This window comes from Apteryx mantelli, chromosome 2, assembly GCF_036417845.1.
Source record: "Apteryx mantelli isolate bAptMan1 chromosome 2, bAptMan1.hap1, whole genome shotgun sequence".
NCBI classification, from domain to species: domain Eukaryota; kingdom Metazoa; phylum Chordata; class Aves; order Apterygiformes; family Apterygidae; genus Apteryx; species Apteryx mantelli.
Genome location: NC_089979.1, coordinates 165,223,089 through 165,367,267, shown reverse-complemented (window position 1 = coordinate 165,367,267; position 144,179 = coordinate 165,223,089). Strand labels below are relative to the sequence as shown.

Below are 144,179 nucleotides of genomic sequence, written 5' to 3'. Positions count from 1 at the left end.
CATGGGGGGAGGACTTGTGTCTGGCCGCAGCCCTAGAATGGAGGTACCCAGAGCACCAACGAGCTGAGGAGCCAGCAGCTCCAGTGTGGGTCCCAGCTGCTGCAAACTCACATGCAGAGATGTCTCCAGCATGGCCAAAAGGCATTAGGTACACTTTGTGGAGCATGCGCAGCCAACACATCTCTCCTTTTGGCCAGGAGATGGTCAAATATAAGGGCTCAGACCCAGACCACTTGGCTGGTGTTTCCTCAGGCTGGGTCTTCTGCACAAGAGGAGGGGAAACCGGAGGAAGAGAAGCTGAGCAGCGGTACATAACACCATAAAGGCTCCAGAGGCCAAGGATGGCAAAAGGGACCTCCAGACTGGTGGACTCTGGCCCAGTGCTGCGATGAAAGCGGATGGCTGGAGTGCAGCAGAGCAGGGAGGATCTGTCCAGACCTGGCCTCTCCTTGGCAGTGGGAGAGGAACAATCCCGACTCTTGACTGCCATTTCTCCAAAAACGTGTCCCCCCTTGCGAGCGCCCACAGCGAAGGGGAGGCAGGGTCCAGCTGCTGGAGCCAGTTTTTGGAGCATTGGGGCCAACCCGGAGGGTCTCCCTCGAGTCCTCTCTTCCCGCAGGGGTCTGCAGTGACTTGCCCATTTACATGGGCTAAAATCCAGCCAGGCAACTGCTGGGGTCTTGCATGGTGAAAAATCCCCAAACTCCAGCCCTTGGCTAGTTAACACCCACTAAAATCCACCGGCGCCAGGAGTGTGCGGAGGCCCTGGGACACCCACTCCGTTTGACAGCAATGGTGCCAGGGGTCCTGTCAGCACTGCTGAGCTATTTGGCTTTGAAAGCTGCAGTTTTCGACTCTCTCCACCCTACCCCAACAGATCTTTTCTCCTTGGATTAAACAAACCCTGTGGTGCTTCCAGGGTGACTAATTCCATAATGACAGCGATATCCTCCGCCTCCCGTGCAGCGCAGGAAGGTGCCAAGTGCCATTAATGCACAGATATACGTTGCTATTGCATAATCAGCTGGATCTTCTCAGAGAAAATGAACCGAATTAGACAGTCTCCTTCACAGGAATAGCAGGGACCAATGGGAGAAATATAGTGATAAATCATAGGTCATATTGTGATAAAAGGAAAATCCATATGATGCCTTTGGAAGCAGCATTAAAAAACTGCTGTCATCTAAAGAATGCACTGACAGGCCAAAAAGGAGTCTGTATATCTATCTAACACACACTGTGTGGCTGTGAAAGTGAAGGGGCTCTTTTCTTCAGTCCTCCCATGCTTCTTACTCCTTTACGCTCACAGGTTTTGTTCATGTCTTCGCTCCAGGACTGAACCCATGGCAAACGGGGCGGTAGGGTTGGCCTCGCGCTGCTGGGGAGTTAACTGGGCACATGTTTCAGTCCCTAGCCACGGGCCTAACCACAACTGATGCACATGAGACCCTGAGCAAAACACTCAAATTCCTGGTAAGATTTGGGCAGGACATTTTCCCTCTTAAACACCCCATTTCTGGAAGGTGGGAGTGGTGCTGTTGAGTTATATGGTACTCAGACCGGTGGCTATCAGATACCAAAGAGGAGGATTGCTTTGCAGTTAGACAATCTTACAGGGACCTAGCTAGTATCTGGCCCATTTTCCCAGAGTGATTTTGGACAATGAACCAGGTCCAAAATAGAATTAATTGTTCTGGCTTTGAGGATCAGGTGAAAGTTGCAGGGCTGTTTGGTTTTGTCATGTGAAAAGAGATGGGGGGGAAGTATGTGTTCCTGAGAAACCAGGGTATCCCAGGGTGTTGAACTGTATCTCCCAAGCAACTGGGAGACACAATTGCTTCTGAAAATGTTCTCTTTCTTGTTTTATTTCTTCTCCTTAGCAACCGCTGGGTCAGGGCACCATCATGCCAGGCGTACAGAGCATCAGAACCAGCTCTTTGCAAAAGAAAGGTAGAGGGCAAGGTGCTGAGCAGAAAGGGCCTTCTTTACATCTCAGAAAAGTTACCTTTTGAAGGAAAGTCCCAAGTGTGGTGTGGGATGAGCCCGTTGTGGGGTGTGAGAAAGCATGATTCAAAAGCCCAGCTCCCATGGCTTCCTCTCCCTGCAGACAGCAATGAGTTTGCTTACAGCTCTGCTGTGAGGTGGCCAGGGGTGTCCTGATGCAAAGGTGATGGTACATGCAAGGGTGATGGCACATGCCTCACAATGCGAGGTGGAGTGTGGCTACTTGAGATCAGAGGGGTGCATTTCTTAACAAATTTGTGAAGACTCAGCTTTGCCCATGGGGAACTGAGTGACATGGGACTTTTGGTGTCTGCTGGTACTGAGGAGCTTTCCCCCATGGGTGACCTTCAGCAGCCAGCGAGGAAAGGTTGTGCTCACCAGAGGAGACATCTGAACTCTGGAAGAAGAGGAGGCTGCTTTGGAAAGGCTGCTGGAACCAGACTCCTGGCTGCAGCAAGGTTTACAGCCAAGGAAGATGCTACACATAAAGTCACATTACTGAGGCATTGCCACTTAAAGAAGGGAGAAATCTCACCCACAAGACTTCTAATGTAATTCTCTTCCTTGTGCCTGAAATGGCAAGCACTGGAAATGCGACAAAGAAAGGCTTTAATTTCTAGCTGTTAGATGTTGAAAACTGACACACCTAATGATTGATAACATCACATGAAACATCTCTCTAATTTCATTACAGTTGCCAGTGATAACAGCCTTTGTTGGCTCTGATTTCTGAACTGGCTCTCCTGAATCGAGGGCCACATGACTCCCCATCCCCTATCCCCACCTCCTCCGATTCACAGCGCTGGATGCAGCCATACACCAACATTTATATCGACCCCAGTAGTTCCTCTTCGCTCATCTGCTAAATTTCCCTAACTTGGAAGTTCTAACCCGTCCACGGGACGTACGAATGTTCCAGACAGCTCTGTCTATTATTAATAAGTTTTTATACGTGCTCTAAAGTCCCTGCAGCTCCCTGCAAAATGAACCTCCAGATGAAGATTTTGTATTGCTTCCTTTGGCTGGCTTTCCTCTCTCGAATGAGTGTAAAGGAAACAGGTTTTTAGCAGCACGTAGAGGCTAACAGGAGGAAAGGGACCAGATCAGCCTTTGGGATCCTTCTTTGTTTGTGACCAAAGGTGTTTTTCTATGTGATGACTGATCAGTTAATTTGAAGTGTCGCATAAATCATTTCCTGCCCACTGTGGCTATTGCCTTACAGCCTGAAGAACGATGTTTGCTCAAGTCACATTGGTTTGGGAGATGGATGTTGGTTAGAACATCAGCTAAATAAATCCAAAGCTAGTGTTTAATAACAGTGTTCAGTGTTTGTCACATGCTGAAGAACTTGGCGATGTTTTGTAAGTATAATTATCACCATTTTATGGAGAGGGGAAAGCAAAGGGCAGCCCTCAAGTGAAACTGGAACAGAGCTAGAGATTAGCACTGAAGTCACAGCTCCAAGCAGGGTGCCTTTCTCTTTGATTCATGTGGAAAACAGGACAAGAAAGTGATAGAAGAATCTCTTTTTCCTGGGGAAACAACAGCATTCCCAGGGTACCACCAACCCCTTTTTAAAATTTTTTACCTATGAGCCAAGCTGAATGAGTTGCTGGTTCCTCTCCCTGGACTATAGAGGGAATTTAGACTTGAACTTTTAGATGCTTAAGCCTGGGTAGATGAATTTCACTCCCCATGACCCCAAGGGCTTTGTGTCTCAGGTAGGTGCAGTAGGAAAGATCTGGGATGGAGAGAGCAAGAGAAAAAAAGTGATAATGAGCCTCTTTCCCCAGGTTATTAGAGGCCTCCCTCACCTTCCTGGTTCATTATTTGGAAGGGATTCAGCAGCCAAACTCTGCAATGTTGGCCAGGGGAGACCCCCCACCCACCAGACCCTGTGGGTCTCCATTAGGTCTTTCTCCTGCCAGCAGCACCCAAACTCTCTGGATCTGGGCATACTGCAAGCAGAGTGGTTGCTTATCAGGGGCACCACGATGGGGACCCCTCAGCAGCAGGAGACAGGTGCCAAGCACCCGAGAAATGTGTTGTTTCCTTGCTTAGATGAAACAGAGGCAGCAACGCGAGCGAGCGGGAGGCTGGAAGTTTCTCCCTCCCTGAAGGCAGCGCAGAGGCAGCCTGTGGCACTGCAGGCACCGACTGCTGTAGCTCTTTGCTCAGCAGGGAGGGGACTATAAGGAGGCCCCTATGTGGGGACTCACTCCCAGGCAGAGTTACCCTGTTTCTTGCATTGCATTTGCCAGCCAAAGATCTCGGAGCAATTACACAGAGGCAGAGTGTTTTTAATCCAGCCTCCAGCTCTCTGTGTAAGGAGGATCTCTCTTGTACAGAGCTCTGATGTTTGCACTTGAGGAGCCTCTGGTACTGTGTTTTCAGATAGTTTTGATCTGATCTATAGCACAGCATTGCCCAGAGCCTTTTGTTGGAGTAACTGAACCCAGTAACAGCTTTTAGTTTCCTCCCATAAAGAAGTTCCCTCAAGCTTTGGTGGATGCACATCCAGAAAGCCATCACCAGGAGGAGGACGCACACAGGGTCCACCCCACATCCCTGACATCCGCTTCCACTGCTGCTGCTCTGCTTGACTTGCATCAAGGATTTAAAATCTCTTTTGGGTAGTGAAGAGCCCTGGGTATGTTTTACACTCATGCCTGTTGGAAGAAGAGGGGAAAATCTCTAATGCGTTAGATGCTTGGACAATATACCAAGTGTTTTACACAAATGCACACACACACCCCTCCTTTTCACAAATAGTCTATTAAAGGAAATCAGATTGACCTTCCCTTTATTTATCATCCCCGTCACCTGCTCTACCTTGTCAGAGATTATTGACTGTTCACAGTATTTTCCCCCCAGACCTCAGTCAAAAATGCTATAAAAGGTCTTGCTTTCTTTTTGGAGAGATCCAATCACAGAGCTATAGGCTATTGGCCAGATTAATTCCTTCTCACAGAGTAGAATATATGGCCAGTCATTTATCATATCCCATGATCAGCTGTTTTAGGCAGCCATAAAATATAATCCTGCTCATATAATGACTGAGCTCTATCTAAAACAACATGCTCCATCTAAAACAACATGAGCATATTGTCCACTCTCATATGAGTGACTCTCCATTCCTCTGATCTTCCTCAGAGACCTCTTCTGCATGTTTCTTCAGTTCGAATTCTCCTTCCTTGAACTCCAGGGACCCGCATGCCATATGTAGGATGAAACCTTCCAAGTGCTCCATATAATGATAGAAACACTCCCCTGATTTTGAAATCCAGGGTAACTCCAGATTTTCCTGGCATGCATATCTGCTTTCTCTTGCTAACTTTGTCACACTTAGCAAATGTGCTTAGATGAGGAATTAATTGGTCGATACAGAATTCTCTGGGAAAAATCACATGAGAAATTCCTTTTATATAACGTTTAGATGAAGAACATCAAGCTGGATTCAGTATTCGAAACCACAGGAAAAGTGCCGTCATAAAACATATTTGCTAGGTAAATCAGAAAAAAAAAAAGACACCAGGGTGAACATTTAAGTGGGCTGGTTTATCCTGGCCCACTCTGATGATGCAAGATCCCCATGAAAGCCAGCAGAGCAGCCCCAAAAAGCAAAGCTAACGTTGTATTTGCAACCTGTTTTCTGCTGCTGGAGCCCTCAGGGTCCTGAAGGAGTTAAACGTATCCCTAAAATCTCCCTCAGTAACCTTCTCCTAGGGCTTGCCTCCAGCAGGAGGATTACCTGCCAGGTCTTCACCCCCTGCCCTAATGCTACGGCTGAAGAGGCAGCTCTGACACCCACCTCCCGCGGCACAGGAGCTATTATCAGCCTGTCCATCATAGCAGCCCACAGCCCTCTCGCAGGAGGCACAGCTCCCCCCGCAAAACCGCATCCGGACATTTTTGGATGACTACCCAAGCCCTCTCTCACGCGCCGGCGCTCAGCGGCGCAGTTCGGCGCTCTGCCTCCCGCGTATCCGCGCTCGCAGCCATCTGGCAGGGTGGCACGCTGCCTGCTCCCGAGCAGCGTGCCAGCTTCCCCGGCCACCGCTGCCAGCCCGCGTGCCAGGAGATTACAGCAGAGTCCGCGCTCACCATCCCCCTGCCCAGCCACCGGCTCCTCCAGGTGGTCAGCAGTCCCGGATTAGACCCGCAGGCTGCGTGACAAGGCATCTTGCAGGCATTTCATCGGCATGCTCTCAACAGACATTTGCTGAGCCCTCTCTCCTTCCCTCCCAGCGCTAGGAAGCCTTGCATGGAGAAGGAAGCATATGTGCAGTTTTGCTAAAGAAGCAGCATGCTGTGTGTTACCCTCTTTTGGACACCTCCTTCACTGGAGTCCTTTCCCATCCTTTTATTCTTGTACATGGCTGAGCTAAGTCGCACTGCAAGCACAGGTTATTTTTAGAAGGCTGCACAGCCAGAGGCAGCCTTTCACTAGCCGAAGTAAGAGGACACCAAATGGTCCTGACCTTTCTCTTCAAGGCCCCATGTTGGGCCCATGCATTGAGCAGAGCAGAGGGTGGATGAAGAGAAGGAAGAAATTTGTGTATATTGGTTTGGCCAACTGCCCTTGCCTAGGGCTTTAATTTATATAAGGAAGGTGAGGACAACATATGGGTATGAAGGTTTGTTGGCCATCACAGGATTCATAAATCACCTGACAAGGTCACAGGCTGGAAAATGCTTTTAGAAATCTCCCCACAAAGCCATTTTGAAACGCATCTCCTCATCCCAACTAGATGCCAATCTGAACGTGCCCAAAAGGCTACCTAGGGATTTTATGATTTTTTTCCAGTGTATTTACATTATCTGTGATTGGCTCGGTGCACCAGCAGAAGCAGTGATGTGATTCTGTATGCATCAAAGCCATTATTTTAAAAACAAAATAGCAAGGTGTTGGCCTTTCTTGCAGATATGAGTCCTAAAAGCTCAAAGACCAAGGGGCAAATGAAAAGAACGCCACATTTGCTATGCCTTGTAAATAGGCTAAGTTGTCTTTCACTTTTTTTTAATCATATCTCCTCATGTTGAGGTGAGGCATTTATTGCCTCCTTATTTGATCTAACTATGAAACACAGGTCACAACTGTATGTTGTTTTACCAGCTCCAGCTGGATAACTCCTTGGCTATTATTTGCAGGACTGTGTTTAATAGACATACTACTACTAATAATAATTCCCTATTCCATAATAATTCCCTTGATGTGTGATTGCAGAGGAGTGATCACTGCAATGAGGGTGTTGTTAGATTCAGGCTTGAGCTCTCCAGGTTCAGTCTCTGCCTTTCCAACAGACTTTGGAAACAAATCACTGCCGCCCTCTCTCCCTCAAAATTCACTGCTGTAAAACGGACACAGTGATAGCACCGTTTCAGTTAAAATGACGTGCGCACTCCCTGGGCGTGGGGCAGGGCCCCACGGTGCTAGCTGCTGCACAGACAAAAGAAGAAAAGGAAGTCATGTCTCCAACAAACTCACAAACTAATTACGCGACAGAAGAGAGCGCACCAGCGGAGACGGACAGGGTAACAAGATACCCGCTGTGCCTTTTCTCCGGGGTTTATAACCTCTTCTTCTGCGAATGTGCAGCATCTAACACAAAGCACCACAGGCTCAGCGAAGGATTCAAGCGCATACCGTAATTCAGATAATTAATTTCAACAGCCTCCCTGTCGGCCCCAGCCCGCGCTTGAACGCGAGAGCCGCGTTAAGAGAGCATTTAGCATGTCTGGAGCTGTTTCGGAACAATGAGGAGGCCGGATCCCTGCGAAGGCAGCTGGAGGAGAGGAGGAGTCGCCACCCCGCGATCTGTCAGCTCTCCTGAGCATAAGGACGCCTTTGTCTGCTTCGCGCTCAGCCTCCCATCACCCAGAGGGGCAGAGCCAGGAGACGGCGCAAACCTGGGGTTTTCAAATATTTTCTGAGTCAGGCGCAGCAGGAGAGAGGAGGAAAGATTTCCCGCGTCCAGTGAGGCTGAAAGAAACGGGCTGGAAAGTGTGCAACGCTTGCCTTGGCCGAGAGCAGAAATCTCGCCCCATCAGCACGAGCACTCGTGCAAACGCGCGGGGACCGCGGAGTCACTCGGCTCCCGTGCGCGCGTCCCAGCCCCGGCGAGGCATCGCGTTAGCGGGGATATCGCGACGCGGGGGGCGCGCAGCCTCGTTGGGTTCGCATCTGCCAGCCCGCTGGCCCGAGCCTCCGCGGGGACGTGCCGGAGGGGCCCTTGTGCCACTGTGCCGTCCCCAATGCGGGGGACGGAGCTCGGAAGGGCTGAAGCAAAGCGGAGAGTTTTCTGCCCCGGGGCCTGCTCGGAAGCGGAGCCACCCCGATCGGTTTTATTCGGAGGTTCGTCGATTGGGGGGGGTTGTTTTTCAGTTAATGTAGACAGAAGTTTTAAATTACCTAGAGTGTCTCCTCCCTCCCTCCTTTTCTTCCTTCCGTGATTGTAATATGGGACTGGAATTACCCGAATGTTGAGATTTCGTCCAACTTTCAAAGGGAAGACAGCAGAAATGCTGTTAATTATCTCCAGGTTTTAATTGCTTCTATTTATCAGGCAGAAAGGAACAACTAGAAGCTATACAGACATGTGGGCAAATATGTTCAAAGGGGCTGATATCATTTAGGAGATCAAATGAAAAAGGGTTTTAGCATGAGGTTGAATTTAGGGCGATGCTGGCCTAACGAGGGGAGCTTTAGGGCTCTTTTTCCACGTCAGAAACAAGAGCTGAGGAGAGGATGAGGACGACTGAGCTGGCTTTGACTGAACTAAGTCAAACAGTGTAATGCAAACAAACTTGCAGTCAACTTGAAGGCAGCAAATTCTGCTCCAAACCTGAAGAAAAGGGTCATGTGCCTGAAATCTTGTCTGATTTTTTCCAACTGTATCATCTAGCCTAATAAAAGGCAATAACCCCTCCTCCAAACCTTGCCTTGCTCATAGCCTGAAAACACAACAGCTTCAACAATGCTGCTTTAACAAAGGGAATGAGTCATTCATCAGAGCATGCATTTGTGCTTGAGACCTTCAGAAAAAAATCTGTATATTCATGTATTCTTGTACTCAGCTTAAAGGGTCTGTTTTACCTGCACCAAACCATACAAAAAAAAAAAAAAAATATATATATATATATAGCTTCTTGCAATCCAGAATCCAGGTGCAAGTGGCTGAAAGGTATATCTGCACATGAATAACATAATTTTTCATCCGTAAACAGAACCAGCAGGAACAAAGAACTTTCTGAAGGATTACAGCTGGAGCAAGCTCCTGGGAAATCATTTCAACAGATAGATGGATGTGAGGACACCCAAACGTCAGGAAATAGCACCCAAAACCTGACAGTATCCAGATTTCCTGAGCACGATGGGAAATGAGGAAGCTGCCACAATTTCATACCACAAATACTGATTGTCTGCTTGTAAAGAAAGCAAGCCACATGGCTCGAAACATTTGCTTGAGCGACAGAAATGTGGCGAGGACGAGGTGGGCATGTTTGCAGTTGCAGTGGTTTAACAACCCTCCACCCCCACTTAAAAAAAAGATTAACACATATGCCCCCTAGGCTACAACGCAGTCAGATGCTATGGCGTCAAAAAGCATTTGCCTGGATCTTCACAAGTTTTTTTCAATGGGATCCATGCTTGTTTGTGTCTGCAAATCCCAGGTCATGCTCAGCGGACCAGCGTAACCTGGGATTGCACCAGGGTAGAAAGTCGTTATTTGAGCTGAGGCTGCAGCTGTCTGAAGAAGGTGTCTTCGCTTGAACATCTGAAGAAGCAGTGGTTTTTGGTAGCTTCTGTGAATCTTAATTGCATCCATCCAAAAGCAGTGACCTCAGCTCTGCTAACCGTAAAACACTGCTTAGTTCTTGAGCTTAATGGTGTGTGGCCTGCCAAGGAATCTTTTTTCTCCCTTTCTGAGACAATCTGGGGGAATTTATTGGCTTTTTAAAACTGTCTGATCTTTCAATGAAAAAAACTAATGGAATATCAATGACACCAGGTATTTGTCACAGGTATCATTTATGCGGAAAATATGGGTCTGGCTGAGGAAAGCTCTCCTACACACGTTTAACTGAATTCCAGGCATAGGTCCAAGCAGGAGCTTGAATTCAAACCCATGATCCTCTGTGGACTTCAGTCTTATCAGGAGTCGCTAGTAAACACATAAAAGCAAAAAAAAAGCATTCCTAAATCAGAAAAACTAATTCAATTTAAAATCCTGATGAGGACAAGGCAGCTAGAGTTTTCACATGAGGCTGAATTTAGGACAATACCTTCATGGCTGGAAAGAAGAATCTTTGGTTGATTTTAAGTACCCTTTCAAAACAACAGGTCAAAAAAGTCATTTTAAAAAGACTAAAACATTCAAATTCTGATTTTTTATTTGAGTCTATATAGAGAATTTTTTTAGCTCTAACTGTTCACTGATCCAGACCCAGTTCTGTGAAATGTTTGCTCTTTCTTAACCTCCATTTTTTTTGATAATTTGTTATCCAAAAGAAAATGCCATCTAAAAAGTGTGTTCATAGACGTGAGTCTTCAACTTTTAACAGAATAAACATGCTACATGCATATGGGGTCACCTGTCCAGTATGCAGGACTCTGTCCAGCTTTGCTGAGGTCTCACTCCTCAGGGCGTCATCTGAGCTGTGTTCAGATCCCTAACGCTGGGATGCACAGAGGCTTCCCTGGAAACGTTGACCTTTGGGAAACAGATCTCATTTCAGGCTTTCTTACAAACGTTAAATCCAGCTCGGGTTTTCAAGAGCCTGATATGAACCATGCCCAGCATTGAGCCTTTCTGCAAAAATGGTGGAAAAGGTGGTTATAAAAACATGGCATGTGCCAGAAAGAAACAAGCAACTTTGTTCATTTCTCCATTTTTTTGGAACAGTGTTTGGATAATAGACAGGATGGAGGCAAAGGAAAAAAATGCCACTCTTGTGCTTAAAGACTGTAGAAATGTTTAAGTACATAAGTTTCATGTTAAATTAGTGCAAAACATGGTGATCTGCTGCAGGGTTTGGATTTCAGTCACCGCAAACCTCAGGGGAGAGGTGAAACTGGAAGTGCAGATCCAAACTGCCTTATTTGGACCTGAGTCTGAAAACAGTGCATAAATTAAGCCCAGGATCCTCTAACCCCACGGCTGGGTCAGGAGAAGTGTCTGTACGAAGGCGGCAGGAATTTCCTGCAGAACATTGACAGCGTAATTAGCAGCAGGGCCTGATTGGACAGGGAGCTACAGCGGGAGCAGGAGTCGCTGGGGGGGAAGTTGCTTGTTTGCTCATGTGCCTTGGAGCTGCAGAAGCCTCTAGCGTTTATCTTTCCGTTTAGACCTCAACTAAACCATGACAGCCTGTCACCTGAATTCAACCTCCTTTTTGGCACATCACTTTACTGGTTGGATCAGGTGGAACCTGTGCTCCCAGGAGCAAGGAGCAACCACGCTCACGGCTCTGTTACAGCTGAACACTTGCCTGGCTTTGCTGGGAGACACCACTGTGCAATGAGCAGAGGACAGTCCACCACTCAACATTTCCTTTATGCTTTCACAGATGCCCAGAAATGAGCCTGGGACCCAAATTCTGTGGAAAGAAAGTTCAAAATGGGACTTTGTTCTGGGGGCAAATGTTGCAGCTGGGTGTTCTGCGGGACTGATCCTTAAATCAGAGCACGGGAGTGCTCCAGATTCACATCTAAGCTGTCTCTAGCGATAACCACCTTAGATGCTGGCAGTCCATAAAGAAAGAAAGGGAGGCAGAGAGAGAGAGAGACTTCTTACAGATACTTGTACACCAGAACATCACATGAACATGTTTAGTATTTTTCCAGTATTATCAGGGGAAAATATCATCCAATAGGCATAATTATATCTTAGGTTCCCCTTTTTTTACAGGTCATTTCAAGAAGTTGTTTTGTTTCATTCTTCTCCTTTTTCTATTTTTGAATTACAGCGTTTGCAGAAACAGGAGGAGGATGACAGTTAACACAAGAGAAAAGTGGTGGGTGCTTGAAAGAGAGAGGGAGCGATGCTCTTGTTCCTCACAGTTTTGGCAAAAAACAGTATGGTTCCAGTCCTATTGCTCAGGTTTGCCTTACACCAAATGTCTCTCCTCCCTCTCCAGACCTTCTAGTGCAAGTCACAGGTCCAAGATCTAAATGCAGTTACAGGCACCAGGAGGTAGCTGTGTTTAGGCAACAGAGTCCCCCACCATAGACCATAATGGGAGCTTAGACACCTGGCTCACATGAAGACATCTACATAGAGGCATCTAAATTTAGGTCTCAATCTGCGAGCTGACTCCCACCCATGGTAACTTGCTAAAGGAGTCTTGCTTGATGATTTGTCAAAGGCCTGAGACTAGATCTTGAGAAGAGAGGACCTCCCATGCTCTGTGTTCCCACCATCCCGACACGGCAGGTCTGTCATTCTGGGAATTTCCCTTTCTCTGGGAATTTCCACAACTTCTTGGCTAAAGTATCTCAGACAAGTCAGATATTTTGCAAACCTCCACCCTGACAGGCGAGTCCTTTACCCACGGTCATCGTCAGTGAGCCAAGCCCTGGGAACTGCTCTCCCCTGTCCCTGTCACTGCTTGTGACCATTTTGTGCTGCTTCACTGGTCCCGTAATGCAAGCAGCCTTTCCAGCTGATGTCAGCGGAGCTGGGAGCACACCATGTTTCCACAGAGAAAACTGCCCAAAGGCACTAACACTGCGTGCCCAGATTAGTCTCTCCTTCAGGGCTATCACTGCAGTAACAGGGGGCCTCTCAAAAATAATCGGTAATATGACTATGAGTAGCTTGCTTGTCATCCTGTAACCAGGAACTACTTAAGATTTTGGCTGAAGACCGTTAGGTACCAGCAAACATGAACAGTGGATGCTTCAGAGGGAAGTTTTATGTAATGCACCTTGCCGTTGGTCATCTGTGGTCCATGGAGAACAAATTCCTTCCCAATGCCAGGAGCAATTGATTTCTGTCCTGAAGCATGAGATCTGATTAGAGTGCAGAACCATGAAAGCTATTGAGGGTCACAAAGTCACTGAGGTATAAAAGCCTTTACTTACTGTTTGAAATCCCAGCTCTAATCATTGCCTCCTAATCATTGCCTCCACAGACAGACATCCCGAAGGAGGAATTTCCCACTGTTTATTTTCAAGGGATGGGGGAGATGTTTTCAGCAATGTTTTTATTCCTCATTCCATTGACAGGCTCTGACAGTGTTAACCTCTTCAGTGAGGATGTGCACTCATCTACCAGTCTTAGAGAGATGTCACTGACCGAAATTAGCCTTGCACTTTAGAATTTGTCAAATTGCAATTTTATTAAATGCTTTACTGTGTAGAAAGTGACAGTCCCAATGAAGCCAGTGACATGGCCCATTGGCTTCAAAGCAGTGTGAGCAGACCCCTTTAGTCCTTTCAGCTCCTCAGGATTTGCATCTACTGAGATGCATGTCACAATGATTTTTTTTTAACAGGATACTTCTCTCGCTTTCTAGTTCCTGAGCCTTTCAGAGGTGCAATTGGATTATGTTTTCAAATTCTCCTCTATACTCACAAGGCCTGGAAACCCTTTTTTTTTTAATGTCTATCTTTATTTCACTGAGGTTCTGAAGCAGCATTGAGATTGGGTGTGGAGAACAAAAGGACCAGGTATTTCAGGTCTCACAGTAAAATCTGGTGAGACTGCAGCATGGGTAAGCTAGAGGGCTGTAGTAAGGACAGGGGAAAAGGACTCCTCATGCCACTTTGTAGAGGGGAATGAACCCCATGAGTGCGGTGGGTCGGAGTCCAGACCCAGCTGGACTGAAAGCCAGAAAGGTAAGGTGCCTGGTATGGTCCCGTTAGGCCATAGGGACCAAGAAAAAGGTCCCCAAAAGATTTAAAGGCATCAGTATTTAATAGTATCCTGGTGCTACCATTACAGACAGCTGGTGTCCCTCAAGCATGTGCCGTCACACAAGATGGTGCTCAGAGCTCGGAGCACCCAAGAGAGAAGGTTCCTGCTGATCTTAGCTGCTCAGGCCCACAACGTACCTAGTCCTATTCATAAAGCCATATGTCAACATTAGGTACTGCAAATTTCTGGCAAATACCAGCCCAGATGCCCAGGAAAGAGACGTTGTCTTCCTGTGCGAGTCAGCCTTTCTCAAAGTGGTACCATAAAGTCTGAGTCTGCCCACATGGGGACACACCACTAGTGAAGCACACCTGGCTGATGCACATTTGTGATGAATTAAACTCCCGCTGCCCTCCTGCTTTCTACAAATGTTCCATTAGGATCTAAGCAACAGTCAGAGTTGAGAATGCAAAGACAATTATGTACTGGAATTTAAACAAACCATTAATTACCAAGATATTCTGGCAGATGATGGCTCCAACAATGCTTATTACAAGAACCTTCATCGAGTTATCTGCTTTCTCATGTAAGCAGGAGTAATGATCTTAACTGAGCTGAGAAAAATAATCTAAAACCATATAACAAGATGTTTTATTAATGACACGCACGTCTCCATCACTCTGAGAAAATTGGGCAGTCTGTTCCTATGCCACAGCTCTCCATCAAGGGTTTATATTTACCACCGCTTTAATAATGACTTGTTAAAGTATTATCTAATTCCCTTGGTTTGGCTTGCAGGAGGAGGGGACAACGGAATCATTTATTTATCAATGACACACATTGAGAGGCATTTCTGTGGCACAAAGAGGAGTATGAAAAGAACAGAACAAAACATCGCAAAAAGGATCACTGCTTAGCACACAGGTCTGTGTTTTTAAAAGAGGCCTTCAGCAAGGCAATAACAAAATAAAAATTACTTTAAAAAAAATAGTTGTAGGAAGAAAGACTTCACTCTCCCCGCAAAAAGGGGGAAAATGGCCTCTCTTTATAAATCCAGTTCTGTTCTCAGTGGAGCTGGTGTCAAAGGTCTTCAGTGAGAGCAGGAGCAGACCCGCCAGGGAATTTGCAAGGTTCAGTGCACCTGAGCTCAGTGATGGGCCCACAAAGCTGAGCTTAGCCCTGGGATATGAAACTCATTTTCATTGCTGTTCATAGAAAGCATGAGGCTGACGTGTCTGAAAATTGAGGTCCTCTCTTGATCTCTGACCAAAATCTTGACAAAACAAGCTTTTCGAGACTGCTCTGTCAGCTTGTCTCAGTCCTACCTCAGAGGACTACACATAGGAGCATCCGCTCTTGTCGTCCATTCAGTCTTCAGGCTCTTCTGCCAGGCACTGAGGATGGAGCCACTGAGGATATGACTCACCAAGGTGCTGAGCACCTTCTCTGCTCACACTGAACTCTTATTTACTTAATCACTACAGATTAAAGCATGCCTAATTAAGGACAGTAGTTAGATCCGACGGGGAGACAGGACTCACCCAGTGCTTGTTCCGTTCACACACTGTCTGGCTGGGCAAATGACTTCAATGTCCCTTGCCCAATATCAAGCTTTCAAACTGAAATGTTTTCTTCCTTTTCCAACAAAAGTTCAAAGTGTATATTTCATCTAAAAGTCGAGGGTAGGTAGGAACCCAGTCTTCTGATCCCCAAAAATATTTTAGCAGAAAGTTTCTCTCTAGCGCAGGTATTAACACGAATGTGCTGGGTCTCAGCAGGGATTCAATAGCTGTGTTTCTGAGTGGGCTGAAGAAACAACAAAACATTGTTACTATCAATGCAGAAGGAGGCTTACTTCCCATGTCCTCTTCAACCAGCATGACCACAGCTCTGCACAGAGACCAGGAGGGACTGGAACTCCTTCTATGTAAGAACTGCTTTGCACTGCTACCCTGATTTTTACTGAAGGCACAGCCTCAAGAGATGTCACACTGAAATCAGGCCCAGGTCTTCCACACCTTGCTGCGCAACCTTGATCGAGTCCCCCAGCCTCCCTTAGATGCCCACTGTACAGCTGGGGAGGTAAGGATACTCCTATTCAGCTACTGTTTAGCTGATGGGATTGAAAGGTCTTTATGGTGGCATCCATCTCCTTGGCATTGCTACCATCCTGACACTGGTATAAATAATAATAGCAATATTTAGTTTCTATAAAGCACTTTTCATAAGCAGATCTTGAAGCACTTTGTAAAAGGTGTAAAATTTCATTATCCCTTGTTGACATATGGGCCTTAACCTTGGCAGGAGTGTCTGGAGACTACCACAGTGCAAGAGTCCGGTGCCTTTCTGTGCTGTCTGTGAAATACAGTTAGTAACTGAATCGCCTTGTAGGATTACCCAGGGCTGAGGGCTATGGGTGGTTCATGGCTCTGATTCATCAGAGCGCTTTCACACACATATCTCCCTGACCTCCAGGAGAGCCAAACACCTGCTTAATTTTCAAACAAGCTTCAAAAGGCGTCTGCTGGGCTGGCACTTTGGAGAGGCTCAAGTTTCACTTCCCAAAATGACAAAGCCCATGTTTAGCACTTGTTTGGCTGGATGGTGCTATGAACTTATTTAACCCTGCCAAGGTTTCTCTTGTTATTATGAAAAAAAGATGAAATATTTGCAATCTAGAACGACTATTTTTTCCAGGATTTAAATGTAAGTAATTCCACTGAGGGCTGCACGTGCCTAATGTTGGGATGAATCAGGGCCGGTGCAGGACTGAAGTGCAGCGTGCTGAGCACGGCAGCCGTCCACCCTGCCACCATTGCCGGGTGGTCAGCGCAGCCTCCGAGCGTGTCAAAGGGGCTCCAGGAATAGACCACAGCAGGGAAGTGACAACAGCTTCCCAAGGGTCTCGTGGCTTCCTTCCAGGCTGGGCTGGGTTTGTAGGAGGCAGAGCAGCTAGCAATGTCAGCTTTCTAGTTAGAGAAAAAGAGATTGCCACAGCACCAGGCTGGGAGAGCAGGGTGCTCGCACCTAGCAGGGAACTGCGAGCACCATCTGTGTTGCAAACGCAGTGAGGATGAGGGAGCGAGAAGCAGCGTATCAGCTCGCCCCACTGAGCACTTGAAAGCAGAGACCCTAGAGCCAGCAAGGAGTGCTGCCTGGGCCAGCAAACCCATACTATCCCCTCCATGTGCAACAACAAGGAGCTGGATGAGCTGCTGGGGAGACCTGGTTGCCCAAATGGGTGTCTTGTCTTCCCTCCAGGTTTCACAGCCACCCAGGAAGAATGCGAGCCAAAGGTCAAAAGCAGGGATATCTGCCCAGGATGAAGCAAGACCCTGCTGGCTCACATCCTCTAACAGCTGGCAGCTCGGATTATCCAGAAATTTCTGTGCTGACAGTGCCCTAGGCCATCCAAAGAGAGCAACGCACAGCTGAGGTGTCCCCGGGTGGCCACCTCGGCAGGGGGACATTTGTCACCTCCCCAAACTCCACCAGCACGTGTGCTACAGCAGATCCCGGCGCTGCGGGCACTTCATTGGGATTCCAGGCGATGCTGAGACCACGCGCGTTCAAAGATGAGAAGGAAACAGCAGGGAGTACACGTCTGTATGTGACCTCGGTGACACAAGCCTGCAGGCGCAAATTACATGCTTTAAAAGTGACATTTGCTGTCATGGGGGGAGGTTTGAGGGAGGCTGTTTAAAATACAACTAAACTCTGCCTGGAAAGAGGTTGGTATGTGGTCTTCTTTTCTTTTTTACTCCCCAGGGTAACACCACAGAGATGTTTCTAGTAAGGGAATCCATCTCCTACTCCCAGAGCTGGCAGTGAATTTTGCCCCAGGGATGGGATTCACATGTTACATCTTGGTGTGAGTAATTGTGAAACTCTGGCTGCTTTACAAACTCCAGAGCAGCCTGGCTATTTAGTAAGCACCGTAGGAACTGATCTACACCATCAGAGGGTATGAGTTAGACCAGTTAGTTACACACCTCAAAAAATACTTAGCAGATATCTCTTACCTGCACCGTTTTAAGGATGGAGAGACTGAGGCAGAGTGACTCCATGTGCCCTTCCAGTGCACGCAGAAGTCAGACCGTAGACCTCCTGCTCTTGTTTGCTTCAGCTATAATGGCACCTACCTCCTCTCCTGCATCACCTATAATACTAGTGACAAAAGAAATGATGGCAAGGCACAGAGGCTTCAGCTGGGATCAGGGGCGCTATGTGATAGTAAATAGGGGAGTGTTAGCACTCTTTTCTGGGATGTTGTTCAAGTGTTTTCTTTGCTTGATGTGCAGCAAAAATGGAAACGTGCCTTTCTCCCTTCCCAGGAGAATACCCTAATTCACAGGACACAGATTATGCTGAGGTGGAGGTTCCTGAATGGTTACAGTAAAATGTAATTCTGCTTGGTATATTAATTACTCGTTAATTGGAGTAGGGGTTTGAACCTTAGCCTCCCACATGAAAGCTGTAGCCAACAGGCAATACTATCAATTTTCCTATTTTTGGCCCCTGAAGATTTAACCGTTTAACTGCAATGCTGAGCCTACAGTAAGTGCCTTCGTGGCACGAAGTCCCACAGTGCTGTGTTGCTCCCTTTCCCTTCTTTGATAAAACAGATAGGTCTCAGAGACCCTGCAAAGTGGGGATGTCTGGGGTCATGAGCGCTAGTTGTCATGATTTTGGGGAGCAGAGGTTATCAGCTAAAGATCACCTGTGCAATGCGCAGCATCAAGGGACACCAAGGTGGAAAGAGCTGCCAGATGCTACTGCAGTTCAAAAAATACCACACAGACTTGAGAAGGACTCAGTGTTTTATGTGCACAAAGGTTTCCATGTCTACTGGCAACTGTGCTAAGTACTGCTCAAAAATATAGCCACGTGGAAAAGAGAGGCAATACGAAGACAATTCATGTGAGGAGGGTGGAGGAAGCGGGATTTACTTCAGCAGGCACTGGGAGTGGTGCAAGGAGGACGCTGCCTTTGTGCATCGGGTTGGGCTTCCCAGCCGTGCCTACGTGACAGTACAGTGGTGCATAAACCTTTTGAAAGGCTTCCGATGCAGGGCTCAATTCTGCTTTAGGCACCAACGAGGGACATGAAAAACAGGCACAGACTAAATATCAGTTTTTGCCCCAGCTGGACATTAAATAACTGAGTGCTTGCTAACCCAGCTTGATAAGCCTGGCAACCAGGCCTGGCTTCCTCACCTAGTGCACGGCCTCTTTTGCAATCCCTGCATTTATAACATGGCCAGAGAAACGGTACGGGGATTTCTCTCTCAACCAGCACTGCATCCTATTGACTTGAGGTATCCTGTATCATATCTTCATAGATGAGATGCGTGTTAGGTCAGGAGGCCAAACCCGATCACCCGATGGAGTGAGGCTGCCACAGCTCCATGCCCCCAGATCCAAGCAGCTGCAAGGCTGAGAGTGTATTCCCAGTAGGCACCCACACAAATACATGTATACAACGCACACATCCATACACAGGCGGACCTCCCAATCGACCACCAGACCCTACAGTCTCGCTAGCAGTGGGCTGGGACTCCTCCAGTTCCCCTGTAACCATCTCCCCTGTGGTCTTGCCCTTGGAGACACACACACACACGCACACACACACACGCACACACACACACACACACACAGGCACACACGCACACACACACACCTGGTTCCCAGGTCACTTCACCTACTCGTCGCCTAGTCCAGCTTGACGTCCGCTGGTGACTGCACATTCACATGCACACCCTCAGTCACCCCAGCTGCTGGGAGCACAGGCACATGGGCCATCTCGCCTGCGGTCCCACTCCGGTTGCTGGCACTTGGCTTCACTCACTCCGCTCTCCCCAGTTGCTGGCACACAGGCCTCTGTGGTCCCTGGTCTGACTCCAGTTGCTGGAGTTCACACACACATGCATGCACACAGAGTAGAGGGTCCCTCAACCAGCAAAATAGCTAGAATAGGGTTTAATAAGAAGATAGGACAGACCACACTGATCAGCCACAGGGCATGGCCAGATGAGCATACTGACCAACCCTGTTTACATGCAACTGGCCCCTTTTTGTCCCCTTATTCCTCGTTTCCCATGTTTGTTCCTCCCCAAATCACCTAGATCCCTCCCTTTCTCTGCCTTTGGCTCCTCACCTAAACATCCCCAAATAAACCTTGTGCAACCCCAAAATGCTCTTCCCCTGCATTCTGCACTGTGTCCCATTCCCCCAGGCAGCGACCCCCTCAGTCCAAAAGGTGCTCCAGAGAGCTGCCCCTGTTGGCTCACCTTGCTGGGTCTCACACCTGGACTGTGGTGCTGATGCTGCCCTGGGACAGCCCCGGAGGAGCTGGGCAGGGTGTCTGTTCCTCTGAGCAGGTAATTTGGGTTCTCCCACCTGCTGTTGTACCTCTGCGCTCTTCTGTGCTTGTGGAGATAAGCTTTTTTACCACATAAACTAACAATGTGAGGCCAAGGTCATGACCACTGAAGTTAGTCAAGGTGTTGTGACCCATTCTGAAGATGATACCTCCTGTCAGCTATGTAATTACATTCAGCCTTCCCTCCTCTGAACTTTCCTCCCCATTGCCTCTTCCAAGCTGTTGTGCAGCTTCAAAGGGGGAGACAGAGAAAAAACAATGTCCTGTCCCAAAATCTGGAATAAAATATTTTTCTGAAGAAAGAATTCAGAACACTGCAACAAAGGCCTCTGTTCTGGGTCTTAGTCAAGCAGTTGTCAAAATTTGAGGGTCCTTCCAGAAGAAGAAATTATTGTTGGATCAAGATATCTGCAACGCAATCCCAATGCAATTGACAATGTCCTTTTTTTCTCTAGAAATGTTGAAAAAGAACAGAAAGCAGTTTCTGACTTCACAAGTCCAAGCCACTTTCCAGACTGCTCAAGACATGAAAGTTCAATGTATTATCACTCTCCTTCTCTCCATTTTTTCAGTAAATGCTGACAGTTTTTCTGTGACTATCTCACCAGGATATTCTCTTTCTAGTTTTCTGGTCTTTCTGAGTCTATTCCATGGACATATATACTTCTATACACAGTTAAACTCTCCCATCCATATATGCTTTGCACATACCTTTGCTTTGATTTCTGATAGATAGCTGTATCATGATGATATTAGTCAGCCATCTCATTACACAGAATGACTTAATAGTTTTTATCCTTTTGTCCTCATTCACAGTGTGTTTTTAACCATATGTTATCTCAGTTCCTAAGAGTATTATGCAATCTTGCAAGACCTTGAACAGTTCCAGTTGTTTATTTTAGCAATGGGTTGACCAGAACATGTAAGTGACTCACTGGGGTGCTAAAGTGCTCTTCAGAATACTGAAGAGAAGCAGGACAAAAGCTGAAGTCAGAAGTTTAAGTTAGGAAAAATGAGAGGGTTACCAGCTACAAGAAAAATCTTTCAAGAGAGCTAGTGGAGTGTCCATTTCTTGAAGGTGTGATTCTTCTGCTTAAATGACAATATCTACAGTGAAAAGACAACGTTATCTTGCTATGCTTCTTTTATACCCTGTAGAGACCTCGTCTATGTGGTCAGTGGGGTGGTTCTCGCATTCCTAAAATAGCCATTTAAAATAGGGCAGATGAATCATGCCCTAGAAGTGCCCATTTCCTTCCACACATGATCAAGGGAGCCAAGAGTGACCACCTGAGATATAACCATCTACATTGTGTATGTGTAGTTAGCAAAGAACTCCACCTCTGGTGCTCACCTCAGACAGAGGTGTCTAGTGCTCTTTGGAATATGTTAGGTATCTGCACATGTATCTGTCCGGTATGATTAAAGATGCATGGAGAGCTCCACCTTTCTGGAATTTGGTGTCATCCAGACCTGAGTCTCCCATAATGAGAGACCCAGGTCATGTCTGCCATTGCAGGTGCCATAGGTATCTTGTGTATCAGCTGTCTGGGATACTCTGGAGCATCTCACATGGCACAGGGTACCTATGTTTAGACAACTGAGTCCCAACTAATGGAACCTATAGAGGTGATCACCTGACCAAATGTACTGAACCATTCTCTGGGCTCCATGGACTGTATGGACTAGATCTCCACTGGCTGTAATGGGAGCTCAGACACTCAGTGCTCATGTCGACACCATTCTGCACACACTTGAATTTAGCTGTCTTTGTCAGTGAGCTGAACTCTACCCTTTGTATCAATGTGTTGGGCTCAGCTCAGCTGACCATGCATAGATGTCTCACAACTCTTGAGATGCCTTGGGTGTTGATAGGTGCCACAGGTGTCTTGCCTGCCTTCCAGCAGCTGTTCCAAGAAGGATGGAGTCCCTCCTGTGTCATTTCCTACCAGCCCTGGTCCTGTGTGGATGTGTCAGATTCCTAGGGAATTTCAGAAAACACCAGACACCTCCGCTTAGACAACTGAAAAGTGCCCTGCATGTTTTCCAGGAATAGATGTGTTAGTCAACAGTGCATTACTGAACACAATGAAATAAGTGGATGAATTTTTACAGTCTGTGTGTGCAAGGACTCAAAGATAAAATGGTGCTTCTGGCCATAAAATTTCTAAATGTCCCTTACCTATCTTACAGGATGTTTGCTTTGCTCAGTTCATTAGTGTTGGCAAGGCACTTTTACAGTGCTTTATCACTGAATCTCAAAGTGTAAATGATTTATACGAATAGTGATTTTTATTCCATCAATGGGAACATTGAATAAAGTTAAAACACAGTCAAACAAGATGCAACAGAACCGAAAACCACAAGCTGCATTTCATGTATGTCCATAAACAAGCTAAGCTTATCAGAAAAACAGGAACCAATGTGTAAGGGGGCCAAAGTAAACTCTCAATTACACAGCTCAGTGTCCATAGCCAATGCAACTATTAGACTCTTTCCAGATGAGCAAATTGTAATGCATGCTGGCATGCATGAAACGAGGAATTGGTGGCACTCATTGAAAAAGAACAAAAAGTACCTGAAAAAAAGGAAGTAGCTTTACCAGTTCTTCCAGCATTTAATTGGCATTCAGGACTGTGGCCAGGCTAAGCTAAGAAGGTATCACATCTAGGTGCCTACCACAGACTAGTCCAGCTAGGGAAGAATGATGTCCATGGCCCTTGGCTGCTTCCTCTGTGCAGGGAGGGACCCATGGCTGCAGATCTGCAGTGACAGAGTGAGGAAGAGGTGTCCGCAGTAGCTGGCAGCAGCCTCTAGCACCCAAGCATCTTCTCAAGGCCCTGTTCAGCCTACTGAAGGGGGAAATCCTCCCTGTATGTGTTCACCACTGATACTGTAGGACATAAGTCTCTGTGCTAACCCACTTCCCCTCAAAGCAGGGGAGGAAAAGAGGGTTAAAACTCAGCTGCTGCAAGGGCAAGATTCCCTTTCTCCACCCCCCCAGAAACACATACCCCTTCAGGGCCACACAGCAGCCCCCCACTCCCACCCCCCGCCTGGATCCCAGCGCTCTGCTCCTGGCCCCATGGGCATCCCCTCTTCCTTCCCTTAGGGGCTTAGTGCCACTTTCCGTGACTATCCCACCCCATTCCCAACAACAGTCTACTGGGGGGGGCTGTCTTCAGCCCCATCCATAAGGGCTGCTCTTAAGATGTTCGACCCCCCTTTCCCAGGCAGAGAGGGGAAATCTGGCTGTTTTGAAACCAGTGGCAAAACTCTCTGAGATCGCAGGGTAAACAGGAGAGGGCTTCAGCAGTTCCCCTCTCTTCCCATGTCCAAGCTCTTACTGGTGCAGACTGGGAGCAAATTCTGGCCCTTCTTTCCAGCACCACTTTCCCTATAAAAATAGAGCGAGTTTCCCATAGAACAAGTTTCCCTAATCATTCCTGGCACGTGTTTTAGAGTCAGCCTCTCCATGGACAAACTGGTATCTGGTCACTCCACTGAAACCACAGCAAACAAGGTTTGAAGGGCCAAACTCAACATGACAGGGAAAGCCTTAAAAAAAAACAGGAAGGAAGAAAGAAAAAAAAACATGGCAGGCACATAATCAAGTGAACCAAAATGATTGTCTATGCTACCAACATCTGGCTGACAAATCTGCCTCGCTGAGGTACAACTCAGAGAGGTAGAGCAAGTGGCTCAGCAAAACATTTTGGAGGCTGAAAAACAGCACCCTAAGATGAGTTGCCGGGGCCAGGACTCAAACTTGGGGTGCCTTGTTTTTAAGAGCATAACCTACCGCTGCCTGCAGAGCCTGCTTTCACTGGGGAAAAGCCTGTAGCCCGCTTGGTCGGGCACTAGAGGGTAACAGTGAGTCAAGCTCAGGAAAGCCATATGACTGGGCCAAGTTTTGCTGTAGGAAACAGAGCATTTGGAAGAGGGGATCCCAGAGAGAAGTCACTGCAGGTAAGAGTGAAGGAAGGGCCAGGTTGTGCTTCCTTCACTAGCCTTGATAAGGAGCAGTTGTGCAGCTGGGCTGCCCCGAGGAGAGAGCAGTGGGCGTGCTGGGAGGGTCTCCCCATGTCCTGGTGGGAGCAGAAGAAATGAGATGGCATCAGGAGCAGGTCATTGAGCTTTGTGGGAGCACACGGCCATGGGCCCAGAGCCCAGGAGAGGGGGGAGAGGAGGCCAGTGCAAGGAGCTTTCTGCCCCATGCTGGATGGTCTTGGGGAAGGAGCCAACCAACTTCTGTCTGCACACACAGAGCAGGAGACACATGCACTAACCTCCACATGCTACTCTTAAAGCACAGACTGCTTGTATTTAGCAGCTAAATTATATGTTTTAAAATATATAATGCAATAGGAGCCTGATGTAAGGTGTAAGCCCACAGCATGTGGCTTCTTCAGTTCAGAGCTTTGTCTTCTGGTCACCTGCGGATGTGCAAAGCCCTCCCTGCCACCTGAGCTACCCCCGATGTCAGACCCTAACCTGCAGAAAGTGTCACTTGACGTCAAGCCTAGGACTTCGTGCGTATTCAGAGCATTCAGCAGATCAGCTCTTCTTAAACAGTGCTTGTATTCCCAGAAGGGCTGTGCCTGGTCATGCATCACTTGGTAAAGTTGTAGTGATTTTTTTTTCCTTTAAAGCTCCAATATTTTTTAAATCTTTAATCAAAATTGTAAAGCCTAAGAGCAGGTTCTCTAACAATTGATGTTAGGTACCTAGTGGTTAGAAAAGACCATGAGTCAGGACTCCTGGGTCCCTTTTTCAAATCTGTCACTGATTCATTGAGTGACCTTGAAGAAGTCAATTAATTTCTGTGTCATCTTCCAGACAGGTAAAAATGAGGAGATAATTCTTCCCCAGCTCACTAGGGGATTGTGAGACTTAATTGTTTGCAGGGCACTTTGCTATCCTCAAATGAGACCTAAAGGACTGTTGCTATACAATAGCCACAGAAAGGCTGAAGCTCAACATGGAAACCCATGAATACTTGAGGAGTGCGAGACTGCAGTGATTAGAGGACATATCTGACTTTGTCATCTCCTGAATGGAGGCAGAACAGCTCGGCTGTGCATCCTATGCCCTACATATACATTTAGTCGCTTTCCTTAGTTGAGCCACAGGCAACAAAACCAGCAGTGCTCTGCACCTCAGGGATCCACCTCTCCCCTTGCACTCCTGCCCCAACATTGCCCTGCCCTGGGCTTTCATCAGCTTTGGGAGCAGATGTCTCCTTTGCAGCTGCGTCGCTTAGCTGTCACAGAGACTGAGGTAATTAGAAGAAACCAGCTGTCTCCATCCAGAGCCACTTGGATGTGTCTGTCTTGCATCCCCACAAGCTCCCAGTTTTGGTATGTTTGCTGAACCTCACCAGTAACGTGTTTGCATCTCACCAATGGGGATGCACCACGAGCAGGCGGCTATTCAACACCCAGCCGGAGCTACGAAGTCCCATCTGGGCTATCAGTTGCTTTGTGGAGCCTATCACAAAATCCTATAGGGCATTAGCTTTGCTGGAAAATTGTATATATTCACACACAGAACATGGTGATCCTTTAGCTGGGACACTCTGTCAAGGTCAGTGGAGCTGTGTCAGGCCACATCAGCTTACCCTGGGCTGTAAATGACTCCTGTAGGGAAGGATCTCTGAGTTTATAAATGTGTAAGTTTATTTTAGCCTAGAAGGGAAGCTCGTCACTGCCCTGCCTATAGCGCTGATCACTGCACAGGTTTCCCCAGGCAGAAGAGAGGAAGAGGAGCCGTCAACAGGGAACCCCAACCATATTAACCTACTTACCAGGCGGTTCTCCCATCTGCGCTGGAAGTGTGGCTGTTTGTTTGCTTTAGGCCATTTCCATGTGAGGAGTAACTAGAGCTGAGCGAAATTCAGAATTTCTGCTCCCATGGGAAATTTCAACATTTCAGAGGTCGGTTTGCATTCCAAATCAGGTCAGTTCAACAGAATGAAATTCTGGTTGAACTGATTTGATACAGTTGGATTCTCCTCAATGAAAAACTAGAATCTGTAGAGAAAAGGAGGTAGAAATGGGGAAAATCAGGCTTTTCCTCACAGGAAACCTCCCTTTTACAGAAGTTGCATTTTTCACTGGTTCCAATCCCAAGGAGCTCTAGAAATAACTCCAGGAATTCCATCATCTATTTATACTCAGTTACACTGTCTGGGTCTTATTGTACCTGGTATTTGCTGTGACATATGACCGGATTGCAAATAATACAGGGAACATTTACCTTGGGGAAGTATCGTAAGAGGGAAGGTTTCCAAGAGTCCTTTGTTAACCTTCTGTCACCAACCTGCAGGGACTGTTCCAGTTCCCTCCCAGGCTGCCAGCAAGGGCCCAAAGCCTTGTGGCTTTTTGAAGCAGTTGAAACAGTGTGGGCGTATTTTTTTGGCTAAACATTCTTTCTGGTGAAGAAAGCAGAAACACTCTGTGAATTTCTGTCAGTTTTGCCAAATGAATTCATTTAGAATTAAAAAGAAAAAGTTGCTAGAGAAAAATTTTGCTACGAAATGTCTTTCTGTTGAGAGATTTGCTTTTACTGTTAGTTTTTTTAATATGAAAAATGCTTAGAAGTGAACTGAAAGGTTTTCTCTGGGATTGAGTGAAACTTTTTATTAGATCAGTAGTAATATAGATGTGTGTAATTATCTTTCAGAATTACCAACAAACCAAAACATCTCTTCCTCACCTCATTGTAATTGAAAGTGTCTTGGAACACCCTCATTAAAATAGAAGCAGTTTGCAATTGGCTTGAATTCAAACAAATAACTCTTAAGTGAAACTCTTGTTTTTACAAAAGAAGCCATGAAAACACTGCAATGAATATCTATCAGAGCTTACTTTGGGAGATAAAACTGCCAAATGGTGGTTCTGAATCTAATCTCATCAACACTGCTGTAATTAGAAGTAAAATCAGAACTGTTGATCACTGTTTTCTTGGTATAAAACTAATGTCAATGAGAGACAGACCAGATACAGGATGAGATTCATCTGATTGGATGTAAATGCCCACATTTGAGTTAGCGACTCTACACTCCCTTCGTAGTCACAGAAATCTGGTTATGACAGTTAGTGGAGTCTAGGGAACAATTCACCTTCTTCCAAAGTAGGTGTCTAGAGCAGTCTGACTAAACTGCACCTTGAAAATAGTTATGTCTCTACTCTAACTATAAAAACAACCTGGGCTGGCCAGCTCAGATGGAGACACTGATGCTGTAGATGTGTAGGGAGGAACACAGATGCCTAAATATAGCCATCTCATGCCTTTTAAGATGCCTCTGTGTATCTCACCCAGCTTCCAATTGCAACTCAAGAAGGGCATGGGTCTCCCACAGGTCCTGTCTCCTATGTGCCAGCCCTATACAGATGTCTTCAATAACTTGGGGCATCTAAAATGGCACTTGATGTCTGATTCATTCCCTTAAAGTTGCTTAGGAAGAATGTTATTCCCAGAGTCCTCAGGATGGCAAGCTTTGGAAAAGCACAATTTACAGGTGCTGCTGATGGGACTGCATTTCCAAAGATAGATTGTGCAACAGCAGCCTGAAGTGTGACAGTCGTGCCCAGATTTTCAGGAGGTTATCCAGCATACTGAGTCAGTCTCTTGTTACCTTACATAAGACGCATGGTGAGAGAAGGAATTGCTGTGTAGATTGCACAGCACTTTCTTGGAAGCTCGCTGCATTAACTTTCAGCCCTTTGTCACCTTCCGTATAATCACTTCCATGATTTTTATGCTGACAAGTCATGCTTCTCACTTCGGGAGAAAGCAGCTTCCAGTCTGTCCTCCCTCTGTGACGGCCGAGCTTGCTTGCATCATGCTAGGAAGCAGGCAATTTACACCAGTCGGATTGCACAATCTCCCCAGATAAGAGGAATGTAACATGTCAGCAGTGTCCATGTCTTTATCTCTGTGGGAAAGACACACTGGAACATGCAGATCTTTGTGGGACTGATAGAAAAAAATCATCCTTCCTCCTCAGTTTGTCTGAACGTGAGTGATGAAGAGCAGATAACACTATTTACCCAACCACCTCAGCTGTTTATCTGATATTAGACCAGAGCTGACACTGCTTTAAATCACGCATATCCCTTTCTCTGTCATTTATAACCAATAGAGATAATTTATGTTTTTATAGCTTCTTTCATCCTAACGATCCGACATTTGTTATGAGGCATGATCCAGAAGCAGCACTCGTGTTATGCAAGTAGACTGGTCCACAGAGGACATCATGATGTGCTGCGTCCAGGGGGAGCCACTCCGAGCTTTCAGCCTTCATGTTTTTTTTTGTTTGTTTTTTTTTTCCTGGATGTTCTGGTAAGTGGTGATTTCCCAAACAGTAACGGAAAGAGGCACAAGCATTCCCTCCACTAAACATCTTCTTCATCATCCTATTAAGATTCCTCTGTTACAGAACACTTCCCAGAAGATGGTTTGAAAGAGAGAGATGTCCCAAGGCAAGAAGCTCATAAAAGTATGACTTCTATGAAGACCCATATGTGCACATGTTTTGGGGACCAAATGCATATTACATCTTGGAAAGAGAGAAATTCCATCTCCAGAGATGACTGAGAAAAGTGAAGTTAGACTGAACAGCAGTTTGACCTTCATATTCTGAGATTCAGTGAAAGGAAGACTGGAAATCTGAGACTCACTAACCAAATCTAGACGGCTGAGCTAATTGCCTGGACTCCATTATGGTCAATGAAGATAAACAGGCTCTTTTAGGGCATAACTTGGAAGGGCATGTGTTGCAGATATCTACTTTAGGATGAAATAAATTGTTGGACTATAAAGGGATTCCAGGATGACTACTTAGAAGTAAATATTCACATTGCAGACGTCTAAAGTTAGGAGAGATGAATCCCATTGGTTTGTACCTTGCAGTAGCACCTATGATCCTAGCACAGAGCAGAGGATCTAAACACGAAACAGCAGAGTCTGGCTTTCACCTTGACCAGCACTTTTGCGTTCTCAGTAATACACCTTTCAGAGCAATGGAGGAGAACTGGTAAACAGCACTGGGCTCTTTGTTGCTTTGGATCCAAAGGACAAGCCAGTAAAACAGGCCTGGCCAGACAGCCCCTCTAAAAGTAATCAAGAGTGTGCCTAGTTTAATTACCTAGTCCAGAAGTGGAGAACCACTGGTTCAGGCATATCCAGAAATAACAATCTTGTTATTCAGACCACTGAAATAATGAGGGTGGGATGGAGATGGGATAAGAAACATTAATCTTTAAAACATGACCTGTTTTTATGTTGCTTTGGAGAGTATAATGAGAATTGTGAAATTACAGGCTGGATGTAAATTTCCTATTTAGCAAATTAAAGAGAGGTTTCCAGGCTTTCCAGAATGACCTAGTCAGCTTCAAAACAGAGCAGACCAAAAATAAACATCACTCAGATTAATCACAATCGTAGTCAGAAAAATAGATCTGAGAATATGCTCTCTGAGCATCTGATCCAAAATTTATGGGAATCTTTCCATTGACTTCTCTGGGCTTTGGATGCACATGGAGCTTTTCCCTCCTAGATGTGGATGATCTTAGACCCGGGCCTACAAGAGCTAATAATCGTGTGGGTCTCTCAGCCTTGTTTGTCTGTCTGCATTCCAGAGTTAATGCACATTCCAGCCTGTGCAAAGGACTTTACCTCACCTCGGATGCACAAGGTCACCTCACCTTTGATCCTCTGGGTTGGTGTAAGACTATCTGAGGAGTGCTGTGTAATGACTCAGCAGCTCGCTGCCTGTTAGGGCTCTCTCTTTAACTGGATTTTTTGCTCTGGTTAAGCTCTTCTCAGAATGGCTGAAGTTTACATGCCTGATCTTGAACCTAGTTGACAGCACAATTATTCAGCAGGTGTAAAGCCAGCTAATGCCAGTATACTGCAACTCAGGCATGCGTCAGGCAGGATGATGTGTCGAATGATTGTTGTTGTTGCTAAGGGAATAACAGCACAGGAGAACAGCATCAGAAGACACCATGGCAAAGCTGTCACATGGCACAGCATCCACCTTCATTCTCTTCACCTCAGCTGGAGAAGGGGACTGTGATTCTGAGACAATGACAACTATGCTGTGTATGCTACTCATCTGGGAGAAGTTTTCAAACAAACTCGATGAGTCTATTTGTACTGCTAAACCCTAGCAGTGACTGATATTCCTGAGCTCATGAGTTATGTACCAAAAGCTTGCGATGGCCAAGAGCCACAAGGCATGTGATAAATGCAGAGACAAATTGAGGAGGGGGCTCAAGGAGTAGTGCATAGACCAGAGATGACAATTGCTTCTTATCTTTGCACCACGCCTCATGGGAAGGGATCTGGCCATTCATTTTAGTCCCAGGATGGACTGATGATGTCAGCCTGAGCATCCTTGCCAACTCCACACTTTCTTCAAACAGGGGCTTAGATCACGCAGCAGCCCCCACACCAGCAAAGCCCCACTGCCATCCACATGACCTACATGAGAAGAAGATGCAGCTAAGCCACTTGCAACCCAACAGCCCTAGGCTGGCCACACTATGGGCTTCAATAAAAAGTTTGCCTAGAGTTTCCTTCACTCCATATCACTGGAACTCCTACAATCACTACCAGTAGTAAAGTCCCACCAGTCACTGGCCAACATACTGCCATATCATATAGATCTCTTCAAACATATTTGGAAGGACTTGACTCTTAAGACACCACAAGGCACCCAAAACTCTCACTGTGTTAGTGCTCCTTTAATTGCAACCATCGTTAATCTCCACTAATTAGTACTATTGGGAGCTCTTGAGAAAGACATGGACAAATACTGAGAAACTACTTAATGCCAGAAAGCCTAAAATATCTTGGTTTTACCTAGTTTATATTGTAGCTTTAGTATCCAACTGACAGCACAGGACACAAAAATAGCATCCTGCAATATTATCGCTCTGTTATAATGGGCTAAATTCAGCCCTGAGGGGCTGTAGAAATTAATGGAGTTTGGCCCAACATGTGGTTAATGAGGATGGTCTATTTCAAGCCCATAAGGTACCACACTTCTGCCACTACAGATTGACTGGGAATAATTCACCTCTTCAGAGACATTGTATTCACTTCCAACCCTGACTATGTCTGCTCTAAATAGAGGCAGCAAAAATAGACATCAAAAACCAAAAAACATTTCTTTGAAACTCCAAATGCCTCTGGCTCTGATTTTGATCTCACTTGCACTAGAAGCTCAAGTGAGTGGAGAGGCTTATTTCTCATTTATGCCAGTATAAATGAACTGGGCCCACTCTCTTTAACATTGCTTTAAAATGCAGAGCATTTAAGATGGTATCTAAACACTTAAAAAACATTAATTCTGATTAAACAAAGCTAACCTTTGCTTCTCCAAATCTCTTCCTATGGATAATCTCTTTACATCTTTTGGTTTCTGTAACCACCCAGTTTCTAATTCCTTCCTTGTCCATGCAGCTAAAACCACCTCCCTAGAACTGGCTTCTCAGGAACTTTGGAATCAAACTCATCCAGCATCAGATTTCAAGTTCTGCATGTCCCTGTTCTCATCTCTAGAAAGCATTTAAGCACACATCCACCTATTTAGATAAATATGCAAGTGTTTGCTTGTAAGAAACTATGTGGTGTATAAGGATGCTGTCTTGGAGTTTGCACTGTAGCTCCCTCCCCTTGCATCTTAGTCTTAGCCCACTCTTTGAACTGCGGGACCCCTTTTCAAACTTTGGCCTTTATGTCTCTGCTGCTATTTGTTTTGAAATTGGGTACATCCACAGAAGCTCAAAATATATCTTGTTCTTGTATCCAAGTTTCCCATCATGTCCTCTACCTTCCACGAACACCAAAAACCTCCAAGAAAGCAGAATGCTCTAAGAGTACTAAATTGCAATACAAGTAGTATCAGTTCTTCCAAACAGTCTTGCAATATTTAATGTGGATGATTTGTATAAATGATCTCATATATTCCCTCTTCTTCTTACAGCTTATCTCAGCTATTCTTAGGTGAAGAGGTTATTGTGGAAGGGTATCTCCTGAATGCCTGAAAAGCCTAACAAGTTTTGGCAATATCTCTCATGTGCCAGGGCACATTTTGTGATGCTCGGGGATCATTCTTACAACTGAACAAAATAAAAGGCAAATTCCAGGGACCCAGCACTGTTTATTTCACTAGTGTAGATGTATCCTGTAAAACTTCCTATCATCACAAAGAAAAGACTTGTATCAATTTTTTCTGGACTGCTTGCTTTTGTCCTACAAGCTGTTTTCCTTTTCCCAGAAAGAAAGAAAAATGTCCACTACTTGTAAAAGCTGTGCTGAAGCAAAGCACATCCACATGGCTCTCCTTTGGGGTAAGCTTATGATTTCATACCTATCACTTGTAATCTTAGCTCCCCAAACCTGCTGACTTTCAGCAGGACAGCCAAAGGTGGGACTTGGGACTGTGAGTATGGATTCATGTAAACAACAGCTATATAGATTAGGACTTTTCAAGGCGGCTAAAGAACTAAGTGCCCAACTCTCTTCAAACCCAAAGGCTCTACCTGGCCCACAATGATGCAGTATCTTGGAACAGCATCACTCTACGTTCCAGCAGAGATGAAGGGCGGGATAGCTAAGGTATTATGTTTGTTTTTTTACCGCCTCCAAGCATACTCCATTAATTACCTGGATCTCATGGAAATAAAGAGTTGGTCTGAGATTCTCATCTACTTAGTCGTTTGTTAACTTCTGATGAAACTGAGCTTTGTCTTCTTATCTTTCTTTGCCAAACAAATAGGGCAAGGCCAGCAACTGAACCTCGTCTTTCACACTACTCACCTGATTCAATCAGTCACATATTGTAGTTGATCATTACATATTCTAGATAACTACTTGCCCACTTTTCCATGATGTGAAATGTTTGCTGCACCAAACAGTGTTAATGGGAAGAAGGAGAAAAGGTAAAGCTTCTTTTCATCCCAAACTCCACTGACACCGTATCTTTCTTATTTGCTTAATTGGTGTAAAACTGGCAACAATTTACCAACATGTCTGGTCCATAATCAACAGGAATAAAAATTCTCTCTAGAAATAAAACATTTTCTTTATCCTCAATATACAGCCATCATACCTCATTCCCCATGGTCCATTATAATACAAAAGCTTCCAAGTGAACAAACTTCACCATCATCTTTTTTGTCATTATGACTTCTGAGTCCTCAAAATTTGAACCTAGCCTTCCTTCACAAAATCTTTGACTTCACTTACTAAATCATACAATTCAGATCAAAGGTCTAGCCCTTACTAACGTTCATGGATGCTCCACGTTTCTCAGGACCTACCTCTCAAACATGACCATCACTAGCTTTGACTCACCATATCCATCCAGCCTCTCATTTGAAAGATAACAGGACTTGGGAATGAGCTGGCACCTCTAGCCTACTGTCTTCAAAGCCACTGGAAGAATTCCTAATTGGTCACCGAATCTAAGGGAAAATGTAGGCTTCGAAAACTTTGAAAAAAAAATTTCACCATCAATTCTGAAAATCTCAACTTTAGACTGATGTCTTCATGGTGGAAAAAGATCCATATTCATTTGATTCTAATGATAAAACTGATCTCATTTAATAGCAGGATAAATCTGGAAGCAAATTTAGTTAGTCCCTACAATTTCTCTTTGGTTGAGGGCATAACTTTAGATTTACACATATGTAACAGATTATGAACTTTATCCCATCTTCTCCAATGCTTGGCACCATATGTATTTATAGCATTATTTATATAATAAACAATCATCCTGTAAAATAGGAAAGCAACTCCAGAAAGTAAGTCATTGCCAATAGCAAAGATTTGGTTAGTTAAAAGAGTGGTTAATGGTCTGAAATACTGAGTGGTTAACAATACTTCAAGTGGCTGTTGAGAGAATGCTTGTATTTACTCAGAGGTCAATTATTTACTCATAAATTCCTCAGTTTAATTTCCTTGTAGTCTATTTCCTCTATTACATATTCATAATAATCTTCTCATAAGTTCTCCTCCTACACCTACTAATTATTCTCTATATTCACCACAAACCCTTTTGTGCTGTATACATAGTGAATATTAATTTCCGTAGAGCAGAGATTTTTTTTAATTAAAGCAATGTTATTTAGAAATAAATGCAATAATTATCAATTAAATTTAACAAATAAGGAGATGGCATTAAACAAGCATGCCAATCAGGATGCTGAGCTGAAATTCAAATGACATCAATTGTGCTTCTGTTGTTTCAAAGACTTGACTGAATCAATAAAAAGTCTGCAGGTTTTCAGTAAGGGAACTATTCACACACCTTTTATTTCTCTGGAAGCTGCAGTTATCAGCTCAGTACCTGGGGCAATCAAACAGCTTCTCAGATACTCTGGAAAAAGGTGAGCAAAGAGTTGCTCCATATAATGTGCTTCTGAGAAATCAACAGAGAAGACATCCCAGACATTGCATGGTGTATTCACTCCTCCATGTGAATGAGATCAGGTACAGTGAACATAAGTACTTGAAATACATCACTGAAAGTATGGGCTCACATTCTCTGGGGACTCAAAACTATTTGTTTCTACAGGTGATAATTGAGCATCCTTTCTTTTTCCATGAGTATCTTCTAAAAAAAAGACACAGAAGCCTTTTAAGGTCTGCAGGGGAGATTTTCTGTGTCAACACTTCCTTCCCCATTCTATTTAATAAACGTAGCTGAGAGGGAAGGACATGGTCACCAAGATACTAGAACTAGTTCAAGAAAAGTAGTCTGGTGGGTCTGACATAGTCTTTGTCTTCAGGGGAAAGGGGTACGACACTTGAAACTTTGGGGCTGGATATTGTCCAAGCATTTACTTCATACAGTCACAGGCTACATAGGACTGAGCAGCTACACAGAATCATCACATACTGTAGTTACACATAACAACAAAAAAGCATGCAAATGCATTAATATGCATCTTGCCAACTGTGTGTGAAATACCTATTTGACCCTTAGCAGGAAAAAAATACTAACTTCTACTGTAGAGAAGTCTCTTGCTCCATAGGTTGGATTGTGTCCTAGAAATATCCCACAGTATCCCATCTCAGTATCTCCAGAGAAGGAAGAAGGATCATGAGGAGAGAAGGATGACTTGTTAAAGGATAGGTCAAGTACGACTGAGAGCTTATTAAAAGGGAGGAGGATGGGTAAGCAGGGAAACGGTTTGCTAGGCTGGTTCTTTTAAAATGTAAGGCCAGATCCTCTGTGTAAATTAGCATAGCTCCATTGACTCAGGTTGACTGGTTGACTTCACTGGCTTTATGGCAGTTTACCAGCTGACATTCTAGCCCATTAACTTGAAGCATTGCATGTTTTACCGTGAGCTTGGTCTTTGTTTGTTCTGCCCCCACTCTTTTCCCTGCCAGAACTGTCAAAATTCTTCAGCTGAAACATCTGAGGAACGACATCTCATCAAAGATGGATGTTTCCATGGAAATATCTGTTTCAGTTGAAATTTTTTGAGTCTTTCACAGATAAAATATAAATAACTGATTGGACAAGTTTTCAATAAATCAAAATAGAAACTTTGCTGGAGAAGCTGAAATGTTGTTCTGGTTGTATTTTTCCTTTTTCTTTAATAAAGAACATGCAATGCCTGAAGAAAAGAAATGACCAAAATGAAAATTTGCTGAAAACTTCCAGGAGTCAATACCATATATCAGGTTATTCTCCCTCAGATGCCCACATTTATAGGCCTAAGGGCAGGAAGAGCTGGTAGCAGCAAATGCAAGGCAGACGAGGGAGAGAGAGGTAAGCGCTCCTGGCTTCCCTCTAAATGCGGGCCTTTTCTTTTCTCTGTATCTTTTCGCTGCTCCTCCCTTCCCACTCATTGCAGCTAGTGTTCAGACCGTAATCTGCTGGAAAAAAAACAGAGCAAGCTGTGCCTCCCCTGCACCAGCCGTTGCTGATAGAGAGATCCTGTGACATGAATCTAGAGGTTTTTTTCCTCGTTTTGAGCACTGATTTACCCATACAAATGGTCTGACATTTAATCATATGTGGAAATACATTCCATGGAAGAAACTACTCTTACTGCTTCCCAAAATACAATCTCAAGGAAGTAACTGGTTAAAGAAGGTTATATACAGAAAATGATTTTCCAGAAAATGAATACATAGAATAAAATGCAGAATTCTGTTCAAAGGCATAATGGAGTCTGATTGCAATGGAGGCTGGGTACCTACATCCCTGAGAGTCTCTGTTGACACTGTTGAGAGTCTCAGCCAAGGAATATTAGTGAATATAGGAACACATTGAAGATTTTGGAGATATCCTACTACCTGCACATTGGCTAAATAATCCCATGCCCTGAAAATAGTGCTGGGGGACCACTTTCGGATGTCTTACCCAATATGTGTAACGACAACCAAGGCTGGACTTTATAATACAAACATAGTATTGAATACAAAAGTTTCAGTAAAATATTTCCAGGACTTTACCTTACCTCCACTACCCAGTAAGTCTCTCTGTAAATGAAATGTATCAACTTAATCAATTTTTGCTTCTGGAAATTCAGCACCAGCCTCTTTGGCACAGTTCAGGATAGCAAAAATGTAAGAAGCCTCCTACAACTAGGGAAGATAGCTAGAGCTACCAGCTGCTCTGAGCATTTGTAGAGGAATACTTGGGGACTGGATTGCAAATACACTGATATATGCTACTTTCCAAGGGTGTGTTTGGCAATATACAGGAGAACTGCTGTTGATGTGAAGCCTCAGTTGGTAGGTTGACTAGAGCAGTGCATAATCCTACACATGGATGAATATGGTCATGTTATTTTATTGCCAGGCATAAGGTCCCATAAAGAATGTCACTTGAGTTGTTTCCCACATAAATAATGAAAGAAATGTTTAAATCATTGCTTAGCTTTAAGCAGCAGTTAGCTGCTGACCAGTGTGGATATTCCATCTGATGGAGCTAAAGAAAAGACACGCAGCTTTGTCATCACTGCCAAAGCGATTTTGAACAGCAAGTGCTAATGCAGAATGAGACAAGAACTACTTATTCTGGGAGAGACAAACTCCAGCTTTTCCTCTGAGCTAGTTAGGTGAGGTCAGCTGGATGAAAAAATAGTGTTTGTTAATGCAATTAAAAGCAAGGGACTGCACTAGGGAAAGGTGTTATTCAGTGTGTGTGTGAGGGGATGCCAGAATCTGGCTCTGAATAGTTTTGATTAACAAACCAGAGTCTGAATTGTTAGAGAACTGTTCATTTCGTTAAGCCATTATTCATGGCCTGTGACTGGTCATAAGTAATGTTCTGCATCTTGATGAGAGGATTGAAGCTTACACTGGAATGATGAATGCCTGACAGCAGAAAATGAATAGTGTACTTCCCTCACAATTCACAAATGCTCTAGGGTTTCTGAATCGTAAACTACCAGGCCAACTCACTGAACAAGTACATTGAAATAACATTCCCAAGAGCAGCAGGATTTCAGCCCTTTCTCTATGGGGCAGAGTTTTATTTCTCTAAATCAAAGCAATATGGGTCAAGCAGGTGTCTCTCCTAGAGCTGCTTGCTGGTTTTCTTTCAGGACCAGGCAGTCTGCAGATACAACCCAACCCCATCAGCCTCAAACTCATCCTTACAGAGGCAACTGAGAAGTTCCTGGGGAAGTCAAAACCCACCTCTCCCAAGAGGCAGCATCACCCCATGACCTAAACACTTCCACATGTAGTTGGAGCTGCATGAACGCTTCCAAATAACAACCCACATGGTCACATAAACAGCGGCCAATGGAAGCCAAGTAAGTCATTTATCAATATATTGGCCAACATGCTGTCTTAATTATTTAACCATTCTGGTAAAAGCTAATGCATAAAGAACTTAAATGGTGCATGGATTTTGGACAGGGCCTCCAGCCAAGGGGAGATTTCACACAAAATGCCAGGCAGTTCAAAGTCTTCTCTGTGTGCAGATGGGAGCAGAGTACACTTCTGCTACACAGAGCTGCAGGATGACTAGCCAGGGTCAAAGCATTGCAAATGATGCTTGGACCAAGCAAGTATTATGATTGCATTTTCCCATTTAATCACAGTCTCTGGACACCAGTTTGGCTTGTACCCAGTAATATATCTCCCCAATTGAACTTAATGAAAGTATGCAAGGAAAATGTTTCATTTACTGACCTGAGGGAAAGGGAAATGTAGAACAGCTTTCAAGTAGAGCTTGCCCTATGGAAGGGAAACTGTCAGAGAAAATCAAGATGCTCACGTTGCAGCCGAACGTCTGAAAGACAATCATCTGCAGAGCACTTTACCCATGACAGGCAAGAAGAATTTGATTGGCTTGAGATATCTGTACTTCATGGGTTGATCTTTCAACTGAGCTGAATAAACAATTAATTGAATTAATGGGGCATATCAGCCTCCATAGTGCTCAGCACCCTGTGATTGCGTGAACTCTGTCGCTCTGGCAGGCCTGCCTACATGTCTTCAGCAAATATCTCCACAATCTACATGCTTCCATTTACAGCCATGTCTTTGTTAGCTGTAAATGACAGCAATGGCAGTCATGAAACTGGTGGCTTGGGACAGCCTTCAGGTTGGGAACGGCTTATGCAAAGAATGCAAGAATCCCAGTTCAACAGTACTCTGCTGGGATGGTGGCTTCAAAATAAACAAGCAGGGACTTCCCACTGACGCAGTGAAACAGTATCAGTTATATTTTTACACTTGGCTCCTTGTTAACAAAACTTTGCACGGCAGTTGCATGAGGCAAGAGCATACGTTCTGTGAGTCCTTAGTGTCTGCTCACAATGCTGAGTTCTCGTATCCCACTGGGCAGTTCAGTGCTTCTGTTTCTGATGGGTGGGTAACAGGACCATAAACTGTGGACTTTGTCCATCTTCTGGGAGCAGAACACAACTTTTCACACAATACCCCTTTTTGTGACTTTAGTGGGCCGACTTTCAAGATCTCAAAGGACAACTTCATCTCAAACTGGAGAGGTAGCAGATTGGGTAATCCCAGCTCTGCCAGAAATTGCCTATGTAACCATGTTTAAATTAGTCTCTGAACTCTGAACTAAACTGAACAGTTTTCCACATGGAATTATATTTTCTTTCTCCAGTGCTTAATTCAGCTTTTCTACTTATACTGTAAATCTTTCATCTGCGGATCACTTCTTACTACTTATTTATATAGAGTTTAGCACAGTAGGACTCTAATTTTAATAGGGATGTTTAGGCATCTTGATCTCACAAACATTTTTATTAACCTCAAATTCGTCCCTTTCCTAGCTGACAAACTTAAATGCATCTTCCTGATGCACAGACCTTTCTGTTGCTTACAGATATTTATCATGTAACTTGTTTTGTGGGCTTCTTACTGGAATACAACTTCTACAGGATAAAAGAGTAGGATATTACTCCTTCAATCTATTTGGGGATGGTTAGTGTTTCCTGGCTTGGGAGCTGCCAGGAACCAGTCAAGCAGCAGCACCTACTTAGTTTTGCACACTCATGAAAGCAAAATTATGTGGTACTCCTGCTGTCCACTGGACTCCTTTTCATTATGCACATGGCAGAAAGAACAACTGGAGAAGAGAAGAGAACAATACTATTTCCAAGCACAGCCATAGAACCTCTTTAAATTTTCTATGCTTTTCCAATACCTAAAGCTCCTTCCCCAATAAATGCCACTACGTTTGTCTGCAGCTCTCCAGCAACAAGGTGCTGAAGATTACCTCACATTTTAAATGCACTGCTAGGAAATTCTCTAGAGGCCAGATGCTAGGACTGAAATGTTGACAGCTGTTTGAAGCTTTTCTTTAAGGATTTTCTATTTCCTATCTTTTCTGCTGTACATTTTCCTTTCCTTTACCTTACTGCTTCCTCCATCTACCCGTCTCGCTCTTGGCTTGTTTACAGAATTCATATGTGCCTAAGGCTCCCTTTTCTTATGTCTGCAGATACTCTCTCCTCTTTTTCCTCACTCAAGCCTACCTACTTTGACTGCCTCTTCTCTACTTGAAGCCATGCAGACCGTCCCCAAAGATCACACAGATTCTTGACACTCTGATGTTCCACAAGCAGCCACGTGAACAAAATTTTGACAGCACCAAAGGTCACAGAATGGCAAGTAAGCAGAGCTCCACAGACTTCAAAGAGAATTTGTGGTTTTCGTGCTAGCACTTTTTGTGGTAGTCATTCATTGCAAGTTAGGTCTAGCAATGGTCTTAACCAATGAAGCCACTTCACTTTCAGAAGTCAGCCCACAATTAAACACGAAGGCCCAATAGACTCTCAATGATGATGCAATAATGTGTTCTCAGGTGCTTTTCTAGGCACAAGGCCAAAAGCTTAGTTACTATTTATGCAATTTGAAATGAATGGCGTAAAATTATGCACTGACTGGAATTTCTCATTGCAATTCTTAATTGTTTTGACTTTATTTTTCCAACAGTCAGCAGGTTTTTCTTCTGAGAAGTGCTTTTTCTTTTTAAATTAGACAGCTACTTACTATGACTATCAGTTTATTCAGCTGATTGGACATTAGCACTTACAGGACCTTTCATGTTCCTCACTCCTCCTTTTCTGTTACTCAATAAGGCCAAATTCTATTACCTTTATTCACACTATTGCTTTATTTCTTAGCTACACTGATGGTTTCAATACAGTGACTCCTAGAATAAATGCCTGCTTCAGTGTGCCATGATGACCTGCTTAAGCCCGTGCTTAAGGCTGTTTCAGGCCTCTGTGATGCGCTTCTTATCCATGATTTTGTCATATCACAAGCAAGCGCTTTTGCACAGTTCATCAGCCAGTTCTCCTAGAACCTGCAGACAGAAATCTGCCCATGCTTACTGTGCTTAAAGGGAAAGCATAACTTTGTCACTACCAAGACATGCACCTGTCTTTGCTGTGATTACTTTAGCAATCCCATCATGCATCTATCAGTAAGAATGGTATTTGTTGTGATCTTTCAAGGAGGCAAGTTTTATATGTGCTTATGGTTGTGCTGGTCAATGCCTCACTGAATCATATCACATCAACATTCCCCACATTTTGGGGATAAAATATAAACTTTCAAGTTCAGCAACTGAATTAAGAACTGCCAGTATGAACATTTAGAAGCATTTAAAAGTATGAACTTAGAAGTATAGAAACATCATGTACCTATACTTTGTCCCTCCAGGGAAAGTCCAGCTAGTTCAGCAGATTGCTTTGAAGTACTGGGAAGAAATACCCACCTAAGCTGATGCATTAAGCAGAACTTAGTTATGGAGCCTGAGCCTCTTCATAGAAATCTCTTGGGACAGTCTCCAGTCTAAATCACAAAGCAAATCTGTAGCTTACCAATCATGTCACAGCAAGGATATCAAGAGTGCAAAGTCAAATCCTTTAAAGTTAGAGAATGACAGAGTTAAGGTGATCACAACCAAGTCTGGAAAGGACAAGCTACTACACTGATGTTACACAGCCTCAGGGAAATGTATAGTAACTGGTTACCTCCGTGCCCTATAAAATCTAGTCCCAGGCCTTCCACAGTTGCTATTAATAGGAGTTATAACATGAGATTAGCTGTTATTATACCTGTTTCACAGATAAACTATCTGACAAGTAGAATTGAAATGGAAACCAGGTGTCTACAACCATATCAGCAAGAGCACTGCTGCAGGATACTGAAGAAAAGAGTGCTCATAATGGGTATGCAGCTTTTAAGGGCAAAGCTATGTTTTAGCTTATTCCATTGCTGTGCTCATATGAAACAAAATGTACATGCAAAAGTGAGGTCTTGCTACTGTTATGTATCCACTGTGGTCCCTTGATGACACCAAGTTCCCACCTCTCATCTTTGACCAACAGCTGTATCAGCAGAAAGCAGCATGGATATGGATACTCGTACAGCATGGATATCATCTAAGGCCATAGAGACAGACTAGCAATTATGCAACTTGAAGTTGCTGTTGCCTCCTAAATGGTTGTTTCTGGCCTTCTGGTTGAGATTATTGCCTTTGTAGTTTGAAAGATTCAGAGGGGTAAGCCCTAATCTGTTTTAGGCCAAATTACTTGGGTGAAAGAATTTAAATAGGTACCTTGAGTCAGCTGGTTTTGACTGAGTAGGAGTTCTCTTACAAACCTCTCTTCCAGCTGAATTCTGGTGGGAGCTCACCTCCAGCTCTAAGATGTTGATGAGCACCTTAGGGCAGTAGGAGACTGTTTAAACTTGAACGTCTGAAGCAGAAGATGTGACTAGCACACCCAGTGAATGGGAGGCTTTGATTGAAAAGGCCAGAACATGATTCAATTGTTTGCTAAAAAAGCAGGCTCACTTGCAAAGGCATATTATTAACAATTAGGGAAGGCTGGATATGTCACTTGTAGGTCACCAGGTGATGAGCTATACAGAGGCTTCTACGTGTAGGTCACCAGCTGAATCCAACCCAACACTAAAATTATATGCAGGCCTTTTAATTATATGTTTGCTTCACATTAGGTTGAGTGCTTTTCAGGTATTGCTTCTCATGTAGGTGTCTAGCATCTGGCACAATCAGGCCTCATCTCAGTCAGGTCCCTTAATCAAAGTTTCTGGAATAAGAGCATACAGGGAATCTGGGCTGAACATAAACTATTAATGCCAGTAAAAGAAAGCCCAGCCACCTTGTGTTTGGTGCTAATTTAACCCAAGTTAAGGACATATCTTTTCTGCACTCATATGTACAGAGAATGGCAAGGAGAATAAACAAAATGAGAAACCAAAATTTGCAATGTCATTTTTTCCCCCAAACCCTTTATTAGGGAGCAGGGAGGGAGACAATTTGTGCTACAGTTTCTGAAGGTGAGTTTCATGATTTTGATCTTTCTGGGGTTCACAAAACTACTGATTCCTCCAAAACAACTCAGCCTGACACGGACAACTCATAATGTTAAAGTTAGGTATAGTCATAGTTGACTGAAAAAAAAGGTACTTAGAATAGAAATTGTTATGCAACTGCTACTTTATGAATTGCTGCCAGATCTGATGATAATGCTAAAAGCAGCCGCTTTCTTATGATTGATTTGGGTATTTTTAATCCTTCTGTGGCAGGACAATAGTATCCCCTAAATGATAGTATTTCTGGTGTTTTCACATTTATTTTTGTCTCTACATAAAGAAATAAACACATTGTATTCAAACGCACAAAATCCTTGGAACTCACAACATTTGGCGAAACTGGAAGGGATCAAATAAGTACTAGTTTAACAAGTTCTGATTCTTACATGCACATATATTTCAAAAGGGAATATGCTACATTTTACTTTGGTGAAAGCAGAGCCCCAGCACACTTATGCTATTCTGTTTTCTCATCAAAATCTCTTATGCCATATCAAATAGGTCACCATGCTGAAATCACAGTTACGTTTCCAGTAGATTGGGTTAACTTTATGAACACATCATAAAATGGGAACTCCATAACTTTCTATTGACACTGTTTTACTATTGCAATTTACCATTGTAATGGCACTATTTAGGAAACAATGAATGGACTGCAATGATATAATTAAGGGATAATCTCCATCGCTGTGAAGTATACAAAGCAATAAACAGCTGCCAAAACTGATTAATAGCTGAAGTGAAGTTGAGGCATTTAATCAATCTAATAAACCATTTATTGCAAGAATATAGTGGCTTACACTAACTATGAAGCATTTATCTTATTGATACAAACCGCACTATTTTCCTTTCTGTAGGATGTAATACCATGAGACCTTGATTGTTCTTCCATTAAAGTCAAGGGTAAAATTCCCATTGTGGGCCCAGGGTCAAGCCTTCACTGAGCTGATATCAATGAAAATAAATGCTTCCTTTTAATGTAGAACAGTTCTGCTAAAAACTTTTTTTTTCCTATTATAAAACATCCCATGGCATTGAAAGGGGGACACGTTCCAGTGGCAAGGACAAATGTCAGGAGTCATGACGAAAATCTGGATCTCCTACTAGCTTGAACAGCAATTTTGAGCAAAGTACTGGGTTTTTTTGGTGCTTCTAACTCCTGATCTGTAAAATGGAGATGAAACCATTTACTTATTCTATTGGATTATTTAGGATTTATTACATATAATACAAGGAATCATAGAAGATACTGTACACGCTTCAGAGTATCTCTAAAGTAAAAGCAGAAAGGAAACAACACTCTTATTTCTGTTACATCAGTCTTGTAACCAGTACAGAAATGGGAGTGAGAGGAGGGAGGCTGAACAGCGCTGGTTAGAGGAAGAGACCTGTTTCCTGCATTACTGTGGTGCTGCCAGTACAAGTACAGCTGAGCACATACCTTCTCCACCTCCTAGTCTGCTATTGGTATCCTGCTTTTCTTGCTCCCCACCTTAGGCTGGACGGGTAAAGGAAGAGGACATGACAGCAGCAAAGTGACAATCACAGGGAGAGTTATCTGCTCCTGGCACAGTCTCTGACCCTATTTCCACCTTATATACCAGCATAAATGGCGGTTTCCCCCGTTCACTGAAATAAGTACCAAGTTCCTTAATAAAAATGAATAAACAGCTAGGTGTTGGGATGGAGTTTTACAATGTAAGCTGGAAACTAAATCTCACCAATATTTAAAACATACATAACACATTAGCTCCAGGTGAATATTGTATTTGTTGAGCCTTGCAAAATGCGTTTTTTGTCAGACAAGATGTTTATATCTCCTTATTCCTGCACAGAAAAGAAGCATCAGAGCTCATGTTCTCCTAGCACAGATTAGAATTGCTCTTTCCCTGCACAGATATGAAAGATGTTTTTAGGGCTGGACGATTCTCAAACTTACTCTGAATCAACACCTTTGTTTTAATGCTAGTAGGAAGCTGCTTTGTTTTTATCCCAATATAAGTGTTGATACAGAAAATCCTACCAAAAAAATAACAAAGGTATGAATTTATTGTTTCAGCAAAAGCTTCTATGCAAATTAACCCTCAGATAATTAAAAATGCCTCCAGTGTCTGGGTGGGTAAAAGATCAAGCACTCGATGAGTTACAACATAGCTAGTGCTGTGATAAAGCTTCCTAACGGCTTAGATCAGGAGCTCACAACCTTTTCAGGTAACAGGACCAATTCCATCAGCCAGCATGTACTAACTCCTGTTCATCTAGGCCCGATCTAACCTGCAAGGAGCTGTTTGCAATTTCAAGACTCTTGTTTGGAGAAGCCAAAGCTAAACAGCAGGTTCAAACTTGCACAGTTGAATGAAATGCAAGCAGTGGCATTGCACTCATTCTCTGTGCAAGGGTTTGTCATAAGACTAGGACGGGCAAACCTAAAATACAAGTCCCAGAAACCTGCAATACTGGTATCTCTGCATGTACTGATGCTTAGGGAGTGTTAGTTTTGCGAGAGAAAACACATCTAGATTTCGAAGGAGGTTTTTTTTTTTTTTTGCACTAAGATGAATGCAGCAATTTGCAGACACACAGCAAAATGTTTAAACATATGTTCACTGTAGGAATATACTTATTGAGAGTGAAACAAGGTTCTGGAGTTTTAAGTACTTTTCCCCAAGAACTAGTGGTGGCACTACCATAGATTAAAAATTCCTCGAGGCAGGGCCTGCTCTCTCTTTTTACAGTAAAGCACCACAACGAGAACAGCTACTTGCTGTTGCTAGAACTAAATGCAGTGCTCATTTCTGCAGCCTGGCTTGGCAGTTGAATTGGCATACTTTTGCCACTGTTACTTGAAACTATTCAGAATTACATATATATGACATTATATGCATGTATGTATATATATATATATATGTTTAGGGGAAAAGAGATAGTTGTAGTCAGTATTACACAAATTCATATTGCCTGGGTCTATGCCAATTACAATAAATTTTTCTCCAATTAGTTAATGGACTTCAAAAGGATATCCGCCTTCTTTGTAGCAAGATTGTAACACAGACTTTTAATATACATTAGAAATATCTTTATCTAGGAGACAAATGGGGTGGCAGTTCCTTGGTTACATCAAACACCCCATACGCTTTCTTAGAGGATTTCTCTTCCAATTTTACACTGTGACAGATGCATATAAGGGCCATTATTCTGGGCAGATTCCCACTCCTATGCTCCCCAGGACCATGCCGCTGACTCCAGCTGAGGGGGAAGACCACGACAAGCGGCGCAGGCACAGGGCAAACCCTTCCCTGATGCATCCTCCCGGCGGCCAGCAATTAGCAGCATCGGGAATTGCTGGATGGTGAGACGAGCCCTCATGATGCTCTAGAAAGAAAAGAAAGTGCTTCCTCTGAGAGAAGCCGCCAAGGCGGCCTTCGACGTCTTTCACGTTATGCACTAACCTACGAAAAACGCTTCGGGGCACCTGCGAAAACATCCCTGTCCCCCCACATGTTCTCCCCGGCACGCTTACAACCGCTCCGCAAGGAAAGCGGTGGGATGAGCCCTGCCGGGACGCGGACCCCGGGGCTCCCCCCCCCCCGCGACCCACCAGGGCCCGCCGGGACCCACAGGCCGCGGCCCCTCAGCGCCTCAACGGCCCTCGGAAGCGGCAGTTGGCCACGCCCCCTCACCTGCTGGTCACGCCCCCTTTCCGTTGCCCCCGCCCACCCTCCTGGCCTATATAGGCAGCTCGCGAGCCGGGGCAGAAGCCTTTTGTAAGAGGCAACAATAGTGACCCCCCCCTCCCCCCCTCCCGGCCCCGTCTCCTCAGGCGCCGCGGCCCCGCCCCCCCGGCGAGCGGCAGCGGCCCCGCCCCCCTCCCCCAGCGCGCGGCGGCCCCGCCCCCTTGTTTACCGCGCGGCGGGCCCGGGCGCTGCCCGCGCCCCCGCCTCCATGTTGGAGCGTCCCGCGGGGCGGGGCGCGCGGGGGGCGGGGCCGCGGCGCCGGGCGGGCTGACAGGCGGCGAGCGCGGCGGCGGCGGTGGCGGCGGGCTGTGGCGCAGCGCGGGGAGCGCGGTCCGGGCGCGCAGCGCGGCCCCCTTTCCCCTCCTTTCCGCCCCTCGCTTCCCTCCTCGCCCGCGCGCGGCGGCGGCGGCCTGTGACTCCGCGGCGGGGGGGGCCGGGTGTCGCCGCGCGGCGCTGCCCGCCGGAGGGGGGTGGGGGGAGGGCGGGCCGGGGCGGAGGTGCGGGGGGGGGGGCGCGGGGATGAGATAAGCGCGGCGGCGGCGGCGGCGGCGGCGGCGGGGGGCGGGCGGGTCGGTGCCTGGCGCTGCCGGGGGGCATGTAGGGCGCGGGGCCGCGCCGCGCCGGGGGGACGCGCTCGGGGGAGGCGCCGCGGGGCGGCCCAGGTGGATGCGGGGGGCGGCGTGAGGCGGCGGGCGGGAGGGGGCTCGCTGCGGGGGCAGGAGAGGCGCGGAGCGGCGCGCCGCGGGCACTTCCCCCGCCCCGCGAGCGGCAGCGGCTCCTGCGGGGCGGTTTTCGGGCCGAGGGGGGGCGCGTTGTTTTGGGGGGGCCGGTGTCGTCGCCCCCCCCTCCCCCCCCCCCTTCCTCCGCGGAGAATCGGCGCCTGGAGGCAGCAGCGGCGGCGCTACCGGAGGGGCCTCGGTGCCCCCCCCCCCCCCCGCTTGTGGCTTCGTTCCTGGAGGACTTTTTTTTTCTTTTCTTTTTCTTTTTTCTTTTTAAATGCAAATCTGCGTGTTGATTTTTTTTAAACAAACAAACAAACAAATCCGCGCACACGAGCCTGCCTCCGGGAGGGAAATAGCCAGGTGAAATCTCACTCGGTTTCCATGGACAACCCGTCCATTATCACCCAGGTGACTAACCCCAAAGAGGAGGAGATCCTGTCCTGCGCTCAGGATAAAGGTGAGCTGCCTTCTCCCCTCGTTCTGCAGAAATCGGCGCTTAAAAACGCGTGCGGTAGCAACTTGGCATTCTTTGGCTGCCCTATAATCCTCTCGCTAGGCTGCTGGGAATAGAGCAGGGCTTGTTTCTCGTGGGATGAAGATATCTGCATGAAGATCTCAGAAACTGCTTGCTGGATACAACTAGGAACTTGTTACAGTGTTTAAATACGAAGTTTACCCGATGCTAACTTAAATAAAATATAGTGTGTCCGAGGACCGTTGATGTAACTTCTGTAAGGTTGTCACTTTGCAGCTAGTGTGGTGCTCCAGAGGAAAGATACCTGTGCTGGATTTTCTAGAAGGTTTTGAAATCTCAGCTTTGAAGAATTTTGCTTTTCTTCCTTGTCCCTTGGAAAAAGGGATTTCTGGTTTCTCTCTCTCTGCTCTTTTCTCTCTCTCTCTCTCTCCCTCCTTCCCCTTCTCTGTTTTTCCCTGCCTCATATTTAAGCATCGGGCTGTGTAGCTTTTAGTTTTTGTTGCAGGACTGAGCCTCTGCAAGAAACGTGGGCTACTTTTAAAAGTAGGAAGTGGAAACTCCTCTGCGGATAAATAGTTGTTGCTTGCGCGTAACGACGCGTTTTGGTTGCATTTTGCTTACTCCAAAGTCGGATGAGTTAAGGCTGGCCCAAAGAGCTGCTGCTTCTGGAGAGTCTAGCCACTGACCATTGCCCTTAACCTCATTTCCTTCTGGAAGGTTAGAGGGGTCCGGGGCTGGAAGTGGTTGTGTCCCTATGGATAGCGACGAGCAGTCAAACGGTACCATGTAAGCGACAGGGTTCAAGTTCTTGGGAATTGTTTTTGACTGGTCACAGATTTTTGAAGTTATTTGTATGTCGAGTTGTCTGCTTTATGGGCAGTGCTGGTTATAAAAAAAAAAAAAAAAAAAAAAAAGGAAGAGCAAAAATTGCTCAAGTGTGAAAACAGGGTATGTGGTGATGTTGTCTAGTAGATACGGTAATAGACCTCCAAATGATCTTCTAAGAATGATAAACTGGTTTCTCTCCCCCTAAATTCAGTGCTTTTAATATCCAGAAAACAACTTCCATTTTTATGTAGCCCATTTTGTAAATAGGGAGGGGAAGCTGAATAGTTAGAGAAGTTGTTCCCTGTTTGATTATAGCTGTCACTTTCAAAGGAAAGTCTGCACATAAAATGACTGTCTTCTGATCTCATGAATGCTAACTGCAGAAGAGCTATGGAGATGGATTTAAAAAAACTGTGCCAGTAAGGGGCGGGGGGTTATTTCAATGAAAGATTATTTTTCTCTTTTGGTATAGGAGTGCTCGCACAAATCTGTTATATCATATATCATTTATGGAGTGATACATCCACTGTGAGGCCTTGTTCATCTTGAAAGATTTCTGATGTTTTTCTCTATTTTGGCAACATGAAGCATGGGGTAGGCTACAGTAAATAAAGTACTGATGCTGTGCGCATGATGTCTTCCAAGACCTGTTTTGGAGTAGATTTATGTGGTACAGTGCTCAGATGTTGCTAGGGTCTTAAAAGCTTATATTGTGAAGTGCTTCATTAATACTGTTAGCAGTTGGTTGAAATTTTAGTGTGAAAAAAGCTAGTTGACACAAATGGAGGAAAATCTGACAGTTCAAAATAAGAGTAAGCATCCACATCAAACAAGTGTCTCCATATCCTCAGTACAGTGAGCTACTCTGTGTAGGAAAAGATATGCATATAACTTGCATAACTATGCAGTAACTTGCATAATGTGCATTGTATTCTTGCTATTGGTTTGTCTGCATTAGGGAGAAAATCACAATGGTCTTAATTGCATTGTAGGGGCTTTTAAAGCTGCGTATGAGCAAGGGTGGGCTGGGGAAGGGTGGAAGAAGGGGAGTTAGGGTTTAAAAAACAAGAGGAAAAACCCAGCATGATCTTAATATAGAAGGTAGATTAATTTTTTTGTGCAAGGCTCCTTTTTTTTTTTTTTAAATTAAAGTACATGTTTTAGATCGACTTTCTTATTTTGTAACATGATAATACAGGCTCTGTGTTGAGACTCTCTCAAATCATTCCAGAGCAACTTTCACAGAAGGAGAATTGTAAATCTCTTACTTCCTGGGCTCTGGAATGAGGACGCTGGCTGTTCGTACCTCTTCCGCTACAGGTTTTCCCTCTGCTCAAGATACTGAGCTTGTAGGAAATGCATTTTGTACCTACCTTACTTCTGTGACTGCGTATCACGTCACCCACTTTTCTGTTAGATTTCCTAAGAGTCCTAGTAAAGCTTTTGGTTGCGGTGTGCTATAAATGAGCCCAAAGCTGAGATGGTGAATACAGTGATGGCAGGGATTTTAGGGTTCTTAAGGAAAGACTGTGATGTTTAAAGTGAGTATTTGCCACTAATTTTGATTAAACTGAATGTGTTCATACAAAATGTCTAACAAATATATCAGGACAAATTAACTTGTGATTTAATTAATACAAGTGTTATTTGGCCTTATGTTCTCAAGTAATTTTGTAACATAACAAATTACAGCAGCACTGCGTTATGTGAGCAAAGGCTGTCCCGTTTAATGAAAACTTGCTTTTCCCTCTGAGTTTAGGATTTGGCTGCAAAAACATGTTCCAAAATACCAAATATCATGTAGTGGTGTCAGGACGCAGGTTTTTTAAAAGATTTTGGGTGGGTTCTGTTGGTGTTTCTTGTGCAAGTTGGACTTTTTCTTGTTTTTAAGTTAAAGAAAAGCAGCTTTACAGTAGCTGAGCAACTGCAAAATAATGCATGCATGTAACTTTTTTTTTAAAGATTTTTTTTGAAACTTTTAATCAACCATGAGTTGAGCATTTGCCTTGTTTTTTGGAGGTATTTATGTTGTGAAGGAGCTTAATATACAGTCCATGCTTTTACGCAATTACTGTGCAAAGATGCATGTCTGGCAAGAAATAAGGCCTGTTTTTTCATAGTCATGGGGCAGTTATGTTTTCAGGTAAATATTGTGCTTTACAAATAAAAATATTGTCCAAATATTTTCCTGCTAATCCAGATGTATTAAAAATGAGCTATTGAGATAAATGAAGCTGTGACAACTTATTGAGGGACTAGCTAGTAATACTAAGATGGAATTGTTAATGAATTTATTTTTAACAAATAGTTAAAAATTTAGAAGGTGGGGGAAAAAAACAAAAACAGGTCTTGCTGTGTGAACCGTTCCCTAATATGTTGCCACATGGTGGAGCACTGTATTTAGTTGTCTGTCAATATGAAGGTTGAGCATGGAAAGTTGTTACAATCGCATTTTATTATTATTGCTATGTTTGCTCTGAAATGTGTGTGGTATTTATGCTCCTTGATGATTTTGGTCCCTACCTATGTTGTTAAGTTAGTGCTGGAAAATCGAAACTTACTGATACTGTACTAGTTGGAAACAATATAGAGCTAATAAAAATATTTTAAGCACTAAGTTAATAGAGATTTTAATTCCCTGTTAGTTCTTAAGTAAGGAAATTAGCAGTTCTTCACAGAAATATTTTATGTTATGGTCATTTGGCACTTTTGGAAATTTGAAGCATTAACAAGGTTTGTAACTTGAAATTAAAATGGAGACACAAGTATGTGAAAAGGGATTTCTTATACCAGTGATAAATGTGAGCAATTAAAAAATAAAAACAAAACCTGAATCTCAGCATAATCATTTTTACAGGTAAAATCAACTATTTGTTTTATAATGAAATTACTTCTTATTATTAATCAGTTGAACAGTGACCTCTAATGTACCAGTTACATCTCTTGAAAACAGAATAACAGTGACAAGTCTTTGCACTGAGTATAATGTAGACAGTGTAGTAACTAATGTGTAATAGGTAATAAGTCCAAAAAAGAATGTTTTCTTTTGTGACCTACGTGCTTTATTTTGATCATCATAACCGATACAAATTCTGGACTGTTTGCAGGTCCGTAACTAAGTTGTAGTGTAATAATATTCCAGTCCTTTCAGAGTTAACAAATACTCATGATTGTGGTGCTTAGTTTTCTCTCTTCAGGTACATCTTTCCTAACTGTCTGTAAAATTTGACTGTCAGCTGAGCACCTATCTTCATTTATTTGGAATAAGTGCATGTTTATTGTCTCTATAAAAATGTATTTTCTTGTGCAGTAAAGCATTTGGAAAAAAAGGTTAAAAATGGAACCTAAGCTATTATCAGTATTTTTAGTAGTGTAATTCCTCAAGGATATTTTCACAAAGAGGCGAGCTTTTTTGCCTTCCCCTCTTGGAAACAAAATTGAAAAACACAAAAATAAGAACAGTGTTTATAATCATTTAGAATTAGAAGTACTTAGGATCTGAAGTTAAAAGCCTATCTCTAGAATGCAACCAAAGTAAGTGTCTTTAAGTGTCTTTAATGGTATCTTCAATGAAATGCATTTTGAAAATACACAGAAATATTTAGAATAGTCTTTTCTTTGTCATTGATTCATGACTTGAACATTTGAAGATGCATTCATGTTCTTGAGACATTGTCTCAGCGCATTTTTATAATATTAGCTACAATACTTGTACTTTAAAAGTAACATTAAAAAATGAATGTGGAAACCACTCCAGCACTACATTGGAATGTGGATTCCTTGCAGAGGGTAAAGTTTTAAATCATTAACTAATGACATAGTTGTTACATAAAACCTACTGTATGGTTACTCTGGTTTCATGTTCCAGGGTGACTGTAGTAACCTATAGTAACCTAAGATTTGATTTAAGGTAGCAGTTAAGCTAAAGTGTCCTGGCAGTAAAGTGAATGATAATTTGCATGAATATCTAATATTCAGTCAGTATCTGTAAGCTGCAGCATTATCATTTCTTCCTAGCTGCACATGTCATCTTGACTTCATGTTTGTTTTAATGCAGTGATTTAACCTAAGTGTTCAGAAGTTTAATATGCCTTAAAAAAAAAAAAGTTGACCCATATGTTGTCAATTGAGTATTCAGCAATGCAAATGGCAACACCCTTTTCTGAGATAATCGGTACAATGTAGCGTGATCGATGCTATGCTTCATCCTTCAGAATTTAATCTGAACATTGCAAGTAAGCTCCCAGACAGCTTGTGTACATTTTTTTTTTTTTTTAAAGAACCTAAAATGCTAAGAAAGCGAAAATTAATAGAAATGAAACTCACTTGTTTTGGTCCAAGTTGTCGAAAGAAATTGTGCGCATTACACTTATAGCTTCTCATAGTTAAAGCTATCTACTTATTTTTCCATAATGGAACACTTAATTTATGAATTTTACTGTCTTGTAGAAGTCATTTTTCAAATATAAAAGTGGTTGCAAATTAATACAAGCCCACACATTTTATATATGTCAGGTCTTAAATATTCACTCTGTAAGCAAGTAAATCTTTTATTTCTGGTTATCAGAGTTGTTGGCCATGACCACCATGGCTGGTGCTTTCTCTATAGAGCAATATTACAATTGCCATTGAAAGTATAGTTTCAGGCAATCCTGGATTGTAAATGTTAACTCTGGGACTGAATTTTTCCATTACTCCTCCCTACCTTATGAAGAATTTGCTTGAGGTAATTTGCATGGAATACTTTGAATTATAATTGAAGTGTTTCTGTCCATAGGATTTAACTTTTCTTTTTTAATGCGTGAAAGCAAAGATAGGAGATGGATGTATCACAGTTTCTAGGGTCTAACTCTCTAAATTCTTCCTTAAATTTTTACCCACTGTGTGGATCAATAGTGGAAGATGTGTCAAGATCCCTTGTCCTCCTCCTCCCTACCCTGAGGTTGTGTATTGCTGAGAGAGAAGCTAGGAATGTGGTTGAGGTGATAAATGGAGAACTGCTGATAGAACTACTAAGTGAGCCTATTTAGATGTGTAAAGACTAAGTCTGAATTGTTAGTGAGGATTGATTACTGCTAGAGCCCCCTCACTGGAGGAGACCCAGCTGAAAAATCTCACGGAAATGCTCAGTATCCTCTCCGAAGTCTTCTTGTGGCTGTTCCGTTGAATGATGTTGAAACAAGAGTTTTTTCGTGCTGGTCTTCCTGGCCGGGGGCTCAGATAGAATGATGTGGTAGCGCGGGGAAAAGCTGCGTAACCATGGTTTTTAAAGTCTTGCTGAACTTCAAAGCTTTTTGTAAGGGACTGGGGACAGGCACGGAGGAAAGATGTCATTTGCACTGCAGTGTAGTCAGATATTTAAGTTCAGTGTTAGAAATATTAATCATCTTGAATTCTACTTTTGCTGGAGATTGATGGGAGCTTTCTTGATTTTTTTACTTGGGGAGGTTAGGGCATAAAGTTGACACAGATGTGACAAACAAGGAAAGCATAAGTAGCATCTGAGTAGATCAGAGTAAAACTCTGTTCTAAGCAGTCGACTGTGATATAATTTATTTTTTATATTTCTAAAATGCTTGCTGTTAGACAAAAAGAATCTGTAAACCAGAGTCATATACAGTCCATGCCTTTCAGCACCAGTTATTACTTTGTGATGTGAGTATTAGTGGTGAAAATAACAGCTTTAGACAAATGGGCAGAAAGTGTTCTGTTTGTGATATTGGGCCTACAGAAAGCTTGTAGGCTTTATAGGGTGTTTTATCACAACTATCACTTGCATAAAAGTGCCATAGTTTATTCTTTTTGTACAAGATAATAAAATATGCTTCATAAAAGAGAAAAAAATATGATTGGCTGTGCTGAAAACTAGAATTCCTTTATTCAGAAATGTTATTGTGAGTTAAAACTGAATAAATATATGGTAGACTTGGATTCTAAAGAACTTCTTTATTTAAAATGAGGGATTTGTTTTTTTTCCTATTCCTCTTTTTGCAGGGAAAAAACCCTATTACTTCTCTTCTGAACATTGATTAGTGTAATTAAAGCCCAAAGGGGCAAGGGCAAATAAGATGTTGCGGGCTGTATTTTGTACAGAAGAGGAACTGCAAATGAAGGTTGTCTGATCTATCAGAACCTATGTACGTTACCTTTTAAAAGGCTTGTAAAAATTCATGACAGTGTTCTGTAAGAAACAAGTACCTGATGAATCTCAACCTGAAGTTCCAGTATGTATATTGGTGGTTTTGTTAAAATCATGTCCTCTCTCATATTGGCCAGTCAGTTCTGTCGTCTTTTTTTTTCCTGCTACTGTTGTAGGGCCTCCTTATTTTCTTGGTAGAAAGTGGTATATTGATTTTTATTCGCCCCTGTGCTCTCCCCCACCCGCTAAAGTCTCTTGTTTCCTGAGTTGTAATTCAGGATTCCCAGCAGAATTAGCAGAAAAATGATTCTTGTTGTTTCCTTGTCTGCTGTAATCAGCAGTAAAATTTTAAACTTCCTGGTTTATTTCAGGATGGAGCTTTGCAAATCCGTCATCTCCCTCTTGTGTAACGCTCCTCCCCTGGCCTCTGGGAGTAAGACGGAGAAAAAGGGAGTCATGCCCGGAGTTTGGGAATGAACTTGTAGCCTTACAGAACGTTTTGGGGTAGATGGACTGCAGTTTAAATCTTCATAGCTATTAGAAAGGAATTCTACCACCACAACAGATGCTATTACAATGAGCAAGTGTAGAAGAATCTAGGCATGTTACTCTGAAGAAATATTTGAAAAATTCTTTTATATGTATGAATTTTATATGTAATTGTACCAAGAATGCATTTAAGAATTTGTATGCAGTGCTTCATTTCTGTCCACAAACCTTTGGTTTGCATATATATGTCAGAATATTTATGTGTTTGCTTTGGATACACATGCACACACACACACACACACACACACACACACGTGGTTATTTGGGATCTTTCTAGCTGTCAGAATGCTCTGGTAGGGTTAAAATGGTGGATACAGGTTTTGAAGTCCTTTTGCAGTCTAAAACTCGCTTGAATTGTAAAGTTGGTACATCTGGCAATTTTTCCTAGTGATAGTTCAGATGAAAGTACTCTGCAAAGGAGTGGTCAATACTGACATGTTCCTAGAAGATATTTAATCGTTTATACTTGCTTCAGCCAAGCACTTTGAAAGATCTAGTATTTACCACCTGGAGAAGAAAGGATACTTTAAGATTACAAAGAATCTCCAAAAGCTGTCAAAAAAGAATTACAAATTTTAGAGAGGCTTATGAGACTTCTAGTAAAGAACAGCTGAATGAAAATTGATAAAAGATATATACATTAACATTTTGATTAATGGAATGTAAAGTAATGTTTTTCAGGAGAAACAGTTTAAACAAGTATTTTACAGAGACTTTCGGAGTGAACACTTAGGCTTCTATATTTTTTATTCTCTCACTTGATGTATGTTGTCGCCTTGCCTTTCTCTCCTCTGACCTTAAGTCTCTGGACTCTAACAGCTGTTTCTTTGTCCTCTGATGATGCTCAGAGGTGTTGGGTACTGGTGGCTGTTTGTGTCCTGGGATGATTTTGGTGCGAGAAAGTATGGGAGATGCTTGGGGAGTGAAATGGTACAGTGATGAGGAACCCTGAATCATACTGTGTGGACAGATGACCCCTAGCCAGTTGGCCAAAATGACATAGGAGCTGTCTGATAAGCAGAGATATTCATCGTTTTTTTTATCTCCCTAATAAAATTAATAAAATAATGATTGAGGTCTTGTTTCTAGTACAAGATCGCCATTGCAATGTAACAGGAACGCTTTGGTTCTTAAGAAAGCTGAGAAATTTTTGCCTTCTGTTTCCTTCGTGGCAATTGTCAAAAACCTTAAGTGGATATTGTGCTGTATTGAAAAGGAGGAGATACATGAAAGGTAACAATTAAAAGAGAATAAGCGTGCAAGGGCTTTTCCCATAATATAATATGACCTTCAGAATTAAAGGCAAAATGCCTAATTTGGCTAAAAGGAAGCGTTTGCTTAAGCACCATACAGCTAAGCTGTATAATCCTTGAGAGGATATTGTTGCCAAAATAGTTTACCTGGGAATTCCTAAGCAAGCACAATTAACTGACTTCGATTTGCATTTGTACTAACAAAAATAAAATTATGAAGGTACTGATTGTACTTCAGTGTATGAGTTGGGTGCCACCTTTCAGTAAGGAGAGAAGTGGGGAAAACCCCTTTTGTGTGGTTACCCCCCGAGTATGACAGGTTTCTGGAATTAAATTTATCATAAACTCTGACCAACAGTTATCCTATGATGGATATAAGCACATATAAACATATGTGATAGAAGATGATTCTCTCCGCTAAGTCAGTTGTGGGCTAACTGCCAATTCGTATGACTCTTAGGATATGAAACTGTTTTCGCTGAGAATCAGTTAGTTGAAAATGACTTATAGTTTGGGGGTGGGAGGGAGGTTATGTTGGTTGGGGAGTTTTTTTTAAAAAAAAGGAAAAAAGCAGTGAATGCAATCTCTAGTGCAATTCATTTGCTAATTACACATTGACATAAATTGAAAAGTCCCAGAAGGAGGGGGTTTACAGCATAACTGTAAAACAATTTGCATCTGTGTAGAGGTCTGTAAAGTGCTTATCCACAAAGGAATGAGATTTTAAGTGGATTTGTTTAATCGGGTTTATCACGAGTATGTAGTTGTGGGACTCCTTTTTCTCACGTTTCAGAATCCCTTGTCTTTCTGGAAGATTCCCTCTTGTTTTGAGATTAAAGATGCCTAGGAAGCAAGTATGGATAAACTTAATGAAGAACGAAAGTGAAACCTAAAGAAAGCAAGAGATGTCTTTCCTAATTTTAGAGTGAATTTAATGTTTTTGGCTCCAAATCATGATGAAAAAACTGACAATTTCATGCAGACTGTTCTCTGAAATTCAAATGCCTTTTTCTGCCCCGTAAGAAATTTGGAACAGTTCAACAAATTCCTCCTCTCTGTATTGAAAAGGATGCTAACAGCTTAATTACACTGCCTGTCCAATGTTAATTAGTTTTGATACAAATAGCATTCACTTTTAGTATTATGACAGGCTTATGGGGAAAAAAAATTAGCAGACGTGTTGGTGCCCAACATGTTACTCTATAGCTGCTGCCACTTTTTCTTTTGTAAACATGCCATGACAGAAACAAGAATAAAAATTTGAACAAAATGGGAAATTAAATTGGCAGTTTTAAAACTGGAATCCATTCAAGTCTCATTCCTGTATTTACATGTTGTGCTATTACTGCTGCATTTCACTATAAATTATCCTTTTAACATCAGTCTGATCAAGGCAAGTGAGCTCAGAGAGCATATTGTTTTTAAAAATGTCACTACCTCAGTCGTTTTGATAAAGATGGATTATTTTTCATACCTTTTAAATCAAACAGCTGTTTAGCTGTAATAACTAAATGCTGTTTGTATTTCATATTATAAAACTGTAGTATTATCAAAAGGAGGAAGAAAAAAAAAAAGCTGTTTCAGAAAAAAGCTGCCCCAGATGCAAGAAATAGAACTTTCAGAGATTCCCAAGGACCAAATGCCCCTAGATTCATAAATAAAGGACAATTTCCGTTAGATACAAAGTGGTGCTGAGTAACTATAATACCACATTTCAAGAAAAGATGAGATCAAAAGGAGGCTTTGCTTTATAATTTCTGTTCAAAGTGTCCTTTCAGGAAATGTCGTAAATAGAGTGAAACTATGCCACTTCATTTTGCAATGCGTGCTGTGCTAGAATAAGCCCTGCAGTGCAAAACGTAACGTTGACGTTGCATTATTGTGGTTCTGTTCAAATACAGTTTCCGCAGTGGCTTTGAATTCTTGTGCAAGGTGGTTTGGATTCCTACCCCACTACCCAAAAGCAATTTTTTTCACCAAACTCTGTTCAGATAACACTTGCAGTCCTCCAGAATTGTATATCTAAAAATATTTTGGGGGGAGCTTTATGACATAAAACATAATTCCCTTCTGCTCCTTAAAAAAAAACAAAACTTAGTAATATCAGCAGGGTTATAAGCTGTGAAAGAGAAAGTAAGGGAGAAAAACTGAGAAGGCAACATAGTAACGGTGACCAGAAGGGCATAACAGTACGGCTTTAGCACAGGTAACCTGGCACTCAGTCCCGCCTTGAGAATGTGGGATGTTAGGGTACAAGATATACGTTTATTTGAATGAAGTTTGTATTAAATGTAGCAGTAGTACCGGTTTTGTTTTGAAAATGGTCTTCGATGTGTATGAAAGATAAAATACAACTAGGCTGACTCATGGCAGAATGTATTGAGGCAGTCTGAAATTCAACGTGGTAAGGTTATTATCTATTTGGTTTAGGCCCTGGTTATCTTGGGGGTGGAAGAGTGTTGGAGTTCACATCTCTGCATGATTTTTATAAGCCCATTGGTAAAAATGCATGAATTATCCAGCAAACAGTAATGCACCTATGGCTTAACCAGAAGGCTCTTGTTTTTTTCCTTTCCTAATACTGCAAGATTGAAATACAATGTTTCTAACAGTCATTTTAAATTATCAGCTGGAGTGGAAATGGGAACTTGTTTTATATACAAAAAATTAGTTTTGTTTTCTAAAAATATCTTCAAGTAATTGTTAGCCCAGTAAATGCTGTTTAAAAAAAAAAAAGTGCAATTTTTTATTGTGAAGATGTTCTCTAAGTCCCACTGCGGGTAGTCTTTGTATGATAGCCTTCAAGTAATAAATGCCTTTATCTTATATTCTGCTAATAAGGTCAGTAAAGAGTTCTGTTTTTGATAATAAGTTCACAGTTTTGAATGGTTAATCATTTTGATTGGGTAACAGGTTCACAGTTTTCACCTTTTTAATAGCTGATTTAGGTGATAGTCAGCTAGCCTGCTGTTATGGAGTATTTTACAGGAGTAAACAGACTTTCTTATTTTAATTAAGACCATATGTGTACAGTAATTGTGATTCTCTGGGAATCTGTATCTTATATTTTCAGTTAAATAGCTGATAAAATGCTGTAGTTGTAGAAAGGAATATCAAGTCTAGAAAGCAGATGTCTTCGAAAGCAGTTTTGGTGTTGTCTTCTATGTCATCAGAGAAGGCAACCCAACGTTTCCTCAGATTTGATTGCCTCCTGCTGCAACATAATAAACATTTAACACTTTTTATATCTGATAAAATTACTCTTTGGAAGAAGTTTTCGGAAACCCTATCATTTTTTTAAAAATAAAGCTCTAGTTTACTAAGTGGCAAAACATATATAAGTTTCTGTGTTATCTTTGCAAAGTCTGCATGGATTAACTTCTGTGTAAAACTATTGGCTTGCATGTTAAGCAGTACTAAAAATGAATCGAGCATGAATGTGTTACTAATGCATTCTAGTGAAAGGGAACAACCAGAATTTACTAGAGGAGCCACTTTTTAATTCTTTTTAGAAAAAGTTAAAACATGTCAAAATACGTATCAACTGCATCAGGAGCATGAGAACTCATATGCTTAACCTGAAGATACTGCCTTGGCAACGTGTAGCATAAAATTTTACTTTGACACTGGCACCCTTCCCTCTGGAAAGCATCACTTCTATTCATATCACTTCCCAGAGGTTAAATGCAGTCCTTGGAACACTTACAGGAAATAATATCAATGTGTTTGTAAACCGTGACCTGCCTTTCGGTCTGAGTGGCCAAATATACCACTTTTCTTGATTGCTGCGAGGACCGCATGTAATTATTCCTGCGCTGAATGGATGGCAGCTGGGAGGTGCCGGGAGGATATTCCAGGAACCTTCTCGGGGCCTGGGCCCTTGCTGCCCTTTGCCGTCTCCTTCGCCCGCCGGCTGTCTCGCCCGCCTCCAGCCCCACGCACCACTCTCCTGGATCGCCTGTTGCCAAACGCTTTTATTCCCCAACCAGCTCAGTTGCACAGTTAAGCATACGGATACGCTACCAACACATTGTCTAGTGTATGTGGACCTCCGGAGAGCCAACGCAGACCTACGTAGCATGTTTTGTATTCGGCTTCTTCATGAAGGCTACCGGTGTTGACTGAAGTGTTTCAGTACTGATGCTTTTCGAAGAAAGCTGGGCCAGATGTCCCACTGCCAGTGGAGGATGCATGACTGAGAGAGATGATGTCCTGCTCATCTTTCATGCTGTTAATTTGCGATATTCTTGTAGGAACAAGGTTTTAGGCCGTCGACAGCTTTTAAAGCACTGTTATTTACCTTGCTTGGAGGAGTCCTAACTAGTGTTACACTTAAACATCTGGTAGAAGTTTGTTCAGTCTAATAGTCAAGCTGTTGCTAGCAATGCTGGAATTCTTTTGGCAATGGAAAAATGGAAATGTTAGGTTTACATGCAGTATCTGTGCTTTTGCTGGGCCTTACGGGTGGTCAGGAACAGAAATCAGCGTGTTTTCCTGGATTTGGTTGATAAATCTAGAAGTTCAGTATGTTGTCTGAATATTTTTTTTTAATGGACTTGGAAAATGCCAGTTTGAAGAGAGTAAGAAAGAATTGTAGGAGGTGACCAGAAGGTCATTAGGCAACCTTACAGAATTAAGGTTCTTAAAATATTTTTCATGAAATAACCTTTGTTTGGATGCAGTGAACATGTGATTTTTGTCTTGTGTGCATGCAAATAAGTTGGTGCAGAAAAACAGGCACTTGTGGGATGCAATTGATTTCACCTGTTGCAGACATCTGCTTTTAAATTTATATTTATTATTATTAAATTTAAGTTTATAAATTGTGTTCTGGAGACTCCATAAACAATGAAGGGAGTATGTGGAGTTTGTCTCCGACATCTATGTTTGACTGTGTGTAGCAGTGGTCGAAATAGGATTCAAAATCCTAATTTGACAATTTTGTCATCGGCTCTGCGTATGATACATACAGCATTGACTTCTGGCTGCACTGAAATGCAGCGAGTGGATACAGAACTGCAGAGTTCGAGTTTATCTTTAGCCGTCTCTTCAGAGGAGGAGGAAAGAAGAGGAAAACTTGGCAAAAATTTTCAACTGTTATTGGTGGCGTTCTGCTTCTCTAAGTTTAGCAGCGTTGGGGGTGGTAGTTAAAATGGGCTTTCAGATTCAGAAACTCTGCGTTCTGTACAGGATTAGGTAATGTGGGACTTCAAAATGCTGGAAGTCCAGCTATGCTAAAGCTGCCAGAGCTGAACTCCTTCACTGAAGTTAATCTTTAGTGCTTTAGTAAAAACGGAAGGGATTTACAGAATTCCCCTATTGTTGCAAAGGATTGTGGAGTTTGCTTACTGATAAGCTTTGGACGGTGTATTTAAATTGCCATTTGTGGAAGTTTCGTGTCACGCTTTCATATATCACTTCATTGAAGCAAACCTGACCCCGGCATCAGCAGGGGCCTGTTGTTTTGCCACTGTAGAGAAGCTTCTCCTTGTGCCTGTTACGCAGAGAGCAGAACAATATAGAGGGCTATGGAAAGGCTGCGTTGTGCCGGCGGCCTTGCTGATGGCTTTCACAGGTACTGCAGGTTGTTAACAAACCTGCCATTGCAAAAAACTGCAAACGAATTGGATAAAATATCGCCTGTTCTAATGCCTTCCCTGAAATGTTTTGTCAGCTGGCTTCCTGAGTAAGTAGCACCAACGTTTTTGTATGCTCACCCTTCAGCATTTTCACAAAAGCTTAAAAAAACTATTTTAATTGTCTGTTTCCAAATTAAATTGCTATGCTTGGAAGACTGCGATCCTTTACATCGAGGATTTCTATTTTGGCGTGGTATTTATGAAAAGCTGTTTTAACCAACTTTGTTTCCTGCTTTTCTGAAATCTGCAGTGTTGAAGGGAAATTGATATTCCTTTATGGAAAGGGAAAGAGCCTCATCTAGGATGACTGCTAAAGCTCACTGTATGGAAGGAAATGTGATTCGGTTGTGGCAGAAAGGGAGGAAACATGCTTACAGGAATATTTTGAGTTGGATTCTGATTGGATATACATTTTTTGATAGTCCAGGGTACCACCAAGAAAAAAGTCCAAACGCTGGCATAGATTTTGTGATGAAAATAGTATTTCCAAAGTGAAAGTATAGACCTCTACTGGAGTTCCACAGAGTCTGAGCAGCTACTTCATCATTTTACTTTGCTTTTACTTCCTTCTTCAGCATTTATTTACTCTGATTATAGCACCTTGTCCTATAAATATAACCTAGATTGCAGATTCTTCACGACTGAGTCACAGAGGCATCTTTGTGAAATACCAGATTTGTCATTGTGAATAATGATTGGGACAGTCCCCCTGTGTGTGGCATGCTACTACATTGCTTACCTAAGTCAGTGTAATACATTCATGTCTATAATAGCTAATAAAGGAAAAGATATTTTTAGTGTTTCATTAGAATGATAGATAAAAATTAAAAGAATTAAGATACTTCTACTTTAACATTAATATTATGGAAGCATAAATTTACTGTGCCTGTAGCAAAATTAAATCTTCATAGCACTTTAGAACCAAGATTTTGGTTTATATGTGTAATATTATATGTATATATGAAATAAATTTTGTTTGACTTGTACTTTCAGTGATTTGGGTCTCAGCTTCAGTTTGCTGTCATCGGTGGAGTGAAAGATGGTTGTGATAGAGAAGCTTTCACAGATCTATGCAATCATGCCTAGAGTAGGTGGTCTTTAAGTACTTCTCTACACCAGAGCTCTGCTTGAAGCAGAAATACGGGAGATAATTTGAGGCTACCATTGTGTTAAATTTTCAGTAGTGACGCTTTAAGGGTCAATATCGTATTTTAGTGTATTAAACACGCTCTATTAGAGGAAAATGTTCTGGATGATAAATGTATAAATTACTTTTCTTTAAAGGTCACCATAAGGTCTAGCACAAAGCACCACTATAAAGTTGGACATAAGAATGTAAAACATCCATAACCTTAGTTGTGTTGACTTTATCATTTTAGAAACCACTTTGGTAAGATCAGTGGTTGACAGGCCTTTTTCTGGAATCTTATTTCATCTTCCCAGTACACGTCTTCCTCCTTTTATGAAATTGAAGCTATAATATTTTGGAATTTAGTCTCATCCTGCAGATATGCCTGACTTGGCACTTGTACAGGACTCTGTGCTTGTGTGAGCTTCAGCTCACGTTCAGGAGGAGTCGTTTTACTGCAGGTACCTGCTGCGTGTTCTTTCTGGATTTACAGCCAACTTAAACTTTTGATGTTCTGTGTTAGAACGCTGTACATAAAGCAAATGGTTGCAGGATTAAATCAATCTGCAAGTCCAGCTATATGTTTAGTGGCCTGACTTTAATGATGCTGTGGTATTAAGGATACAACTTAGCTCCCTGCTGGAGTTAGACATGCTAAGATTAATGATGGAAGCCGGCAATTTAGTAAATATTTACAAGGCTTTTAGCAATTAGTAAGGTGCTAACGCTCTTCCCCCTTTTTTTCTGTGATAAATGATTAACAAGGTGGTATTTTATTGCTACTGGCAGGCTATGGTATTGCACTACCTCTGCTATTAATGCCCCGTGAAGTAATTTAAGGGAATGGAGATACCTAAATACTAAGGAACTGGGAAAAGAATATAGGCTAATATTTCTGAGGGTAAACGCAAAACTGAAAGAAAGGAGAGTTAAGGTAGCTAACATAAAACTGGGGAAAGGTGGAAGAAAGCTTTTAAAGAAATTCTGTCCAAAGTAAAAGTCAGTTTATATTAAAAAAAACAAATAAAAACAACAACAAAAAATACTTTTCAGGTGTCACCCAGGCACTTGTTAGGTTTTCTGATTAGGCAGTATCATTTTTCCAAGATAAAAATGCTAAGCTTTAATTTTCTGCTACATGAAAGAATTTAAAAGAAAAGACTGATTGTTCATACGAGGCTGGTAGACTAATGTCAGAAGAGGATTGTGTGCTTTCTAAAGTGGTATTTTCTTAACCCGTTAGTGGTACTTCAGCTATTGCAAATACTGTTGTATGTTTCTTTAAAAAAACAAACAAAACAAAACTGAGAATTAGTTTGTTACATATGTAACAGGAGCACGGACTATTCTATGCCTATAGATACTTGGTATTCACCTTTAGGTAACTGAGTTTGATGTGTCAGGTGATGTTTAAACTCATGATATCCTGCAGTAATTCAGGCTGGAAGGAACCTCTGGAGCCTGCTCAGAGCAGGGCTCGCTTAGTTGGGTTGCTCAGGGCCTTGTCCAGCCGAGGTTTTGCTATCTCCAAGGACAGACAGGGATTTCGGTCTCTCTTGACCCCTCTTCCAGTGTTTGACCACTGTCATTGTGGAAAAAAAATTCCTAATATTTAGCAGGGATTTCAGTTGCAACTCGTGTCCGTTGCCTTGTGTCCTAGTGCTGTGCACCTCCAAGAGTCTGTCTCCATCTTCTCTGTAACCTCCCATTAGGTAGCTGTATCTGTATAGGTGTAACGTTTTAAGCATACTAAGGAATAATAAATTCCTGGTTTTGGTCCAGTGTCTCCCTCTTCCTCAAACAGTTCTCTGTTCACTTGGGTATAATCTCTGCAAAGAGATTTTTCTTCCATTACGTTTGAACTAATTTTCAGTTTAAAAAACAGAGTACTTCATTCTGTATCCTCACTTGCCTTGGTTATATTTTTCCTGAAAATCCAAAGATACTGTAGCTAAAAGTACCTCATTGTATGAAATAATGGAATTTTTAGGTTCTCATGTATTCATCTAAGGTTTTTTGGTGTTTTTTTGGCATAGTTAAACCCCTTCCTCCCACACCCACCTTTTTAATTGGGTTAATATTCTCACAAGAGAAAAGATGGGAATACATGGTCGGCGGCAAGAGAACAAATAGGGACTCCACCTTTGGCAGAACTCTGTACTGCTGTAAAAACTTAACTGATGGTGTAATTGAGGTTTTGCATCCTGAACACCTTAGGGTAAAGACTACCTAGTTGTGGGTTAGTGTGATAGCTGCAGCATAGAAGTCCTTTCCCATTTTTCGGGCTTTAGGTTAATCAGTAGGAAACAAACTGCTGCAGGAATTGTGCTTCTCTGTTGATTACAGCAATACCCTGAGCAGTTTGAAAGCATAGTCTCTCAGGAAAACTAGAAACAGGTAAGCTTAAAAGATGCAGTTGGTAGGAATGTTCCATTGATTTCTACTTCAAATAAAGCAACAGTAAGTATTTTTTTTTTCTTTAAAACAAAAGGAAAAAGCCGGGAGGGGAGGGAGAAAGACTTCACAGCTTTTTTTATCCACTTTTTTTGAGGCCATCCTACAGAATAGCTTGAGATGCTTAACTGTGGTGGTAGAAAAACTACTTTTTTTGTGAATGTATTTATGTGAAGGTAATAGTGCTATCAGTTCACTGCTTTAACGATGAAAGGGGAAGGAGTGCGTTCATTATTGTTCCGTTCGTTAAGCATTTTTTCCACTCCTGTTTGACAAACGTGGTCCTAACTATGTAGCAATCTCGCTTTTGAGTAGTTTGTTGGTCTTATGTAATATAAATTTATACTCAATCCTAAAATCACTTTATGGTTGCCCAGATTTAAACTTTTACATAAGATCATTTGCCTTGAAAATTCAACTTTCTTTGGAGTAAAACTTGGTGGGTTTTAATATTCTGCAGCAATTTTGCATGGCAGTCTGGTATATATTTTCTGTAAAACAGGCAGCTGATCCTACAGAACCGTAGTGGGTAGTAATTATGGTAATGGCTGTTGTACAGTACAGTGTGAATGTGATCAAACTGTTGGGGCTTGTATCACCACTCTACCGAAAATTATGCTGAGGGCTTTAATGGCACCAGGTAGTTATGATCTCCTTCCAGAAACGGCATGATGTTCCATTAACAGCTCTGTTCCCGAAGAGTAAGCTTAAACAGTGGGTCACTTTTAAATAAATTACCATCTTAACATTTTGTTCTTCTCTTGTGTGTGTTACTTAATTTTTTTCAAATGCATAATGATTTAAAATCGATAATAGGATTATAATGGAAGGTGATGTATTTGTGGGACTTCAGGTAGAGAAGGAGAAAGTTGGAGTTTTGAAAGATTGGTGGCAACATCTGAAGACTTTGGCAACTTGGGACAGTGCTTTAACCTTTCTTTCGTTCTGCCTCCTCTTACTATCTTAACCAACTTGTTTTACGTTGCCAGCAATCCTGCCGGTCACGGGAGACAGGAATGTCAGGCGGATGTCAGTATCCTTCAACACTTTCTTCTTTACTCCAGAAATTATTTGCAGTTGGCATAAGTGCTGTCTTATCAGTGCTATGCTTCCCTTCTTTTCCTGAGCCCTCACTTATTAAAATGAACTCTTAACAGTCGTAACTGCACGAAGGTGTACGAAGCACATGGGTTAAGGATGTTAAGGATTGCAGCAGGAGAGAACTTACCCCTTATTCGCAAAATACCCTTTAGAGATTGCAGAAAACAATTGTTAAAACTAAGCAGGGATTTTCTGGTGATATAAGTGTTTTTGTTTGTTTTGTTTTAACTGTAGTGGATATGATCTTGCTATACTCAAACAGCAGAGATTTCCCAAGACATGTAGGACAAATGTATTTTAGGTACTAGTTTTTGCCATAATTTCTTATTTTAGCACAGAACCTGCGAAGGTGAAACAGTTTAGTGCTTCATACAGCTTAAGGTTCATACAGCCTCAGGAAGAAAGCATATCATATATACTTTTTAATTATTATATTAGCATTTCATTAGAATACCATGAACCTTAATTTTGGGGGTAGAAACTTCAAAAAATATGGGGTAGGTTTTCCTGTACAGAAGTCTCTGTCTCTTTAAAATCAACCTCTGGATCCTGTTTTCAAAGAAAAAAAATATAAAATTCTATATGTATCTCCCAGTAAAATTCTGACAGTGCATTTATCTTTCCCTTAATTTCAACTTTACCTGTTACAGTGTCCTTAGTTTTATTACTGTCATACCAGCAAATCCTTAAGAAACCAACTTTTGCTCTTTTTTTTTTTTTAACTGCATCATGATAGCAAGTTGTTTAAATTCTGTCTTATCAACAATTTGATGTTTTAATTTCTGATTAGGCTTCCCACATTATTCAGGCATTTGTCGATATTACAATCAATGGCACGTTTTCTAGTATTCTTGTGGAACAGTGTTAATGTTTCATTCCAGTGTTCTGCTTTAAGATTAACATGGCATTAAGCACTGTAGTGAGATACAGTCTCTGTTCTCTTGCAGTGAAATAGCAGGGGAATGCAGGGCTTTTTTTTTTTTTTACAACAGCTTTTGATTGGTTTATGCAACAGAAGTAAAAAAAAAAAAATGAACGTGGATTAGCCAATTAATTAACACTCTCTGTAATGGGATAGCAGGGCCCAAACTGAAGCGCATACAGTAATATTCATGTTCATGGAGATGCATCGTTTTTCTGTCTTGGCTGAAAGTTGTATAACACTGAATTTTAGCAACAACAGTAACCCATACAGCTAGTTTTTGCACAATTTGGGGGCAGGGCTTTCCTGATTTCCAAGCAGTATTTGGTATACTTTAATAATATATTGTGCTGTTTGCCACAGATATGGGTAACTAGTGGTCTTTTTGAAAACTGAAATTTGGTAGATTAACCTTTAAAAGAGCATCTTCACTTTTAGAGGCAAGCAGTTTTTGACAGCGTATTTTTGAAGTGTTACAGAAAATCATTTTGTATGTTAGCTCGGCTACTTAAACCATTGTCAGTGTTTGCGGTGGGGCTCTTTTTTGAAAAACTGCTGTCAATGATAGCCCTGTTGAACAAAAATAACAGCTGATCAATGTGTGTTTTATCCATGGAGTTAAGTGCTTCACTTAAATGGAAAGAGATTTATCAAAAAGTCTTTCAAAAACAATGTGACAAGCTGCTGCAGGCCCATCTTATCTGATTGCTTCCTGGTGTGTGTTTGGCTTTGTTTCTGGACATAAGTTACAACACAATATTAGGTGGAATTAGGGTAGTGTTTCTTCTTTGTGCTTCATGTGGTTGTGCCTTTAAAATGTGATTCCATGTAGGGTAGATCATGGTTGTTTCTCTTTTGTCCGTTTTCTCATTAACACTGTAGTTCTTCTCAATGACTTTCGTGACTTGCAGCCTATGAGAAGACTGTAAGACACTGGGCTGTCTTCTAGCAGTGCTCTGCATAGGTGTGTTTAGTGTAAAAGCATTTGGAAACCCTGTGCTCTGAAGTAGTTCTGAATGCTGAGAGGAGCTGCTGCAAAAGTTGAGTCTCTTTTGGCATGGAAACTTGGGATGGGGTCCTCATGGCTAGACATCCTGATCTGGCAATGACTAAGGATTGGCCCCTGGGTTCCTTTAAAAAAAAAAAAAAAAAAAAAAAAAGTTTGAAATGTGATTAACATTTGTTTCTGATGTTATCCATAAAAACTGTGTTCTTAATGTACAGGTACTTTTTTTATGAAACAAGATTGCATCTCTGTTCCTTAGAAAAGGGATCTGACCTCTTAACTGTCATCTTTGTAAATAATACTATTTTTATTTAAAATTCATCCTTCCCACTATCTTTTTGACTCCCTGAGCTACCTGTAGAGATGAATGCACCAAACAGATTGCTGATTGTCAGTGTTGCTTTTACTGGAATATGTACTAAGAAATCTCAGGATGGGGAGGTGGTTGTACATGTCGAAAACCTAACGCTTGAATGTGTCACCGTTGAGTGAAACGTTACAAATGCGCCTATAGTCATTTCATTCACCACTACAAATGTGACTCTATTCATCTGCTTGGCATGCATGTGTATATATGCAGAATCACTAAACAGATTTAAGCATGCATGTGTCAAACCGTAGTCTGAATTTAGCATGGTGGTGGAAACATTCCTTGTTATAGGAGATCGTTATAAGTTTGGGGAGCTCCTTCGTTAGCACCGTTGTATGGAGGTGATGGTTATTGCTTGAAATGTGATGGGAATGTATCGGTGGCAATTTGCACTCTAAGCATCCTGAAGCGTGCAAGAAGAGGCATTGGCCTGAACATCTGTTCTGTTTTCTCTTATGGATTTTATTGGGACTCTTTAAGGTCTGCTGGTATTCATATTATTTTTTTAATGTCTTAAGCTTTCCATTACTGTGGACATTTGGACATTTACAATGCTGATCAGAAGTGGTATGCATTAAAAAAATCACATGACAATCATAGTATAATTTTTATCTGTCCTTTTAAGGATGTGTAACACTGATTAAAGTGTTGGTGGTCAGTTGATGTTCTACATATAAGGAAAACTTTAAGGAAATGCATAGGCATTTCACTGACTGCTGAAATATTCCACGATAATATTTATTTTGTGGGTCTGTGTTTTTAACTTATGCTCCAGATTGTCTTCAAAGGTGAATTAAGGAACAGTGGAAAATTGTGCTAAGCATTTTTGGTTCCTTTCTCCCTCTCTGCCAGGCATTTAGTTCAGAATTAATTTAGATTTTTATTTTATTTTATTTTTTTAAGGCTTTTATTTCAGTGTGGTTAGTCATGGAGTGAAAACATTGATCTCAGTGACAGGCTTCCTGAAGGGTGCTGTGCAGCTTTGCAACTCGGGCAGAAAAGAGCGTAGTCAAATCCTCATTTGATCAAAAGTGGAAGCATGCCCTGTTGAGAGGTACTTGTATAAGGATTTCTGCAGAATTACAGGTCAGTTGTGTGTTACTACCTATCTAGTACTCCTTAGAATTTGAAAATAAAACCTGAAATAGTCTTGATAAAAGAAGAAGCATCTCTCAAAGATTAAGGCGCATCTCTTAAAATAACATGCGGACTGCATTTAGACATATGAAGACTTGATACAGTAATTATTTTTATAAAACAAATTGTGAAGATTTATCAGTGCTGTGTACGTGTTGCAGCAGACTGATGAGAAAAGCTGCGAGGTGATAAGAGAGAGGGCCCTGAAAAGGAAGGAAAGGATAGGAAACTGCAGAGATCGTCACCGTAGGGAATTGTGTTTTAGGAAGATTCCATCAGCGATGACCGATGATACTTCTTTAAAGCGACTATCGTGAAGAATTTTGGAGAGGCGTAAGTTGCCTTTTAATGTAGAAAGAGGCTGCCTGCAGTCCGCGTTCACACAGTTTGTGTTTTGTGAGGTGGACCAAGATGTATGTGATACGAACAGGAGGAGTGAAAACGACAGCAAGCGCGTACGTGACGTGTGTACTTGCCGTTTGAAGGCTGTCGCGCTACGCTGCGGTACGTCGTAGCAGCGCACCTTCGCTGGGGAGGTGGAAGCTCCTTGAAAGTGCAGCTCCCTGGCAATTTCATCAGCTCTCTTACCCTGTTAAGTAGCGAAGCATCCGACAGCCTTACGATGGGTGATTTGCCTTTATGCCATGTGAGACAAATATTTAACTTCATTTATGGAGTGATCTGGAAGGAATGGCTGAGACCAAACGATATAAATAGTGTAGTAATACTATTTATACTAAAATTTATAGTAAAATAATAGCACTAGAAAGCTGCTGAAGTAGCCAGATTTCACAAAAATACATGCTTCTAGTGTGTTATGGTGTACAGGTGAATACTGGTGATAATGTTGATGTAGTTACGTTTTTGTAGACAGATAGTTTTTCTTGGACATCTTTGCATCTTTAGTTGCTTTCACTCAAGCACCTGATATAATCTTGCAATTTGCAATTGCTTTATATGTTGTATCAGGGTTTCAAAGTGATACAAGCCACAGAAACGACTGGTGATGTGATTTTTTTTGGAACTAGATACTTGGGGAAGGAATACAGAGGGACGCATTGTCCAGCACATTCTCAGAGACTCTTAATAAGCCTTTTGGTGTACAAAGTGCAGCTGAGAGACTCTTTCAGGTGTGATTCTGTATCGTAGGTGGGAATGCGCCGAAAGCACAGAAGTGTAAGGCGGGTTGGAAAGGCTGACCATGAAATGATGGCATTCATAGGCCTCAGAAGGAGAAGGGGGAGAGAGAGAGCAAAAACATTAAAATCGGTGGGCTTCAACATGGCAAACTTCACTAAACTCTGAGGATTGAGAGACATAACTCAGTCCTTATAAGCCTAAAAGAAGAAGAAGAAAAAAAAGGCCTTACGATAAGGTGGCAGTTTTTTAACAGAATCGTCGTTAGAGATCAGCACAAATCATCCCAGTTTAGATGAAGGACAGAAAATAGAGTAACTAACCTGATAAGTTTCTTTGACACAAGAAGGAAGCCTACAGAAAGTCTGACCTAGTTTCCAGGAGGAGTGATTTGAGCAGGGATAAGTGCAAGTATAAAAGGATATTTTGGCTTCTGTTTTTATTTTATTCCCTCCCCCCCTCACCCCTTCTGTGCTTTGTGCTTGCCAGCATGTGCACTTAGCAGAGGATACGGATAGCTGTGGGGAAGACGAAGAATCGGCAAGTTTTAGTATTAAAAGGAAGACGGAAGATACGGTCTGCTGCTCAACACAAAGAGGAAGTTACTAACTTCTGATACTAAAATATTTTATTAAAAATATTAAAATGGGAGGGGGAGTATGCATCAGTCTGACTAAAAATTTAATTGGGAGCAGATGGTAAATTAAATAATTGGATGCTTAGTGGCTGGTGTGAAACTATACAACTTCAGAGCCATGAGCTGTTATCTTTGAGAACGTGCATAGAATAAATAAGGTTCTAAAAAAAACCCCAGTGAACAATGAATATAATACTTCGAAATTATGGATCAGGCAGTCAAATTTAAGTTTCCAAAAAAGGGAACATGGAAAAATAAGAACTCTTACAAGAAAACAAGGAAACCTATAATATCCAACAGATTTTCTCTCCGAGAATAAATCACCTTAAACCAACTGAACTTATTTCTGTGACTTGGTAATAAGGAAAGGAGAGAAGTAATAGATATATCATGATTGGAGTGAAGCTTTTAAGACTCTAAGCTAGAAAAATGTCTGCTTAAAAACTGCTATAAAATGGATGCAAAAGTCTTGGCACACTAAATCAGTAGCTCAGGACCTTTCAAGAGATATGTTTAGTGCAACTAAAGAAGTTTGTCCTAAATCTCATGCTAGTCGATCATTAATGACTTGGATAATGCAATGGAGAATATACTTACTGAATGAACTAAATGTATATCCTGTCTTTTCCGTACAACTTGATCAGACTGTTTCAAGATTCTGTGCAATAATTCATTACAAAAGCTGGGAATAAGGAACAACTAGTTCTGTCACTAGTCTATAGAATATATTCAGATTTTTGTTATAGTCAGATTTGTCATGTGTCAGTAAAAGAAGGTATATTTTTATTTATGCATTCCAATATGACATTTGGTTTGTAGGAAAGATTGAAATAGTCGTGCTGTATCATGCTTTGGTAAGACTTCATCTGAAGTGCTGTGTAAAGATTTGAGAGCCTCCCAAGGAGCAGGGAGAAAGAAACCATACTAGAAAATATGACTTGAAGTGAAAGGCTTGAATGGATTGAGGGATTTTTTTTTTTTTTTTTTTTTTTTTGATCTAGAGGAGGCTGAGGGGGCCGTGACAGTCCTGAAATAAATGAAATGCTACTTGAAAAAATAATCTAATACTCATATATCCATTGTATGGGACAAGAGGTAATGGACTTTAATGTGTATCTTCTTTACTGCAGTTTGCCATTAGAAATCTTATCTAACAGTTGAGGTAACAAAGCAGTCCATTTTCAATGTCTGCAGAGATTGCGGAATCCCAATCTTTAAAGGTTTTAAAAAATACTGGATTAGCCACTTCCAGCAGAATTTGTCATGTGAAGTTGCTTTTTACCTAGGTAGGGGAGGATGGATTAGATCTCAGTGTGTTTTCTGTTTGTATTTTCTGGGACTGATGCGAGTGGAACATCGCAATAGTTAGGTTGCCAACAGGAACCACAAATAGCGCTGATATTGGCACATTTTTTATTAAGGAACAGATGTGTCTGTGTGGTTAATTCTGCATACACTTAAACTATATACAGTCACTTTTTTTCTCTCCTCTCATTGCTATTACATTATTAAGAATTACATATAAATGATTAAGGTTGAACACAAATTAACCCATGAGCTTTTAAAAGCATTAGGTTCATTCGTAGCGCTAAAAGCTTCTTGAATCAGCAGGCATTGCTGATCTTCAAGAGATAAATTAAATCAGCTGTCATTTAAAGCAATAGCAATTTTCCCCTCCCTTTTGAACAGCTACCTCTTCTCTTAGCCCTGTCAAATGCAGAATACCTTGAGGGAACCATGTTTAGGCCTGGCGAGATTGAGGAAGGTGTGCTGATATCGTCTAGATCTGTGGTGCCCTTCACCTACCCTGCAGTAATTCTGGGGAGGCAGCTGGAGTTATGCAGCTGACCACAGGTGGTAGAAGATACCTAAATCGTCTTTGAGGCTCTTGATACAGCAGTTGGTGCTTAAGTAAGCAGTAGTTTGCTGCTGTTTTGGCCTCATATGAAATGCAATAAAATCATTTCGAGTAAAACTAGTGAAGATTGCAGTGAAATTTGCTGCTTAGGTCACCGACCGTAGTCGGCAACTGAAGGAATGGTGAGGCTTGGAACTGGGCAGTCTTGCCCTTCTTAAAAGGGCCGTGTAAACAATTAAGCAAATCATAGATGTCTTTACACACAGTATGTAGTTTTACCTCAGGTTAGAGCTAGTAATTGAGGAAGTGCCCAAATAATTGAAATGATGACAGAAAGATTCCCCCCTCCCCCCCCCCCCCCAACTTTAGGCCATGAGGTTCAGGGAGGCGCATTGAGGAAGTTGCGGCGAGGGTGGGAAGACACATTTCCTTACCAACTGCTATACTGCAAGATAGAGAAATTTGCTGAGTCTTTTTCTTTTCCCCCGGAAGATGCTGGGGTAGTCCTGGTCATGTTCTAATGTCCAAGGGAGACGTAAAGGAGATCTTCCTCATGTTTCTACCCTTCTCCCACAGGTTTGCTGCCATTGCCACTTCCCCAGCCCCTCACAAATCCAGGGAAAGAGCTCTAGTGCAGCTGCATCTTGCTCCCAGAAAGTGACTGAAGTGTTGAAGCACATGTATAAAGATATTAGGACTGCTTAGTTATCTGGTTTAGGGGTGCTACTTTGTACCTTTGCATTTGGATTATCAGCTTTCTGCCATGAAGAATAAATGTTTAGCTTTTCTGTTAAATTCTAGGGACTTTTTAATCTTTTTTTTTTCCTTCTTTCTGGAAGTGAAATGGAACAGTGGAAAGCAAAGGAGAAATAACTTTGCTGTGGAGAAGCTCAGCAAAGATTGCACAACCCTGATCCAACTGTGTTTTAAATTCACCTGGCCGTTCGGTTGGGGTTCTCTATTACCGTCTGATCTGTACGAGCTCAAGCCGTTTCTCTGAAATTCTCTCCTCAAATCAGGAGATTTTTAAGCTTTGACTGTGAGTGCTTTTGGCGCTTTTTGCTAGGAGAATACATTTGTAGCGGTGGCTGGAAGAGAACAGAACTGAATGTGCAGGATTAAGTTTGAGGCCCCAACTTCCTGTATGAGGGAAGAAGAAGGCTTGCGAACATTAAACGCTCGCCAAAAGGAAAAAGGGTAATGGACAAACATAGACTGTGGTTTGCTGCGGCGTTTGCCAGCTACTGCTGTGTGGACTTCCTGCTGCGGGACAAGATTGACATTTTGAGCAGTCACTGTCTGTGCAAAGTTGCCCTTTAACTCTACTGAAAACAAGAGTTGGATGAGGCCAGCTAATAAGACTGGCAGCTTCTTGTGTTTCTTAACAGTTCAGAAAGCAGTAGGTTTTTATTTCTGTGAGGGTTTAGGTAAAAGAGCCCCTCACATGAATGTTATTATTTAACACCAAAGCACATTTTGAAAAGTATGGTAGTAAGGTTGGAAAAGCGTGGTTGAAAAAATGGAAGTTCCTGGAAAAATGAAACGCGAATTGACAGCTTTTTCGTTTAGGATCCACAGGTTTGTAGAAAGAGGCTTCCAACCTGATGTCTCTTGAGCACAGCTAAAGCCAAGCAACTTAGCAGTGCTGTTCCCAGAAATTTACTGGGATCCCGCTTCTTGTTGACAGCTCTGCTTTTGTTAAGAAATGAACAATTGGAGTTTGACGGGGTTGACAGCTAGCTTCCATGATCTCTGATGTGGGAAACTGATGATCAAAACATGTTTACAAATTAAGTTATTACCAACCACGCACTCTAGTCTCCATGTTCAGATGTCTTGCATCTTATCCTTTTTAGGGAATGTGAAGAGCCGTCTGAAATTCCAACCCAGAATGAAAACTTTATATGCCAGCATTTCACTTAATAATTTTAAAAACATTTTAGTAAATTAGGTAAATGATGATTTTTTTTTTTTCCTGCTCTTTTGCTTTGATAATGAGTAGAATATCCCAGCTCTTCTGGAAGGTGGTGCTTTAAAGAAGAGAAATGAAAAGATATCTGAAAAGATATCTTTAATGGGCGATTGGGCGGAAAGGTGACTTAGTCCTCTAGGTGCAGCCATTACAGTCAAGTCTGTAACGAACTTTCTCTTAGCACCCTAATAAAAATGACACTTTTTTGCCCTTTATATCCTCTATTCTACTAATTCTTATAGCTTAAGCAGCACGTAGGAATATACACTAGGAAGTCTGTGTTACATTTGTCCTTTATTCTGCATAGTATTTAGGTTGTAGTACGTATGCTTCTTTTCCGAGGAACCTTGTCCAGTTCTTCAAGTGTTGCTGACTTTCTGGTGACAACTTGGAAAAGATACTTGAATGCTCCTGGGGGTTGAACTTGATGATACTGGAGTCTGACGCAGTGTTGCCAGATAGAGGCACTTAAAAATACTTTTATGGAAGCAGCGTATTTGGATTCTTGCTTTCTGTTTCCTGAAACTCCTGGGTTCATATTCCACAGTTTGTTTATTTTTACACGCCTGTAAGAAGGAGTAGAAAGCTTGAGGCTGTAGCATAGCCATCAGATGGCAGAATCAACGCTTAAGCAAGTACACAAGATCGATGCAGCTGGCGTTCTTAGAAGGACTCTCGTCTTCCTGGAAACTTTCATCCTTATAACAGTTATTTTGCTCCATCTGCTCAGTTAAACAATTTTTCTTGCTGTAAATGGTTTTGTTTGTGATAGTTGCTTTTACTTAGATATTCTCTTAATAATGTGGGCTGTAGATGCCTACCTTGAAATCGGGATTCTCCTGTCTCCATGTAAACAAGCCAGTTTTTGTGAGTGGCTGAGAAAATTCGTTTCACTTCAGATTATAACATTGAGTTATGGAGCAAAAAGTATTAAACTCCCTTAGTGTGGACACGGTAAGTGATTGTCTTTTTTTGATGGCACTTGTAAAGCTGTGTATTTTAGTTTTAGAATTGGTATGATAAATGGTAAAATATTTTTGTGATGGCATAATTTTTGAAACTTTTAGTTTATAATTTACCCTTATTTAAGTGTCTACATGAATCTTTGCAAAGTAATGGGGCAAATATAGTACTGTTACTGGAGACTTAAAAATAAAATTTGTTCTTTAATACTAACTTTTTAATGTATTATTCATGAGGAAAGAAAAGCTGAAAGCTTTTTTTTTTCCCCTCCCTCAGTAGAAATGAACTTGAATACATTATCTGTATAGGAAGAAAAAAAGAAATTAAAGAATCATTTATAACTTCAGCTCTTACTGATACTTGAGTGGTGCTTGCAAGTACTATTGGAATTTCCTCAGGGTAGAAGAAATGGGATTTTGTTAATTCTGATATGATATGTGTTGACTGAATAATTCATACAATACTACTGGAACTTAATTTTTACAAAAAAGTCAGACTAGGTCAAGTTAGAATATGCTTTTTTAAATGAGTAAGTTACTGTTTCCTGAAGTTGCTTTAAACTCCTTGTCTGACAAGGATTATCTCTCTGGTTTTGGAAACAGGGTTGGGGTATGTATTTTTGTGTTATTTGTACCACTTTTGAGCTAGCTTTCCAAAATGTGTAAGTATGCAGGTAATGTATACATTTATTTATATTTAGTTAGTTTATTAAGGCAGGCAAAATATGTGTGACCTCTTCTACCTACAGCTTGTAAACAGAATTGGAAAAACATTTAAAGCTATTTAGCGTTATGTAGTACAACAAATTCTTTCAATATGAAATATATTAAACCTGGTGCAAACTTGTGTTTGTAATTATACTTTCTGCTGTACTATTGCCGTAAACAGGGAGTACAAGCCAAGTGACATAATAGTTAGTGATCTTTTTCTTATTTAATATACTTTCTCATTCCTAGATCATGCTTGATTTAGTTGCCTGAAGTGACTCAAGGCAAAAAATGCCAAGTTGCATGTTCAGGCAAGAGGATCTCAAGATCTGTTTTTCTATTGCCTTACTCAAATCTTATGCAACAATTAAAGTTTATTAAGAGGAAAAATATCTGCAATTAGTAATATCCAAATGCTAAATACCACAATCGTATTTTGTGGAAGCCATAACTTAAGTTGGTATTTCAGCATTAAGGACTTCAAGTATTTCCTATATATGTTCCGTATAGGCTCTAGAACACAATGAACAAAACAGTGCATGATAAATTGTGCGGATTTTCTACAGGATTTTATGCTACCTGAGATGGGAGAATAAAGTTAGGGTGTTGTACACCAAGTATTCCTCTGGACCTCACTATCAAATTATATGAGCACCTCTCAATTTTTAATATGTATTCAGCCTCAAGCTGAGTCGAGTCTAAGGCTGTGTGTATACCTTACCTCTAATTAAAAGTGAAGCAAGATGTGTTTCATAGCCATTTTTTACACTGAGTTTAAAAATTTGTTTTGCAGATAAGGAACCAAGACACAAAATATATGAAGCCACTTGTCCAAAATGATGAAAATTTGGAGTGGAGCAGAAAATTGAATTTAGTTCTCTTCAGACTTAAACTAGTTGTCATAATTGGTGGAGTTGACCCTTTCCTCTTTGATTTACAGTGCGTATTTCCTATTGAGAAGTGCAATACGGTATTATATTTTGTTGCTTGCTCCTAAGAAATGAAGTTTTTAAAGAAACCTCAGTTCCTTGTCCTCGATTGTTATTTGGAACAGTTAGTACCTTTTGGCATTATTCGGATTTTTCATTGAAGTAGGAGTATGCAAAACTTCTTATTCACTTCCAGCCCTCTTCCTTAAACTTTGCTATGATTTGTCCAAGATGTAAAATACAAACATATGCTGATATAGCTGTTTTGTGCCATAAGCAAGAGAGCATGTCACAGGCTTATAGAATTGAGAGCTTGTGTTGTTTAGCATTATTTATAAAAATATAACTCACTGGGGCTTGAACAGAAGACTGAGGATGGTGGTTAGATAAATTCATAGCTAATGTGCTGACTTAAGTATTTTATATCTCGGAGTGTCCAAGGCATCCTGTATATGAAAAAGTTTTTCACCTCTTGGCGAAAGGAAGGGGGGAAGGTGAAGAAAAAAACTGCCCTAAAAGAACATCCAGCAGCTTTGCCCCGTTTAAGTGAACTGTTTCCCTCGTGAATTATCTTGTGGTCTTCGAGCTGGTGCATTTTTATAACATTGTGCGGCATTCTGGGCAAGGCAAATCTACCATAAAATATCTTGTTGTCAGGCCTTATGTACTATGGCATTTTTCTTGAAACGTGTCCTAGGTTGCTCACGGGATTCCCCAGGATTTCTAAAAAGTGGGGTGAAGCCAATGGTTCCTTGAGGCTGCGTCTGATGCCTGCACTAACCTGGCAGGTATTCCTGGTTCAGACGTGCTGAAGAGCCTCGTACTGTGTCCTAGACCTGTTTTTCTGTAGCTGCTGTTTTGTTTTTCATATTAACAATTTTTTCCAGTTGTGGTTCAGCCTTCCCGATCAATAGTTTGGAACGATTAGGAAATAGTCGCACTGATACGGGTAGAGGAGAAGAAGGGTTGAGTTAAGGGGGGTTACATGGTAGCATTTTCGGAGTCAGCGCGTTTGATGGATTGTTTCTGGTCTTGGCTAACTCCACCGACTTACAGGAAAGAAGTGATGCGGGGGGATGGTATTCTTTCCCCTGACTGTAGTTGGCTGCAGTATAAACAGCTGAGCTATTCATCATGGGGGAAAAATAGGCATTTTGGGGTGGGTTCTAATGTAGGCAAACAAATCAGATGAATTAGAAGTTCTTATCTATTTCTGTGAATGCTACTTGTGGTTAGCCAGCCTGATGACTGAGCTACCAGGGGGCTAAGGATTTAAGGAAAATATCTATACAAATTTCTTTGGAACTGTAATGATACATTTAAAAAAAAAAATCTGCTCCTTTCAGCGTGGAGACCCATTGCCACCGTAAACTTCCCACCATTAGCTGTCTGGATCTCGGCAGGAGATTTTTGACAGCACATATCTTAAACGCATTGGGCCCTGCCTTGTTTATTTAGCCGGGCTGGAATTCCTCGCCTGTGCTGGGGCCGTGGGAGGGGACTCGTGCCACCCACCCCCTGTGCACACAGGCATTGCCAGGCCGGAGCGCCGCGGCGGAAGGGGGAATGTCCCCGCGGTATTGCGAGACTTAGCTGCAGATTTATGCTGTTGATCTTTGTTAAATTTTGGGTTGGGAAAGTTGTGTTTTGTCATGCCTTTTGCTTGTAATGTTTTCCTGAGATTGCCTCCAAGAAGGAAAGAAAATCATACAGAAAGGCAGTAATGAAGCAGATATGCAGAAGTATTATTTGTCTTTTTTTTGGGGGGGGGGGGGTTGTTATGCAGGAGAGGGAGAGATGCCAGATGTTTATCTAGTTTTGCAGCAGGCATACAATCACATGCAACACTTTCTGCTTGAAATTTGTGTAGCTTCAGGAGATTAATTCAAATGCCAAAGTCTGTTTCGATTTTAGCAGTTCATTGAAAATGCTAGGACTGGGCAAAGGGAGCTAAATGGGTAGGGAGAGGCTCTGCCCAAACCAATAGCATTCAGCCGGTAGCCAGAAGAGCTTTTTAAATTGCATGTGCCATAATATAATGCAGGACATAATAGTTATTAGTGGAAATCCATCGAGGCCAGAAGGGGTTTTCAAAGCTGTTGGGATAAACAGCACGCACAGCTGTGGCAGGTGTGACTATTTTATGTAACACTTTCTCAATGAGAGTTTTGCTGCGTATAGCTGGGTATCCCTGCTGCAACCGCACTGTTGTCGGTTAGAAATTGTTGTTGCTGTCCCTGTCTTCCGTCGTAGTCGGTTTGACTTACGACCCGCGTTGCATGGGGTTTGCTGTGTGAACACCTGCTTTAAAAGCTGGTGTAGGAATCCTAACTGCAAACTGGCAGACACTGAGGCAGTTAGCAAAGTGCAGAAAGCATGAAATAACTGAAATGAATAGTAATAATTCTGAATGTCAGTTCTGTAAGTGGTGGTCTGTAAGGTTAGAATTTGTTTTTATTTGAGGAGCTGGGAGGAGAAGGGGCAAATGCTAAAGACGGCCTTCTAAGTGCTTGAGCATAGACGTCAGATGTAGACTTGATATGATTTAACTCTTATGGGTCCCTACGCCTGGGATTTTCCATCTGAGCCAAGGTCGGTAAGTGTCCTGGTTAAGTCATCTGTTCTCGAGCTCCTGCATGAGGTCAACAGCTTCTTCTCTCCCCTGAGCTTGACTGGGACCTCTGCTGTTAGAAGTGGTGGGTCATAAGATGAGGGATAGCACCTCTCCAGCAGATGAAGAATGAATGTTATACAAGACCTGGGTTTCTTCCATGCCAAGAACAACAGGGCAATAAATTCATTTAATGGGAATGATAAAGGTCTAGCTCTGTCTTTTATCCTAAGAAAGAAAAGGATGCAATTAAGTGGTGAGGATAGTAGTCTTGTGGCAGTAGTTACTGGATAAACTAGTAACCATTGCCACTGCATTAGCAATGCAAGAAAACAGCTTCTCCCCCCCAGTCTGACACAGACCAGCTGATCTGGATATATTTTGCATAAATAATTTGGGCAAGAACGTAGGCTGAGAGAGATTGAGACCTGAGAAAGATTTCTGTGAGAATAATAGCTTTAAAATTAGAATAATTTCTGTTGCATCATGCCTTTGTTATCTCTTACAATTAGCTTAAAGATACATCCTGAAGAAGTAAGCTAGGAAACAGTTTTAATTTTGTTTATGGGAGCAGGTGCTGTTTTTACCTCCTTTTAGTTTACTCTGATAAAATTAATGTATGGCCTTTATTTGGAAATAACAGGATTTTTTTGGTAGAATGTGCCCATCCATGTAATTATTTACAGATTTAGTCATTTTTGCTCCATTAAACAACAAAAAATTGCACCATTCTTTTTTTTTTTTCTTCTTCCCCTGGTAGAGTTAAGGAAAAAGGTTATTTTTAACTTCTCCAGAGTTGTGGTACTCATGACACCAGTTACTTAACATCTGTAGTTATTATATGACTGCCAGTTTTTCATATTTTCTCATGACTTATGTAAAACAGCAAGTGGCTAGCCTCCTGCTTTTTGGAATTAGTTAAAGCGTTGGTATTAAATTGTGTGCATTCCTTTTAGTTCAAAGATTAAGATATTTCAAATAGGTCAGAAGTACTTGATGTTCTGGGTATTTGGAGAAGCAATTAAAACATGTCTGCAGCTGTTCTAACCTGCAGCTGAACTGTCAGCTTGATAGAGGCATCTAAATACTTGTTTAAGATATAAAAATGTTTTTGTTTTTTTAATTCCCTCCTTTTAAGCTTTATGGGGTTTTTTTGTTTTGGTTTTTTTTTTTTTTTGATTATCAGATTTTCTAGAGAAGTAATGAAACATGGCTTTGTCCTAGAGAGGAATTGCTGGAAGTTGAGCAAGTTTTGCTACTTTTTTTTTGGTCAAAACTGTAACTTTATCATACAAAGCATGTAGCTTCCTGCATCTTTTGTTTTAGTCTTGATCTAGTCTTAGCTCTGTGAATATAACGTTTCCAAGTGTGAACGTGTTTTTTTGTTTTGTTTTTAAAGGTTCAGGAATGTTGAAATGACTATAATCTTCAATCCAAAGTAGATGGTCAGAAGAGCTAGAAATTTTTATTTTGGAACTTATTTCTTGTGATCGGTTGAAAATACTGTTAATATTAAGCAGTATTTGCATTCCATTGTGTTAAAATGATTGCTGTCATTGACTGAATTACCTTGCAGACTGTTGATAGTTACCACTTCAGGCTCTTTAATTCTTAATGTGAAGTATTGCATGCAGATCTTTTGTACAAATTATGGACTTACTGAATGAGGTGAGTCAGCTGAACACTTTCTTAAAGGTGGTTTTGGTATTTTGTTCAGTTTAGTGTTTTGGTGCAACACATACAACCAGCCAGTAAGGAAATAAAAATCTCTACATCAGACTCCTAATCATTCTTTAAAAATCAGATGCGTATTGGTTTTGGCTGTTCCTTCCTCTGCAGTCGTTCTCTGTAGTTGATTGGGATTCAGATAGACATTTAGATGTTTTAAACTTAATATGGGTACATTACGCCTGTCTTTCAAAAATGACAGTATGTATCCTACTGGCCTTTTAAAATACACCCCAGGGAACCGGTGTTTGAAAGCCAAGGAGAAAGGTCTCGTGCTTCTGCAATGCAGTGCTGTGAATTGGGCAGACTATGGAAGTGAGTCTGCCACCTCTTCTGTGGCTTCATGGCTTAACTCTGCATTTATAGCAATAGATGCTTTGTTGTAGAGAGACAGACTCCAAGTTTTCATCAGAGGTACCTGACAGTGCTGCTGTTCTGCAGATGGTGTTTGCATTGAATTGAAAATCTACAGTGGTCAAAGTTATAATTACCTTTAGACTTAATATTGTTCCTGAATATCTGTACATCTTACTAAAAACTTGCATCAAAATGTTTTCTAGCTTAACTGGAGTCAGCAAAATGTAACAGCTTGAAGGAAAAAAGGCAAAAAAACAAGCTTTGAAGATGATTTTTTCTCTATATAAAATGTACTCCTACTGCATGTCCATAAGTAATGCAAATATTTTGAAAATGAATTTATAAAAGATACTCTAAGGCCTGGCAAAACCCACTCTGCTGAAGCAAAAGCTGGAGGAGAAATGACTCTCTCAACAATTCCGTTTAAGTCAGATTCTGTCAGAACAGATGCACTGAAGTGTTTTGCAGACTATTCCTTGAGAAAGCAAATAAATACGCAACAATTAAATTTAAGTTTATAATCAAAACCTAATGGTTTAATTTTGTTCCCAGAAGTACTAGATTCTCTTATTACCTGCTAAAGTGATGCTAGCTGTCTGCCGGCTGGAACTTCTGAGAATGTTTTTAGTTGTTGAAAACAGTTACTACTATTAGATTATATTAACACCAAAGGCACAAATGATATAGTGATTTAGAGAAAGTTCCTGCTTTCAAATGAGTGCAGTTCCTCTTTCTTCCTTTGTATGTGAATTTCATAAGATGAACAAATTTGGGCAGGGAAACATCGAAAAGCAGTAACTGGCCTAAGTAACTACATCTCAGATTAACTCAGTCTTTGGAGTTATACAACTCTTTCAAAAAAAAAAAAAAAAAAAAGAGAGAGAGAGAGAAAAAGACCCCCCAAAAAAGAAAAGGTATCTTTATTAAATAACAATGTGTTTCTTCCTCCATTACGATGGAGTATTTTCCAAAAATTGCCTGATTACAGTGGCCTTCGTTCTTTACAAAGATGCTTCTGGTAACATGCTTTAAGCACATGTTTTCTTGCAAAGCAAATGTTTTCCGAGAACTATGTGCAATATCCATAAAACAGCAATAAGTTGAGAGAAACAAATGGTGATTTTGAAACAGGCATTCAAGGAGCTGCTTAAGAAGGATGTCCCAGTTTGACTACTTCTATTAGAAATGTATCATTGTTTTGGGGAGCAAACTCTGAATGAGCAATTTCACTGGAAGGAAGGAGACATGTAGCCTGTGCTGAAATATCCCCAGGGAGTGATAGGGATTTGTAAGGCTAAATAGAGAAACAAAACTTTTCTGTGCAAGGGAGGACCCTTGAACAGCACTTTTTGTTAGATTAATCCCTTGGAGAAGAGGTGTTCCTAGGGAAGAGATGGGAAGGCTAGCAAAAATAGACTAATACTTTAGATTTGATGACTTACTGAAGTTGCTGTAAAAAGTACAGTTGGGAAAGTAGCTGTCTCTATGGGAACATGTCTTACTGCTATATTTAGGGCAAGTAAATTAAGCTGATTCTCCTCAGATGAGCAAGGTTTTGGTGAGAGTTTGGATGGAGGTGTATGGTTTTTGAGGGAAAAGAGGCTAGAAGTATTTCTTCCTTTCTGGAGTTCAGTGACTTTATCATTTGTCTGATGTTTTTCAAGTCAAAGGGGGGAAAAAAAACAAGGGGAAGAAAAAAAAAAAGAAAAAAAAAAGGGGGGAAAAGCACCCAAACCTGTAACCTATGATGGAGTCAGCTTGCTCGTGGTCTGAAATGGAAAGAACCTGAGTTTAACTTTCAGAGGCAAACCTCAGGCTTTGGCTTTGATGGTTAGAAAAAAAAAAATCAAATGCATTGACTAGGCTGAACAAATTTGATAAGGGCATAAGCGGGTCGTTAGTACAGCGCTCAGCAATCTTCTTGCTACAGTCTGTTTTAGGATAGGATCGCACTTCGGCTTGAAAAACTTGTTGGTTGAATAAAATGTGCGGCAGGTGGCTAGCTGGATATTAAGCACTGCGCGGTGATTGTGGGACGTGGAAAAGAGGGCTTTTCCAGCTCTTTAGTAACTTTGTAGTGATTTCACGACACAATTTATCAAGGAAAATGTAGTGGGGGGCCTTATGTTACAGAGGGGAGATGTGAATATCTATTACATATGCAAGTGTCTATTCATAACATTCACACAATTTATAATAAAAAATACTTTCTAGAGCAGTGCTTTCCTTTAGCTTGTTTTTCGCTTGCTTTTGTTTTAGTTAGTGTTGCTTTAAAGACTTTGGGGTTTTTTTTATACAGCTTTGAGTTAAGTAATTTTTTTGCGGGGGGGGGGATTTTAACGGGTCTGGCTGTGTGATCACTTCAGATGTCTGTGTGGTGTTTATTTGTATCTATTCTTCCTGTATTTAAGTTACTTCAGAGTTGAGTGAGTTGTTGTTTACTGCCTTTCCACAATGTTGCATTAAATATAATCCAAAGCAGAGCAAATCGGATACTGTACATATTTTTGTTCTGTAAACACATGCTTGTTTACATTTGTTTCATTGCCGTTTTGACTGTAATCCTAGTCTGATGCCAGAGGGTATCGGCAGTGACTAACAAACTTTGAGATACTGGCATTTTGACCCCATGTGCTGCTCATATTTCCATTTGTTTGCTTCTCCTTTGCCTTTCCTCTCAAGTATTTAACAAATGATTATTAAATATCTTCCAGAAGTTAAGAGGCCAACCTGGGAGCAGTTTGAAAGAGTCTAGATACATGAACATATGTTCCAGTTAGTTATTCTGCTTGTTACTTTATGGTTAAAGACAAAATTAAGTGTTGATTATTGGTTCTTTAGTACTGCATACATTATTTTGGGATAAAAACAAAAAATCCTCTTTCTGCAAATACATCTTTCTGAACCATAGAATTTTTTCAGTTTGGATTGACTGTTGCACTTTAATTGTAAGCTGCTACTAATATATGACAAAACCTTCTTTTTAAAAAAATATATCCTCTGACATATGTGCAATTACTGCTCGGTTTTTAGCATCTTGAAGGAGCATACAGTTACAGATTTTGCACCTTTAAAATTCCAGGTCTTTACTCATCCACCTTCACAAAATTGCGGTGTTGCACTAGCGTCGCAAATGCGTCGAATTCTTCTTATCGACAGAAAGGGCCGTTTGGATTCGTAGGCCACATCTGCTGTTGAACTTTGTGCAGTCTGCCTGCCTTTTTCTTTTTTTTTTTTTTTTCCTTTTACTAGAAGAAAGGTTTGTTTGTTGGCCGCCCGCTCAGGGCGGGAAAGGAATGTAATGCATGCACAGACTGCGCAGTATTTCCTGTTAAACTGCCATTCCAAACCTCTGTACCGAGAAAAACTCCAAAAAGGGCAGCTTAATCCTCCTTCTAAAAATGAAGAAATGAAGCATCTTCTGAAATACCTAGATTTTTATAGGAAATATATTTTTAAAAGTGAATCCTTGGTGTGCTATTGTGTTAAATGTGTCAGATCAACTGGATTCCGCTTCTACACTGTTTTGTGGTTACTGTGACTGAGACAAAATGTTAAACTGTTACTGAAGCACCATCTCTACAGAGAGATGACTCGATAATAGCAGTGCAAAAACTTGTGTTTATTTTATAGTATAATATGCCTTCATGATATTTCCTGTGTAGTTCATGGATAGCTTCGTTTTCCTTCCAGTTAAAAATGGTAGTAATTTTTTGTCACTAGTTATTTTTGCATTATCCACCCTCCTTATTTTATGTTGCCCTTAACTGTTTTGAAGTATCACCTTTGCTCTGTGTGAATCTTACTCGAAAGTGAAGCATTTTGTTTTGTGATAGCAAAATCAAAAAAGACACTTTGTGTTCTGTCATTCCTGCCAAGGGAGCTGAAACTCCAGTGCTGCAACTAGTATGAAAGTGAGATGATAGGTTTTTACCCTTTTTTTTATAAGAAGAAAACTATTTTCAGTCTGTGCATGTGGCAACTCTGTTACTATTTCAGACTTCCAGCTGACTGTACAAATGGAAGAGCAACTTCATTTTCCCCCCCCTTTTTTTTCTTTTATCAGATATATGTTTTGAGAATTTATAAGCAGAGGCTCCTCTGGAGTGGTATGAAGTGGCAGTGGCCCTTCTGAAAAAAGGGCAATACTAGAAAAAGGTTCTGCTGTGAAATGTGTGTGTATAGGTGTGTGTACCTATGAAACATGAGAAAAGTTTTTATATACCCCTGTAATGCCTTTTTCAGTATGTTCAGCGGCTACTTAATCACATGTGAAAGGGAAGTGGCCTTACACAGGTTAACCTTTAAGTTCAGGGAACATAGTTATGGGCCCTCGTTCCTTGATATGGTCTGGTAGGACACCATGCGCTGATGACAACGATTGGTATCAGTAACTGTGGTTCAGGTTCTTCTGTGGCTCAGAAGAGTAGCTACAGAGGAAAGACTGGGCATAGCCAGCTCTCCTATTTCTGCATTATAGAGCTATTTACATAGGAAGCAAAGGCACAGCAGCTTCCTTGCACAGCAGCTTCCTTGCACAGCAGCTTCCTTGCACATCTCCCTGGTGGAGTACCGGAACGCTGCTAGAACGAGATGTCGTCCAACTTACCCATCTTCTATTCCTGTCTGTCCTGTGGCAAGCAATACATATATATGCATGTGTAGGTGCTGGGTGTTGGTTCCTTCCTGGGTGACAAGGTCCAGGTTTCGGTTCTTTAGAGATACAGGTCTTTACATGTGCTGCTCTTTGAACCTGGAGGTGGTCTGAGTGTAGTCCTGTTAACCTGGAGTTAACAAGTTAACTCCAAGCCCTGGAGTAGTAAAGGAGCCAGCCAAACTCCGTGCTGCTTAATTTCAGCCTGAATAATGAACTTGAAGGTACTTCATTGGGAGCATAGTAGTTCAACAGGTTAATTAGGCTTTTGAAGCTGTTTTTAACTTTCAGCCTCATTATCAAACGTTGATGCCTCTGAAGCCGTGTGTCTGTGCTCATAAAGCCTACAAGTACAACAAGTTGGGCTTTGACGGATGCATTCCTTTCAATATAGCGTTTCTGAGTAATGAGCCTATAAATTTTTTGAATGCTACAACACTGCAAGGCAACATGGGTGTTTATCTTTAAATGATGGCGTATTTGAGAAGCTAACACTCAGGTTATATAAAAAAATATATATATGCACACATGTATTTCCATCCTAACTTTGGTATACAGACTGAAGCGTATCAAACTGTTTTACTGTTTCATGTTGGAGTTTGTCAGAAGTTTTGAGCCTTTTCATAGTTTCTCATCCCTCCTGGTCAGTTAAGAGGCTTGTATACACAGTTGCTGGTTTTAGTGTTTGTTAGCTATATCTCATGATGTATCAGAGCGTTGCATGGAGAAAATGGTGTAGAGTTCTCAATCATGTATTCAGAAAGTGACTTCAGAATGTCACTGCTTTTGTGCCTTAGAAAATGAGCATCAAACAACGATTACAGTTATTTAACCCACCCAGATCTGAGGAATGTAATTAGGAATTTATGTAGGGCAAAAGATGGTTTTTTTTGCTTTAAGCTGCCACAATGAAAATGCTTCCAAAGCATTGTTTGGTTAGATGGAAGACTCTTTTCTTCATATGGCTTTAGCTGTCTCGAATTAGCATTTGTCCTGATGAGTTTTCTCCTTTTGTCCTAGGTACTGCATGAAAGTTTGTATTTACAAGAATTCTGTATGGCTGGGAAGCAAACTTTTGTGTATTGACTGGCATATCAACTAGATAACAGCTCCTTCTTCTCTGCGTGAGATAAGCAGTTCTTGTGTAACCGTTCCAGCTCAGTGTACAGGTGCATTTTCTAAGCCTGTTTTCCAGAATTGTATGGAATAGGTTAATAAAAACAGTAGTGCTTATTTCTTTTTAAAATTCCTAAAGGTTCATAAAGCGTATCACACTCAGATCTAGGGGAGAAAAAAAAAGTCAGTGACCCATCTTAGATTATCATGGGATAGAGAAGAGATTATCTTAAAAATAAAAATAAGTGATTTGGTTATTCTTCCACCATCTCCTCACCTGTGTTACGTATTTAAGCTGTCCTTTCTTGCCCCTAGCCATAGGTTTAGCTCCATCCAGAGCAGAGAAAGCAGTTAAATGACCAAGACAGATCCACCAATTATAAGGTATGTGTGGATCTCCCCCCCACCCCCTTCTTAGAGAGTTAAATGTTTGGGAAAGATTTTTTTCTTCTACTGGTCTGTGATACTTCCCTTCAAAGAAATATCTTCAACTGAAAAACCCAAACCTTAAGTTTATTTAATTACATTTGAGGGGGAAAGAGGTTGCTAGCTTTAGCTGAAATGAAAATTATTCTCGAGTATGTCATACTGGAAGTAAACAGAACAATTTGCTTGGGTTTTACCTGTTTGAAGGTTAAACAGTTGTGGGCGGTTGTTTCAGGTATGTGAAACTGTTGGCTGTTACTGCTATATTTTCTGCAAGGCTTACATGGAAAATTAAATCTTTCAACCGTAAACTGTAAGTGGCGTTTAAAACCAAAGTAACCTGGGCATCCTGTGCAGATTTGGCATCAAGTATTATAAAATAATTTCTGTCCTGGTCAATACCTCACAAAACCAGAATTTGTACAAGTATGTGAAGTAGACAGTTTTCTGCCAAGGTAACTGCTTCTAGCTTGAGTCCTGGAGGATGTAAAATTTGTTTTTTCTTGTAAGGTCAGGTAAATCCTCTTTAGCAGAGTTGGATATTTTTAGAGATGTATAATTTCTCAATTTATAAACAATTTCATTTTGAAGGTTTAATACCCTTTTTTTTTCCTTATTTAAATCTTTGCATTTTGTATGGAAGGCTCATGATGCGTAGATGTTAATTTTATTGCATTTAGCAAGATCATCTCTAAACACACCGAAAGTCTCTTTGTTACCAGAGTATATTATTCAGGAGGACTGGCTGTTGCATTCATTTCATTAGGAAAAATGCAGCAGTAATTAAATCACTCATGCTGCAGAGGGATGGACTCGATTAGTCGTTCTCCAGCCTGCCCATAGTGGCTTCCTGTAGCAGTGAGGGGTTTCGTGTGCGACTGCTGCACAACAATCTATTTTTATATTTAATTGTATTCTGACTTCAACTGTCAAAGCATGAATTGGCTGTGTTTCACACCGTGACAGTAAAACTTGATCAGAGAAGCCCAGGACTAAACTTTGTAGGATATAGTGCATGATGGAAAAGGTTTTTTTTTATTTACCGTGTACCTTGCTCTTGGAACTATGTTGTTATAAGAAGAAAAGTGTAAGCTTTCTGCATTTAAAGGATAGTTTGAGTCACAGGAAGTTTGGGAAGATGCTGTCGCTTGCCTCTATAGGCAGGCTGGTATAGTAATTTGTATTTGGAAGTTTGCCTGTTGTGGGTTTTTCTTCCCCTTCACTTTGTATAACCACCCAGTGTGGATATATATCTTCTGATTAAACTTGCATAATCGCAGTAACTTCTTATAAAACTTGCCTTTATCTTTCCTCGAACGCCCTTCCCATGTTCAGCAGTGCTGTGGATGCATCAGAACTTGCCAGAAGACCTTGATAAGCACAATTCTGTGGACCATCTGTGACTTCCAGAAACGTGCAGGCGGTTCAAGAAATTTCCAGTGCTGTTAACTTTACCACAGTAGGGTGTAGCACACAGGTTAGTAGCAGTGAGACTTCATCAAAAACAGTGCAGTGGAACATCTAGAAGTTCTAGACGAAACATGTTTTCAAGCCACAGAAGATCTGCGCCAGAGTGACTTCTCTTCTGGCAAAAAGAGCTGTGCTTCCACTTCCAACCCACTCTGCAAAGCATAGACCATGTGTAGTTCTGTTTTCCTGGCACCTCAGGAGAATGGCAATAGATCTTAATTTTCCCCAAGAAAGGAGGATTGCATGCTTGACAATTTACTTGGTTGACTGAATTTGAATTATTGAGAGATCTGGTTAATCTTTTAGAAATTCAGGCACCTTGACAAAGTGCCTCCCTGAAGACTCTTCTAGGCTGCCATGAGATCAGTGGGGGGACAAGGTTCTTGTGGATAAAGAACCCGCCCCCTTTCTTTTTTAATAAAAAGAGTATAAAAAGAGGTAATATGTGGTTATTCTTTTTTCTTTTTCTCAGTGGATGGTCACCAGTGAAGTTACACAGGGATCTGTGCAGTCTGCTGTTCTGCTTAAACTATTTGGAAAGGGAATAAGGAAATGACTTAAAGTTTGAGGGAAGTGTGTGTGTGTGTATGCATGCCTGCACATACATGTATATGTGTAAATATGTGTGTGTGTATATATGGAATTATAACTAGATGCTGTGAAGAGTTGTTGGAGGACTTTGTGATTTTGAATGACTGGCCTCTAAAATAGCAGATGAAATCATGTGTGTAGATACATGTGAATTTTTCTACAGAGGAAGAGACAGGAATCCCTAGCTTATTTGCAGTAATGTCTCTGAAATAGCTATTAATAATGACATCTTAGTGTTATAATATGATCTTCTCTGAAAATCACATCAGTTCAATGCTCAGTTATAGCAAAAATGCAAATAAAATGGTAGGAATTATGAGAAAAGTAAGAGAACAAAGCATTGGGTTAGTATATAAGTTCATGGTGCTTTCTCCTTTCGTTCTGGCTATTGTGTGCAGTCCTAGTCCCTCTCCTTCTGTCCAAAAAGATGGATTAGAGAAGGTACCAGGTTAAGTAACAAAGTGGATCAGAGTTATCTGATAACTAAGTTGTTGGCTGAGCTGTGGAACTTCTTGCCGCAGGACGCTTTCAGCACTGAGAGCTGATGCACGTGATGGGGCAAAATCACGAAACGAACCTGAGGACTGTTACGTACAAAGTTGCTGCCTTTAGCTAAGGAAGTCCTTAAACTGCAGCTATTTAGCACCTGGGCTTGTGTTCTGGGGAAGCATTGCTCTAGTCTTGCGTGGTTTTGTTCTTCCAGTCTTCTGTAGATATCTTTTGATTACTATCTTCTCTGCTTTCACTGATAACATGCTGTCATATTTTGAAGTTATTTTGCTTGGGCTTTTCTTTGGTGTGACTGTGCAATATTTAAGGTTGTGAAAGGTTGCTTAAAATTACCTTCAGTGTTTAGTGGTGATAGTGGTAATGAGTATAGCATTTCAATGCATGCCATAGGAAATCACTTCCAGAAATCAAGGTTATAACTCCCAAAAGATGGGGAAAAACATATTCTTTAAATTCCGTATGCTGGTTACTGCTTAAACTTGCAATTTAGGAAATTAAGCATACAACCTTTTCTTTACTGATTGGTCTTCCCTGTCGACTTTTAAAAAATGCCAGTTTTTGGCCTCTGCAGTTAATCTTTTCTCTTTAAAATTAGCTGACATCCAGAGTATCTAAATATATGGTACTGATTGAATGTTAATGCTTCTTCACATCTTCAGAGTTATAGCAGTTACCCATGTGTACTGTCACTCTTCAAAAAAATGCTAATCAAGCAAATAGCACAATACTTGCATTTCATCCAGTATAACTAAGAAAGCAAAAATGATTGTATGTGATGCATGACACTGTTATGGTTTCTTGAAATAAAATATGGTACAGATCTCTTCTACATATGTAATATCTGTGTATGTTTTACTGTATGTCACGTAAAGCCATTTGAGCACCTCTTTTCCATATCGCATAAGAAACTAAAAATTATTAAGTCACAGTAGAGCCTCTACAGCATTTTATAAAAATAGGTATCATTAAAATAATATCTAAATTAGTGTAAACACCTATTTGAAACACCATTGTATTATGAATTGCAGAATTGCCAAGATGAAAAAACATAGTTCCAAACAACATTAAGAAAAATTTTTTCTAAAATATTTCACTTTCAAAAATTGCCATAAGCTCCTCAGGCATTATTAACTTTTGTGGGTTTTGTGATAGTGGGTTGTTTTGTTACCTCCTACAAGGAAGATTTTTCATGAAATTTTAGCTTACATTTAGAGTCCATTTCATTTTTTCAATGGAAAAAGCTAATGATTATGAAGTGAGTCTCCGGGAAGTCTGGAAGAAGGGGGCCCCTTTTTTTAATGGTTCTTAATTTTGAGCTAGTCTCATTTTGTCACCTCATAGTTTTTTTTTTTTTTTTTTTAACGCACAGAAATGGCGATATTTAGTTTAAAGCATGTATTTTGAATAAGCAGATTTTTTGGGGGTGTGTCATGTTAGTAAGCATGTCTCTTAGGATTCTGTCTGTACTTCAGTGAATCTTGTGTTTTCAGATGTTCAATCTTAAAGCAAAAAAACAAAAAACAAAAGCTAGCAAAATGTTAAAATGTATAATTTGATCAAGAAAAGTGTTCTTAAATGGTTTAGACAAAGCAGTAGCTTTTGTCTTCAGATTTTTGAATGTTTATTCAGAATATTATTCATTTATTATATTATTCATTATTCATATTCATTCATTATATTAATATTCACTCTGATTATTGCATCTTCCTGTCCACTACATAGAAAAGAAAAATATTAGTTCTTAAATGGTTATATTGTTCCTGTTGATTTGTTCAGCCAAGACTGTTAGTACTAATTTAAAGATGTTACTGGAATTCATATTACATTGAAAAACTTGTTCCAAATAGAAGCTCTGAGAGCAGCAAGATGTTAACAGACCTAAAGCATCCTAGACATGAGGAACTCGAGAGTCTCTTGGCCGCATGATGTGTTTATAAAGCCATAACCATAGCCGCTGCTTTCAGTCGGAGCTTCAGTCTTCTAATTTAAATGCCCTAGTTAATACTGGGCAGAACTTCTCTTGCAAGCCTGGAACTCCATCCTGTAATTTCTTAATATTGCACAATTTGCATCCAGACCATGCCTCGACTGATCTCTAGCATGCGAGGTTTGGGGACTAACATGATGTGGCTTAGTGAAGTTTTTGCCTTGCATCCTGTTTGTGTTCAGTAAACTCCTCAAGACTAAGCTCAGAAGCATTCGGCGACATTCTTGTGCAGACATTTGGTAATTAGTTTCTTTTGCTTAACGCTGACTTTATCGCACTTCGTAGAAGCGGATCCTCAGCTGAAGGCCTGCTTCAGTCCCAGCCCTGCAGTATAAGCCGGGCTTCATTACAACATGCAGTTTTGGCTTCAGAAGGACTACTTTATGCATAAAAATTGTTTTCAGAATGTTGCTTCATGTTGCATTCCTTTACCTTATGAAGTCCAGGGAAAAAAAAGTGTATGAAGAATGCTGTGTAAGAGCATGTCTATTTTAAGCATTCAAATTATTTGCTGTTGCATTTTTAAGTAAAGGTTGAACTGGCAGATCAGAGAAGCAGATAATAAAACTAAGTAATAGTGAGCGGCTGGAAAGAGCTCCTGAGTGTGGAAAATCCAAATTATTCCTGTGAAACTGAGATCAATATTTCGCCCACAAATTTAAGTGTCTTGATATAGAGAAGAGAGGGGTAAACAAAATATAAATGATAAAGGAAGCTGTGGATAACAGGATGCATGGATTGCAGTTCCCAGTCTAATTTCAGCGTTTCGCAGTGTTTAAGTCGGAAAGGGGTTCTCATCGCCTTCGCGGTATTGCAACAAAGTTGTTTGTCATGCTCGTGATGCAAATTTTCTTGAGTGCTGTTTTGAAAAAGTCCTTCACAGGTCCATAGATGTCCTTTGGGAAGGTGTAAACGTGTATTTCTGCAAATTTGACACAAACAGAATGTGGTATTTTGAGAAATGAGCCTTTCACTGTAACACCTGTATTGTAACCTGTATACATCGCCAGTGGTTAGCATTTTGCTTTTTTTTTTTTTTTCCTCTGATCAGCTTTAGTATGAAAATATAGTGTTCAGTTTAGCTGAAAAATAGTTTCAGTTGAAAAATGGTTTTGGTTTACAATGTTTTAAATGTGATGCAACATTTCCTTTTAAAATGCATGCACACACACACAGTATCTATGGACGGTTCTAACTTAATTCTGTTACCCGAGCACTATCTCATTTTAAAATGACAAAAATTTATAAATCCACTTATTTTTTGATACCAGCAGTGTTCCTTTTCAGTACCAATAAATAACTGAACTTGAGCCTTCCCCCACCCCTGTAAAGGGAAACGTTTTTTAGCAAATACAGAAATAGAAGCTATATGGAGAACAGAATATTACTGTTAGACACATGGTGAGTGTTTTGAGAGGTGAAAATGTTGAAATCTAGCTGATACACTGACTCTCCAAAATCGGAAGATTTATTTCTGTTTTCAGAGTACTTGCGAGTTCATTCAAAACCTGTATTGCGGTGCTTTTTTGTCAAAACACACACGTCTACCTCCGCGCTCGTGGATTCCAGACGCTGGTGGCATTCCTAAATATTTCTCCATTCTCCCACTGAAATTTTCTTTTCAAATTTAGGTAGCTTACCAGTTGCTTTCCTGGCACTTAATATCTTTGTAATATCAAGAGGAAAATAAGCATATGTGGCAGCTCTCTAATAATCTGGGCGAGGAGGAAAGGCAGGGAGTTAATGTATCGCTTTTACCGATGCGCCTTTGTAGTGGCGCTTGTTAAGAGCTTCCCTTACCTCTAACTTTGGGGCTGTTCTGTTTTTCTGAGTTTCTTCTAATCTAGAATTTATTTATTTATTTATTTATTTATTTTTAAATGCTCTAGTGTATAGGTCATTGCCAGTCTGCTTGGTGGCACGACTGTCATAGCATCTTTTTTTCCTCAATTTAATCAGCCTTTTTACATTTTCTGCTGGTCATTTGTAGACTCTGAAACTGAAGCAGTTAATCTCTACAGTCTCGGGTATTTCCTTGCTTAATGGAAAGGGCGAGATCGTCGTGACCGACCGAAGGCCGTGCAACGAGGGGGAGCTGGGGAGCTCGGCGGCGTGCGGCGTTCGGTCTGGTTTTGCATGCTGTCCGCAGCAATCGCTGTGGTAGGGCACGTTTGACGTGGTTATCTTTCGTCGCGCTACCGCGGGATGTTAGAAGTTTAGTAACGATAGCGTTCTTGCAGTGATATAGATAAACATCAAAGAAATACGGCTCCGTGAAAGGCATACGATCAAAACAGTACAGCTACCCGCTGATAGCGGGAGAGAGCACTAAATCGATCGGCTGGTGTACTCAAAAGTAGCAAACAGATGCTTCCAACTAACGAGAGCCTGTTAAAATATTTGGTGATCAAATGGAGAGTGTTATTTAAAACATTCTAAAATGTTGTTTGTCCTAATATTTTTCTAACTCCTTTTTTATTTTAATATATGTTAAAGTCTGTGGGGAGGTCAAAACTTAGGGGAATCACTTGTCTTTTGCATACTTCTTTTCTGCAGACTATTACTTCTGTCTGCATTTGTTGTAGTCCTTAAAAATGCTGCACTTCTATTGAGCTATAAGTGATTTTTGCCTGGTTTTATACTGCTAGACCAATAAGCAAGTTAGATGAGAGCAGTAGCCTTCCTCTTCATTTCGCAGCCTCCTGTTAAAGCTTGGTCCTTGAACAAATGTTGCAGCTCGCAGTACTGCCTGCGTAGTGTTTTCTCTGTCCTCCGGCAACCCTGTCAAACAGCGAGCAACCAAAAAACGCAGAAACAGCTCAGATCTTTTTCTCACCGTAGCAGAAGCTTAAATGTTCCACACACAATGACATACTTTGCTAGAAAATATGCCCAGGCATCTGCAGAGTCTCGGCTGTTTTCGATCTGTCCTGTTTGCTCCTTCAGTCCAAGATATATTTTAGCAGCAAGTTAGTTCATGTAGTTTATAGTATCTACTCTGGATATTTCTAGGAGAACTCTCAAAATAGTGCCTTAGAACGGTATGGCAAGAGCTTTTCTTATCCAGAGATCCAGGTTGGTTAGTAATATATTAGCATCTTCATGAAAGTTTGAGCAAAGAATGTGCTGAAATAGAGGGAGAGGTCTCAGGATGATTGAAAATAGTAATACTGGGAAATTATCTTAAGATTCAAGAAGGACTTATGAGGCAATAACCATGCATGTTAAAATCAGTCATTGTATGTCTGGGCTTGTATTACAGGAGTTGATTTCTCTGCTGTTTGTTTGTTTATTTGTTTGTTTGTTTGTTTTTTCCCTAGTGTCCCAATGTAATATCAGCTTGAAGAAGCAGAGGAGTCGAAGTATCTTTAGCACCTTATTCTGCTGCTTTCGTGACTACAATGTCGAACCACCATCTACCAATAGCACCAGTGCTCTTCCTCCTTTGGTGGAGGAGAATGGAGGACTTCAGAAGGTCAGGCTTTTATCTTATTTTGCTGTCATATAGACCTTTTATAACCAAGGGTTAACTCTGTGCTTCTAATGGTTTTTTTCAACAGGTTTCCCTCATGGGGAACGTGTTCTACATGTTACTGAAAAACTGAATATTTTGGTGGCGAATTGCTAATAGTATCTGTTCAACTGCGGTTTAAAACAATCTTTTCCATGAAAGATATTGACATTATACATTTTATATGCAAACAATATTCAAATCCTGAGTAAGGTATCTCAAAATAGAGAATTCTCATAGTATTTTAGATCCTGACTTACCTCCTAGCTTTGATTCTCTTTCCCAAATACAGGAAGGTTAAAGTGGCTCTTTCTGGAGCATAGTGGAACTGCTTTTAATATCAGTTGAAAGAGTTTTCAGTGACATAAAGCCCTTTCAAAATGGGGGAGAACCATCATTGCTTTGACTCTTTCTTTTTTCTTTTTTTTTTTTAATTGGTTCCCTTTATATTTAATGCAGATTGAGTCTAGAGGTATCAGCTTTTGGCTGTTTTGCCAGCTTATTAATAGTTTTGTTTACCTAATTTTAGGTTTGAAATTGTTTAATGTAAGTTTAATTTAAATGAACTCTTAGTACTTTAAAGCATCGTGTATAAAAGCAGTGCATTACTTTCATCGAGTTCTGGTAATTGGTATGACGTACTCATAAGATCATAACACAAATACAGTTTTACATGTTTTCTTAAAATCTGATAACTGAGTGAATTCCCTTGTGTTACTGAAGGATTGCAGTTTGATATAGCAAACGTAGGAAATACCATCTTCTCTATACCATGTTCTGGTTTTCACAATTCTCAGAACTGTATTAGTGCTAGCTGAAATGCAATTCCCTTCCCCTCTCCCAGGACTCTAAGGGATTGCAAGTATAGATGTATCCATGATGGGGAATAATGGTAGAGATAAAGGACCCTCAATCTCTTCACCCTTCTGCTTTTCACACTGTAATCTTTCGTATTTGATGCAGCTGATTTCTTACTTATCTTGTCTGCTACATTTTACTTTGTTTCAAATTCTGCTGTTCCTGTTTGAATTCTGAAAAGCTCAGGGAGAAACAGCGCAGGAACTGTTTGGGGGAGCAGAGGAAAGGAAAGCAAGTTAGTGGCAGACACCAACAGTATGAGAGCAAGTGAAGGCTGAGCTGCAACAGTTCATGCTGACATTGATCCATTGCTCATGCAGAGGTAAAGTGCCCTGAAAAATTGTGTCAAGAGGAGGAGTTGTACTTGAATTTTTAGATGACTTCTGCTAGTCAAGGTACATTTTGACTGAAATAAGGAAAATCTAGCCTTGATTCGCTGAAGTGAGCGGAGCAGTGAGTAGTGTGTATGTACATGTTCACATGAAAAAGAAAAGGAACAGGGAACTAGTAATATTTCCCTTCCATTATACTAGGAAATGGAAAAGAGACAGAGGTTGTATTAACAGCAAAATTACAAATGAGAGAAAGTGAGAGTTTATTTGAATGAAAAACCTAGGGAAAAGAGAGCTATCTTTTTATAGAAAACATGAGTTAAAATAGCCTAGAATAAGAAGTGTTCACAGTGCATTTTGTAAAACACACAATGACTTTCTGAATATATTTTATACCTTGAGGGAATGATTACATGTATGTTTACACAAGTTTTCATCCTCATGCTGTGCTACCTTAGTGGGCAGTTTTGAAGTTGGCAAATACTTGTACAAAAGCCCAAGACAAAAATCACAGAATTCATAGAATTACCAAAGTACTATTTGAGTAGAAAAGTTTACTGAATATGTTTAAAAGAAGTATTAAAGACTACATTTTCTCCAAATATAAGTAGAATGAAGAATAAAACACACTCAAATGTGTGCAGTTCTTTGTAAAAGAAGTCAAGTATGGCTAAGCTTTTGGATAATTCTTAAATGAGTGCAAATAAGTTTATAACACTTATATTTTAAATGCAATATTGAAGGCTAATAAGCTTTGTATGTGTTTTTATATACCGCTTTTTTTATTTACTGAGTTTAAGTTCTAAACTGGTGAAACTAAATAGTCAGGAAAGACAAGATGACTTCTTGTAGAAAAGAAGAGAGCGCCTTGCAACATGCTGCTTAAACTCTTCTGTTGTTCAATGAAAGCTCTTGTTGCACGAGTCTGCCCACCAGGTTGGAATACTTTAAATTCTGTGGAGCACTGTTCAAATGGTCGCTCTGCTTATATCTGCTATCACTCTTGTGTTGAGGTCTTATTATTTGTCACATCACGGATGACCTCTGACCTTGGCCAGATCTGTCCATGTGTTGTGACCCTTTCCTTCAAAAATGGAAAAAGGAAATTGCACAGTAATGTTAAATAGTTGCTATTAGAGACGGTAGTATAAAATGGTTTGGGTGTACTTTCCTTCTGTCTTTTAGTGTTCAGTGGAATTGTGGTAGGTAGAGTTAAAGACTCCTTTACAGAAAGGAAAGAAGCTGGGAAAGCTTCTGCTGGTTTCATAGAAACTCAGTGTTTGCTGTAGGTTGGTCCTGGCATATTCTTAAAATTGATGCAACAAGCTTGCTTGCTTCTAATTAGGAGTCTCAATTCTTTTGATGTTAACCTGTTATGAAGGAGGGAAAGCAAAGAAGGGTATTTTATAAACCAGTTTAAAACACAGGCATGTCTACTTTTTTTTTTTCAGAGTAATTCTGTGTGATTTTTTTTTCACTATTAGGAAAAAAAAATCAAATTAGTGCTTCATTTTTTAGTTTGCCAAATGATGCTTGGCTAGCTAAGTGCCATGTCATTTTTCCATAGGATTGGAAGAAACGCCAAACTGAGGATGATTTTGAATAAGCAGAGTTTTACAGCACTGACTTCTATTCCAGTAGAGGGGGGAAAATAAAATTCTTTCAAGTATGAAGTTCATTTTTTAGAACGTCTACTCACTGAGGAGCTGCTTGTTCAAGTGTGACTCTAATACTGATAATGAATGGTCCATTCTGCCTCCAAAGTTTCAATATGGCATTTTTCAGTAGTAACTTGTATTTAGTGAAACTATTGTATGCTTGTTTGTTTTCTTAAAATGCTACGGCTTTTTAATCCAGCACAAAGATACATTCTAAGATGTAGTATCTATTACAATGGCCATATCAGCCTGTCTGCAGCTTGGATGCAGATTCAGACATGCCATGGGGAGTACACAGTGTTCAGCCTTCTGAAATTCTTGCTAATTTTTTCCTGCTTTCTCAGCAGCAGGCAGCTCACCAAGACCTTCCAGCCAGCTTTTTGGGGAAGGAGTGTTGGGAGAGGGGGAGTGTTTTTGTTTTCCTATGAGTAAATTCAAATCTCAATTCCTGGGTTTTTTTTTAATTTAGCAGTTTGGCACAATTTGTGATTCCTGGGTATGTCTCTGGGTTAAGTTTTATTCTGGGGGAGTTTGTTACCTGAGTTCTGAAGTGTTTGCAGATACCGATTTCATCTGCAGGCTTAGTGGAGAGAGAGAAAAGTGAGGAAAAGCTAGACGCAAGTAGGCTCTTTCTTCCCATCACTTTTAGTAGTGGTTAGTGAGGGAGCTCTGACAAGTCCGTAGGCGCACTGCCATCTCACTTGCAACCCAGTTCCACCAGAATCATTTCTGCTTTTGATTCATGGTTGGATACAAATCAGGCAGGTGGCTTGTGTTCCACAAGATGAAGCGTGAATGAGGAATAGGACTCTTTATTTGTTGGATTAGGGGAGAAGGTCTTGATCCATCCTCAACAGGGAAGAAGACAGAAGAGAGGTGATTCCGGGGCCAGCAGCTGCCCCCACAGCTTTCCCTGTGAGATGAATGAAGCCGGAAAGGCAGAGTCCTTGGATTTCCACCTCACCCATCCTAGCAACTACAAAAGTTAGATCTCCTCCTCCCTACTGTTGCGTGGGTGGGTTTCTTGTTTTGTTTTGTTTTTGTTTTGTTTTTGCTGCTGCTGCAGGGTGCTGCCAGCTCCAAGGCGATGCTGGAAAACTGTTTTGTTGACCTGTTGTCATCTAACCTCTTGCTTCCAACACTGTTTGCTCCAGGGAACTCCATTTGTAACAGCTTGAAATTGCTGGGGAAATGATATTCTTTATCCCATGTGAATATAGCTCATCAGGGGGAGAAGAGTAGGGGTTCTAGGAGGACAGTCTTCAGCTCTGCACTAGTATTTCCTTTCTCCAGGAGACCTAGAGTTGCACTGTGAGCACAGACTCTTTGCTGGGGAGACTATTAATGACATGCTTTCAGAACAGACGTGGCACCCAGTCTCGCTTTCCACTGTGAAACAGAACAAGTGAGATGACTATAAATAATGACACTCTCTCTCCTGCTTAACCTTCACTGAGTAGAGCAAGAAATCCCTAGTGTTTGGTTCCGTTGATCAGCATCAGCATGTGGTATGGCAGATCTATTTAGAAAACAAAAAAATCCTATGCATAGATATGTTTGGTTCTTCTGTCTTTGCCTACTCATTCTAATCTCTTTCTTTGCCTGTTCCCCCACAAAGTCTTCTACAGTAAGAGACAAAACTCAATAATCCAATCAATGGAGGAATCAAATAGTGGGGGGAAAAATATATATATAAAATATATATTTATTTATATTTATATATTTAAGAACCTATCATAGTTTAGTATAAACTTGTATTAAAGAATTGAATATGGCAAACCTGTTCTTTTGATCGTCTTCTGTAAATAGGTTATTTTAAGTGAAACAAAATTGTTGGCTAGTTGTTCCATAAGCCTGCTTTGTAGGTGGGCAGCTCCAAGTAAGTGGCACCTGAGCCCCTTTGAATACAGACTGTTCTCAAACAAGCCCAATACAGTCTGTCACTTGACACTTACTGATCTCATATACTACCATACATTAATGTATGTATGCACTACTGAAAATGTTTCCCTTAGCTGCCCTAAAATTGGGTAGCTAAGGTAAGATCTATTATTTCTTGTATGTATATGGTGCCATGAAAAACTGATTTCAATGGCTAGAAAAATCAGTTCCTGGCTATCTCGGTCGTACAATGGGGAAATTGTGGCATTCTCAGAGCAGCTTTGTCCTATTAGCAGCCTCTGGAGCTCATGGAAAGACTTCAACAAATGCGGTCGTCTGTCATTTATTTCAAAATGTAGCATTACGACCTACTTCCCTTCCTGTTCCAAGGCATCAGGAAATAAGGCAGGGCACTTTTTAAAACTAAGTTTCCCACAGCAGACTTGTTTTTTAAAAAGCATTTCTCTGCTCATGAACACTTACATTTTACCAGTATACTTGTGGATTTATCTTTCTGCTTTTTTTCCCCAATTGTCATCATTACCATTTTGATTTTTGCATATGTCCTTTAGGGTTCCACTGCGGAAACTCACTTGTTTTCCTCAAGAAGTTTTTGATTTAGAAATTTCTCCAAGAAAAGTAAAGCAAACAGTGATACAGCTCCTTTAACGAATTTAGATTCTGCAGTCTCATGGAAGTCAGTAGTACCGTTGGGTACAGCTCTTGTTGCGAAAGATTGCCAAAATAGAAAGCAAGTTACCCTGCAAACAATGCCTGTTGAAATTTATGGGAAAATGTGATATGATGCATAGCTATATTTGTGTTCCACAGTTAAAATAATCTTGTACTGTGGTTGTGGATATGCTGTTTTCATCTGTTGACAGAAAAGAAGCTCCCGTTGTATTTTATTCTCTCTACCAATGAATGCAAAAAATAACTTAAAGGGGGGAGGAGGTGCGACAGGTTCACAATCTGTTACTCTGCCTACATAACCATATCCTTGATAACAAGGATAACAACTGGCACCTAGTCAAATTTGCTCCTTTGTCAAATGGCACGCAAAAACTTTAGATGATCTTCCACTAAGTGGACGTTAACAGGCTGATGTTTTTTCTCTTTTTCTTTTTTTGCCATTATCTTCAGAAAATTCAAATTCTTTTTTTTTCTTTTTTTAATAGGTACTTTTTTACTAAAGTAAATGTTTTAATAGTTCATGGTAGTATCTGTTCTTTCGCTTCTTCATCAGCTTCTTTCATTTTTGGTCAAATTTCAGTAAAAGCTTCTGTTATTGTAGCAATAAAAAATATATCTAAGTGCTTTAAAAACTGAGATATTTTTGTTGGCCATTATGTGTCAACACTGTGTTAGACTCCAAAAAAAGTGAGCACGGGACCTTATCAGCTGGAAGAGTTCTCATCTTAAAAACAGTTCCTTCCACGGATAAATCAGTTTGTTGGTAACCAGAATCTGTGTTTTCAAAGTAATTAGAAAGAATAAAATAATTTCTGCCTAAGCAACATCTGTGCTAGGAGGGTCAGCTTTCTCTTCATGTGCAGTGGCCACCAAAAAGCAAACACTTGTTTTTTTGAGAGAGAGATGATAAGAAAATAAAATTCCCGCACCCACAAATCTATTACATATCGAGTTGGCGACCCAGTGATCAGCCTTGCTGCATTTGGAAGCTTCGGGTAGAAGTAACTGTTTCCTCAGGTCCCAGGTCAGCATGTCAGGTCCCAGGAGGAGAAGGAAAGGTCACGCTGGGCAAGGTCCTGTCGTCTTGCCTTTTGCAGTGCTTCCAAGTACAATACAAAAGTGCAAATGTGGGAAGAGCACCCGGATACTGTTGCAGCTTGCCAGCTGGAGAAAGTAGGATTTCTTGGATCGGTTTATCATCTTTGTGTCTCTCTCGGGCGTCCTGCTGTTGCATAAATGAAAACGCAGTCCTTTCTGAGGCAATTGTCTCAAGGGAAGTTCACTTCAAGAAGTGGGCTTTTGCCCTGCCGCCAAGGTCTGGTTGAGCTTCTTGTTGCTGCAGTCAGGAAAGAAAGAGAGAGGAAAAAAAAAAATATATATATATATATATATACCCATTAGCAGATCTTATAACTTAAAGCTGAAATAAGTTACAGTTAATGCAGATACTTTCTTATTATCATCTCTTATTAATCATAGCATGAGTTTTACCAGTTCTGTCTCCTAAAAATCATAAATACCAATATACTAACCAATCATTTTAGCAACTAAAATGCAAAATCCTGTTTTTATTTTTTTTTATCCTGGTTTCTTGAATACTTTGAATTTTTGGTTTAAAATGTTTGAGTGCTACATTTACTGCTTCAAACCTTTGTTCTACCCTTTGAAAGCCATTACCCTTACAGTAATTTTTTTTTTTTTCTTTTTCCCCAGGGTGACCAGATGCAGGTCATGCCTATACCAAGTGTATGTATTTTTATCCCTTTTTCTTTTAATAATTTTCATAGCTTTTGCTTTGATTCATCTTATGTTGCAGTCTAACAGGTCTGTTTTGTGTTGCATGTTATAGGATTTTATGTTCTATCTGCAAAATTGTATAATCAGAGATGAATTGAACTACAGGTAATATACAGGGAATAAAAGAAGAGTTTGGGTTTTGTACAGTTCTCATTCTTTGTCCCAGTTCAATTTGTTTCTGAATTTTTATCGTTTTTGAAAATGTGTGAAGTAGTCTGAAAGTTGAAGTTACTTAAATAGAGACAAAGGGTGACTCATCAGCACTATCTGGGATAGAGTTGCAAAAAAAACTTTTCTCCTTCTATTTCCACATGTTTCGATTCAAAAAGAAGAGTTAGAAACTAAATTTGTCTTGAGACAACTTATTTTAGGAAAAAGAAGAATATACTGACTATAGCTGCATTACTGCACTTGCTCAAGATGGTGCTATCATTATCAGCTGCTGTTTTATGGGCCTTAGTGTTTCTGCTTATCTTACCTGGATTAAACCTGGAATGCAGCTTGGCATCTGAATTATTTTTCAAAACTGAATAAAAGAAAAGTTGTTCGACTTAAGTTGTTTAGTTATGTCTAACCATTTTTGATCAAAAAGATGATCATTTTCTACTTTCTTTTAACGTGGACGAAGACTTATGCTTTTTAAAAACAGCAAATACTTTTTCTTTCAGAGCTTCTTTGCCATTTATAATACTTTATTTTTGCAGAGTTCTCTAGGAAGTAGCAGAGCTTGTGTGTGGAGTTACTGACCTAGCCTTCTTTCTGGAGATATTTGGTAGCTCCAAAGACCTGAGGACTCCCTGAGACACCTTTTCTCTTTCCCTTTCTCATAGCCTAACATTACGAGACCTCCTGTAAGAATCGCGTTAGTGCTGCAGCATAATAATTTCAGGAGATCACTATAATTATGCAGATAGCTTCCCTCCTTCACCGCTTTTTCTGGGATCTAAGAACTGTTAAAAATTTTTCATTATTCCATACTATTACTTCTAATATGGTAGTAATGAATCAGTGCCCGCTCCCCGAGATTGTTAGGAGTAGTGAGGGTTTGAAGTCTCAGTAGCTCTCAAATCTTTGGTCTAAAAATAAATATGTATGTAAAAATATATATATATATAGTATATATTTACATACATATAACTTGTATATTTGCAGGTCTGTGAACAGCAAACTCAAATCTATGAAAATATCAATTTTTAAATTGCTTTTGCTTTACTTACCTGCCAAGTTCCAATTGGTCACTGCTATATTGGCAGTCATTTGAACTTAAAATGGGTGTTCTGGCTGTACTGTAAACTAGAATAAAATTTTAAATAAGAATAAATATAGATATTAGTGAAATAAAAGTTGAAATAAAACATTTTGAAGCTATCAGCTAGAAGTCAGTACAGCTTTCTCAAATACGAACATCTTAAAGCATGAAATTAGATGCTTTTCTAGGACAATATTTGTGATGTTAAAGCAATGTTCTGTGAGATTTGGGCAGTGGTAGGAATACTAATGTTTCAAGAAGATTGTTTTTACTAAAGTTTCAAGAAGAGTTTTTGGAGATGTACTGCAATTTTTCTTAACTATATTCCCAGCATTTTGCTAAAGTAGTAAATTTATCTTAGCATTCATGACATATGGTTCTCAGTGAGTAGGTGACTCTAAATATGCTCATTCCTCTTTGCATGTGTCATCTGATGCCTCTTCGCAGCAGGACATACAAGTGTTGTCAAGGAATTACTGTTAATAGGCAATTCTGTGACATTTACTATCAGAATATCAGTGCTTCTCACTGTCAAACAGAGGCAAGAAAGAATTAGTACATAATCCCCTAAATAAAGACAGAAATGCATATATGGTAAGTGGTAGGAGCAAAGATGCAAAACCAACATTATATTTGGAAAATGCCAAAATTAAAGTCCTTTTTGCCAGCGTTACAGGACTGTTGGCACTGAAGCCTAGAGGTTCACTTGAGACACTCTTAACCTTGTGATTAAGACCAGTTAAGGCAGAAAGTCTTGATGCGTTGCTACTCTGAGCCATGCATGAGGAACAGGCTCTTTGAATTACATGTAATGTATGTATTGGGAGAAAATCTTAACAGACAGAACAAGACTGGCCACACTTAAACCGGACATTTATTTTTGTATGGTTCATTGCAAATGTAACCACCTCAAGTGTTTAGAAAGTTCCTGAGTGATTCTGAAAAGAGTGCTAACCGTCCTCTCTTCTGTAAACTTCCCAAGCTGAAGTCTCCAGTGAAAACGAGGTTTGCTGCAGTTTTATCATGCATGTGTAAAATCTGGCTGTCTGCTCAGATCACCTGTTGGAAAACTTCCGTTGCTCTTTGCATGCACGTGCAATAGCAGTGAAGTACGTTTTCTGCTGAATGAGAGTTTGTCTGTATTAACAACGCTTAATTTAAAAGCCTGAAACTTTAATGTGGACTTTCACGTGATTATTGATAGAACTGCTGATCAGGAAACATTCCAGCTTCAAGTTAGGTTCTTCAGAAAGTGGAAATGACGCAACTCCTGTCTAGAAAGGAATACGACAGAGAAACCACAGTAGAGCCATAGCAGCTTGAGCACTTGTTTTTATTCTTTTGAATGAAAAGGTGGATGAAAACACAAAGCAAAGCAATACGCATGCACCTGCCTAACTGATCGAGTTGCAGTATCCATTTCTCTTGATCAATTTAAAATCCCAGTTTTGCAGGAGTGGCACTGAAAATAGTCTTCAGAAACCCTGTGAAAGTTGAAATTTAGCACTGGGATATGTTTTCACTTATCTCTACCCACATCTAGCCAATTTCTTGCTTTTAACTTCTTTCTAGAAGGAAGTTTGTGAACTGCCTGCTTCATAACAGGAGTTAGCTTCTTTTGGCAGCTATATATATGTTTTAAGGTGAAATAGTTTATCATCTATTAGAGTACTCCTATGCACGGCTGCTGGGAGACATCATTAGCTGTGCTGTGCACAACCGAAAGTGTGAACTGAAGGGATGATTTCACACAAATGTGCTGCACTTATGCTAGGGAACATTTTCAGCATGCAAAGAACTTAATTCTGCTGCTTGTTTTTGTGGGAAATGCAGACCTGGAGAAGGACTATGGTTGTTTTATATAATAAATTTTTGAAAGGCTTGTGTCGACCCACTGTTTATGCTTCATACAGAAGTCTGGTTTTCTTGCTGTTTGGCTTGCTGGGTTTGTTTCTTTTGTTTTGTTTTGTTGCTCATCAGGGAATATACTATTTCCAGTAAACTGAGGCAGTGAAGCAGTCCTTTCCCTGGAAAGGCTGTTAAGCTGATCAGCTAATAGACCTGGCTGGAATGCATAAATCCCAAACAGTGACTAGTTTAAAAGCTTGAACTTGTATACAATTTATATCATACTGGAATTGAAGATCAAGCTGGGTCTTGCAATACTAAGATACCACTCGTTATTTTTCTGCTGAATTTTATAGAAAGTCTGCAGTACTTTTGAGAGTATTATGTAGTAAATGTGAGTTGCTGTTAGCTACAACTCAGTACTCTTAAAAATCTTAATTAAGATTTTTAAGCTAGTACGTTTAAAAAGAAAAAGTCATTAAAAATCCATAACTACTCATGATTAGCTATGATGAAAACCTGCTAATTGCAACTCCTCCAGATGTTTCTCAAGTTTTTCTCAGCTTAGTGAAGGAATTAAAATACAATATTGAGTACCCTCAGTTTCTGCATAAAAGCTTTGCTATTCCTTATAGATGGAAATTGCTCTAGAATCAGAAAGCTGGAATGGCAAAACAAATGGGTTGATATCATATGTGCAAATCCTTTAAGCCTCAAAAATTTCAAATTCCTACATTAGATATTAGCATTCTCGTAGCTTGTAGTAACTTCAACTTCAGAATAGTTTTCTTATTCCTGTTAGATTGTCAGGGAGCAAAAGTGTTTTCAAGGTTGAAGGCAACATAGGTGAAGTTTTTGAGGTGGGAAAACTTGCTTCTGATCTTCACGCGTGCAAACTGTTGACTAGATGTCTCAGTATCCTGCTTTGAAAGTGGGATCAGGTTGAATTCAAAAAGGCACAGCTTGTAAAAGGCTTGGCCTGCCCTAATGGGTGACTCTCCCCAAGAAAAACCTGAAGGTGTAGTCATGTTAGATAAAGTTAGGTTGAAATTTGCACATTGTCTCCTAAAGCAAAACTCAAAGGGGAGAGAAACCATAGTAGTAACCAGCACGTATGCGTAGGTGTTGCAGGTAAGCTTGCTCCTCTCCCAGCTGCTGCTTTTGAGAAAGCAGAGCTACAGGTGGATGAGAAAAAAGAGAATAGGCTGTCGCCATACAGTCGGAGGAATCCAGGTTCCTTGCATCTAAGGTTCTCATGTCTTCATAGTCCTCTCTATGTTCATTCTTTTTTCTGATGACAGGCTTATTAGTTTCCACATAAAAGTCAAAGATAACTGTGACATTACAGTGCTCATATTTTTCATATGCATATTTATAAATGAAAAAAGATTTGTTTCCAAGTTATATATTCTAAATATTTATTTATAATTTGAAAAAGAATTTGTGCAGCAGAGGAAAGAGCTGTGTTGGTGGAAAAAAGAAATCTTTGTCCAAGCACGGATGTTGAAGAATATCATCCTTAATTGGGGGAGTTAGGGGTTAATAAGCCTATTGTCTGTTTAGGTTATAAGTCTTTATACTTCTTACTATGGAATAATTATATGTTGTGCCTAAATACATCTTAGATTTTAAGATGGGAGTAAAACACCTAAATTCTTCAGATTTGTTCCTAACTTACTGTGCAAATACATTCTCCAGCAAGCAAGCATAGGTAGTGCTCAACTACTTGTGGTACTAATATGCACGTGGGACCCTCTATAACCTAGAGAGGATATATCAAAGCAACTCTTCTTGTATTTGTGTTTTGGTATGGTATTAAATGCTGGAATATATTTAATGCTAAAAATTCTGGTGCAATTAGGTCATTGTGATGACTCTGCATCACAGTGCATACTCTACAGACCTTCAGCAGCAGTAGTTTTCCCTTGAAGGTCATTGATAGATGTGTGCTGAGAGAAAATACATTAAGTGACTTGTAAGCTAAGCAGCTTCCACAGTTTCAGTGAGCACTCCTAAAAATCTCCCAAAAACTTATACTTTGGCTAAGGACTGTTTGTTTTTAAGTCCAGAATCTTGTTTGTTTTAAGGCTAGTTACTTCATTTAAACAATAACTTACTGGGCATCATTGACCAATACCCATCTGAAATAAATCAGTGATTAATAAAAAATCTGTACTTGTTGTTGTATTGTGCTCAGTGGGAATCTATTCATTTGTAATCACACCACTAACTGCAAAAGTAGTGACCTCACAGATCCCTGAAAATACCTCTATAAAAGGCTATTGTATCAAAAAAGAACAAAGAATGTGATAGATCCATCCTTATCATAGCAACATTGTCTCAATAAAACAGATAAAACAATAGCAAAAGAATGAAGCAGAGTTCTATATTCATTTTTTCTATTCTTAGTATATTTAATTTCCTGTCAGTTCTGAGCTTCTCCTTGTTCATACTTTTCTATAAAACTGGTCCTTTTCATTCACCAAAAAATCTCTAAGCCAGTGACAGTGTAGCAGTGTTTCAGCTCCAAGTGATAGTTATCTCTAATTTCTGTTCTTTCAGAAACTATACAATACCAAAATCTTCACTGCTTTCAGAAAAATTTTGTGGAGCTCCTCCTTCACATTGTATAATTGGTACCATTTTTGTACAGGGCGGCATACTGTTTAAAAAAAAAAACAAAACTTGTTTTGCGGGAGGTTTCTTTCCTATAGTTTTCACGGTTTGATTCTGAACGTAATTCAAGTGAAAGCTCTTGGTCAGTACCCTAACAAGTGCTAAAGGTTACAGGGAGACATGTTCTGCAAGATAAAAATTAGTCATGTTGTTCAGAATTGGTTTCTCCATCTTGGCATGTATCATAGGAGACAGAAATAATGATCTGTGTAAATGTCCATCTGGGTGATATGGACAGAAACGTATGCTTCTAGTACTAGCACTGACTCGGAGTAGGACACCAAAGGCAACAAAAACTGAGGTGTCTAGAAAGGGTGTCACAGGGAAAAGATGTTCCATTTTTCAGTGTTGTTTTTTGCTAATAGTAGTGTTTTGCCATCTTCATTTCCAATGCTTTGGAAATTATTCTACACAAGTCTTTCATTTAAAAAAACAGAAAAGTCTGTATGGGTATTGCATGAACCGTTGATTTCCATATGTGTACTTGCAGTGAGCCCGGAAGAACATTCAACTTTGATTCATGTATTTCAATCCCCAGTGAGTACTACCAGAATAGTAATGTTAGTGGGAAAAATGCCCTTTTAATAGCTTTTACATTTTTTTTTTCTTGTTGTCTTTTTTTCTTTAGCCACCAGCTAAATACCTCCTGCCAGAACTGACAGCATCAGACTATGGGAAGAAGTGTGTGGTCATTGATTTAGATGAAACTTTAGTGCACAGTTCATTCAAGGTATGTAAATTCTTAAGGGATCTCTTGCGACCTGATTCTTTTAGTGAACACTATAGGAACTATTAAAGCTCTTAAGACTAGCACGTTACCTAGTCTTGCAGACTATCCTAGGATGCCTGGTAAATTCTCTTTTGATTTGCTATTGCATTTCTTCGTAGAGGAAAACATTCTCTTTCAGATCACTTTCTCGTTAGGTTTTTTTTTCAGCTTGTAGCTTTAAGCCATTTAATTCCTTCATGGCATTCAGCAGTTGTCAGTTTTTCTGTTGCTCATTATTTAAAATCCAGCATTATATGTAATCATGAGCTTCTTTTGCAGCAGCTTCAATGTCGCTTCTATGATTATTCATCCTAATTTGGCTTTAAGGGGAATAACGCAAACATTGCTTTTGGCAAGGTGGGAGGCAGATTTTGAGGGGGTCTTTGAAACAAGGCCTAAATGATTAGTGACCTTATGGCTTTAAATAGTAACTATTCCAACAGAGAGCTGTATCTAACAGGTACAAAACCTGTTGCTCTGAAAATATGGTTTTGTTTTCGATGTTCAAATGATGCTGCAGCTAGTCTAGGAGAATGGAAATTCAGCACAGCTTTAGACTAGGTAGATTTGCCTTAAACCAATAGTTCTTGAGCACCAGTGATTGCTATGCTGCACTGCTGAAGAAGATTTTCTGTATTATGAGTAAGTAAATGTCAGTCTGCTGTCCCAAACATAGTTTTTAGGTCTGTTTTTAAGTATTGAGCTTTCACAACAGGAAATCAAATAGCATTTTAGCTGTTCCTGATGAGTCAGTCATGTTGTAGAAGCAACTTTCATAACCCCTTCATAATTCTGCATGTGGTGGGTGTAGTGGTATTTTTCTATTGTTTATATAAATCTAGAGTTAGAATAGGAGAACTCAGTAATATAAATAACCTAAACTGACTCAGAGTACTGGTAGTCTTTCTGATCAGCAAATGTCAGGCATTATAAAGCATCTTCTAGTTTTATACACTGACGTTGAAGAACTTCTAAGAATCAATAGCATGTTTCCTTACCAGTATCAAGCCAGAGTTACCACTAGCTTTATAGTCTTCTAATTTTGGTTGCACTCTATTTTTCACTGCAAGCATAAATCCAACAGTCTAATCCGGCAAATGTTTAGTTGCCAGCATTTAAATATGTAAACCATAATTCATTTTGTGGTTAGAATTTGGCAACAGTCTATCTTTGTTGACTTAAAGATGACCTTATATGGCGATACTAGAACAAATATTCCTATGCCTCCAAGTCAAACTGAAACTAAGATTCTTCTCTTTCTTTATTGTGCCTAGTGGTATATACCAATTTGTGGTGGTGTGCAGGAATCTCTTAACCTCAGTTCCAGATTGTTGTCTTCTATACCCTGTCTGAAGTGGCACTTTAGAATTTTTCCAGGGAATTAGAAACACAGCTGGATTGGAACGGGAGGTAGTTTGCCTTCCTAATTAAAGAAAGAGTCAAAAAAGGAAGGGAAAACTGAATGTGAAAGTCTAAATTTACAAAAAAAAAAAAAACAAAATATTAGACTATCTGGAATGTAAAAATGAAAGTTTCTTTTTGAATGCTGTGGATAACTTTGTGCTGTGTTTTTATGGTTCTTGAAAGAAAATGAGATGCCCTTCAAGTCTTTCATAAAGTATTTTTTAAAATCATTTTAAGGAAATACGTGTTTTAATAAAGTTAATCATCCCATTTATTCAAATGATATTTAATGAGTATTTAAATGATATTTATGGATATTAAATGATATCTAAGAAAAGTTAATTCTACTTAATCTTGAATGCTGAACAGTATTTTTTTTCTAGGAAGAGAAGGATGGTCCTTTTTTCCTTTGAAGTAAAATGCGTTAGGCAAAAGTTACAATGATTTCTGTAGTACTAGCGTCATATTAATTAAGACAACGCTGTCACAGGTAAATAATGTGAAGCACTGGGATGGCAGTACGTAACAGAAAAGCAGTTTTTGGAGTAATGGCTTTACTTATTTAGTATCTGATACTCTGTTCAGTGTACTTAGTGGTGCTGTTTGGATTTTGTGACATAGAAAAGGAGATGCTTCAGCTGAAGTAAGGCCATCGTGGTCATTAAAAATTTTCTGATGATTTCCAGAAGACCAGGAGTTTTAATACGTATATTTACACTGCTCTTCCTGAATAATTATGTTCCTTTTGCAGTTTCTTTAGTGTTTTCTTTTTCTTTTCCCCTCATTTAAAGCCTGTTCTCGGGCAGGTTCAATTTAAAAGCTGTAAGAGCATACATAAATGTGTGCTTTTTTAAAGTGCAAAAAGCTTTATTTAAAACACATGCATGTTTTGGGAATGCATAATGTGGTTATGAAATAGGCTTCATATTTCAAATGCAGGTAATTTTTTTTTCTTTTTTTAACACAACCAGAGATGCAGGGTTTTTTAAAGTGCTTCTTTACAAAAGCAGCAACATCTGAAGGAGGATAATTCTCATCTTTTTATGCCCCTGAATATTTGTGAAGTTTTAAGAGGTGTTAGTCTTTTATGTTAAATGCATATTAAAGGAATAAAGTTTGGGGTGCTTTGGCAAGAGTAAAAAGGAATAGATAGACATTATAGTTATGATTCCCATCATAAAACAATAATAGAAGCAAAAATCAGAAATTATTAAATCAAGGAGATGTAAACATTGTTCTGTATAAAATAAATTAAACCACATGCAAGTCTGGAATGTAGACATACTCAGAACTGTCCTTGAAAGATTTTTTTAAAGCATGTTTAAAACTTTGAAGCTTTTTATTAAATAAAAATATTTTCAAGTGAAGAAAAGATTTTTAGTAGAAATGTTATGGCCTTTCATGCTTTGTCTGTGTGGTTCCAGCTGAGGTATGTATGTACTACTTGTGTGCAACCCCAGAAACCTTGAGCCAGCAAGTTGTTGTGGACTTTTCTGTCTTCCCATTGTGATGAAACACAGAATCCCAGTCAATGCTTTCTTCCTTATCTATTGTCCCAAGGAGGCAGCTGCGTAGTATCCAGAATACAAGTCGGGGAAGCAAATATGTAGTTGAGCAGTTTGGTTAGTGTTGCAAAGTCTAAGGGTAAATTTTCTTTGTTAGCAAAAATTCAGTTGTCTGAACAGAATGTGTTCTCCGACATCTCTTTGCTCTTCCCCCATTGGCAAAAAAAAAAGTTCAGTCATAGCTGAGTTTTGATCAATGGGCTTCAAAACCTTTGCAGCTAGCAGTGAACTGTTCCTGCTTTCTGTGTCTGTACAGAATATTCATCTTGCTTAAGGAAGTCATGCATATATAAATTTTGCAAGTGAGTGCAAGTCTCTTCAAAGTATGTGCAGAGCTGGCACTCACCTGAAAACTTCGGTGGCTAAGTCGTACTGGAAGTTCATTTGTATTTCTTTTAAGGTGACGCTTCAGAATGCTTTTGTGTACCTGTTCTCTGGCAATTAGAGATGCTGCAGAATATCATCTTCTCTGCCTGAGAGTCTCCATGCAGAGAACAAATTTGAGCTGTCCCTCTGTTTGTCTTGTTTCAGAGGTAGAAAGAGGGACATATCTTGGAAATTGTCTGATGTCGGCTAAAGAAAAAACTAGCTTGTATCTGCAGACGTTTGAGGAGTTCTTCAGGCCATGCTAGCCCTAGTGGTCATCAAAAGGGCCGAGGCTTTCAACATCTGCTGCTCTAAAGGTTCATTTCCCTGTACTGGTTTGTCAGTACGAGTAGATGCAGTGTTGCTTCTGAGAATGCTGTGTCAGAGACAGAGTAAGAAGTCAGATAATACCAGCTTCTTTTATTACTTTGGTATTTACAATCTCAGGTATGGCTCTCAGTATAAATCCTTATGGTGGTCTTACTGTCCTCTCAAAAAGGTGCTTTGGCAGTGGAGTTAGAATCTCATTTCTCCAGTGAATGGGTTCAAAGTGATGCTATCAGATTAATGCTGCAGAATTCCCTTTCTACTGTTTTTTTTCCTGGAGCACCTGTTTAGGCTTCTCAGTTTGTGATCTGCTTTTCTATCTACCTACCTTTAGTGCTTCTCTGCTTTCTTGATACCACCCTCCCAAACAGTTTGAATACTGTTTCTGGACTCAAAAACTTTTCAGGGGCACTCTCTTACTGGCACTTAAGATCAGTCTTTTGGCTGATCCAGAAAATTACATGGGAAAGCCTGTATAAGTCTGATAGAGCTGAGTGAAGATGCTCTCCATCATAAGCTTAATAATGTCACCCCAGTTATCAGCCAGGCTATTACCAGTCCTCACTGTAGGCTGTTATCTGTGAAGCATATTGTCTGTTAATCAGTAAAACTAAATCTGGCAGCTCCGTGCCTCAGCTGTTTCCAAGTTGTGGAACATGACGTGAGTTACAAACTTCACCCAGGCATGTTTATGTGATCTTTTCATCACAGAGGTAATACATGAGCCACACTGAAGGTTTCTGTCCAGATTTGATGTCCACTGAAACTAGTAAACATTCTTAGTTCTGCATTCACCAACTACCACTACTGTCTAGCCAAGATTAAGCTGTATTCTCTTAAATCTTCTTTTTTGCAAGGACATTTTTCTACTTAAGCTTTTTTGCAAGGAATCATTTTGATAGACTGACAGTTCTTCACAATAAGTCTAAGTAGCAGATTGTCTCAAACTGTTTAGAAAAATGGGTTTGAGATCTTGGATAGTGTGCTTCATCTTCTCTTTTGGATTAAAATTCAATTTTGCATGATTAGTTTGACTGGCATAACAAGTTTTTCAGATTCCTGGGAATCATGTGACTATTACTTAGTCTTCCCTTGTTGCAGCTCTTGGTTCAAATATATCAGATGCTACTTTTGTCAGCTTCTTTATTTTTAACTGATGAGTAATTGATTATCTAAAGTAGAATCTGTGCTTATAGATATTTGAAGAAAATAGCTGAATTTCTTTGTTGTCATCCACCCAGACTCCATAAAAGTTATCTGACAAGATATTTATACTGGTAAGCAGGCTCAATATGTACTCAGCAGTAGTGAGGGTTATTCAAGCAGTAGAGTGTTTTAGATTATATGAAGCTCAAAAAATAGGAGGAAAGATGGAAAACACACCATCCAGCGAATACAGCTGTATAAGACTTTTTTATTTTTTTAACTTTTGTGCATGAACGACATGTGCACACAAAGTAGATCTTGTAACCAGAAATGTTATGGACTCATTCCTGAAAGGTGTGGGCTCTTTTTTTTCCCTTCCCCCCCCCACCCCGAAATTTCTTCTCTAATGATCTTATTTTTAATGTCGATTTGTCTTTTTGTCGCTCTTCCAGCCAATTAGCAACGCTGATTTCATTGTTCCTGTTGAAATTGATGGAACCATACATCAGGTAAGCATTGCTCAGCACTAACTCGGTAGTGGAACGGTCCTCAATACCCAGCGTGTTTGTTACTTTTCTCCCCATTTGCTGTATTACACTCCATAACTAGTCTTTTTGCAAAATGCAAAAGCTGTAGTCTGGAAAATATCATTCAGAAAGGCATCCGTGTTTGATCAGGTACGTAGTTTCTAACCAACTCCTACTCTCCATTTTAACTGCTTCAGTTCTCTAGAATATCCCTCTCAGGACTTCAGTACTTGGCTCCTTGTCGACTGTAAATTATTTTCAAACAGGAAATGTAGAGAATGAAAGGTTTTCAAACATTGCTAGTCCCAGAAAAACTGCTTGAATGCTGCATTTCTCATTCCCCGCACAGACAAGTGGATGGAAGTAAGCTTCGGTATATGTTGGTGGTTCATATGAACACAGCTTTGTAGAAGCATAAAGACATTTTTTTTCAGTTTTTGTGCCGATCTGTGTTTAACTTCTGTCCCTTTTTTTTTTTCCTGTAAGTAACTTAGGCTCCTCTGCTTAGGACTCTTCAAGTGGTCCAGACAAAATTTAAAAAGACTAATTGTTTATGTCTTGCTCTTTCAAAACTTTAAGACGCTGCGAAATGACTTTCAGTGAATGCAAACACCCATAATTGGAAAATCTGTCCCCTTAATGTATCTCAGTTTGTCTTTCATCAGTAGCCATTTCTGAAAATGTTGAATGAAATAAATTATAGTACTGTAGATTTTCCTCTTCAGAGAGACCCTAAAGTTCATGCTGGAGACAGGTTTGCACCAGTTGATGTAAAGTTGAGCCTTTCTGATATTGAAACTTGCAATTGTTTGAAACAATGTAATTGTTACTTTGTTAAAAGAATTATTAAATACCAGCCAGTGGACTTGTAACGTTTTAAAATGATAGTCGCTCTGACTGCTTCTATACTGTGCCTGTTTTATGTAGAAAAACAATATTTAAGGTGTTTTAATCTGTTAAGTGTGCAAGTAATAAGCGCTTTAACCCTCAAAATGTCACCTGTGTGTTTTTCTATTGTGATAGTGTCTGTCCTCATTTGATGCGGGCATTAATTGTTTGGTGCTGTAAGGCAGACTTTTTCTCTCCCAAAATATTTTAGAATGTTTTTGAAAGGAAATAAATTGTCTAACAATTTTGAAATACCTAGTATAGTGATGACTTAGTTTGTCAATATTATATATTTACATATTGAAAAAAAACATAATAAAAGACTTAAGGCTTTACAGTCGAGCACTTAAAGCTGGAGATAGTTGCCTATGCTTTCCCGTCCTACTTTGTTGCAAATTTTCAGGTTCTTCAACAAACTTAATGCAGTTAGGCACTCAGGGTGACTGCATGCGAAAAATGCATGGGTTTCTATTTAAATACGCAGTTGTAAAACCCTGGTCAAGGGGAGTGGATTTGTGCATACCCTAAAGGTGAAGGGGAGGAAGGATGCCCTTGATAGAGAAGGTCAAGTGAAGTTAGTCTCTAAATGTGCTCTGCTGGAGATTTCCTGTGTAGTTTTTAGGAATTGCTTAATCCCTTTGTATTTCAAGTTCTTAATCTCTATAATAGGTAAAATATCTCAGTCCCATCTGAGCTGTTAAAGTGAAGTTAATGGTACAGAAATTTGAGATCCTTGAAGTAAAAGTAATTTATAGGTTATGCAGAACACGCAAGGTCTTGGATTCCTGTGTTTATAACCAACTCTGCAGCCAAACTAATCTACAACTATTGCCTGTATTTTTATGTTTTAGTGTGGTAATTTGAAGAGCGAAAGCGGGTGTTCTGGCTCAGTCTGACATGAATTAACCCAGGCTATAGAGTTTTAGCAAGTGGTTCCCAAATGAAACCTGTATCTTTTCAGTTAGAGCATGAACTGACCCAATGTCAGCACCTTTTGTTATCTGTCAGAATCTAGCATTTATATAATGTTTGTCTGTTTTCTTAAGGAGTTTAGGTACTCGAGGATTAATAATTGTCATTGGAGAGTACTTCCACATGTTTAAAATATCACAGGATCTCTGACATGTTATGGAACTGTACTGTCAGTAGTTCAAATCCGTACGTGTTTTATCAGTAACACGGTGTCTTGTCAAACAAGAGGTTTTCTGAAAGAGCGTTATTGTACTCAAGCTCTGCCTTAGACCCAACTCCATAGAAAACACATGGAGAACACCTATTTTGAAAGTGCCCATTCAGAAAGGAATTTGACTTAAGTTTTCTTCAAATGTCATATAACGAAAATACAAGTTACTATTACACGATGAATTAAAATACCTTCACTTGTGAAGGAACCTGTATTGCTGTACATTTGCAAGAGATTTGAGACAGACTTATCTAGCGAGTTTTTGTTCATGTTAAACATTGCAGTCTTCCACTCGTGCCACAGAGGAATTCAAAAAGGCTGTCTTTAGTTTGAGGAGTTTATTCTCACTTATGTCCTTTATAATGCAAAGGTCAGAGAGGCTCTTGCTCTTCTAGAGGGAGGACAGTTCAAATCATCATCTTAAAGAGTGCTTATATAAACCAGTTTCCCTATATAAAAAATAGCTTTTCTGAACAACACTTGTCCCTCTCCCATCTTTCTGTCTCCAGCCTAACATACCTGTCTGTTAGAATGGATTTGCCATGGTCACTTTATTTTACCAGGAAATAAATCATGTTGTTGAGATACCTCTCTTTCCTTTTGTTATAGATGTTTTCATGCCTGCAGAGACTATGCCCACCTACAAGACAGCTAAAGCTACAAATTAATTTCAAGCTTCATGTTGGAAATTATAGCAGTTAGAAAAGAGGGTGCTTCTAATGCAAACTGACAGTCTTCTGGCCAGTTCTCTAATTTCTCTCTGGTTCTTTGAATAAAAAGAATCAAAGTTGTTCCCCCATTCTACCAAATGATAAATGAGAAATTGTGGGAAGTCCAGTGAAATGTGTTGCAACTGAGAGTGCTCTCTGGAAGCTTATTGCAGATGAGAATAGTGGGTGCAGAAAAGATGGTCAGTCTGTTTTGTCCTTTAACTTAATTTCTGCACAAATTTATCCTCTCTTTTGGAACATGATTCCCATTTAACAAGTGCACAGTGGTCACAACCCCTGGATTAGAAACCATGCATTAAAATAGCTGTAATACACAGTGGCTGAAGAGTCTTAAGGTACAGCAGTCCTTTCTTTTATTCAAATTAACTTGCAATGCCTTTGTGCCTCGTGCTGTCTGTAGTAAAGAGTGAAGAGCGCGGCCAGGAAGAGTTTGTTTTGGTATTGCTTGGAATTCCATTCTTTAATGTAATTTGTTTTTAATAATTACTCATTTTTGTTTAGCATACATACTTTGAATATAATGTACAAATGTTTTTTTTCATTGGTGGAGGAAAACACTGTTTGAATAATAACCTTTCTTCCTATAAAGGACAAAATTCCTTAATTCTGTTACAGAAGGCTGTGACCTGGTTCAAGTAATCCAGGATAGGCTGTATCCATTCTAACTGGCCTATTCTTGGTTACTTGCACTGGGAGGCAACCACAACTGTGTGAACCAGGAAGACAAGACACAAGAGCATGTGTTATTTTCTGCTTGCTGTTCGGAAGATCCACCTATCCCATGAAATAGGAGATTACAGAAGCTTGAGTTGTCATGGGCTGATTTCTTTGTCATTACTTGAAGATTGCATTATTTTAAAGTTAATTTTAAAAGGCCATTCTGTGTATCCTATTTTTAATGGATTAAAATTAAGCTGGGTTTCTCTTTTGGTTTGCAAATACTAAGTCTTTTCAGATTAAGACTGCTTTGAGGTATGGAAAACATATGTGGAAATGCTAAATGCTTGAAAACAATTGAAGATATTTACTTGTGTTCTACCATTAACAGTTGTAAATACAGAATACTGTGAAAACATGCGTAGTGCCTGTTTTATGTTTCAAAAGTCCAAAAAAAGACTATTCCTCTGAATTCTTACTGTGATAAGGAATAATTTAGTGAGCATATATAGCACAGAAAAACTGGAACGTTTTTTTAATGCCCCGAGGACGGTATATAAATCTCAGAAAAATGCCAGGAGCCAGTTAGTCTAGAGACTTAAACTGAAGACGTCATGCAACAGAGAAAAAGCCAAGCCACAAATAACCATGCAGCATTGAGATTCAAGTCCAGCAGCTAACAAAGTGAAGGGAAAAAATTCCAAATGAGGAAGAGGAGAAAAGAGCCGCACTGTCAGTCAAAGAAAGCTTTTTATGTGAAGTAAACCAAAGAGATTCTGTAGCCCAGGATACCAGTACACTTGCAGTTGCTTCCAGGATCTAAGTGTGACTTCTGAAAGCAACGCTGAGGGGAATATCCATCCACAGTACTAAGAAATGTTGTCCTGGAAAAATTAGCGTTTTTTAAAAGAAGGGGGTGAAGAAGTAGGGGCTTTTTAGAGAAAGAAGGGAAAAAAATGTGGTGAGACATCATCCTAATAGGTTGTGTGTATTATTAATGAGGCACTTAAATGAGGAGAAAATCTGTTGGCCAGGGCCCAGTAGGTAAGATGAGGAAAAACAGCAAGAGATACCTAACTGGGAAGCAGAGGGAGCTCTGTAATGGATCAGGAGGTCTAAACTGCAGAATGGAGACGATACAACTTAAAAACACCATATACTTACAGCTGATACGGACTAGTTGCTGCTACAGAACTACAGAAGACTTACAAACCACCCAAAGAGAGCATATTTCAAATACTTACTTTTTAAACCCACTTCTGTTCACAAGTCTTTGGTTAAGAAGCTCTCGGACTCTTGCTGCTGGGTTGATTTACTGTACGCTCCGCTACCTTCATGGAGGAGACAGGTTGTGTTGCAAGCACCTCAAGGCTTGGCCTGGAGTCCAGAATTGCATTCCAAGGGAAAATGCTTCACTGACACAGACATAGATAGGGATGGAGAGGAAAAGGAGGACTTCTTTTGCTGTGACTGAAAACACTGAATTTTTTTTTTTAAGGGAAAGGAATACTAGGTTCCGGAACTTTCTCTCCAAGAATGGTTTTAAGACTTTGGGGTGGGAATTCTTTTGCCTGGGTCTTTGTGCTCTCCAAAATAAGTGTAGGAATAGAATTTAAGGTTGAAGAATTAAGAGCTTCATAATGAATTCTAGTGTTAATTAGTAACTCGCATCATACTGTCTTTCCTCATAACTGGCAAACCAAATACACTCCTCAAATGGAGAGTGACTGCAAATGTACTGTCTCTTTAAAAAAATTTGAAGAAATGATTTGGAAAGGAAATACTACTAAAGTAAGTTGTTCTGTTAGTTTTAAGTGAAAAATTAATTGCACTGTTAGAGGAGAGGAAATTACTTGGTTTATGCCCAGTGAAATACAGGAAACTTCACTGCAATTATCTGGAAAGAGAGCAGTGCTGAAGTACATCTGTTAAGTGTCTTTAACTTGAATTCATAAAATGTCACACTTACTTAATTGATTGGTCAGGTGCCTGCTGAGGTTGTTTAAAAATATAAAAAATAAATCTAGATTATAAATTGTTCTCCATATTGAAGTTTGAATGCATTGCTTTAATGTATTGCTTGAATTTCTTGAGATGGCAGAAATAAACTTTTAAACTTAATAGAAATAACTTATAAAACAAATCTTCATGCTTTGAGCTATGTGCTGCATAAAGCAAAGTGAAAAACTAGTTAACATTTTTGCTTTGGTCATTAATGTACAGCTCCATCATATATGTTTTTAATAAAATTTTGCTTTCACATTTAGGTTTTCCATTTCAGGTCTCTACTATGCAACTTTTTACTAAAGGCTGTAATTGTTACACTTCAAGCTAACATTTCCGTATTTTTCTCCTTCAGGCTTTTTCTCTGGGTGCCTTATGCTTTTTGCCTTTTAGTTAGTATGAATCTAGTAAAATGCATACAATTAATCCACTTCTCCTACATTTTGAAGAATGAAATTACTGAAGTTGCATCATGTTTGTACTTCTTGAGTTCAGTTATATATTACTTTTCTGTTTGACATTTCCAGTATTATGGATTGTTTGCTAAACTAAGAAGATAAAATGTTGCCAGTGTTTTCTCAAACTTTTAATCTAACTGCAAACAAGATAAATATTTTTTCAAGCAGACTCCCCTCTTCAGCTTCCCAGTTTATTTTGAACTAGTTGTAAGCTCTCTGGACAGGAGTTATCTTATCTTGGTGTTTTCTGTGAATGCAAAGCATCTTCCTTGCTCTAAAAAGAGCGGCAGGGATGGTTTTAATATTAATTAATCAGTGTAAGCAACCAAGCTACCTATGGCTGTCAGTGCAAATAGGCAGAATAGCTCCTTTGTTGAAACTGAGTTGTTTAAGAAGAGAGAAATTGAGAATACTTATTTAAGATGAGAGATATCATGAATATCTATGACAAGGCTGCAGTAGAAGATGTTGTAGGCTTTTCCACTGAATTTTAAAAGCAGCATTTGCTGCACACTGAGTGGTGCTATGGAAATTTTTGGTGAATAGCTCTCTACAGATCTAGCTGGCTGATAGCTATCTGTACTGCGATATGGCGCTCAGCGCCTGGAATTTAGAAAATGAAAGAATTAGCCACAGGAAGAAAACAGTTCCCTGTTGTGCAATTCCTATCATCATAACAGTTTCTTCAGATTTACTTTTTCTGTAAGGCTCAGGATTGAAGGCAGCAGCACCAAAATCATTTCAGTTGAGAGATCCGAGTCCTCGTTTCTCGAGAAGCCCTACTGTCTCGCTTTGCCTTTAATGAGCTTTTCAGAAAGCATCACTGCAGAAGATGCACAGTGTTTGCAATTGCATAATCAGCATGGGTCTTTGCAGCCCATGCATTCAAATTTCTCATTATCGAATGTCTACTTTTATCTCTTTTATCTTGTATGCTTTTTTTCTTTCAGCTTTTTGTTTGAACTGCTTGCGTGCTAACTTTGTTTCTTCAAGCGTTAGGATTACAGCAATGTGGAGGGGGTTTTTTGTTGTTTGTTTGTTTTTTTTCTCATTTTACCTTGAACATCATTTGACCTAAATAGTCATTGTCATTGCAGGTTTATGTATTGAAACGACCACACGTGGATGAGTTTCTGCAGAGGATGGGAGAACTCTTTGAATGTGTACTCTTCACAGCCAGTCTAGCCAAGGTTGGTTGGTCTCTGCCTCTCAGTAACGCTTACGGTGCTGGTTAGTGGGCTTCTGAGTGGATTTTCTGTGGATAACTATTCCTGTGGTCGGTACTATCTTAATTTTTCCCCTTCTTTTCTGCTTCTTTGTCTGACAGTGTGTACTTTGTCTGCTAGTGTGTGGGTAAGTGTTACCATGGTAACAATATCACATATGGGCTTGTCTCATAATGTAGCCTCCATGCATTGCTCATAATGCCAATATGAAAGGCTTACGAGTTGCCATGGTTATAGTGGGGAATTAGAACAAATAGTGTGCGATTAAAGCAGTATATTAAAGCTGGGCATGAAATAAAATACACTGTACTTAACGCTATCTGCGTAATCAGCCAGTGATTCAGAAATTACTTGGGTATGAAAATATGGAGCACACTTTTGTACTGTCAAGGTGCGATTATAATTTGGGGTTAGAAAATTAGGCACTGTAAAGCCTGAAACGTCAACAGGAATATTTTGTGCCCTCTGATCCTTGGTAGTTGTAGTACCTTGTAGGTAGTTTTGTGGTAGACATTACGGCAGCAGACATCTTAAATTCTTCGGTTCTTTCAATGTATTGTATTTGCGGTGTCTTGTTTTAAAACTATATTGATCATTTTTAAAATTATTGTAGCATAGTAAGTCTATATAACAATCTTTGCAAGTCTTTAAGACGGTAGAGATCAGTGGGAGGGGACAGGACCCTGTTTGATCTACTAGATTTCCTTCCTTTCAGAGGATTCTTCACTGCAACCTATTTATCATAGTCTGTTCAATCACACTGTGAAAATCCTAAAACGTGAAAAAATTTCTTACTGCAGTTATCTGTGTAACAGCTTTCATAGTCAAGAGATGGTTGACCTCAATGCTCATTTTGTTTCTCAGTTTAAAAAATTGGAAAAACAGTAACTCCTATCCTGCAAAAATAAGTTCTAACTACAATTTTCAAGTATATAGTCACTCATGCTCTGGTTTCTTATTTAGATACTTTTTCTTGAACAATTTTTGTCAGATTTTGGATCCTAAGTCATGCCTCCCTTAAAGTATCATTTTATATAGAGAAAGATGTATGTATTTGAGATGCGATGCTGTCCTTTTGAGAATTTTCCAGTATTGTACATGGGCATTTTTCCTAATGGTATCTTTATCTGATCTTTTGTGGCCCAATTACATAGTTCAATAATCCTAAGATTCTTACTGACCCAGTCATTCCATCGGCATCATCTGAGAAAGCTACATCAAGGTCAGATGCCTTCATTGCATTTTATCTTCAGAGGTACAGGGAAATGAATCTGCCCTGGAATTGGCTTCATACTGATTTTCTATTAGTGTTCATTGGTTTTATGGTAATGTTAGGTGAGGTCTCTGGATCCACCATCTTTTAGGTGTGAAAGGACAACTGTAAGGTGACCCTAAAAATAAAAGCAAATCAATAAATCGCAGAAAACATTAGCGTGCAAATTACGTTCTTTAGAAAGATAACTGTTCTACTTTTGTGTTATCATTGTACTAAACACTTCAAGTTTGCTGGTAGTTAATAAAAAGGAAGGAACAAAATGAAGAGAAAACATTTATCTGAAATTACTTTCTGTCCCTTCTCTGTTTAGTTCTGTGAAATAGTCTTATCTGCAGATTGCTAACTTCAGGTTTCTAACTTCTATTTTTAAGTATGCAGACCCAGTAGCAGACTTACTGGATCGCTGGGGTGTGTTCAGGGCAAGGCTCTTTAGAGAATCCTGTGTTTTCCACCGAGGAAATTATGTGAAGGATCTGAGTCGACTGGGACGTGAGCTGAGTAAAGTTATTATAGTAGATAATTCTCCTGCATCTTACATCTTCCATCCTGAAAATGCAGTAAGTATTCTCAGTACTTAAGGTACTCGCATGTAACTTTATCTTTCTGGTCTTTGCCCAGACTTTCTGATTCAGAAAATACACTTTCAAAATGCTATTTATGTTAGTTTTAGCATTCAGACTGCAGGTAGATTCTAGTGTTCACTGTCAAATGGTGAAAGGACTAGAGCAAACCCACCTTGGCAGTGTGTCACAATTCATGACTGTTCATCTGTTTTCAATCTTAGCTTTTGGTGTGAGAAGTCTATCAGCTGTGAAAATTACCAAGCAGTGTAGAACCTGCATAACTAGCCTAGCTCTAAGTAGTGAGGTTGCCCTCCAGCACAGTTTTTGTTCTTCAGAGTGGTGATTACAGTAAGGATGGCTTATTTGAACTGCTTTTGGTACTCCATCTCCTTCATTGTGTGAATGAATTTTTTACTAGTTACTATCTCTTCTCTATTCATGGCTTAGGGGGAAAAAATCAAGGTCCTGTTGCATTTTTATGCTTCTCCTTTTAAGTATTTTTATGATAGCTCACTTCATGATTAGAAATGTTAGTCAACAAGTTCATCGAGTTTTAGAAGTAAGGATAAAATGCAGTCAACAGTACTTAAAGAGAAAATAATGAGGAGCAGTGCACACTTTCATTATGTATTTCATATTAGCTCCAGAACCTGTAATGGAATGGCCTGGTACTTGCTCCATCAATTGCTACAAATCAGTACAGATGTTCACATCTGTTTTGTAGCTGCCAGGATAGCAAGCTGGAACTCCCCTTAGATCTACTGACTTTCAGACAACCAGGCTGTGTAATGTTTTCTTTGATATTTTCAGGCTTTTTTTGTGAACTGTTAAAACTAACATAGGAAGTTTTTATTAGGAACACCGTTTGCATGGTCCTGCCTCTTACAGAAATAGCATTTTAAGTAAGCTTTTTTGTCTTACAGCAATCAGCTTTTAAATTCAGATCTTAATACTCTGATGCCCTAAATGATTAGGGGAAAACATGTTTCTGGTTGGTGCCACACATGGTTTAAAGTTGCTATTTATAATAACTTAGAGTTACAGCTCTTGGTTATCTTTGTGGTTACAATTAAAAACCTGATCCAGATCGTCATTTGGTGTCTCAGAATTCAGGGCCAAGAAAATAATGAGCTGTAGAAGGTCGGGAGATGAAATCAAGGGCCTTGTCAGAATGGTTTAGTCATGTACAGAAAAGTGCTGCTAGCTAACTGATATTTGAGTCTCTGCAGAAACCAGAGCATGTAACTAGATCCAAAGTAGTCTTTAAAAGTCCTCAGTATACTTACATAGTGAAGATACACAGAACTCCATCACCAAATTCAGCCCGCACATTTAAGGAGTGTTGTTATATGCGTTTTTCTCTGAACCCACTTTCAAGGCCTTAGATTTTAATCCTCTGCACTAACTGTTTAAATATTTCCTCCTCAGTCTCATTTGCCAGAGGGATTTGTTGCTGCATGCCTATGTTCAGTGACTCACGCTGATAATACTTAAAGGAAAAAATGACTTGCCCGTAAATAATTCTTCCCAAACGGAGTGTCAATACAGCTTCATAATCTCTATCTTCCTCCCAGTCTATTCTGAATATCAAGGAGACAGAACAAACTGAGCTGCCTGGTGTTGTCTCCTGTAGGTTACCTGGAGTATTCCATGTAGGAGAAGGTCAGCTGCGTGTCTTGCTGGTTGAACGCTGCATCTGGGGTTAACGCGCTGTGTGTAGCTGCCTACGAGAGAATATGAGCCTGAACCTGGCGCTGCACTCGAATTCTAATGACTAGCAATTTGCCTTACTGCGGTGGCAGTGAGCGTTATGGGACGTCCGCGCAGGCAAAGCTCGCGTGCTTTCTTGACGTCACGAAGCCGTCTTAGCATTTGTTGCTTGCTTTGTTGCAGGTGCCTGTGCAGTCCTGGTTTGATGACATGACAGACACGGAGCTGCTAGATCTTATTCCTTTCTTTGAAGGACTAAGCAAAGAGGAAGAAGTTTACAGTATGCTTCATAAACTCTGCAACAGGTAGCCCTTAACTTTGACTGACTTCTGCTACTAGATTGCAGTTGCTAGAGGCTGTCTCCATCTTTTTCAGCTCTTTCAAGCGTAAGCTTTGGGGAGGTCACTCCTATCAGAAGTGCTACTCTTGATCTTCCTGTTACATTGGACACGAAGGACAATCATGAGTGATGCTATTAAGCCTTCAGAAGCCTGACTCCTAAGGTCATGTGTTCAGACTACTTTTTTTTAAAGGAAAAAAAAAAAAAAAAGAAGCTATTTTAAATGGGACTCTTTTAATGAATTTCATAAATGGACACCTTTTACTGGATCAGCTTTTCTTAAAACATGCCAAAAAAAGAAGCTTGTATTTCAGCAGTTAATTTCTCTCCCTTTCTTCCCCTCCCACTATGCAGACAATGTTACCCCCCCCTGCTTAGAGCAGTTGACCTGACTCTGAATTTTTTCTTACAGAATGAAGTGCCTTTTTGAATGTTATTTTAAGATAAAAATTCATTTTTGTATAAGACGTATTTCCAGACATCTTTTAGTCTTGTATTGTCTAAATGCTTTAAAAGGAAAAAGGAAAAATTTTATAGAGCACTGTAATATATAACAAAGGAAAAAGTTGAAACAAAGATGCTGGGTTCTTGTCTCCATATTGACATTAAGTTGTATTACATTCTGTCATGCTCAGAAGGTTTAAGAGTTTGTGGGAGGGGTGATTTGCGTTACATGTTTGTTTCACTGATATGATTTTGGACATCGTTTTGAACATATCTGCAGTTGTTCGAGTATTAGGGAATGATGTAATTGAGAAAACAGGGTGGCAAATAGATCTAACGCACCTTTTATTCTAGACAGATGAAGTTCTATTGTCTCTGCTTACGCACAACTGCCATGCCATATCGTTATTTGGAAAATGGTTATCCTGGGAGAACGGGGAGGAGATCTATTTATTAGTTTAAAATTCTTTTCTTACAAAATAACCCATCTGGGTAAGCTGGATCTGTATTGAGCTGGTTGGAGTACTTTTTTCTTTTAATTGCTGCTACTGTTTACTCACCAAATGGAGTTGACCATCGGCTGTTATACTGTTTTTGCCACTGTGCCTGTGCTATGAAACATTTTCTGTAAGCTGCAAACTTGGGGAATAAATAAAATGCAGGCTTCATTCCCCACCCTTATGTATTAATCCGATGGTACCTGATATACCAGAGAATTCAGTTAAAGGTGACCTGCAAAGGATGTTTTTTATTGTTGTATTTTTTTTCAATTGGGATAAAGCCTTCTCCTTTCTTTTGTAAGTAAAAATGCAGAAAGTGTTTTTCCATCTTCTCTGTTTTTCTTCTTTTTCCTAAGGTGTGAGGTGCAGACTGGGAGCTGTATCAACTCTTGCTAAAAGGGCAGGATTTTTCTCTAAAGTCATCCTCTGTTTTCGGAGTTGAACAGATGTTGTCTCTGATTCCGAGAGGTTTAAAATTCTAACTGAAACCTTTTCTCAGTCTGCTTAGCATTTACTCTTTTGTGGTGTCATTGGTACCCTAGTGTAACTTTTAACTATTTTAAGCATTTTGAAGGAAAAGGCACACATTCTTTTTTTTTTCTTCCTTTCCAGTGTCACCTTTTAATTATTTTTTCGCACCAGAAATCTACAAACGTAAAAATTGCAGCTACGTTTGGCTATCATCAAAGAAAGTTAAACGGAGTAATCGGTGCTTCTAACTGGCCTCCTGTTAAATTCTGAATAGCCGATCCCCTTTGCCTTTTTTTCTTGAAAAAGTCTTGACTTGGGGGGAAAAAAAAACCAACAACACAATTTGTGCTGGACTTGGGGTGTAACCCCTGTCTTAAAGCATTGGTGAAGCAGCTTAACAAATTCATTCATAGAAGGGCAGGCCAGCCTACGCAGGCAGCGAGTAGGTTGTCATAGGTGCAGTACAAAACGGAAAGATGACTTGGCCCCTTGCAGGGCAGCTTTGCACCAAGTGCTTGCTGGGTCTCGTGGTGAGGAGGGTGTTGCAGGCAGTTCCATGACGCTCATGAGTCTGTACAGCATCGCCATCATGTTTTCTTACCAGTTGGCATTACCTTAGTACTGTATATTTCTGTGCCACGACAGAAGATAGAACTGACAAAAAAAAAAAACACCCAACCATACATTGTTTAAAGAAAAAAAAAAAAAAGTATGGATTCTGGTTAGTCCATCAACATTTAGGTTCAGTTTAAGATTCTTTGATTTTGTTTTTGTTCAGAGTAATGAAACTATAAGCTGCCAAAAAGTTGTTCTCTGAGCAGTATTTTCAACTGTGTTTGTCGCTTCTAGGCTTCAAATACAGTTTGCAGGGAAGTATTCAGGTTGTAGTTAGCTGTGCAGGTATGATAGGAATGGCTGAAAAAACTCAAAGATTTTTCTCACTAGCATTAGACCAAACAATATTTTGATTAGACAATAAATAACCCCATTGAGACGTTACCATTTCACGGTTGTGACCTGTTGTACATGAGACAAACCATGTCATTAGTTTGCATTTATGAAAGCGGCGATTTCATGAACCAGTTGCCTTAAGTCTGTGAATGAATGTTGATTATTAAAGTGTCTTGTATTGTTTTAAAATCCACATATAATGGACAACTGAACTTCATTCCGGCATCTGGAAGAACTGTTTTGGTGACACTCTGTACAACCATATTCTGTATTGTTTGTTTTGGCTCTTGAAATACTCCAAATTTCAGAAAAGACTTGTTTTTTAACTGAGTAAAGCATTAAAATGATACTTGGTGACAACACAGAGGGGTCAAACCTAGCAACAGTTATGATTCGTGCTACTATTTTAAGAGTATTTTCTATAGTTTCTGTTGTAGATTTCTAATCATGTTAATTCTCACTGCAGAATGAAGGTTAAAAAAAAAAAGTGTCTGATTCCCATTGACGTAAAACTGGGAGCGTTCTTCTAAGATCAAATTTTGGCTTTCCTTAGTATCCCTAATTTGGGCAGGGAATCGAACTATCAAACTATGTTTATTTTGGCTCTATTTGTCATACCTAAAATTTCAAGTTTTAAGCTTGCTTGGTTATATGTACACTATATATTTAGAATATCTAGATTTTAACAAAGCAATATAGTTCTAACAATAAAGCCAGATAAATGAATGGAATGTTTGTAAAATTTACAATACGGGTATTTGATTGTATTTTAAATACAAGATTTTGAAAATCAAAATAGGAAAAAATATTATTTCCTAAGTTTCTTGCATATTTTAAAGTGCAGTTAATGCATGCAGGTCACCAGGGCTGTTATAAACCTTGGTTTTCAGATATATTTCTGGATATTATCATAGAAGTATTAAAAAGTCTTTTCCAGTTGATCGTTCTATTCAGCTAAAGAAATGCTGCCTGAGCTGAAGTTCTGTTGTCCGTTTTATGTTGGGTTAAAAAAGGTTTTTTGCCTGTATAGGTATTTTTTAAATTAAGCTGTAAGGCAGAATGCCTTAGATTCTTGAAATTCAACTGAAGTGTTATGATTAAATTGCCATTTGTAAACTAGGGCTGTGCGCAAAATATTTGTTAAACACCAGGAAATGTGGCAAGTTTTGAATGGAAGATCTTGGCAAATGTACGATATTGCTGTGTTCATCTGGGTAGCTTTGGAAGAATAATTTGTCTATTGTTTTGCCCTTTAACCTTTTTTAAACAGCAAAGTTATACATTGAAGAAACTCAACACCTGAAGAGGTTTGGTTATCAGTGTGTGCAATCACTTTATCACAGCATGATTTTGATTAGAGTGGTCGGGGACAATAAAGTATCTAAATGACACTGGTGTGTACTGATGTTGCAGCTTTTGAAATTTCAGTGTAAAATATCTGTAGCTATATAATTTACAAACACATAATCCTATGTTTTACGGATTCTTTTTACTAATAAAACACAGTACCGCACAGCCCTATTTGTAAAACAAAAACAAGTTTGTGCCTCTGATTTCCAAGGTGCTGTGATGTATGCCTTTGTGCGGCAAGGAGGGCAGGTGAGACTTGCGTGGGGGAATTGCTTAAAAATCTCTGGGCTAACTATGCAAAACCAGCTGTCAGTCTTCTGTTTCACATGATATTGTAAAAATCCAGCTGACTTTTTTTTCTTTCTTTCTTTCTTGTTAAAGATCTGTTGGGAACTACTTAACAGAGGAGTAAGCAATGGATATGTTTCTTGTTTTTTGTTTTGTTTTTTTTTTTCCTCTAATAATGGAGCTGTTTACACTTTAATGCAATGAACAATCCAGCGATACTTGAGAAACACTACAGATACCATATGAGTGTTTTCAGGAGAGAGAAGTGTTGTCAATCAGGTATTGAACGGTTTCTTTACTGTCACGAATAAAAATTTTTAACAATATAGTTACTTGTGCATGTAATACTTCTCTGGGAAAAAGAATTTCTGCCCCTCTCCTTTCAGTAATAACCACTGCCGTAATTTGACAGGGACTTTATTCCTGCTGTGTGCACATCCATGTTAGATAGTAAAATCACCCGTCTCTATTCCACTCTCCCTCCCCCTTTCCTCTTTTTAAATCATGTATAGGTCTCCTCATTGACTGCCCTGGCACCTGCTTGTGCAAACAGAGCTGATGAACTACTGATGAACTCTGCTAAATAAATTGGTGGTGACTCTGGCAGATGTTCCAGCTATTTAGATCTCTTGGATGAGATCATACCATAATTTGTTCAAGTCTCAAAGCTGTGTGACTTCTTTTGAAGGGCTCACTTCAGCTACTTTAATAGCTGTTCTTAAAATCATTGCTGTATCCAAATGAATATCTGAATACAACACTTTATTTGGTTGAAAAATCTATTTTGGGACTTTTTAATCTGACATAGTAAGACTTAGGCAGACCCTTCCTTTCTAGGAAAAGGCACATATTAGTGCTTTATGAGCAGAAAACCTTAAGCCTGTTAGACTAAGCAGTTGGCTCAAGGTGGCAATTAAAAATAAAACCCAAGACTCTCTTTTTTCTTACTTCTGCTTGTTATTCCTATGATCAGTTGGAATGAGGTAAACTGCCTTTACTTCGTATTGGTGGGTCTTTTTTTGATTTTTTTGGTTTGTTTTTAAATAATTGTACCAACCTCCATAGCTGCTGCTTAGCATTAAGATTCCTTTCTTTCAGTAAAGCAAGTATTTCAAAATTCATAAACAGTTAGCTCTTTTATGTAGGTAAGAAAAAGATACTGTTCTGTCCTGGCTAATTAAAAATCAGTGCCTGCAAAATTGAATCCACCATAGTCTGTACGTACATATGCCTTCCAATCTTTTTTTTTTTAACACTTTTTATTGTGTTCCGGCTCCGAAGGAAAGCCAGCCGTTCTGAAATTCCCTCCAAGAAGGGATGGGGCCCTTCCAGGTGGGCTGCAGCTCCGGGGCCTCTGCAGTCTCCAGCAGTTTCCCTGGCAAGCAATCCTCGTGCTGCAGACCTGCTCAATCCAGGTTTTCTACCAGCCCAGCTAGGCTGGCAGGCAACCAGGCAAAGTTCTTTGGGGCTCCTCTGCTAGTTCTACAGGAGCTACTGGAAAAGAAATGATCCTTGGGTAATATATTGGTTTTGACAGGTTGGCAAACTCAAACCTGGGCAGCTTCCAAGCATGTTTGGTTTAAAGCCTCCTCAGGTGCTAATTAGAAGGGAGCTGTGTGAAAGAGCAGGTTGTCCTGTAATTGCCTAATGCCTTGTCAACCAGCATTTCTGAAGCATAGGACATACACTAGTAACGTCGTAGACTTAACAGAGAATTGATTTGACTCAGTAAAATAGATCTGCATCTGCAATTACACATCTTCCCCATATAGCCATTTAAAAAGGTAAGGTTTGGTCATTGTTTAGATCAGCAGTGAACTGATTTTTGGAGGGGATGGTTGTGTCAGCTTAGTCGTATCCCCTGGACCTTGGTGAAACCTGTCTTACAGTTATCTTCCACTGCTCTTATCTCTGTGATTGTCATCATTTAATTTTGCAACCATCCTTGATTTAGTAATGTTTGACACATTTGATCAGGATGTAAATTGCATGAAAATGCTGGAAAAAGTAGTGTTTGTTTGTCTTGCACAGAAATTTGTTTCATGTTAGCTGGCCAAAAAAAACCCAACTCATCAAGCCCCTGTCAACCTTAGCAATCATCTTGGGTTGGACTCCAGCTAGGACAAGACCGTCGCTACTTGAAGGTGCGTGGATGATTCACCTCTAAGCCAGAATCATTTCTCACTCCCATCTGAGAAGCGCTGTTCTTCCAGATAATTAAGGCTGATTATTTCATCCTAACAAATGCAATTGTACAACACCTATGAATTCCCAGCATTTCAATAAACATTATACTCAAGGATTTTGAGGTTTGTTTCAGGGGTTAATGGCTTCAAAGATCTGTTTCTTTTGTCGTGTTTTTATAAGCTTCTGTGATGAAAACAAAATTCATTTACAGTGTAACTATAACTTTTTTTTTTCCATGCTTTGAATTCAGTTTGCTAATAAACAATGTATGGTTTTTTTTCATCATCTTCATGTCTGATAATGTGTATAGTTAAAATCCCCCCAGGAATCCCCTTCTCCTCCCCACACCATTCTGCTTAGGGGAAATATTGGGGAGAAAAACAAAGACTTCACGTAGTCAAAGCAGAAAGTTCTCCTTGTTCCATTCCTGTCGGAGTCTTTTGACTTGCTAGGCTTTAATAAAAATTAAAGCTTTGACTGCTAAGCATCAAAGTGTTCTTCCTCTGGAAGCGTGTTTGGCAGTAGGGTGGGTTTTTTTGTTTTGGGTGGGGTTTTTTTTGATAATTTGCTGCAAATTTGAATAAAAAACAATCTTTCTGCTTCCAAAGCCACCTAAGCCTTGTAGATAAGTTGGAGATGAGAAGGGAATAAGATAGTGGATTCTTCTGTGGGGATTAAGGTGCTAAGAATAAAACGGAAGTGATGCAGAGTGTGTTGGTTTCCCATGCAACTGTTTTAGCTCCTGGGTGCAGCAATCCCTCATATTGCATTCAAGGGCACCCCCTGAAGCAGACAGTTAATTCTTCAGGTGGTGGCCATGGATTTGCCTGCTTAGCATGTGCCTGAATATGGATCAGGGGACGCATCACTATATTTTGTTCCACTTCCCTTGCAGGCTGCAGTGGCATCTGTCTCTGCAGCGCTTGGCAAAAAGCACGGAAATTCCTGTTTCTAAAAACTTCCATCAGTGGTGATTTTGAACAGGGGACCTGATACTGGTCCTAGGTTAACTGGTGACTACCAGTTTACAGTTGAACCACATTTATACCCTAAGCAAACTGGAGGGAAGTGGTGGAGCAGTGTTTTATGAGTTTCATTTGGAACAAGATGATGGTGAGAAGTTGCTTTTCATTTGGCAAACATCTTTGAGCTAAATCTTTAGTATGAATAAGAATACTAGCATCTTAATATTGCAAAGAAAAAGTCTTTGGATAGAGAGTAGCATGTGGAAGAGTCTGAAAATAAGAGATGTTATGCTGATGACATTTGCTGGTATGAATTAGGCGTATGCTAGCAGGTTATCCCACAGGAGTGCTGGTGACACTGACATAATATTTTCATGCATGTTTTTCCCAGGGAAATCATTCTAAGAATATTTTTGGAAGTTTTTTTTTCCTAGTCTCTGCTTAATGACCTGTTTATTACATGCCAAACTGTGAAAGGTTCAGAACCATGGATGTATGTAAAATTTACATGTATTTTTATGCAACTAAAATTGTCAGACACATCTGGTGTGTTGGGCCATTTTGTTTCTTCATGAGCAAATGCATTTATGAAATGAAGAAGATTTTTGTCAAGAGCTGAAGCCATTTTTAGCTTAGTAGGGCCACTTGCTATGTAAAACAGTTGGGCTAAGCTTCAGGATGTACAAAATCTTTCCTTGGCTCTGTATAGCGTGGGTATGTAGCTTTGTACCCATTAGTCTTCTGATGTTTTTTTCTAAGTAGTGAGGCCTACAGAGGCTTACTGTGTATACGCACTTAGCTCGATGGAGCCTTGATCGTATCTGAAACCTCTATAGACGTCTTAGCAATTCCGTTAAGGTAGACTTAGATCAGTAATGCTTCACTGGGCCTGGTCTCTAACTTGCTGAATAGGTCTTGAAGTAATAACTGGGGAATGGCAAGCATTTGAGGGGGGGACAATGGTTACAGTCTGAAATGGAGAAAGGTTGGAATATTACATCCCAGAGAAGAGGGATTAGCTGCTGGAAGGTACTGGAGATGGCTGAAGGTGCAGGGTGATTATGTGGTGCTGGACTGCGGTGCCACAAGCTGCCGTACAGCCTGGCAGCGCTTGGCTTTTATTCTCATCCATGTTTGATGATTTGCTGACACGAAGAGGGTTTAAAGGCCTTGTCCGTGCAGGGCTTGGTCGGACCACGAGATGGTGCAGCTGTGCAGCGTTGCCTTTTAAAGGCGCCGTAAAAAGAAAAGTCATTATCTCAAGTAAGAACGTCACCAAAACTTCGGTATCTTAGTCTCCTGTTTGGACTGAACGCCACAAGTCCATGGATAGTGCCTTCCTTCAGCTGAAAATCTCCCTCAGAATTTCAAAGGTAACTTCTTCATTTGCTTAATGAATGCTGAGTTCCTTTTCCAAAAGGAACTGGTATCTCCACAACTGAATACAAGATAGATAAGCATTCGTACTCATTTTATTTACTGCTTTCTGTTTCTTCCATGAAAATGCAGAATCATCGCATCAGTGCATGAAAATAAAGGGGGAAATCAGTATTTCTTGAATACTTGAGTTTAAAATGATTTTGCGATACCTTCTCTAGCATGATTTTTCCCCCCCCCCCCAAAGCTTTGCTGTTGACCTTTTTTTTTTTTTTTTTAAGCAGGAAAACTTCAAATTGTTTGAGATTTGGCTGAGGAACATAACAAGAATTGTAGACAAATGTTGATTTGCGGCGGGGGGGGGGACAAATCTGGTGCCAAACTAGCAGATGTGGGAGGAGGCAGCGCCCCCAGCACCTCTTCCGCTTCCCCACCGCTCCGCGTGCATTGATCTGCGGGGGCTTGGCTGCGTGGGGCCAAGGCGTCCGCCAAAGCTTTGGGGCAGCGAGGGACGGGAGGCCGAGGAGATCTCTTGCAGAAGCGAGGCTAAATATTGCACCTGTGCCCGGAGCCTCGGACCAGGCGCTGTTTGGGCTGTCAGGTTTGCAAAAAAATACGCATTTCGGTGCAGAGGGAGGCAGCTGAGCTGGTTCGTGCAGATGCTGGGTGAGGTAGGTGCTGCCAAGGAGGCCGTATCTGGGCTCCCTGCGTGAACGAACTGTGGTCAGAGCATGGAAGGGAACGGAGGTCTGGGGCATCAGCCCCCGCGCTTGTCCCTGCTAGCGCATCGTCTTGTTTTTAACCCCCCAACAAGCTGGGAAATCTCTCTTTTCCTGTGAGAAAGTGGTTTTAAAGCCATCAATCCCGCTCGCAGTACCTTTCCCTGACGTTTTGCTCTCGTTTCTGCAGTTGCATGCTCCTCGGCGCACATCCTCTTTCACGCCATGGATAGCTTCGCTCCCTCGCCCTGCGAGGCGGCGCGGACGGGAAACGTGGGGCCGTACCCCTCGGAGCAGGAGGGCTTCGGGACGAAAGCGGTGGGTTTAGGATTCATCAGGTCTGGGCACCATGCCCAGCTCTGCTGCAGGCGCCCCGAGTTACCTTGGACGAGCTGCTTCCTTGCTTGCTCTCACCTGGTTGTTTCCCCCCTCTCTTTTGAGCCACATTTTAGAAGAATTAAGATACTTCCCTGCCTAAGCACTTATTTTTTTTCCCCAAGTGCAAATTCTCTAGATTAGAAACCATCCCTCACTGCTTGGGGTCTAGCATAGGGGATTTAATCTTGCCTGAAAAATACCAGTTGCTGGAAAGCCAAGAATTACACACCTCTCCTTGCATCTGACTTTTGAGTTAATACAGAAGGGTGGTCTGCTGATCTTCTCTGCCTGAACTGGATTCCCCCCATCCTGAAATAAGGCAGCCTTTAAATTGCAGCGGTGCCTGCCGCTCTGCAGAATAGCAAGTTCATCCTTCTCCGCCACCAGGGCGGCTTTTTCCCCCTCTCTTTGCTTTTAACAACGGTGCAACATTAGCCACGGGAGCGCTAGCAGGTGCTTGAGTGGGAGAAGCTGGGCAAGTATGGAGTCAAGCCGTGAATTCAGGTCATTTGGGCTGGGTGTTCCCAAACGGCTGCATTCGGATGGCTGATAGGGGACGGGGAAGGGGAACGGAGGTGGGACTCGGCAGCAGGCAGTAAATCCGGCGCTGTGTGTAATCGCGCTCTGGGCTACCCCAGGTCTGCAAACTTCTTTGCAGATACTTTTGCGCTCGCTTTGTCCCGTTAAACTCCCTGCAGATCTGTTCCTCGCTAATTCTGAGAAGGGAAGCCGGGTTTTGCGTTCCAGGCTCTTTCGGTAAGAATATTATATTTTGCGTGTGTTGCCATTTGATTTATAGAAACAGCCTTACTGGAAGTGAAGACGACGTTCGCTGACGAAACAAAGTGGAACCACGAGACGCTGATGGGTGTTTCGAGACGTATACGGGAGAAGTGTGCCGGCCAGAAAAAAAGAGGAGTTTTGCTTCTCTGGGGAACGCTGTCCACCGTGAGGCAAATCCCTTGCCTTCAGTCTGAAGGTCCATTCATTCTCCTACAGCTCCAGCCCTGAACTGTGCTTATTAACGTAAGCTGCCCTTGCAAAAAGTGAAGAAGGACATTTGTGTAAATTCAGCTATAAACACTACAGGTTTTCGTGCCTTTCCATGGTGAGGGGGAGGCTGCCTTGAAATTAAATTCTAGGCTGGGATTCAGTTCCGGACTGAATTCCTGCCTTTCACAGATGGCAACTTTGATTTTTGCCAGGCGCAGCCTCTACCACTGTGGATCCCTGATGGTGATGGCAATACGGACACGCTGCTGTAATGCAGATAATGCCTTCATGGCCATTAGCAACATAAAGAAGTTCTCTGTGCTCCAAGCCTTAGATTATCTGCAAATGCATATTCCCCCTGACACACAGAATTAAGGTCAAACTCAATTAATGTAATCCAACCAATATGGAGAATTTAAATTAAAACGAGCAAAACTCCTTGAGATGCATCTCCCAACGTTTACAGTGAATAATGTACAGCAGGGAAAAGGTCAGGTTCCAGTTAATGACTCGATGTTAAATTTGGCCCTGGTTTCTCCAAGACGCTATTTCCTCTTGAATTGTTTCAGTTGCTTGGATGCTTGCAGGCATTTTCTTTTCTTACCTTTACAGAGAATTTAATTGTCTGAAACGCCATTGTCTGAAGGGTAAAAAAGGGAAAAAAATCAAAAAAATAAAGTAATTTCTTGTATCTTTTGTGAAGGTTGCAGCCTTGTCTCATTTGATTCTGTATCACTGTGGTACCTTCTGAAAATCCATGATTCAGGTGTTGAGGGAATAAATGCTTTTCAGATGCCTGAGTGAGTCAGCTATAAGGTGACACCAGAAACCAATTTTGCTAGCTTTTTTAGATTTCTTTAAATTAAACTTTAAAGAGAAAACAAAGTCCTTTTTAACCAGACTGTCAGCTCTGATGCTTTCTTATGTTTTTAAAATAACACAGTTGATGTGCTTTCTGACAGGCCAGAATGCACAGTCACCATTTTTGTACCTTCTCCTACATTTTTAGGGATGTCACCACTAAAATGGATGTGCATCTTGGTTTTGGAGAGGGTTGGAAATGTTTAAGCAGAGTGACTGATTTGTCATAATAGCAAGTTCCCTTTTCTAATATCTTCTTCAGTTTTAGAGCAGCTATCCCCTGAGAACTATTGTGTGATGTTAGCGAAGCAGAAATTGGTTCATTATGAACCTCCATAATTAAAGAGAATGACAGTTCATCCTCTGGTAAGACAATTGGCTTGATAAATGTGTAGAACAGCTCCAGCAAGTGAAGTAATTCAGAATTTAGTGAAACTTAGCCCAGGGGGAAGTGAAACACCGGTTAGCTCCGGGTCTGGTCTGCAGTGAGAAATCAAAATGGTTTGTAGGTGTCTCTGCCTTATCAGTAGAAGATGGTCACAGCTTCATAGTCTTCAACAGTCTTATAAGAAATGCAGTGTTCAAAGGGGGAGTCGTCTATTGAGGGCGTGTTAGGAGGGAAGCCAACGTACCCATTTTACAGATGGGGAAGTGGAGGTACAGCAGGGAAGAGGAGAGGCTGTCCCAGACCACATAGGCGACCTGCAGCAGAGCTAGGACATTGGACCGGGATCTCTCATGTCCTGCTCTGCAGCTCGCCCACGATGTTGTCCCCTCTCATATCTCGTGAGTCCATGGGCTTTCCACCCAAGCTCTCCCTCTGCAAAGGCTGTTTGCGATGAAACACCCTCAAGTGCTTTCGGTGTTGGGTCACTAGGTGACAGAGTTGAGCTCCTGGCAACTGGTCTCCCAGGCCTGTGCTGTCCGAAAAGCTGCTTCAGATTCACAGCTGACTGCAATTTTCCAAACTCAGTTTTGAGGCAGAACTGCCAAATAGCTGATAGTGCTCCTTTGCTCTCTCTTTTTCCCAGTGAACTAGCCATGTGCTAGAAACTTGAACAGCTTTGGCCTCTGTGTAGGTCATTGTCAGTCTTTCTGTCAGCAGAAGCTGAGGCATGCTTGATTTACAGGTAATTGAGAAAAATTCGTATAAGCTTGCGGTCCAAACCACCAAAACCTGGATGGCTTCCTTTCCTCACCCAGGAGGTGAGGAAAGGACACTTCTAATTTTAGGCAGCCTTTCTCCACCTTCATAGGAGAGCATTACCCTTTAAGCTCTGTGTCATGCCTCTCCTGCCCTCGTGAAGCTTGCTTTGCTGTGGGACCAGACTGAATGAATGAAATCATGTCCAGTTTAGTGGCCTGTGTCTTGGTAAAATTCAAGGGCTTACGTCATGAGGGAAGAAGATTATTAAAAGCTTAATCTTGCTTATATCTCTACATCCTACATTTTCATCAACTTTGGTTTGAATCTAATGAATCTAAATCACCCAAGCTGTGACAGAGCTTGGGTTCACTGATCAAAATAAATCCTCTACATCCTGATAGAAAATTGTAAACCAGCTCCTGTCTCTGCTTCCCCACAGGTATCGACTCCAGATGCTGTGTGTCACCTCAAGGTGGCTCGTGTACCACCGTTTGCAAACCTCCCACCTCCTGTCTCGTGGTAGGGACCTGCTCTTGATGAATTATTTTCAGCAGAAGTCCTCTTAGCTGAGCTGGCAATCTGGAGAGCAGTGCAATGTCAGGAGTAAATCAGGGTAGCTGCTGAGGCTGTAGCATATATGATCGTCTTGATGCAGTATGACGGCTGTGGTGAAGCTCGCCTTGGGGAAGGGTATCTCCAGCACGAGGAGAGGATTAACAAGTGCGTGGTGAGCACCATGCAGGTTGTTTCAGTGGGGTAGGGACGCGTGTTTGCTCCTGGTGAGTTCCAGCTTGAGGGATCTCTTTCACGGGCACCTGCACGAAAGCAAAAAGCACCCGAACCAAAGCCTGCAGCCCTTGGGCTGGGGAGGCTTGAGCGCAACAGATAACATTAAACAATGAACTGAAACCGGTCCGGGAAGTCAGAGGTTTCACTTGGGAAGGACAAATCAAGTGTGCTGAGAAGCCCGTGCCAGTGGAAGGTGTGGCACGGAGCAAGGTTTCCGCGCTGTGTCCGTCCAACTGTGTGTTTAATGCTCTAGAGAGGTTCTTTTTCTATTCCTTTTTTTATCGTGACAAATAGAGCCGATTGAAAGTGTTTGGAGTTGCTTTTCTTAATGCCAGCCTTTTGGCAAAATAAACTGAAAACTTACCAATCCCTATGAATTTTCCATTCACCTCTCCTATTTTTATGGCCAGTTGTAGAGCAATCAGAAAATGTCTGATTTTTTTATTGCATTTTCAAAGTTTCAAACAGTTCTATGATTATTTCTTTTGTTCTTAAATGAGCAACAACTGTAGTCTAATTGCTTTTATTTTCTAACAATCTGGAGACCTGTTCTCTAGATAGTCTTGTTTTCTTAAATATCTGTTCAGAGGTTATCCTGATGGCTCTAATTAAATACGCCCAATGGCATGGTAGAAAGAGATAGTGTCTTTAGCAGGCTAATATTGGTGGGAGGAGAAGGGGAAGCACAAGCTTTCAGGTACCTACGCTTGCCTTCAGACCTAAAACAGAAGCAGCAACTTCAAAGCATTTCGATAAAAAGCTTGCTGTTTGAGTTGGAAAACGCACAAGATCAGGAACAATGAAGCCAGATGCTTTTTGCTGAGAAAAAATGATCGTGGGAGAATTCTCTCGCAGTGCAGGTGGACCCAAGTCATTGGGTGGCGATGGCCAAAAGTCGTGCATTCTTGAGGTCAGCGTTTTCCCTGCTGTTATCTGTTCCCAATGCTGTTTCCCTTTTCCTCTGCTGGCTCCCGTTACCGCACGTCCAGAGGTAGGTAATGTGGCTTTGGTCATCCTTCAGCTCCCCCATCCTGATCCAAATGGCACTGCTCAGCGGGAAATCTGAACAGAAATGGCTTCGGTCGTGCCTGGAGCCCTGCGGAAAGGGACCAAACTGCCCTGTTCTGCAGTCTCCTCTTTAAGCTTGGTGGGCTTTATGGGGCTTTCGAAGTATCCATTTTTTAATACTGTCTCCCACAGGGAGAACTCTCTCCTGGATTGTTTTGGCCGCTGTGTTTAGTGAATCGAATTATCTTGCTAGAGGTAGATAAAATAGAGGCACGATTTTAAATACTGTTGTCCTTTGGGGGAAGTTGCTTACGCAGTTGAATTTTTGCCAGTGGGGCTGTTGATGAGGTCATGTGGATCAGTTCTCACCGTCAAACCAGGAAAACAGTCCAGGCGAGGGGTCTCCGAAGCCGCAGGTAAGCAAGCTGCCGCAGGCCAGTCTCTCCAAATAAAACAGGGCAAGGATGCCTGCAACCGAGGGCCGAGGGCTGATGGGGACCAGTTAACCCAGCAACATTTTGAAACTGCCTGGCCCAATGAAATTCCCATGAAGTGGGTGAGTGTTTTGCCTTGTTTGATAACTACCCTAAGGACAGGCCGCGAGGAGTTTCATGTGCGTTTCCCTATATAGCATCTGGTTTTATGCAGTGCTGGTATCTAGAAATCAGAGGGTGGAGTAGCATTCAGCGGATGTGCTGGACTCATCTTCACCGGTCTTGCCTTCAGGTATTTCGAGAGCAGAGGTGAGATTTCCCAGCAGTGATTAAAATTAGAGATGCGAACAGAAAGATTGCATTTGTCTCGCCTGCACGAAAAGTACAAGTGGATCAAATACACGAATAGAAACCAGGAGACTGTTTGGAAGGGAGCCACACTGCAGAAGAAAAGCTGGGAGAGGCAGTGGATGGCAAGCAAAGCTTGGATCACTTATGTGATGCTTCTGAAGAAAAATAGCCACAAGTTCAAAAAAAGCAAACCACCACCTCAAAAAAAAAAAAAAAGTTTATTTCTGGGAATATATTCAATAAGAAGGTCCAATAAGTTTTGGGAAATAATTGCCAGAGGGATTTCAGTTGGAGTTGTGTTCAGTTTTGACCAGTGCACTCTAAGGCAAAAAATATTGATAAACTGGACTGACGGTGCTACAAAAGTGACGGTTTGGAAAACATGACCCATGTGAAAGGAAAGCAGCACAGAGAGAGAATTTCTTCTAGATGAGAGGAAAATGAAGGTCAGTTGTCAGGATAAATACTTTGTTTTAAGCAGGATGTCAGTCGAATTTGTGTCATGTCTAGAAGAAAAAAACAGCTTCATTTTTAGCAAAAAGAAAGATTTCATCAACACATTAGGACACTAATACATATAGCTATGTCCTGGCTGTAAGGATGTATTGACCACTGAAGCAGGATACCTGGAGTATGTTCATAACTACTCTAGGTATCCTGCTTCAGTGGTCATGCATCCGTTATTCAACGTCTCCTTTAGTGGAGATACGGAAGAACAAATCCAGCTATCATAATCCAGAAGTGTTTAAATCTCCCCAGACTCTGAATGTGGCCAGGCATGAACAGTACTTAAAATTTCCCTGGTTTAAGTGGAAACATGCCTTATCTGGATAAATGCAGTACACACCCTGCCCACACCACAGTGCTGCAAGTGATACTTCTCTCCCTTGGCCACGCCAGTCTCCAGGGCCACAGGGCACCATGCATTTCTGCTGGAAAAAAACACCTAATGCTGTTTATTGTCCCAGCTGCAGATACGTGCCTGTCCGTCTTTTCTGGACAGGCAGGAATGCATCCGGACCAATAATAATCGTCAAAAGCAGGTATTGTGAAAGCTCCCTGCTCCGAACAACTGAGCAGAATGTGAATCTGCAGCT

General features: G+C 40.7%; 1 protein-coding gene and 1 long non-coding RNA gene across 7 annotated transcripts; both read left to right on the top strand.

Annotated features, from left to right (window-relative positions):
* Positions 1-47,623: 47,623 nt before the first annotated feature.
* On the top strand, positions 47,624-135,567 carry CTDSPL (CTD small phosphatase like). Of its 6 annotated transcripts, none has more exons than XR_001295320.2 (9): positions 47,624-48,028; positions 97,547-97,701; positions 104,873-104,905; positions 111,358-111,459; positions 116,759-116,815; positions 123,852-123,944; positions 125,628-125,813; positions 127,713-128,940; positions 131,967-132,025. XR_001295320.2 is itself a non-coding variant. In XM_013961760.2 (9 exons), exons 1-9 carry the CDS (start codon positions 47,953-47,955, stop codon positions 131,995-131,997), a joined length of 855 nt encoding a protein of 284 aa, XP_013817214.1. In that variant the 5' UTR covers positions 47,624-47,952; the 3' UTR covers positions 131,998-132,077. The 6 variants fall into 6 exon arrangements, 5 of the variants coding, with proteins under 5 accessions (XP_013817214.1, XP_013817216.1, XP_013817219.1 ...); XM_013961760.2 differs by having other exon boundaries at positions 127,713-127,834; positions 131,967-132,077; XM_013961762.2 differs by lacking the exon at positions 104,873-104,905 and having other exon boundaries at positions 127,713-127,834; positions 131,967-132,077.
* Positions 135,568-136,281: 714 nt separating this feature from the next.
* On the top strand, positions 136,282-139,188 carry LOC106500083 (uncharacterized). The gene is made up of 2 exons (XR_001295318.2): positions 136,282-136,398; positions 138,299-139,188. It is a non-coding gene; the product is annotated as an uncharacterized lncRNA (long non-coding RNA).
* The last annotated feature ends 4,991 nt before the right edge of the window (positions 139,189-144,179 follow it).

Coding starts and splice junctions, on each gene's coding strand:
- CTDSPL (XM_013961760.2), top strand. CDS start 47,953: ATGGACAACCCGTCCATTATCACCCAGGTGACTAACCCCAAAGAGGAG. Junction 97,702..104,872: donor AGAATGGAGGACTTCAGAAG/GTCAGGCTTTTA, acceptor CTTTTTCCCCAG/GGTGACCAGATGCAGGTCAT. Junction 123,945..125,627: donor TCACAGCCAGTCTAGCCAAG/GTTGGTTGGTCT, acceptor TCTATTTTTAAG/TATGCAGACCCAGTAGCAGA.